At 41.1% G+C, this 144,179-nt stretch overlaps 2 protein-coding genes and 1 non-coding gene across 5 annotated transcripts in view; 1 reads left to right on the top strand and 2 right to left on the bottom strand.

The window, feature by feature from the left end:
- Positions 1 to 1,621: 1,621 nt before the first annotated feature.
- Positions 1,622 to 1,728, bottom strand: LOC121488468. The gene has a single exon (XR_005987096.1). It is a non-coding gene; the product is annotated as a U6 spliceosomal RNA (small nuclear RNA).
- Positions 1,729 to 60,845: 59,117 nt separating this feature from the next.
- On the top strand, positions 60,846 to 111,465 carry RAB4A (RAB4A, member RAS oncogene family). 2 transcript variants are annotated; one of them, XM_041748777.1, is made up of 8 exons: positions 60,846 to 61,524; positions 88,961 to 89,041; positions 91,184 to 91,298; positions 96,931 to 96,993; positions 98,572 to 98,726; positions 100,039 to 100,134; positions 104,839 to 104,975; positions 109,752 to 111,465. In XM_041748777.1, the coding sequence occupies exons 1-7, from the start codon at positions 61,494 to 61,496 to the stop codon at positions 104,952 to 104,954; spliced, it is 657 nt and encodes a 218-aa protein (XP_041604711.1). In that variant the 5' UTR covers positions 60,846 to 61,493; the 3' UTR covers positions 104,955 to 104,975; positions 109,752 to 111,465. The 2 variants fall into 2 exon arrangements, with proteins under 2 accessions (XP_041604711.1, XP_041604712.1); XM_041748778.1 differs by lacking the exons at positions 60,846 to 61,524; positions 88,961 to 89,041 and having other exon boundaries at positions 98,610 to 98,726.
- Positions 111,466 to 129,036: 17,571 nt separating this feature from the next.
- LOC121488249 (centriole, cilia and spindle associated protein) overlaps positions 129,037 to 144,179 on the bottom strand; it is a 19,795-nt gene continuing 4,652 nt past the window's right edge. For both annotated transcript variants that reach the window (XM_041750686.1, XM_041750685.1), the window contains 2 exons: positions 134,452 to 134,720; positions 129,037 to 133,146 (listed from right to left, as the gene is read on the bottom strand). In XM_041750686.1, the coding sequence (XP_041606620.1) occupies positions 132,970 to 133,146; positions 134,452 to 134,720 (446 nt within the window). In that variant the 3' untranslated portion in view covers positions 129,037 to 132,969. The remainder of the gene's footprint in view (positions 133,147 to 134,451; positions 134,721 to 144,179) is intronic.

Below are 144,179 nucleotides of genomic sequence, written 5' to 3' on the forward strand. Positions count from 1 at the left end.
TAGTAATAATGTCTAGGAAATATGCTCTGGATGTGTTACTAACACAGAACTAATATGGAAATAATGGACTTGGGTATTCTTCCAGAAGGCAGAATCATGGTTGTGATGGTTTTATTTTTATTTTTATTTTTTTTTTTTTGGTTGTGATGGTTTTAAATGTGTAAACTTGCTTCTAACAAATAGAATAAGGTGATGGAATAATGTATGACTTTTGAAATAAAGCATTTTAAAAAGGCATTGTGGCTTCCTTCTTTCTCTCTTAGATAGCTCACTCTAGGAAGCTAGCTGCCATGGATGAGAACACATAAGTAGTCCTACGAACTGTATCATGAGCAACTGAGACCGCTCATCAACAGCCAGAGAGGAACTGAGGCCTCAAACCTACGGTTGTGTGGGTTAGCAACTCCTTCAGCCTTAGTCAAGCCTTCAGATGACAACAGCCCCAGTCAACATACTAACTGAAACCTTAGGGGAGACCCTGAGCCAGAACCACTCATGAAAGCTACTTCTAGATTCCTGACCCTCAGAAACTATAATATAAGTAAGCATTTATTGCTTTCAGTTGTAAATGTTAAGATATTTTGCTATGCAGCAATAGATAATTAATACAATGATCAAATCAAAAGGTGGGGGGAGGGGCTCTTCACAATCTCTGTCCACTAGGAGTTTAAAACTCCTGTAAGCCTACTGCTTTTCAATTTGTGTTCAGTTCTAGACGAACTTGGCAGATATGAACTTCTGTGATTATCCTGTTTTTGTTCTACCCTTCATGTTCAGTTTATGAGGATGTGGAAAGACATGTATTTTAGTCTTTAGGGCATTAGACCATAAGCAGCTACATGCAGACTGGTGGGGAGGACTGCACATCATTTGTGTGTGATCATTAAACTGGATGCAGAGACTGGATGGGATTATGGGATGTGGGAGAAATAAATGTGGGAGAAAGATAAAACAGGTATTTAATGACCAGAAGGATAGACTATGGCAAACACAGTAATACTATGTATTTCCCAAATCCCATTTTTCTTCTCATCTCAGACACATAGCTGAGTTCTATTTCCTAGTCTCTCTGTAGTTAGTAGGGCTAAACAGTTCTGACTAAGGGAACATGGGTAGAAATGTCCATAGCACTTCCAGGTCTGGCCCCTAAAAAGTCTTCTGAGCCATTATTCTTGCTTTATTTCCTCACTAGCTGTCCATATGCAGTGCATCCAGTGGAGGACTCAAAGGCCCAGGTTATTGCAAATCTTCTACAGGGAAGCAGCCTGGGTCCCTGCATGTATCATGCACATGCATGTACACGTACTCACACACACATTCACATACACACTTGACTACCAAGTAAGATAGAAATAATTTTTTTTTCTTTTTTAAGTTTTATTTAAAATCAATTATTAACATATAGTGGTGTATTATTAGTTTCAGAGGTAGAGTTTAGTGATTCATCAGTTGCATATAATATCCAGTATTCATCACATCAAGTGCCTTCCTTTATGCCCATCACCCAATTACTCCATCCTCCCACCCACCTTCCCTCCAGCAACCCTCTGTTTGTTTCCTATAGTTAAGAGTCTCTTACGGTTTTTTTCCCTCTCTGATTTCATCTTATTTTGCTTTTCCCTCCTTTCTCCTATGTTTCACAAATTTGCATGTCATCCTTGCACAGAAGCCATGCTAATCTTCTCTGTATCATTCCAATTTTAGTATATGTGCTGCCAAAGTGAGCACTAGAAATAAGTTTTTATTTGAGTATTTGTTATAGCAGTTACCTGCCATTACTAAAACAACTTAACTCCTCTGCTCTGAACTGCAATTTTACCAAGAGCTGGTGCCAAACTATTTCACAATTATATATGCAGGCAACCCTTGAGTTACAGCAATCCATATTTACAATTCTCTGACAACCACCCTATGATATTAGCTATGGGATGGTAAAACCAGAAGAATATAAAACCATATATCCCAGGAGGGCTTTTGTCATGGCCTGACACTGCCCTCTCCTTTAGTGGTTAAGAGCATAGACTCAAATTACTTAATTTAGTTCTCATATCATCCATGTAAGAAATGAGTTATTATCAACAGTTTGCTACATCTGAGAAAGTCAAGACACTAGGAGGCCTGGAGACTTGCCCAAAGTCATATAGTATTTCTATCCAGCTCTTCTGACTTCAAATCCAGTGGTCTCTCCCACATATCATAATGCAAGGGAAAAAGAAAGCCCATCTGTGGCCTTGGGGTTCTCTATCTCTCTCTGCAAGTTTTATTGCCATATGACTTCAAACATGTAAAAATAACAGACAAGATAAGCACACATCACTCTTCTTCCCAGTTCTAACAAGACCCTTCCCAAACACAGATGATTCCATTCCCAGCTGGAAATGCTTTCCTGGAGCAGGAATTTGAATTTCCCGTGGGAACAGATACTCCTACCCTCCTACCCCATCCTTCTATGTGTAGAATCTACAGGGCTCTTCCCATCCCTGTTAGGCCAAGGAGAGGTACCACTACAACATTCCTCTGGGGAGAAGAACCTTCAAACTGCAGTAATCTGGACTTTATCTGCTTTGAGAGGTTAATACAGACCTAAACCTCCAGTCACTAAGCAAATGAGCCAACTGTTAAAATTGTCTTTCCCAGTTCCTGATCCAATAGAACATATCTGTCCTGTAGTGACACTAGAATTACCACAAAGTTGGAACAGGATTCGCAGGGAAACTCAATTACAGATTGCAGAAGCTGTAGTATTCATTAGCAGGTCTTGTCAGTGGCCCTAATAGTGCAAATACATGCATCCCTCATCTGAGTACAAGGGAAACCAAACATGTGCCTTCTGAAACAGATGGATGCTAGAAGCTGGATAAAGCATCATTCCAACAAAAAGCAGTTTTTACACCTGCCAGCAGCCAGAGATTGGATCTCGGAGGCCAGACAACCAATGAGCTTTTGCCTCCATGATGTAATGCTTCCAACGTGGAATCTTACTGGGTGAAGGACTTGTCACTCACTCATCAAAGTTTACAGGGATGAAATCTGTGGAATCCAGGGTTTTCTCTCATAGTGAGAGGCTCAGTGAAGCTCTGGTTGAACTCTTGCTGTTTTTCTCTCCTATAATTCACTTCTGAAATTGTAGATTTCTAGGGCTTTTGTGCATTTTAGTTTGTTTAGCATAAAAAGCCCTTTGATTAAGACTTCCGATAGACTTTCCGAAGCCATAAATATTTTCTAGACATTGATGCTCCATACTTTTCAGAGTGCTGCTATTATTTTTTTCACTTCCACTTTATCCTTGGAAACAGTTGGGAGCAGAAAAATATCCCAATTGCAGTGATTCTAGAGGTGAGAACTGTTGAACCCAGGATACAGATTTTAAAACCAGAAAGGAAAGAAAGGAGCCATAAGTCTGAGTGTGGCTCTGGAAATATTTTCTGGGCTGTGAATCGAACCACTCCCACCTACACATGTCCCATTTCATTGTGCATTAACTCAGCAGCTTGCTGCCACACCCAGGCCTGTGCTGGTCAAGGGCCTGTGTGCAGTACAGTGTGGTAGGAGATTGAGCCCGCTGGGCTGGTCTCCAATCCCAGAGGCCACATGACCTTGAGTAAGTCCGTATGTCAGTGTGAGCTTCAGCTTTTACACTGTAAAGTGAGCCTACCAATATCTCCCTGGCAGAGGGGTTGTCAGGATTAGAGGAGGGCATGCACATGAGTCCCTGGCACAAAGCTTGTGTTCAGAAAATAGTAGAATAGCGGCTTCAAAAGGTGTCTGTCCCAGCAATGGGCTTCAGGAGGGCTGGGAGTTCTAGTCAGTGATAAGGCATCAGGGAGCATCCACAGAAGGCGGGGACAAGGCAACTTCCTGGTGCTGACCAGATAGCCTCATGCAGATTGAAGACCATTTTTCCAAGAACATAGGCTCAGCATTGCCCATGTGAAGTTCCACAGTGTCCCTAAAGCAGAGGAGCCCCACCAGCATGGCAGTCACACTTTCCAAGAAGGTTGTGTGTGGAACCAACTACTTTCCACCCAGGAATGTGTCCACAGGAACTTCACTGAACCAGACTGCCTTGTACTTGAAACTCCAGGCACATGTAGGGGATGCCGATGCATTGAGAAAAGTGGGAAAGGAGTAAAAGGAGAAAATGTGCCTGATCTCTTTTGACCAAAAACTATACTTCTTCAGTTTAGCATGGTTTTAGATCTCAATATTCAAAAGCACCAGGCAGATGAGGCCCGGAAGTATACATTCCTTACAATCTGAGGACAAATGGAGATAACATTCTCAAGAGAAGTGGCGTGTGAGCCAGAAAGGTCCAGTCAAGGCCTCTGGGGAGAGAGAATGAGGCCAGTGGCAGGACGGTACAAGTCCAGAGGGTGGGGAAGGAGACCTGAGATCAAAGACTGGCCCTAGCCCTCCCCCATCCCAATCCCTCTGGCCTCCCTCCACACCCTCTACCCAGCCACTAAGACAGCTGCCCTGCCAGTCCTGTACCAGCTCATGCAAGGAAACAAAAAAATGCCATGATCACAGAATCGCCTCAGAAACCGAAAACCCTGCCAGTTTTTTGCCCAGGGAAAAGTAGGGATTAGGTAGAGGGTTCAGCCCTGGCCTCTCCCCAGGCTACCATCAGTGAGCTTGTAAATACGACCATACCCCACCTTGGGAGATACAAAGCATTAAGGGTGAAACCATGGCATGTCACGCTTAGGATCAGAAGCTCATCTGAAATTTTCAAGATGTTCTCCTTAATACAGTCATCTGGATGATATGGAGGAGCTTCGATAACTTCTCTGAGCGATAAAATTAGTCATGCTGCACTGCAAGGCTGTTTCCAATTTACGCTGCTTACATTCAAGCTTTCCCAACATTTGGCACATGCATATTTTAGTGCCTTCTGCCTTTAACAATGTGTCTCTCATAGGCTTACTACTTGGGAGGCTCAGAAGAGACACAAAGACACAGGATCAGGAGCTCTCCTCCATCATAAAAGCCACAGCTGACTCCCTGCCATTCTGAGCATGCAAATTCTGCAATGGCCACCACCTTGAGCAATGGAATAGTTTTTTCTTTCACAAATGGGGACTCTGATATTTGGAGAGGACTTTCTCAAAGCTGCACAAATACTAAGTGATAGAACATAGATTTCAGTCTAGCCTGTCTGGCTCCAAAGCCAAGTATTTTTCTCCTATGTAGTCACAAATTCAGAGGCATGTCTATCATTTACTAATTGACATTGTGTCAATCAGCCTCCATGCAGAGCTAGTGTCCCATTCCCAAGTCAGGTCAGACTGAGGACACTAAGCCACTCAGTCCCTCTTGCTTTGCAATGATAATGGGCAAATCACAAATTGCAAATTGGCTCCTCCTCCATGCTTTAGCACTGTTTTTGGGTAGGTCGTGGCCAGGCACCAAAAGGAGAAACAGCTAGGTGAGTCAACTGTTGAGGTGTCCTCTCCCCTCTGCTCCAACAATGGGCAAGGAGCCCTTTAGATGTTCTGAAATGCCTGTCCTCTTCCTTTTCCTTCCAAACTTCTCTCTTGCCATTTTTTGGCTGAACCCCCTTGAGGTCTTCAAATTCATCTACCATAAGCCTCTCCTGGCTGTCTCTTGCAGTATTCAATGTGGCCAGACTCCTAAGTCTTATCCTATTTCTGAATTCCATAACTCAAAGATATGTGGATTACCTGAGAAAAGCCTTCCTCAGCACTCTGTGGCAGAAGTAAGTGCCCACCATCTTCTCCTCCACTTTTATGAACTAAAGAGGATCAGAAAGACAGATCAGCGTACTTAGAGACAGGACGTAAGGATTCCCACAGGCCAGACCCCAGCAGCAGGGCAGATTTCCTCTAGGGACATCTGCCCCCAAACTCTCTGGACCCTGAGCAGCTCTCACCTGAACAATTTCTAGGAATGATCCTTGTGGATTCTGGTGAGAGGTCATAGACTCTCAAACAATAAAACTTCATCCCTCTGCTAAATATCAATCATGTGCTAAATACAGAACATACACTGACCTTCAGCTGTCCCAATATCTGAATTTCAAATGTCATCCTCTGAGAACATGCAGATTGCTAAGCATCCATGGTAGGGCACTCTGTAGGCCCTCAAAAGGTGAGCTCCCAAGTGGGCTAGCCCTATACTCACTGCAGGTCTTACCATGCAGCATGTCTCCCCTGACAATTGGCTGCAATCCTACTTCTCTTTCCAGGCCAGGGTGGAGAGTACTCTTGAAATGGACATTAGTCTCTGCTACAGAGAGAAACAGTATGATATCACTTCATGTTATGGCTTTTCCCAGGGTAGAGGGTTGTGCACTATGTACCATAAAAGAACTATCTTTCCCTTCCCATCTATTACAGGATTATTATAGAACCCTGCTCTTGGGATGCCTGAGTGGGTCAGTGTTTGAGCATCGGCCTTTAGCTCAGGGAGTGATCCCAGGGTCCTGGGATGGAGTCCCACCATCAAGCTCCCTGCAGGGAGCCTGCTTCTCCCTCTGCCTATGTCTCTGCCTCTCTCTATGATGAATAAATAAAATCTTAAAAAAAAAAAAAAAAAGAAGAACCCCTGCTCTTGTCTTTTCTTCTGCCTTGTTAATTAGGCTCTATTTTTAAAGGATCTTTACTGCTGATGACAAGTCAGACCAGCAGGTACTTGTGTCAAAGGGTCTAGGGCAGGATTTTTTTTTTTTTCCCTACAGAGAGGCTGCAACAATTTATTCCTGGTCAGACTCCTACTAAACCACAGAAAATCATTGTTGCCTTCAAGGTATTGGATTGTAAATTTCAGTTTTGTAAAGTTATTTTTGTTACGTCTCATACAATTTTACACACAAGAACCCTAATTTATTAGCTCTCTCAACTCCCCAGCAACAAAGGTGACACATACCTGTCTGTCTTATGACTGCCTAGTGACAGTACAAATTAAGGGCAGAACCCAAAGAATATCTAAAGATCCCACCTCTTCATGAGTGAGTCCTTTCTAAAGACTTCTTCTTAAGTACGTAAGATTTTTCTATCACTTTCCAAATCTCTTGACTGTGTCCCAAAGATGAATTCAGCCCCTTCTTATTAAGAGAGGAAGGAAGAGAGAGAGGGAGACTAAGTGATATTTTCTTTCTCAGCAGCATGAGTATGAGCCACTCCTGAACATCATCAATTCCTCACTGTGGCTTAGGGACTTAGTGGCTTCTTGAATGGCTATTTTAGAGCTAGGTAAGAAAAAATCAGGAAGGGGGTTGAATGACTACTGCAAGATCAGAAAGAAAAACAGTGGATGAATCCAGAAATAAGTCCAGGAGTCCTACTTCAGGGCAAGTCATCTCTCCTTCCATCCAAGATAGGTTTACCTAAAAGAGCTGACTTTGCCAAACATACCCAGAAATAGGCAGGGACTGCAGGCTGAGACTCATCACAAGGGATCTCTGAAGAGGACCTCTGGTCCTCTGATGTCATAGAGAACAACAAGCTCTTCATAGCTGAGCCATCACTCTGCATGACATCGCCACTTTGTAAGAATTTAAGAGCAGTTTATAGGGCTCTCCATTCCAAGACTCAGCTCTTGTTCCCTCAATGCCTCTTCCTTGTGGCTCCAAAGCTCCTACTGGGGCAAAATCAGTACAGACATTGTCTTCCCAGCAGCTTTGGGGTTATGTTTGCCAAGGAAGGGGTGGTATAAGTGTGCTTGGAGTCTGACCTTGTGGCTTGAAGGTAAAAAAAGAGCATGCTGGTATAACCACAATAAATGAAGTGAAGAAAGGAGCCTTGGCTTCCATTCTCAGCTGTAATTACACTGGAAACAATAGAGAGTTTTTATTATGATCTTGTGTCATTTCTTGGCCCTGTGATATATAGGTCTGGCAAGAAACCTGTTGGTCAGGAAAAGCAACTATGCTACTTAGAGTTTATTGGATCTAGCTCCCTTGTCCCCAGATCCTAGCTCTTTCACCTGAACTGAGCACCCTGCTTGAAATGTTTTATGGCAAATCCATTTAACAAGTCTAAGGGTCATCTAGGCAGAGAGGGCCTAAGTAATTTATTTCTCTAACAAACATTTACTTAGGACTTGCTAAGTTCCATATCTCATCTAAGCATTTTACATGCACTAGTTACTTAAGTCCCAAAACAGAACAACTGGCGGAGGATGCTGGAAAGATAGTGGAGTAGGAGAATCCAAGCTTGCCTCATCACACAGGTACAACTAGCTAACGCTCACATCAGCATAAATAATCCAAAAAATGACCTGAAGACTGGCAGGACAAACTCCACACTAAAGGTAGAGAAGAGGCCACATCAAAGAAGGTAGGAAGGGCAAAGATGCAGTTTGGGAGTGAAAAGAACCATGATCATCTGCGCAGGAGGAAGCTGGGGTTGCAGAGAAGGGCAAGAAACAGAAAATCACACTGGGGAGCCCATTCAGGTTAGACAAATCCCCATAACATTCAGCTTTGAAAGCAGGAGGGACTGAATTTTGAGTTCTTATGACCAGCTGGACTTGGAGCCTGGAATTTTAAAAATCAGCATGCTTGGCTCTGGGAGAGCACAGAGGGTGTTAGGAAGCTGAGTCCCTGCCCTTAAAGAGAGAGCAGACAGCCAGTGGAGATACAGCCTGGAAGCAGCATTTTGAAAAATGCTAGAGACAGATGGTAAGGGGCATTATTTACTCATCTCAGAGCATAACCTAGAGAGGCAGAGATCATGGGGAGACCCCTTCAGGAACAAAGGAGCTGGCATGAACCATTTTCCTCCCCAACCCTTCAAACATAAACATATAGCCATCTGCAGGAACCATTACCATGCCAACACTCACTAAATAACCTGCTTACACCAAGCCCTGCTCCCCATGCTTCCACGGATCCACCCTTTCCAGTCCTGCTTACCTCAGTCCCTGTGGTGCAGTACCCCTCCCCCAGAAGACCAGCCTTGTATCTCCTGACCTATGCCTTTTATGGAGCCTCAGTTTTGGCAGCAGTGACAGCAGGTCTCATTTCACAAGTAGACCAACACATATCTTGTTAAAAAGTGCCCCATCTAGCCGGGGACCAAACACTGCCTATAACAGACAAAAAGAGCCTTGGCAGACAACTGGACTACAAGAGAGGCCAGGTCTCAGCAGGAAGGCACATGAAAAACACATAGGAGACACTCCCTGAATTGCCAAGTCCTAGGGAACAGGAGACACCACACTACAGGACACTACAGGACCTCTTCTTCATAAGGCCATTACCTTTAAGACCAAGAGACATAACTAACTTTCCTAACACAGAAACAGATGCAAAGAGACAAAATGAGGAAACAAAGGAATGTGTCCCAAATGAAAGAATAGAACCAAATTGTAGCAAGAGACCTAAGTGAAATGGATATAGGTAATATGTCTGACAGAACTTAAAGGAATGATTATCAAGATACTTACTGGACTTGAGAAAACAGTGGAGGACATCAGTGAAACCCTTAGCAAAGAGATAAAAAAAGAGGCAAGCAGAGATGAAAAACACAATAAATGAACTTGATGGAACAAATAACAGGCTAGAAAAACAAGAGGCATAAATTAATTCCTGAAAGACACACTAATGAAAAGTAATCAAGCTGAGCAAATGAGAGGGGGAAAAGTATGCAAATTGAGGACAGTCTAAGGGACTTCCGCTGAAGTTATACTCCATCAAATGTAGTAACATTTGCATTATAGGAATCCCAGAAGAGACACCAAAAGGGGGCAGAAAATACTTGAATAAATAATAGCTGAAAACTTCCCTAAATGTAGAAGGAAACATATCCAGATCCAGGAAGCACAGAAATTTCCCAATAAAATCAACCCAAGAAAGTACACACCAAGACACATAGTAATTAAGATGGCAAAAAGTAGTAATAAAGAAAAAAATTTTTAAGCAGCAAAAGAAAAGAAGACAGTTACATAGAAGGGAAACCCCATAAGGCCATCAGCAGATTTTCAGTAGAAACTTTGCTGGGCAGAAGAGAGTAGTACAATATATTCAAAGTGCTAAAAGGAGGGGATCCCTGGGTGGCGCAGCGGTTTGGCGCCTGCCTTTGGCCCAGGGCACGATCCTGGAGACCCGGGATCGAATCCCACATCAGGCTCCCGGTGCATGGAGCCTGCTTCTCCCTCTGCCTGTGTCTCTGCGCCTCTCTCTCTCTCTCTCTCTGTGACTATCATACATAAATAAATAAAAATTTTTTTAAAAAGTGCTAAAAGGAAACAATATGCAGCTAAAAATATTCTATCCAGCAAGGCTGTCATTCAGAATATAAGAAGAAATAAAGAGTTCCCAGATAAACAAAAACTAAAGGAGTTCATGACCACTAAACCAGCCCTACAAGAAATATTAAAATGGGGACTCTTTGGAAATGAAAGACCATAAGGGAGAGTATAAAAAGTAAAACACACAAAGCAATAAAGATGAATATTTCTGGAAAATCAGTCAAGGGATTCATAAAATAAAAGGATACAAAATATGACACCATATATGTCAAACATGGGGGGAGAGAAGTAAAGAATGGGCTCAACCTTAAGCCACCATCAACTTAATGTAAAGTACTCTATGCAGAAGATGTTCTATACAAACCTAATGGTAACCACAAATCAAAAACCAGTAGTAGATATGCAAAGAATAAAGAGAAAGGAATCGGGATGCCTAGGTGGCTTTGTGGTTGAGTATCTGCCTTCAGCTCAGGTCATGATCCTGGGGTCCTGGGATTGAGTGCCACATCGGGCTCCCCACAGGGAGCCTGCTTCTCCCTCTGCCTGTGTCTCTGCCTCTCTGTGTCTCTCAAGAATAAATAAAATCTTTTAAAAGGAGAGAAAGAGAAAGGAATCTAAGTATATCACTAAAGAAAGCTAATAAAAAGATTAAAGAAAGCTAATAAACCATGAAAGAAAGCAAGAGAACAAAGGATCAGAAAAAAAAAAAAAAAACTACAAAACGACCATATAACAAGTTTTAAAAAATGGCAAAAAATACATATTTATCAATAATTACTTTGAATGTAAATGAACTGAAAACACCAATCAAAAGACATACGGTGACAGAATGGGTAAAAAAAATAAAAACCATCTATATGCTGCCTACAAGAGACTCATTTCAAACACCTGCAGATTGAAAGTGAGAGGATGGAGAAATACATATCATGCAAACGGGTGTCAAAAGAAAGCCAGGGTAACAATGCTTATATCATACCAAATAGACTTTAAAACAAAGACTGTTAGAAGAGAGAAAGAAGGGTACTATATAATAATAAAGGGGACAATTCAACAAGAAGATATAACAATTGTAAATGTTTCTGCACCCAACGTGGGAGCACCCAAATACATAAAACAGTTAATAGCAAACATAAAGAAGCTAATCAATAGTAATACAATAATAGTAGGGGATGTTAACACCCCACTTACATCCATGGACAGGACTAAACAGAAAAATCATCAAAGGACATGGCTTTGAATGACACACTGGACCAGATGGATTTAACAGATATATTCAGAACAGTCCTTCCTACAATAGCAGAATATGTATTCTTTTCAAGTGCACATGGAACATTCTCCAGAATAGGGCACAAAATAAGTCTCAAAAAATTCAAAATGACTGAAGTCATATCAAGCATCTTTTCTGACCACAATGCTATGAAAGTAGAAATCAACTACAAGAAAAAAACTGGAAGGACCACAAATACGTGAAGGTTAAATAATATGCCACTAAATAATGAATGGGTCAGCCTCTTGGTTGGTTCAAGGAAGAGATCAGAAATTACATGTAGACAAATGAAAATACAACGGTCCAAAATCTTTGGGACACAGCAAAAGCAGTTCTAAGAGGAAGTTTATAGCATTTCAGGCCTACCTCAAGAAGACAACAAAACAAAACAAAACAAAACAAAAACCTCAAATAAACAACCTAATCTTATACCTAAAGGAGCTAGAAAAAAAGAAAAAGAAAAAGAAAAAAGAAAAACAAAACCAGCAGAAGGAAGGCAATAATAAAGAGAAGAGCAGAAATAAGTGATATAGAAACTAAGACAAAACAATAGAATAAGTCAATGAAACCAGGAGCTAGTTCTCTGAAAAGATCAACAAAACTGATATACCTTTAGCCAGCCTCATCAAAAAAGAGAGAGGGAGAGGACCCAAAAAAATGAAATCACACATGAAAGAGGATAAATAACAATCAACACCACAGGAATACAAAATTGTAAGAGCATATTATGAAAAAGTATATGCCAACAAATTAGACAATCTAGAAGAAATGGATAAATTTCTAGAAACATATAAGCTACCAAAATCAAAGTACAAAGAAATAGAAATTTGAACAGACTGATTGCCAGCAAATATGTTGAATGAGTAATCAAAGAACCCCCAACAAAAAAAGTTCAGGACCAGATGGTTACCTATATATACTCTGTATATATTATCTTATTAAACCTTCACAGCACCGCTGCAGGGGAGCACTGTTATCACCACTGAAAGAGATTGAGTGAATTGCACCAGATTCACTGTTAGTGGCTGGCAGGATCAAGATGAAAACTGAAGTCTTTATGATTCCCAAACTCTCTGATTTCTGTCCGACACCAAACTGATGCTATAAGATTTTCTTGAGTACCATCTCTGTGCTCTTTCACTCCTCCATATGCTGCCATTGAGAGCACAGGTAGGTAGAAAGATATCTTCTTTCCATCTTTGTAGCCAAAGATGTAGCTCTTCTCTCAAATGCTGTAGGTGGAAGTATAAATCAACACGACCTTTTTGGAGAGCAACTTGATAACATCCACCCAAATTATAAATATGTATATTTTTGACCCAGCAATTATATTGGAATTCCAGGCATTTCTCCACCAGATAAAGTTTCAAAAATATACAATGGTATCATTGCATAAAAATATTGATTTCAGTATTGTCTTTAGTAGCAAAAGAACTGGGAAAAAACAAGGCTAAAAGGAAGAGGCTGCTAAAATAAATACTGGAACATCCATATAGCAAAATACCCTGTATCCGTTGAAAACAACATGAGTTATCTCTATATGCCAAGGAAAAATGTCTGGCTTATATGGATAAGTGGAAACAAAACAATAATATGCACAGATTATTTCTCATTTGTGAAAGAAAAGCATACATATGTATATCATATATGTATATAATATATATTATGTGTAAATTATTGGAAAAGATTCCCAGCAAAGTGTTAAGTGGGCAATTTCAGAAGAACCTTTTATTTAATAACTATTGATTATTAATTTGTACAATAAGTACAAATTATTTATATAAATAAAAGTTAATTTTTGAAAATATGCTGCTGCAGCTCTGTACTTGAATGCAATGTTCTGATTAAACCTGATCTCTGATAATATCTTATAATTCCACTGTGAAAAATATATTATATTTAAATTCACTCTGTGGATTGCTAACTGTAACAGCATGTCTCTTGGTCAGCCTGGAATTGCTGCAAAGGACAGGCTTTGGTGGATTAACACAGCCTCAAATCAGCCATGTAAGAGCTCACCTTACTGTCCTACAGATTAGCTATGCCTTGTTCGCATTTGCTCTTGGGCTTTTTGAGGACAGCTCCAGGGATGCCAAAAGCACTTGGAACTTGATATTAAAAGGAACCCTAGGGGGATCCCTGGGTGGCGCAGCAGTTTGGCGCCTGCCTTTCGCCCAGGGCGCGATCCTGGAGATCCGGGATCGAATCCCACGTCAGGCTCCCGGTGCATGGAGCCTGCTTCTCCCTCTGCCTCTCTCTCTTTCTCTCTCTGTGACTATCATAAATAAATTTAAAAATTAAAAAAAATTTAAAAAAAAAACTTTGAATCAAGTTAGAAGATTTCATTATTACACAGGCCTGCACATTCTAATTGCCTAGCTGAAATGGAGTTTGGCAATCAAAAGTCACCAAAGGACGTTTGATTCTCTAAGAAAAACTAGAGAAGCCATGGAGCCTGTGCAGGTGCATCATCAGAGGTGATTGCAAAGGGCTGAAGAGGCCAAGCCTTAGCCTATCACATGCACCATCATCCCAACACCTGTAAAGAGCTCTAGCCTTAGTGTGGTTGTGTGTTCCTGAATATTTGCAAAGATGAAATATCTTAACTGAGCTCCATTAGGACCACCATCTCTTTCCTCTCTGTTTTGGAGTAGGTGGCTACAGAACTGGCTCCTACATCCTCATGGTCAGTCATAGGATTGGCAATAAGATATTCCTGGGAGCTAGCCCACACCAGGACATTAACAGCAACTGATGATACACAGAGGTGACTACAGGCCACTAAACCTAAGGAAATGAGTCCCCAACTCTCACCAGAGTCCCCAAAATCCACTATTCAAGCCCCACAACATGAGTAAACATTGTTTTACGGAGTCTAAAATGTATTTCCAAATACAAGGAAGAGAACCCAGAATACAAACAAAATGCAGAATGTTTTGTGGTGGTTTTTATTTATTTATTTATTTATTTATTTATTTATTTATTTATTTATTTATTTATTTATGAGAGACACAGAGAGAGAGGTAGAGACATAGGCAGAGGGAGAAGCAGGCTCCACGCAGGGAGCCTGATGTGGGACCTGATCCTGGGACTCCAGGATCACACCCTGAGCTGAAGGCAGATGCTTAACTGCTGAGCCACCCAGGTGTCCCATAAAATGTTTTTTAAAAGTTTATTAAAGCTTAAATACACCCTTATAACTGCCACTGAAAGATGTTTTGAAACATAAGTACAAATTTCTTTTTTTGTGTATATATGAAAGGGACTTTCTTTTCTCACCTTTAAATTTATCTATTTAAAAACCTGAGAGAGGGATCCCTGGGTGGCGCAGCGGTTTGGCGCCTGCCTTTGGCCCAGGGCGCGATCCTGGAGATCCGGGATCGAATCCCACGTCAGGCTCCCGGTGCATGGAGCCTGCTTCTCCCTCTGCCTGTGTCTCTGCCTCTCTCTCTCTCTCACTGTGTTCCTATCATAAATAAATAAAAATTAAAAAAAAAAAAATAAAATAAAAAATAAAAACCTGAGAGAAAATTCATATAAAAATTCCATTAGAATATGAAACAAAAGTGACAAATAGAAGCACAGAAACCAATAGAAATTGTTCTGATATCAAGAAGCAAATTGTAACCAAAAGAAATTTCGGACCATAACAAAAGCAATAATACATTAATTAGCAGAAAAAAAGATTTCTAGTCTACATAATCAATTATGATGAATAGGTTCTTGTATTGTTTGACAATTCAATCAGTGAATAGAAGTGAATCACAAAATTCTTTGTGAAAACTATTTTTTTTGCTGACTTGACCCCAAAAATGGCATCAACATAAATAACATAAAATCTGAGAAACCAGTCCCACTGAAAGGAGACCCATGACAAATTAGATAATAAGTTCTGTCAAAGTAAACGGTACTCAACATCAGTCACTTGCACAAGAAAACTTGAGCTGACCAGTGTTAGAGAATTTATCCCATGAATAAATATTAAAGGGAAGAGGGAGAAAGCTAATTTTTAATGATTAAAACCGCCACTCAGTGTTTCTTTCAAACTATAAGAAAATTCAGTGATAATATAAAATGATTAACTCAATATCCTTCAACATACACTAACTACAACCAATTAGAATATGTATTAAAGAAAAGAGTAATTTACAATAGAAAAGGATAAACTGCTTAGGGATAAAGTCAAAAAGAACTAAGTAAAAATCTATATAAAAAATTAAAATGTTACTGTAGGACACATTAAAAAATATCCTGAGCAAATAAAAAGGCTCATCATACTCTTGGATTGGGAAATAACACAATGTCACTTCTCTCTAACTTACTATATAAATAGCCTATAAAGAAGCAATCCAAATAAAACACCAACAAGATTATTTAAGTAAATAACCTGATCCTAAAGATTATACATAGAAACAAGCAAACAAAGCAGTCAGTCACATTTTTAAAAAAGAAAAGTAATAATAGGACAGCCCAGACAAATACTGACATATTATGATTAATAATTGCAATAGTGTGGTAATGATGAAAAGTAGAGAGGCAGATAAATGAAATAGAACTAAAAGTCTATAAATAAACCTAAGCACAAATGAAAATTTAGTGTATGGAAAGGACAGCACATCAAATCAGTACAGAAAATACGATGTTGGAACAATTAGATAAACACCTGTGGGGACAATGAAGTTGAATCATACTTCACATCTTATACCAAGTAAATGTAGTATGGATTTAAATTTTTAATATAAAAATTAAGTCATGGAAGAGTTAGAAGTCTTCATGGAATAATTGTTTAAATCATCTTGGCATAAAGAATATCTTCTTAACTACAAAGCAAAATAGAATCCATTAAAGAAAAGACTGATCCATTGAACTACATACAAATGTTTCAGAGTCTGCATGGCATTACATTTTGCACCTCACGTCACTAACAAGGAGCTAATCTGGAAACAGCTCCTTGTCAATAAAAACATAACCCAAGAGAAAAGAGTGAGAGATATGGGCAGGGGTGGGGAGGTGCAGGGGAATGCCTCCAAAATAAAATGAAAATGGATTTTAAACACGAAATGATGTTCAAATCCACTATTACAAGAATAATCCAAATTAAAATTTCAATGGAGCACCATTTTTTTCATTTATAAAATTGCAAATGTCAAAAAAATTGATAATCTATTATGGCAGCAAGAGTGTGGTAAGATAGATTCTTACAGATGATTTGTAGCCATGTCATTTGGTACCTCAGTGGAAGGAAATCTGGCAGCATGTATCAAACCTACCAAAGCTTATATCCTTTGACTCAGCAATTCTGATTCTACCTTTAGGAATTTAACATGCAATATACTCATATATGTATTATAATGGGAAGTTTGAATACAACCTAAATGGCCATCAAAAGGGAATCAATTAACCAAATTATGGGTCATATACACAATGGAATACTATGCAGTCACAGAAAGAATGAGGAACCCTCTTATAGACTGCTGGGGCATGATCTCCTAGATATATTTTTAAATAGGCAAAAGAAGCAAAGTACAAAATAAAATCTAAAATGTACTAGAATTTGTTCTTTAATAATGAAGAAAAGCCTATTCCTTAATACAGAGAGACTCTCTCTGGAATGCTAAACAAGAAATTGTGTGCCCCTGGGAGAACTGGTGAGGCATGAATCACAGAGATGTTATTCATGTATTCTTCATACCTCTTATTTTTCAACTCTGTGAGTATATAAGCTACTCAATAAATAAAGGTTAAATAAAAGTTAAGTAAATAAGAAATAAATAAGCATAACTCCTGGAGAGAAAAGGGAGATAGTTGAGCCCTTACCTACAAGGAACAGCAAGGGGCACCTTGGAGGTGATGGCACGAGGGAACTCGTGGCACCAGTATCACTCATGTAGCCAAAGAGAGGAACTACCAGAGAATGAAAGAGGGGGAAGAGTCCACCTGTTCTGGAACCCCTGATGATTCCAAAAGCCACTGATTAAGAGTTTGAGAGAAAAGCTTTCAGTATTTTTATAATTATTATTATTATTGGGACATAACTAATATTTATCTGTCAGACCTAATGAAACCTACAGAAAATGCCCCCTCCCCATACTTAAGTGGTGTTTAAGCTACAGAGTCAGGGTTCTACCCACAGACCTCTGCTCCAGCAGATTTGGGGTGAGCCTGAGAGTAGACATTTCCCACAAGCACCCCCAGATGATTCTGATTCAGGCAGCCAGCAACTGCTACTTTAAGAAACACTTCCTCCAGGAAGATGAGCTTACAACCTAATAGGTGGAAGGACAGGTGTGTTTCCTTGTCAGAGCCTCTCCCGGGCTAGGCGTCCCTGCAATGTGCGGACAAAATTCTGATCTAATCCCGTAGAAGCAGGAGCTGGAGCTGATTTAGGATTAAACGCCCCGGGATTCATGGGTGGCTCAGCGGTTCAGCGCCCGCCTTCAGCCCAGGCGTGATGCTGGAGACCGGGATCGAGGCCCACATCGGGCTCCCTGCATGGAGCCTGCTTCTCCCTCTGCCTGTGTCTGTCTGTCTGTCTCTCTTTCTCTCTCTGTGTCTCTCATGAATAAATAAAATATTTTTTTTAAAAAAAAGGATTAAATGCCCCAAGGAATTCTAACATAGACAGCTGGAAAACACCCCAAAATACATGGCTCTAGGAACTCCATACCCTCCACTTTTTTATTTTGTGACTTTCTGATGTGAAATAATTTCAAACTTTAGAGAACTCGGGAATGGTACAAAGAACTCCCTTACGCCCTTTATTTAGCAGTTACTCACATTTTGCTACATTTGTACACTCTCTATATATGTATACATATATGTATATATAATTACTATTTTCTGAACAATTTGAAAGTAAGTTTCAGAGACAATATTCCCTTTTACTCCTACATATTTCAGCATTTTCATCCGAAGAACAAAGATCCTATTTTATGTAACAACAGTATAATTTTCGAATGCAGTAAATTTAATACCATGATCTATTCTATAATTCATGTATCAACTTCTTTGTCCCATGACGTCCCTTATGGCCTCTCTCCCTGACCCAGGATCCAGTCTAGGTACGCGGGGCGCGGAGACACCGGCTCCCTGGTCCGTGTACCCGGGAGCATCTCCCCGGTCTCTCTCCGCTCTCCTCACAGGCACCCTCGCCTTGGGGGGCGTCTGCTGTCCTTCCTCTCCCGAGCACCCACCCTGCGCCTCTGCGGACAGAAGGACGCACAGACCGGACGGCGGGACGCTGAGCATCGGGCCGCGTGGCGGTCAGCGCGGCTCCAGGCGGCCGAGCTCGGCCGGGCGGCTCCCGGGACCGCGGGGAGGTGACCAGGCACCTGCTGGAGTGGGGCTCCAGGGGGCGCCGGCCGATTCGCGTCTCGTGAATAATCCGGCCTCCCGGCCTCCCGGCCTCCACGTGGAGGAGAGGCCATTTCCAGCGCAGCTTGAAGCAGCTGGCGCTCCTCGTGCCGCGGCGGCGGGGAGAGCCCTGTGCACCCCCAGCCGGCGCCGCGCCCCCTCTTCTCTGCCTCCCCTCCCCTACCCCCTCCCACCACCGCAGGTTTTCTCATCTTCCATCAAGACCAAAGCGCTTGGATTCGCTCCTGAGAAGCGCCGTTCCTGGACGCTGAGTCGGCGCGTGCGGGTGGGGAGGGGCCGCGGCCTCGGAGCCAGGAGGGAGCTGCAGCGGGGCTCCCGGGGTGCGGCACCGCCCGCGGAGCCCCGGACAAGGGCACCCTCCAGGGAGCCTCTGCAGGGGGCACACCTCACAGAGGGTCATGTGTGCCCGCGGGCAGATTTCCAGGAAGCCGGTGAAACTCTGGCTTCAGCCAGAACCTGGGAGGGGTTAACACACTTGTGTTTCTGGAAAATTCTGCACAGTAAGAACATATGTATTTTTTTTTTTCTTTAAAAAGGCCACTGAAATTTCATGAGCTACCACGCTATGGAACTGGTATCCATTCCTGTATCTACAGATAATATATGTGTGTGTGTGTGTGTGTGTGTGTGCAATAAATGTAGATACATAGATATATGTAACAAGTATACTCCAATGAGTTATTTTAAGGTTGGATCAAAATGTAAAACTATTTACATTTAGGTTTGTTTTTAAACTGAGGAGTAAGGACTATGGAGCTGATGGAAACATGACTATTAAAAACTTTCCTTGGAAAACAAAACAAAACAAAACAAAAAACAAAAACAAAAACACCTTCCCCTGAATTTTTTTTTGAGCAAAATTCCAGACCACAAAGAAGTTTCTATCCTTTTCCTTTTATTTATTTTGGGGGGGGGGGCGGATTACTGAATTCTTCCCTTGTTTTTTTTTTTTTTTTTTTTCTTTTTAAGATTTATTTATGTAGGAGAAAGATCAAGTGTGAGAGAGAACCAGCAGGGGGGAGGAGCAAAGGGAGAGAGAAAGATAAGCAGACTCTCTGCTGAGCAGGAAGCCAGATGCTAGGCTACATCCCAGGACCCTGGGATCATAACCTGAGCTGAAGACAAACACTTAACAGACTGAGCCACCCAGGCACCCCCTTCCTGGTTTTTTAGTCCAAAAATCACTTCTCAGGCCTTACCAGAGAGTATAAACCCCTACATGTGGTACATAAATCTGCAGTCATTTGCTGAAGGTGGAGAGGACAGAGCCCAATGTCTGGCTGAGAAATAGTGTATACACAGAACATGTCTCTTAGCCTCTTTTGGAATATTCCAATTATGAAATAAATGCTATTGATGTTAACTGTCTTCCTACCTGATATCATGTTCATTTTGTCCTTTTTTCAAATATGCAGCCTCAATCTAGAAAATAAAGGCCATTTCTCATCTTGCTAGTTATTCAAGAGAATATTTCAAATATCCTCTTACTAAATAAATGATCAAGTATTAAAAAAGTTGTTTCCCAACATTTCCATAAGAATTCAAAAAAAAACTTTGTGTTAATCACCATGTCTTTCTTCATATGAGTCCATGGGACACAGCAAAATATTCTCATTGCTCATCTATGTATACAGAGCTTGTGTCTACCAAGCCAGGTAGTGAAACCTGGTAAGGTGGTGGGAACTCAGGCAAGAAAAGACTAAGAGGTTACATAGAGAGGACTCCCCATCCTGGGGTACCCTTAAAGCCACACTGTTCTCAAGAATCTCCAAGCGTGACATGACCCCAAGCCATATAGGGCCTTTCCAGACTACAGCTGAATCTATTACTCCTGTCCAAATGCACAGCCCTGGTATTCCTGGGCCAGTGATCTGCAAGGTGACAAGCAGGCATTGAAGTGGCTTCTGAGAAAGTTATCACTTATTCTACTAGTAAAGAGAGTGGGACACCCAGGTGGCTCAGGGGTTAAGTGCCTGCCTTCAACCCAGGGCATGATCCTGGAGTCCCAGGATCAAGTCCTATATCAGGTTGCATGGAGCCTGCTTCTCCCTCTGCCTGTGTCTCTGCCTCTCTCTGTGTGTCTCTCATGAATAAATAAATAAAATCTTTAAAAAAAGGAAAGAAAGAGCTAAAACCTGAGGTACCAAAGGCAGCTATCATCTGCTGAGCCAAGCACTATGCTAAGCACTTGTCATACATTCTGTCATGTAACCCTCAAAAATAAAATCCGGGTGGGGGGCTATTATTTAAAAGGTGTTTTTAACAGAAAATAACAAGTGTTGGTGAGGATGTGGAGAAACTGTAACACTTGTACACTACTGGTAGGAATGTAAAATGGTGCAGTTGCTGTGGAAACAGTATATGGACTTCTCAAAAAAATTAAAAATAGAAGTACCATAGGACCTAGGAATTCCACTCCTGGGTATACACCCAAAGGAAATGAAAGCAGGGACTTAAATGGATATTTCTACCTTCATGTTCACAGCAGCATTATTTACTATTACCAAATGGTGGAAGCAACCCAAGTATCCATTGATGGATTAGTGGACAGGCAAAATATGTACATACATGGAATATTATTCAGCCTTGAAAGGAAGTAAATTCTGACACATGATACAAATATGGATGAACCTTGAGGACACTATACTAAGTGAAATAAGTCAGTCACAAAAAACAAAATATTGTATGATTCCATTCATATGAGGTACCCAGGACAGTCAAATCCATAGAGAAAGAAAATAGAACAGTGGTTTCCATGGTCTGGGATGGGAGGAGGAATGGGGAGTTGTTGTTTAATGGGGACAGGGTTTCAGTTTTGCAAGATGAAGAGTTCTGGAAATGGATGGTGGTGATGGTAACACAATATGAATATATTTAACAGTACCTTTGACAACAATTGAGATGGTAAATTTTACATATTATTTTACCACAATAGAAATGAAATCCCACAAGTAAAGTGCTATTATTTTGCTGATACAGCAACTGAAGCACAAAGACCAGGCTGCAAATGAGAGACAAAATCAAGATTCCCAGTGGGTAGATTGATTCCAAGGTCTGGGACCTAACCACTACCATCCACCACTGGCCATCGACTACCGAGCCTCTACCACCCACCATCTACTATTTATCATCTACCATAGATCATCTTATTGGTGGTGGGGGGGTGGCCAGAAAATCAGAAGTAAAAATAATAAAAACATCCACCCTTGCTCTGGGCATTCAGGGATACCAAGTGACTAAAGGAGTTGACATGGCCTTCCCATCATCATAGCTAATTACAATCAGAGGCTAACCCTCTATCCCAAACCACTTGCCAAGTGGCCCCAAACTAGTCATCTTGCTCTAAAACACAAAATGGAATTTGAACCCAGAACTTACAAAACCAGATTAAATTCTAATAATTCCCCAATTTCCCAGAGTGCCATCCCTGTGCCAATAGACGGCCAATAGACGGCTGCCATCCCTGTCACTCCCAACTTGGTCTCTCCATCCAGTATATCTGTGCCAGCCCCCTCGATAGTCATGAAAGGTGTCACATGAGCAAACACCCAAAGGAAACAGCATTGTCCAAAAGCAACAGAAACACAATCTTTTCATCCCTGGTCAAACAGAGTCAACCCCAGGCTATCTGCAACTTGGTCATTTTCATAAGGTCACCGAGCACTTGATGACTTAATCTATTTACCTGGATTGAGTCACAGTCCACACATGTCTTGAGGGTGTCAGTGGCTGAGATCCCCGTGTACACGCACCCACACAACAGCCGTGCTTCTGTATCTCCAGGTTCTGGATACAAGCTCTACCACTCTCACTTCTGAAGGAGGAAGGGGCTGGGGAGCCACATGTCTGTCAAGACAACCCCTTACCCAGGGTCAGGGCACAAGGATAGCTAATTCAAACCATGGTATTTAAAATCAAATGAAAGAGGGAAGCAGTCAAGTAGAGAACGCTGAAAAGTAAACATTACAAAACCTTCAAAACCAGAAGCCCAGAGGCACGTTTTCTTTGGGGATAGTCCCGCTATTTGTTCTTCCTTTCAAGGGTGTGATGTTTATTTAACTGGAAAAAAACAGCTTGACTTAATTGAGCGTGTGTCTGTATGTGTGTGTGTGTGTGTGTGTGTGTGCGCGCGCGTGTGCACATGGAAGGGAGGAAGAAAGGGGGGCTTCTATAGCTAGTCAGAATTTCTCTTCTCTGTGGCAAAAACAGCCATACTGGAAGTTCAATGACTGAACATGGGCACACTCTGGGTTTCTAGAAAAGAAAAGAAGGGAGGGTATAAATAACCATTGTTAAATGCCTATTCTGACTGGGCAGATCTAGGCCAAACATTTAGGCTTTAAACATTTTATGCAACAACCCACAGTAAGAAGCACATTTTATTATAGCCCAGTGCATGCACACATGCACAAACGCACACATATTTACACATACGTCTCACAAAAATACTGTTTGGCCTCACTACATGGGAGAGATTCTTATATTCTCTATTCCATTTTTTATATTTAATTTTTAACTGAGGCCTACCTACATACCATAATAAAGTATACAAATCTCAAATACACAGCTTGATGGATTTTTTTAGGGCTCCTAATCTCTTAGAGATTATATATAGAGATATATAGATATATAGATATAAATAGCTTCGTTGAGATACAATTTACATACCACAAAATTCACCCATTTCAAGTGTATGCCTCGATACCTCTTAGCATATTTCCAGAGTAGTGCAACATTCGCCATCATCTATTCTGGGAACTTTTAGCATTTTCATCACCCCAAAGAAAAATCAATATCCATTCTATTTTGTTTATTTATTTCTTTAACACTGGTCACAGCCCATCAAATTTATTTCACCAGTGGGCCACAAAACATGTGCCAGAGGTTTTACTAAAATCTCTCACTTACTTGTCACAAGAGTCCTGAAAGAGAGGCACTACTATGGCCAAGTAGCTGGAGGAGCGAACAGCAGAGTATCACAGTAATTCCAAGCTTACAGCACTCAGAAGTGATCAAGGCTGGTCAGGAAAGCAATCAACCCCACACAGAACCCCCCATTGTGGGGAGATGCTGAGCTTGGTGACTCATTGCACAAAACACATTATAATCAGAACTGTTGCCAGACAAACTGAATTCATATCTCAAAGCAGAACTCAGCACTGACATTCATAACCTGGGTGGAGCTGGGGCGATATGTACCACAGCAGGATTGAGCAGATGCGTTTCAGAAGCAAACTAATAACATAAAAAAACCTTCAAGGATATTGCTGCCTCAAACTCTTTAAACGTGGACAGATGACCATGTTCCAGAGGCTGCAAACCATAAAAACCATATCTGTTTGTATAGTGTTAAACTATTGTTATCAGTAAAACTTAGAACAATTTCAGTCAGACATTGAAAAATCCTACAGAATAATTATTGTACAGAATGCTGTGATTAAAAGCAGATGAAAGTTTCCTTATCTTCTCTTCTAGCCCAATTCCTCAACCAGTGGGAGGAGGTTGAGGGAGAGGGGAGTATGTACATGTTTGTAGTGTTTGTGTGTAGAAGTGTGTATGCACATTTGTGTATTTGTGAATATGTGTGTGTGCTTGTGTGTGTGTGAATACGCGTGTGTTGGGGGGAAAGGGAGGGCTCAATTCTCACCTCCACCCTACATGATCTAGAGGCTGCAGATGTGAAGCAACAGGCAGACATTCCAGCCCAATGTGCTATGAATGATGTGGCTACAGATGCCACATACTTGCCCAGTGGCTGCAGTAGGGACTCAGTCAAACACTGGAGAGAACGAAGGTACTGGCAAGCTTTCCACTGTACACATCAGTGCAATTGAATAAGCATATCATATTCATCTACCATCTGGTTTGATGGGTAGTAAAAGAGTGAACACTTTGCCTTCTGCTCAGGTCATGATCCCAGAATCCTGGGATTGAGCCCATGTACTTAGGGCTCCCTCCTCAGCAGGGAGTCTGCGTCCCCCTCTACCATCTTCCTCCCCTTCCTCCCACTTATGTGTGCATGCATGCTCTCTCAAATAAATAAATAAAATCTTTTAAAAAAAGAAAGAGACTCTTGTTGAATGGATGAATAAATTCTGCTTAGGGAACAGGAAACTGGGATCTCAAAAGGGAGCCGTTTAGTCACAGGTATCTAGAAAGAGGATGGGGCTAGATTGGAAGGTGAAATTTTTATATATCCCCCCGCCCCCCAGTGAGATTCACTCTTTTACTGCCCATCAAACTAGCTGGTAGATGAATATGGGATGCTTATTCAATTGCACTGATGTGTACAGTGGAAAGCTTGTCAGTACCTTCTCCATTCCCTGAATCCTACTTTTGCCCCTCAGCCCTTTGTCCCAATCCCTCAAGAATCCAATCACCTCAGGAAGGCTCGGTTTATCAGAGTTCCAGAACCTGGGACCTCTGGGTTTTCCTTCTCAGAAATTTCTAGAGCACATTATAAGCACCACCAATTGGGATAGAAAGCACAGAGCTATTTCATTTTCCCGTAGAAACTCTGGGGGTCTGAAGTTCAGGATAGTATCTAAGATGTTATGCATCACCAATTTGGGAGCACCCGGGTGGCTTAGTGGTTGAGCATCTGCCTTCAGCTCAGGTTGTGATCCTGGGATACTGGGATCAAGTCCCACATCGGGCTTCCCACAGGGAGCCTGCTTCTCCCTCTGCCTGTCTCTGCCTCTCTGTGTCTCCCATGAATAAATAAATAAAGTATTTTTTTTTTAAAGTCACCAATTTGGATACTGGGAAAGAACCAAGTTCAGTCAATACCAAAAAGCTATGCCTGGGATCCCTGGGTGGCGCAGCGGTTTGGCGCCTGCCTTTGGCCCAGGGCGCGATCCTGGAGACCCGGGATCGAATCCCACGTCGGGCTCCCAGTGCATGGAGCCTGCTTCTCCCTCTGCCTGTGTCTCTGCCTCTCTCTCTATCTCTCTGTGACTATCATAAATAAATAAATAAAAATTAAAAAAAATTAAAAAAAAAAAAAAAAGCTATGCCTAAGAGCCTGCAAAGCCTACCCCCAACCTGAACACATCTGCACCTTGGGCTCAAGTAAGCTCATCTGAGCTCCACCTCCCCGTGGAACACAGAGTCCCCAGAGAAAGAGCAGAAGCATGATGGGAGCAAAGCCATGGAGACAGTATGTGACCAGAGCAGGGCTGACTGACTCATCAGCTTTGAGTCTGGCTTTATCACACACTTGCTTTAGGATGGGCTTGACATCTGTTTCATGACCTGCTCCGTGGCCATGAGAGCTCCTGCTGCAAAATGCAGGGCAGGGTTAAAGAGCACAGCCTGATCCCATAAAACAGAACAGAGCTGGCCTTGGAAGGTTTGAGCCTCCCCTCCCATGCAGCACGGGATACTGACACTGACAAGCAGTACAGGGCAGGGGCGGGGGCACCCAGAGTCCTTGGTCCCCTCAGATCCAGGTGCCTGCACTGCCAGATCTCCCCAGGATACGGGTTCCTTTGAACTTTTCAAAGGTATGGAAGAAAGCCTGGCTTTTTATGACTTCTGCCGCAGGCAGAGGAAATGGCTGTGTGCAGAGACGGAGGCCAATTAGAAGCAAAGGTCCGCAGTTGCTCTCTAGCAGGGCTTGCTGCATCATGCCTCAGGGGCCCCCGGGCCCAGTGGCCAAGGCTCCAGTGACCTGGTCCTGAGGGCTGTGAGGCACAGAGCCAGGAGGCCATTCCAAGGTGTGGTCCTCCGGAATAAGTCCACCTTTGACCCCTGTCACTGCTGAATTCTGGAAGAGACTGGCTTGGCCTGGATGCCCCATTCATTAGGTGTTGTGAGAGATGCCTGAGGAAGGCCAACATCAATTCCGGTGGTGGGAGGAAATGGCAGTTATTTTTTCCTGTCTTCCCTGGTGCCCCCTAGGGCCACGGAGCTCTCCTACAGAGATGTCCTGCCTCAGAGTAGTGTTTCATGTGCTACATCCCACAAAGTGGCCAACACCAGCTGTGACTAAGGAGTTTGCCAGGACGCAGGACTTTCAGAGCTAAAACAAATTGGTCATTCTACCCACAGGGCTTTTATCCCTCCATAAGAGACCCAGAGTTTCAGATGGAAACAAAGGAAATCTGTCCCCGAGGACCGAGAGCAATGAGACCAGCCCTCTAGTTGCAGAAGACACCCAGCCTCATTTGAGATTCAGAGGACAGGACACATGGAGACTTCCACATGTGCCCCAAACCAAATCACCTGTGTCAACCCAGACCTGAAGGTTTCCCCAATCCAAGCTGAGCCTGGACCCTTAGAAGCCTGATCTCCTCTGACCCCACTGGGGCTGTGCCCCTTGTTGCCAACACCACCACCACCACCACCACCACCACCACCACCACCCCCACCAGGCTCCCAGTCCCCTAGAACAGCCCTGCCTACACCTACCCAGGTACCCAGGTATGGTGAGGATGGACACCACCCAGGATGACATCTGACAACATTGCCAGTTCTGTGCAGTGGGCCATAAGGAATGATGTTCTGGGGTTTCATTCTTGCTCAAATCCCATATCCATGGTAGGGTAGATGGAGTGAAGGTGGATATGCAGAGACGCTTGTGGTTCATTTTGCTATCCACATGACTAACCCCCCAGCAAGGGTTGTAGGATACACCTAAAAAGTGAAGAGAAGTAGGAAAGAGTTTACACTGGCCTTCCCCAGAATCCTTCACTTGCTCATCCTCTCCTCTAGCTAGGCTGGTCCTGAGGGAGCGAGGAGGACGAGGACGAGGACGAGGAGGAAGAAGAGGAGGAGGAGGAAGAGGAGGAGGCAGCTTCCCCCTCCCCCGGCAGGCCTCCGTCCCAGGCCTCAGATACAGGCAGTGAAGGGCAGAGAGCCAGTGTGGAGCGGGAGGGGGAGGGGGGAGAGGGGTGGGGCAAGGCCTTAGAATATCCTGCGAATGCTTGGGGGCTTCGCAATGGCCTGGGCGAGGAATGGCAGAGGAAAGCTACCAAGCACTGCCCAAATGCCTCCACTCCATGGCGGAGACCTCTGCTAGCCACACGGTGACTTCCATCCCAGGGAGGGCAGGTGGGTTCTCCAGGTTTACACAGAAAGAAACCGCCCCTAAGGGAGGTCAGGCCACTTGCACGAGGTGGCCAGCGCCGAAGCCCATCACAGGTGTGTGTGACTGCCAAGCTCCCGACGGCTCTCGGATACCACCTTGGTCTCCTCCGCTCCACCTGCGCATCTCGTCCGCCAAGCGCGGTTTCCCTCTTCCCAGCGTCAAGATGCCCGGGCCGGTCCCCACCCGGCCGCTGGTCCTGGGAGGAGCCGAGGCGGGCGCGCGGCCGGGCGGGCTCGGGGACAGCCGCGCAGCTCCCCCTGCTGGCCGCTCCGCGAGCACGCGCCGCCGGTGGGAGGGCAACGCGGCGCCGCAAGGACGCGCACAAAGGAGGCGGACGCGGCAGCCATGCTGGGCCCGGGCCGCGGCTTCCCGCAGTCGCTCCTAAAACGCAAGTGAGCCGTCACCCTGAGAGAGCTATCGGCAGGTGGCTCGCAGGCACGCGGCCGGAATTCAAAACACACGACCTGAGAGCCGGCGCTTGTCTAAAACTAAATACGATAATAAAAGCCGTCGGGAGACGCACGGCCAATGTGAACACGTTGGAGCGCGTCCTGGCGCCAGGCGCCCTTCTAGGAGCTCCAGGGTTATGACCTCATTTCATCTTAACAGCAACCCTGAGATAATAGTATTTTTATTCATTAATTTTGTTAACTAATTTCTATTGATTTGTTGATTTGTAGTAAATGTATTTATCAGAGGTGGAAAATGGGGCACAGAGATGTAAAGTCATTTGTACAAGGTCACACAGCCAGAAAGTAGCAGAGCCAGGGTAGCTACATGGAGCAAAAGGCTGGTGGGAGACAGATCATTCTGCCCTCCTGTATGTGTGCAATAATAGTATTTCCAGGTACTTGATCTATTGCTCCCTCTTCTTATATCCCTGATGACCAAACCACAAAGCATGTGTGTGTCCGAAAGTTAAGGTGGTCCATGTCTGGCCACACACACTTTCGTTCCAGAAGGAGACATCCTGCCCTGGCACCTTGAAAATATTCCTTCACCCCCCGAGCTGAGCAGCCTGCAGAGACAACAGGGGGGAGGTCAGGAATCCTAGGCTCGGCCAACTGCCATACAGTAAGTCACCTCTCAGGGTTTGTAAAAGGAGTTTGGCATTCCAGGGAAGAGAAGAAAGCAAACTGTCCAAATGCAGAGAGATATCTGAATCTTATTCCTCAGTTCTTAAGAGATGCTTACAGGTCATTTTTCCCATTCTACTATGTCATCTACTATGAGATTCGACAAGATGACGTTGGGCCTACGTGCTTAACAGGAGAGGTAAGTGAGTTGGGGAGGTGGGGGGAAGTTGACTACAGCTGACCTCCGTGTGACTCTTGGTTCTTCCATAAAATATAAAGCCTGCTGGAGCACAGAACCAAAGAGACCAAAGAGCAATAATGTGGCACCTGGTGTCAATGGCTGGGTGCTCTTGCTTTCCAGAGGGGCGCTATAGACACTCTGAACCCCAGATCTCCACCCTAGCTAGAGGGAGGAGTTGATGGGTTGGTGTGGAGGTAGAGGATGGCTGCAGGGAATGAGTTCAGAACCTTAGAACTGAAAATAAACATCCTAAGGATGTTGGCAGGGTTTTAGCTCTTCCATCTGCCTCTAGATGAGGGACTTACAGCTGACCTTCTGACAGTGTCCCCCAGTATTGTGCAAGGACGGAGCTAAGCTTTTGGCAGCACGCTGGAGCACAGATGTGCCAGGGACGTTCTGTTAACAAAGCACAAAGGGTAGAAGGAAGGAACAAACCATTCTTGTTCAGAGAGAGCTCTATTGTGTTTCTCCAACAGGACAGAAAGACACCCTCATCACCCCCACTGTCAGAGGCAAATCCCGCCCAAGACCTGAATCTGAGTCCCACCACTGGAGCAAGGAGCCTGTGGTTTCGCCATCAGGGAGCAGCGAAAACCCAGGTGCTCAGGTCTCAGAGCTAGGGAGAGGGGAGGCCAATAGCCCACCCACTCAAGAATCACTTCTTTCCACTTGTCTGAGCAGAGTTGGGAAGGAGGGCCTCCGGAAACCAGCTGGAAGGGAGTTGGCTGGGGCTCCACTGTCACTGATTTATGAAGGCCTTTCAGGGCCAGAATGACACCATCCACCCTCAACCTACCTCCTGCTAATTTATATTCTCAGAGCTTTAAATCATGGTGACAGCCCTGCAGGCACTTTGACCAGTCAAGGGCTTCCGGGGCCCCGCAGGCTGGCACGCTGTTCTCCTGGGCCCTGCACTTGACACCCCAACCTGCTCCAAACCACACTCCCAGCTCCTGCTCCTCTCCGGCTGTCTGCTCAATCAGATAATCAGCAGAGCTGGGACTTTCTTTTCACTGACTGAGAAGCTCCTTCAACTGAATAAAAAAAAAAAAAAAAACTACCAAAGTTAGAAATAAATGTATTGACATTATGACTCACCCTTACCTTATTATTGCTAAGCTTCAAAGCAAACACCTGCTACCATCAACAAAATAAATGCTAAATTACTAAAATGCCTAAATTCTTTTTCTAAACAAATTTTACCACACCACTTAACTCTTGCTAGGCTAGAGGAGTTTTGGAATTGCCCAAGGCATCTGAGCACCCCATTATTTCCACCTCACTTTTAAATGCTAGACCAAACCTTTGAAGTCCACTGCTTCTTAAAAATAAAAATAATAATAATAAAATAAAAACCACAGCACACTAGAAAGCCTTATTATTTTTGAGGGTACCACAGTAGCTTGCTCTACCATATGGTAGCTATAGTCAAACGCACAAAAACAAAGTAGGTGGAAGTCTGAGGTAGGCAGGAAATGAAAACCAGGCTAGCCAGAAATTGGAGAAAGACTTTAGGAAGCAATATGACAAGGAAAAGAGCAAGTTGCGGATGATTTTGTCTCTGAGATCAGAGCTGCATTCCACTGCTAAACTTAAGGTGAGCCATTCATTCAGTAGTCAGATAGCCAGTAAGCATTTATTATGCTCCCACTACATGCTTGTCATTATATTGGAATTAGAAGTCATTTCTGAGTTTATCCAGGCTCTTCTAGAGAAAGAAATCCACCCTTATAAATCTAAATCATCCAGATTGCCTATTTGGCCTTTCCGGCCCTGCTTCTTATGACAGAGAGATTCTGTTTCTGGCACATGGAGGCCAGGGATACACTGTCATCTGTTGATTCACCTCAAGGGCAAAACTCAGGATCCTGTGATCTTGGCTTGGACGCCCTCCTACTTGCTTTATGTACAGTGAGTTTTCACATCACTGTTCTCCCCAAAACTACAAACAGGAAGTGAGGGTTGTGATTTACCTCAAAGGGTGCGGGGGTGTGGGGGGGGGGGCTTAGATTGCCTGAAGGTGAAGGTGTAAAACAGGCTGCGTGAATAACACTATTATAAATAGTGTGGTACGTGATTGCCAGTGGAGTTTGACTTTGAGTTTTGTTCTAATATGGTTGAAACAGTAGTAGGGGGAGGGCACATGGTAAAAAGGGGGTCTGATTAGGGCTATCTGAATATATATTCTAGCTGGGGTAAAACACACCTGAAATCACTGACAATTCCAAAATTCTAACAATTCTATGAACTAGTTCTAGTGGAATCAGGAAGAGACGCCTCAGACCGAGAATAATTAAATGACCAACTTTAGGTGACATGGGGACTTCACACAAAGCAGAGGTCAGAGTGAGCAGGAACAAACTTGGCCTTCTCACTGTGGGACTGGGTCAACTTTGGAGAGCAAAAGCAAAAGGAAGTCACCATAGTCAATAGGCTCTGTGAGCAAAGACAAGAAGGAACAGAACTAACAGGTTTCTGACAAGTGTGTCTAACACAGTAGAAAAGGAAAGTTCACTTAAGGGAGAGATGGCAAATGAGGTCGGATAAAGTTAACAATAATATAGAGGTCAGGGTACCTGGGTGGTTCAGTCAGTTAAGCATCTACCTTCTGCTTGGGTCATGATCCCAGGGTCCTGGGATCAAGCCCTGCATCCAGCTCTCAGGTCAGCAGGAAGCCTGCTTCTCCCTCTCCCTCTGCCTGCTGCTACCCCTGTTTCTGTTCTCTCTTCCTGTCAAATAAATAAAATCTTTAAAAAAAAATTTTTTTTAATAATAATATATGGGTCATTAAAGATTTGTGAGGGGAAATCAAGACATTGGACTATTTTACAAAGATTAATCTGACATCAAAATATAGAATGGATAGGAGCACAGAAAGAAGAAAGGCAGAGAAAGGTTCTAGGAAAGCCCCAATGTCACCCAGACCCAAAGCCCTGAGCAACTGGGGACAGAAAGGAGTGTATAATACAAGAGACACTTGACATCAGAAGAGACAAGATTCACTGTCTGGGTGGTTATAGAAGATAGAAGGAGAACACAATGTGGAGATTTTGAGCCTCTGTGTTTCCAACTAACATGCTAGGATTTTCCATCAAAGCTCCCCTAGCTGCCACTATTGTTGGCATCCAAATTCTGTCTTCCAATCAGAGCCTGATCTTACAAGTGGATCTGTAGCAGATCCACTGCCACTCTGAGGCAGAGCTTGGTGGTAACTGGGCCTCTCTAGTGGCTGTTTTCATTGGGATAAATTTCAAGTATTCTAACAGAGAACTAAAATAATTAGGACTTAAAGTAGACATTGATTTCTCTCTCCTGTAATAGTTTGCACATGTGAGAACCTAAGGCTTATATGGCAGCCTCATGTGTCTAAGACAAGGTTCTTCCTTTCCAGCTGCTCTGTCATCCTTATAGTTGTCCTTGTTGGTGTTCTCCCAGCTGGCTCACTCCACTTCGTCCATGGTCTATGCAGCAGGATGGAGGAAGGGGTAGAAGGAAATCATAGTCTTTCCCTTTAAGGATATGACATAGAAGTTGCACAGCCCTTTGGTCAGAACTTAATATGTTCATACCCAGGGGCAAAGAAATCTAAATCTAAAATCTAAAAGAAATGGAGTCTTGATCCTGGACAACTCAAGTGAAAATCCTATTACTGTGAAAGAAGAAATTAATAGATATTGGGAATTCGTCTGCAGTTTACTGTTATGGAAACACTTTACCTAAAGCAATAAATCACACCTTTTTTGAGCAGTGTAGAAAGAATGGCCCAAGAAAATCATGGTACCATTAACAGAAACAAGAGGAACAGGAGAAAAACCAGCAAGGGAAGTAACATGATTAATTCATTTTGGAAAGTTTAATGAACACCCCAAGAAGCATTGGCTTGGGGCCACTGACAACCTGGCACTGTAGCTCAGGGGAGAAGAGGAGTTGGAAACCCAGGTGACAATCACGATGGTAGAGATCAGGAATGCTTTCCAAAGAGACTGAGAGGGCGTGCCTTATTCAGGACTATTCAATGGGCTTCAGTCACAGTACAGGATGTTCCTAGACAGCCTCCAAAAAGAAACTAAATCCTACTCTCCCTTTCTCCCCTGGAATTCCTGTTCCAAATGGCATTGTGCTTAACCTTGGGAAGAAAAAGTGTCCCTTTTTTCTATTGAGTCTGTATTTGAACCCTTGATGGACAATGACTTCTCCTTACTAAGCAAGCCAGCCCCTTCTTGATGCCAGCTTTTCTTAGCCTGTGTGTGCACACTGGTGAGAGGGAGGGAGCAAAGACAACAAGGAAAGTGTTGAGAATTTCCAAGGCACCAAGCACAAGCTACCTTTTTTCTGGTAATCATTAGCATTTTTGAGCATCCTGAATTTTTCATCCTCCATTATTTAGCCATCCATTTTCAATGTGTTTGCATTAATAAGTAGGATCAGGAGTCTAGTGGACTGGGTGCCAGCATCTTCATCTGGTGGCAGAGATGGATCTCTGGTCAGTGAGCATGAAGTTGGCTCCAGAATATAAAGTGGGTCCCCTCTTCCAAGCTACTTGGCAAAGTTCTAACTAAACTGGGGAGCCAGCAGTCCAACCATCTAGAAGACGGATGTAAATGTCAAGTGCTGAAGTAATATGCACAAAATGTAGCAAAAAGAGAGAGAGAGAGAGAGAGAGAGTGAGACAGAGATAGTATTCCAACTGACAAATCTGTGGAAGTCTCTCAAAATCACAAATGCAAGATCATTTTGTCTGATGACATTCTGAGCATCAAAAGATCAAGTTTTATATTGATTTATATTATATTTGTGTCCTGGAGCAAGATCAGGAATGTCATAAAGGGTGTTTAGATTCATATGGGGTGCAGGGCAAACCAAAAGTAAAATGAAGTCAAGGCAGTGCTTAATGGTTTGGGTTTCTTTCCAACTGGCTAGGTATAGTTAGCAGATAAGTAAGGCAGTGCCCATTTTTAATAGCTTTGTGAACTAATGAGGCAAAAATACTAAAGAGGCACCTGATGTCTTTGCCTCCAACACAGAAGGAAACTAATATTTACTGAGTATGTATTACATGTTAGACACTTTACATATGGTATCTCATTTATCATTCCAACAATCCTAAGATGTAGATTTTTTTATTCCTACTCCACAGGTGGGGAACCCAAAGCTCTGAGAGATTTGCCCAAGGTCACACAGCTAATAAGTTGTACTTGTAGGATATGAGCCTAAGTCAATCTTTATTTATAGATAGTACAAAAAGGGGAGCAAATTAATCATAAAGTAATAAATATACCTAGAATTTTTTTATTAGAAAGTGTTAAATAAAATCTTGAAGTGTTTCTACAAAATGTGGTGTCTAGGTTAGAGAAATTAAAAGATCTATGTTAAAACTAAACTGAATGAAAATCGACAAAGTAAAAATACAAATTATATGTGGTACCACGTTAGTTTATTAAAAGAAATATGGGGGCACCTGGGTGGCTCAGCTGGTTAAGCTTCTGCCTTTGGCTCTGGTCATGATCTCAGGGTCCTAGGACCAAGCCCTGCCATCAGGCTATATGCTCAGCAGGGAGTCTGCTTATCCCTCTCCCTCTGTGCTCTCTCCCCACCTTAAATAAATAAATAAAATCTTAAAAAAAAAATATGAAGCCTTCCAGAATAACTTAAAATTAGAAGTCTAAAAATATCAAAAGCCAGTAAAAATTTAAAGCACCTGGAACTCTCATCTTCTGCCTGGTTGAAGTGTAAATTGGGGATTTTTTTGAAAGCTGGTTAACATTATTTACTACTAAATACTAGCTAAACATACTATTACTAGCTAAGCATATACCTACACTCGGACCCACAGTTCCACTCCTAAATAAATACCCAAGTCAAAACAGGTGCATATACCCTCCAAATACCTGAGCATTTCTAGCAAGTTTATTTACTGTAACCAACAACTTGAAACAACCCAAATGTCCACTCATAGCAGATGCATTGTTTCCTGGCTTTAAGGCCTTCCATGGATCCCTGTTGTCTTACTGATCCAATTTCATTCTCTGTTCCTATTACTGTAAAAGCTCACAGTTCCAAATAGACGAAACCTCACTAACACTGGGCCCCGTGTGGGTATGATAGGAAACCATGTGAATATGTTGGTAATTCTGACAGTGAGGGCAGCATGGGTCAGAGTATGAGAGAATGAAGACAAGACTTGGGAGGTAAAGACAGAATTAATTACCCTGGAAAGGTTTGTGTGTGTTTACATTTCAAAGGGTAATAAAACCTGAATCCATTCACTTCTGTCCCATAGGGCCCTAACAATCCAGAGACACCAATGTTGTGATTTAAAGAAAAAAGCAGTCAATTCACAAAAGGGCTCATAAGCATGTAAAATTGTAGAAGCTCACCAATACTCAAAAAAAAAAAAGAAAGAAAATTGTGACCAAACCCATTATTATGTTTTATCAATTTAGCGAAGAGTTTTTAAATTTTTTACTATCAAGTATTAGAAAGGTGGAGGTAAGTTTTCTTACAAACTGGGGACAGAAGAAGTTACTTTGACAGTAAGTTATTAAAGGTCTTAACTCACACACACCTTTTGACCTCTTTCAGAATTATCCAAAGGAAAAAATAGTGGATCTTTGTGATGATCACAACTCCAAGAGCTTCATCACGGATGATGTTTTGATAGAAAAGTCTAGTAGTACAACAGTAGAAGGTTGGTTAAATACATTACGGTGTATATCCACCCATTTTGAAATGCAGTAGAAAAATATTTAATGATACAAAAAGTGTTTACAATGTATTATTAAATGAAGAATAAGCTACAAATGTTATGCAGAATATAAGAATATATGTGTATATACACATTTATAGAAAAACACTAGAAGTCTGTATACCAAATCGATGACAAATGAGCCTTTACATTTCCTTCCTTCTGCTTATCTACATGTTCTAAGTTTTCTAAAATGAATTCTTATTACTGATGGATTAAGACCAACAATAAACATTATTATAATATTTAGTAATGTAAAGGAGTCAACTGGGAACTAGATGCAGCCCGCGGTTCCTAAGCAGAAACACTGTCCACCTGTAACTGCCCCTACCCACTGCCCTGGGGCCCAGAGTCAGCTCTTCCTCCTCCTGCCCCCTGGGCTTCTCAGGCCTTAAAATCCACAGTGAGCGAGTGTCTGCAAGGGTGGATGGGGCAGGAAGGGAGGGAGCTTCTGATACTCCTGAGGACTGGGGGATATGATCCCACCAATATCTGCTGGTCCCCCAACGCTCTCTATACACACTGGTCAGGTTTTGCAGTATTAATAGGTCAGTTCACAGGGGTTTAAATAAGTAAGCTGGTGTCCACCTTACCACAATACATGACATTGTTTCCATGAGAGTATATTCCAGGTTCCAAACAACTAACTTATTAACAATTTTTGGTACCTAACATACACATAAATTGAGAACTATGATTCCTCCAGGAAGAGCTGCTCTCAAAGGTCCTGTTGCCAATGGCCACCTCTTGCATGGCCCTCAGCAGGGTCCTGTGATAGAAACCCAGAGCCTAGAAAGAAGATCCATAACTGCATTACAACAGAATCAATGAGTGCTCACTGACCTTTCAGCCCTCTGAGACTAGTAGACATAAGGGCTCATTTACTCTGTGCTAATCACCACCTCACCAGAGATACTTAATGCAACGATGAAACCACATGACCCCATTGGGGCTGTTGTCTCAGGAGGCTTTGTGCATTGACTGGCAAAGCCATCCTGAAGTCAGCACCCATAACTAGGAGCAGAAGAAGCCTAGTTTGAGCTAAACCATGCTATAGGTTTCCAATCATTCTTGCAGAGTTGCAATATTTACCTTCAATTATTTGATATCTGAAACCACCCTTCTACCTCCCTTGAGTGGCTCTTGCAAGACCACTCATCCACATAAAAACAAGGAAATTTTTATTTTTTTCTCCAAAGGAGGTAAATACGGAAATGAGGTGGATAGCAGTGTGAAAGTGAAAAAATAGGTGACAAGAGGTCTGTGCAGTGGAGTTCTCTGCCCACCACAAGTATTTGGGATGGCCTGGTAAACCAATCACTTAAATTTTCTCAGTGACTGTCAGTCACTGAGACCAGTATTGCCTGGTCAATACTGAAGATCTTAATTTCCTTAAATGTCTGATAATGAATAAACCTATACTGACCTATCATCATTCTAAGAAAACTCCTTTTCTCAAAAGAGGGAAGGGAGTTATTATTTAGCCCCTGAAGATGGAATCCCTGAGGCCTCCTTTAAATGTTAACATGTCTCCTACATCTGGTTTAGAATGGCTTATTAATCCCTGAGGCCTCCTTTAAATGTTAACATGTCTCCTACATCTGGTTTAGAATGGCTTATTAAGATGAGATCCCAGGTTAAATCAGGGCCCTCAAATAGTTCTCTAGAGTAGAAGGCCAACAAACTATGACTCAAGGATCTTTTTATAAATAAAATTTTATTGAAATACAAACACCTTCACTATCATCTATGGCTGCTTTTGTGCTACAAAGACAGGAGTTGAGTAGTTGCAACAGAGCCCAAATGGCCTGCAAAGTCTAAAATAGTTACTATCTAGCCCTTTGCAGAAAAAATTTACCCACCCCTGGTCTAGACAATGCGGAGATACTGGAGCCCATCCTGTTGCCCCAACATGGCTCCCATTAGATACCCCAACATCCACATCACAAAAGCAGTCCACAGCTTTTTGGAGAGAGGTACAGAAGGATTGAGGGATAGAGAGTTTTGGGAAGAAACAAGTGAGAGAGAGGTAAAGACAATTTAAGACCTTCAGAAAAAGAGAAAGCATCTGAAAAATATAAATTCATAAGAATATACCATTAAAGTTGCAAAATTATGATCTCAGCATGAAAGTTTTAGCTATTGCCTAAGTCAGAGTACATCTGTTACAGCCAGCAGGCATAATAAAAATTATAATAGGAATTATAAACCACCTTGGATTTCTAGAATGTCTTTCTTTTAGCAAGTTCAAAGCACTCCCTTTTCATCTTTCATTTGCCTTCATAACATTTATGAGTATTGTTGTTAGACTCACTTAACAGATGAGAAAATAGATTAAGCTGTCACAACACTGGATTGGAGGTCTCTTAACTTCAGATGACCATGTAACTTTTTGTGAGTAAATGGGGATGCAACTAATAGTTACACTCAGACAATAGGTGTGAACCAGAACTGTCCTGGGCACACATTAATTCTCACTTTAAAAACTGTATTCCAGAGAGAAAACTTTAGTTTATATGATTTTTAGCAAGTCCAATACCACCAAACTTATTTCTCGGGACTTTGGAATGTAGAAGACAGAGAAAAGAAACCTCACAAGCCTAGCATCCTAGGAAGTAGCTTAGCTGCCCAGTTCCAAGCCTAGAACCACAAAGTGATTCACCCATCAACCTATCATTTAGACTTCCAAAGCAGGAAGAGTTCTGAAGAGGGCAAGAAGTAGAGGTAGGGAAGCAACACCTGTGGTCAAAGGCACTCTGAAACCCACAGGCAATCTTGACCTCCACAGGGCCCCAGGCCCAAAGCTGAAAGCTTATGTTATTAGATATATGGGTAGAGTGGTGGCAACTGATTCTTCAAACCCTTCTTGTCTGTTGACTAAGAGAAGAAAGAGAAAGATGCAGGGAGGGGCAGGTGTTACCAATCTTTGTTGGCTATTCATCTGTGTCCCTTTGTGTCATATAGGAGTCATCCCATACATGTTTGATGAGGGAATGATTGGTTGAAGGAATTTTTCTGAAACAGAGTCACTAGATTCAGTATTAGAACAACTTTTCAATATCATAGACTAAGGCTTTAGAGAGCCTTATTATTATTTTCTTTGTGTTATTTTCCTCCATTTTAGTCCAGACACCTCTCCCAAGTCCTGTAAAATTTAGATACTAGTAGTATGTATATAGATATATTATAGATTTGATGTGATGATTAAAGGAGTCAATAACACTTAGAATAATACTTGCCCCTTAGTAAAAACTATATGTGGAAATGATGATTGTGGTAGTAAAGAAGGTAATGGTAGAGGTTAAAATAGAGGTGGAGGTGGTAGAAATGGAGGTGGTGGTGGTGGAGATGGTCATGATGTGTAGGGGTGAAGGATAAAGAGGTGGTGATAGAGATGGTAGAGGTGATGATGGTAGTAGTGGTAATGATGGTAAAATCCAAGTACCATAGAAAAATTTCAAACAGTCTAACATGTATGCAATTGGAATCCCAGAAGAAGTAAAAAGAGAATGGAGCAGAAGAAATATCTGAAGACATAATGTCCAAGAATTTTTACAGATCCAAGAATTTTAGAGAACCCCATGCAGGACCAATGCAAAGGAAAACACCTGCCACATCATAGTCACATTACTGAAAACTCAAAGAGAGAAATCATGAATACAGACAGGGAAAAAATGACTTATATAAGGTAAAAAATAATTATTATAGCTGATTTCTTGACTAAAACCATAGAAGCCAGAAGACAAAGTAGACATATCTTTATAGCAATGAAAGAAAAAAAACCTGTCAATTTAGAATTCTATGCCAAGCAAAAATGTCTTTCAAAAATAAAGGGAAAACAAAGACTTTTCAGACAAAAGCTAAGATGATGTACTGCAGGCATATCTGCTCTTCAAGAAATGTTAAAATTATTCAGGCAGAAGGAAAATAATGTCAAATGGAATTTGCAATCTCAAAAAGGTAGGGGAGAGAAGAGTGACAGACATGGTAACATAGGTCAAAATTAAAAACATCTTGTTTTCTGGGGCACCTGGGTGGCTCAGCCAGTTGAGTGGTTGACTCTTGCTTTTGGCTCAAGTCATCATCTTCAGGTCCTGGGATCAAATCCTGTGTTGGGATCTTTATTCGGTGGGGAGTCTGCTTGAGGATTCTCTCTCCCTCTCCTTCTGCCCCTCCCCACCACTCATGCACTCTCTCTCTCTCAAATAAGTTTTTTAAAAAACATCTTGTTTTGTAATATATAATTTTTTATTATTCAAAGCAGAGTTCACAAATCCTGCCTGCTGCCTGTTTTTGTAAATACAGCTTATTGAAACACAGTCATGTTCATATTTACTTATTATTTGTGTTGTTATTGTACTACAATGGCTGGGTTAAGTAATTGCAATAGAGACTGTATGGCCCTCAAAATCTAAAATATTTGCTATTTGGAACTTTACACAAAAAGTTTGCCAACCTCTGATCTAAAGCTAAAAAACTCCAAGATATTACAAAGTTTATAACATATGTAGGCATTAAATGTATGACAACAATAAGACAAAGGATGGAAGGCAGAAATGAAAGTATACTGTTGTATGGTTCTCACATCATATGTACTATACTGTGATAAGTTAAAGGGGTATATTTCATACCTTCGAATAATCACTAAAGAATAATAATAAAACAGGGGCACCTGGATAGCACAGTCAGTTAAACGTTTGACTCTTGGTTTCAGCTCAGGTCATGACCTCAGGGTTGTGAGATCCAGTCCCGTGTCAAGCTCCACACTCAGCACAGAGTCTGTTTGAGATCCTCTCTCCTTCTCACTGCCCCTCCCACTCATGCTCTCTCTCTCTCTCTAAAATAAATAAATAAGTCTTTTAAAATAATAACAATAATATTAAAACAAAGAGATATACTAACAAACCAAGAGCAGAGATAAAGAGACCTGTAAGACATACTGAATTAATCCAAAAGAAGGCAAAAAAAGGAAAGGAAAGGAAAGGAAAGGAAAGGAAAGGAAAGGAAAGGAAAGGAAAGGAAAGGAAAGGAAAGGAAAGGAAAGGAAAGAAAAAAGAAATAAAGAATGGATAGAACAAATAGGTAAAAAATTCAAGACAGTAGATTGAACCCAACTGCATCAAGAATTATGTTAAAGAAGTAGTCTAAACACTCCAATTAAAAGGCAAAGATTGTCAGGTAGATTTTTTTTTAACAGAGCAAGTCTCAATCTATATTGTCTACAAAAAAAAAGAAAAAACACTTTAAATATAAAGGCATAAATAGGTTAAATATAAAAATAAAAGCCTGGGGCACCTGGGTGGCTTGGTGGTTGAGGGTCTGCCTCTGGCTTAGGTCATGATCCTGGGGTCCTGGGATCGAGTCCCACATCAGGCTCTCCTCAGGGAGCCTGCTTATCTCTCTGCCTATGTATCTGCTTCTCTCTGTGTCTCTCATGAATAAATAAATAAAATCTTTTTTTAAAATGTTAGATTTCAGGATGGAAGTCTCAACTGCTAGTGCTGCTTGATTCAAATAGGGCTCCATAGCAGTAGAAAGGCAAGCATGTTTTATTTTCTAGGTCAGAAGTCAATCACAGTGTCTTTTTGGAGACAGAGATCTTTCCAAGGACTTAGTGAAGAAAACTCACAGAAAGACCCAGCATCCAGCCTGCTGGTTACCTCTCTTCCCACCACAGCACCCCAAAGCACACATAGCCCCACCCATTCATCTCCTGCATCTGAGACACTCTCCCCAGCCCTGCTCAGGTCTACACACCTATTGTTGTATATTTCAGTTCAAGGTGCTACTAAGGAGGAAAGATGAAGTTGCACCTGAACAGCAGCAGGGAACCCAGCCAGCCCATGACTGGCTACCCCAGCACAGTAAACCAAAGCTGTTCCTTCTGCTTGTCAGTCCCAGATGGAGCATCGAGACATAGCAAATGAATCCTAAGCAGCCTTTCAACACGACCCCTTTGGTTCCCACTCTCTCTTAATGGATCTGACCTCCCTGGGTCCAAGTACTGGCTCTATCACCCTGTTTCCTTCACTCCCTTCCTCCAGCTTCTTCCCAGTTTCTTCTCCCAGATTCACTCTCCCTCCCCTTCACTTGGACCTTGGCTTCCTAGTACCACATGTGATAACTGTGCATGTGATAACTGTTCTCGTGACTAAGGTTGTGGCATCTCTAGTTTTGGTGGTTGGTAATTCCCCACCAGGGAGCCACATGCCCCCAAGGAAGAAGGGCCACCGAGGTTCCAGAGGAAAATCTCAAGATCTCCTGAGAGCTCAGGAGGTGAGCGGACTGGAATGGAAGGTAGACTTACCTGAACTCATCACCTATGCCAGGACCTTCCACATCCATGTCTGGTTTGAGACCAGTTAGCATTGTTGTAAAGTTTACGTACCTCAAACAACTACCTCACTATGTTTTGTATGATAACAACAGAAGAGGAGAACGCTTATTGTTGTTCCGATAGAAGGATTTCTCTTTATTTCTTAGTAGTGACAGCCACTGAGGGACACAGAGAGGGAATTCTCTGGTACATCAGTTACTTCCCCAAAATCTTCAGCATTCTAGGGACACTCACCCCACTCATTCACAACCAGATATTATTATCTGTAAGCCCTGGAAGTAACTGTCTGCTATAGACCTGCAGGGACTTCTTCTATTATCTCCTATGCTACCACAGAGCTTCCAAAAGACAAGCTCTGTTCAAACAACTGTGTCACCTTTACAAATAGTACAGTCTACATCCCTCTGCCCTTGTTCTTCAAGCTTCGAAAATGGCATTAGGACCAGCTTCTATAGCTAGTGCGTTTAGGTAATCAAAATGATTTGTTAAGCCCAATTGGTTCCGGACATTTCAGATTTTATAAGGGAAGGCAACAGATATTGTGCTAGGGTGGTTCAGGATAAAAGACAAACTCCTAAGTAAATCAGTGAGGCTGTAGGGCTCCCTAACCCCTATTTGTGAAGTAGGCAGAAACCAAGCCCCAGGATTTTACTATAACACTGTCCTCCTGTCCAAGCCATGGGTCTTCTTTCCAAGCAAGAGACTTCTCCACAGTGAAAATCCTGCCTGATGAGCCACTCAGGCATATCAAGAAGCAAGACCCAGGAAATGGGAACAGAAACTAAAGGCTTTTCTACACTAAAGAGCATTGTTAAAGTTTTAGTATATCATTCCAAAACCAGAAAAAATGTAGTGATTATTAACATGGTAATGCTGGTGGGGGTTCAGAGCAGATGGCCAAGAAGGAATTCTTGAGAAGTCTTTGGTGCAAAAATGTGGTTTTGTGAAAGCACAGGGACAGGACCCACCCCAGGGCAGAATCATGGGTGCTCCAGGATTGTGAGGAGCAACTGACTATATACTAATGAAGGTGGGAAAGATAAAGACAAGGGAAGTTTCCAGAAGGACTTTTGTATACTGAAGAAGACTCAGAGGCCTGGCTATTGCCAAGCTAAGGTTGTTTTTCCCTCTAACAAAGCATTAACAGTGAGACAGTCATGAGTTTCCTGGGGGAATGTTATCCTCTGCCCACTTCAAGTATTTGTCAGTGGGCTACAGGTTATAAGGAAATTTAATTTTATCTACATTTCCTTCTGCCTTTTTCCCACATAAATAATCAGTTCTGTGCCTAGCATTACTGGGTACTGGGGCTGCCAAGAAAGCGCCTGGAGCCTCTGCCCTTAAGGAACTGGCTGTCTGCTCGATGATAAACAATACAGCACTACAAATGCCTACAGGAGTACTCAGAAGGGTGACTGCAACCCCCTGCTTTGTAGAGCAGATGACTTTGAAGGATGAGTAGGAGTTTGCCGGGAATCAAATAGGGGAACAAAACCACGCAGAGGTAAATAAGTGTAGCACATTTAGAGGATTTGGGAGTGGAGTGACCAGAATATAATGAATATAATAAGGTTGGAAAGGAAAGGACCAGGTTATGAAAGCTTCTATGTGCCATACTCAGAAGCTATGGTTTACCCTTTTCTGACCATCTGGCATTTAGTCTGATCATAAAGCAAAGATCTTAACTAGAGCCTTGGTTCTAAACTTCATCAGATCTCTTAAGGATGAAAAGTGGCTTGCTAGTTTCTTTTTTCTTTTTTCTTTTTTTTTTTTTTTTAACTTTCAGTGAATACTTTAACCACCATAATTTCTTGTTCTCTCTCACCCGGACATGGAGTTGCCTAACAATGGAATAATTCAGCTCTTTATTTCTCAATATTGCCCTTTTGAAGGTTTTTTTGGTTTTTTTTAAATTTGAATACTTTTGGCTATTATTATTCAGGGAAAGCCTGAGGGCACTCCAAGCTCTGCAGAGAGGTCAGCTTCCTGAGGACAAAAGAGGCTTGTTAGATCTAATCATGGGCTTCCCCTCTGTGAGCAATGAGAGCAAGAGAAAAATGCGAGAGTCAGAAACTGAGCTGAATTCTACCTTCACGGGAGTGAGCTCTTCCCCGTGGTATCCACAAACTATCTCCCACAATGCTGAGTATATAACCACTCAATAAATAATGTAATGCTTAATAATATCCCTCTCCCTCTCCCTGTTTATTCTAGATGGCTTTAAATACCAGCAATATCCTAAAGCCTTCAGATTGTATTTCCCTGACTCTGAGCTCTCTGGACTCATACATCTACCTGCCCACTCAACATCCCCACTCATACTTTACAAACCTTGACTCTTCTGGTGGCAGATTGTATTTTCTGAAGATAAGAATCACAGTACCTTCCATCCCATCTTCTGCAATGTGATGCTGACACTTCCCACCAAGCCTATATCCCCTCTCCTTGAAACTGGACCGATCTTTGTGACTCCCTCATAGAGAACAGTAGAAATGAGGTGGTGAGACTTCCTATGCTAGGGCATAAAACTGTCATGTACCTCCACCTTTTTTTTGGAAGGCTCACTCTTGGAGCCTGGCCACCATGCTGTGAGAGAGCCACCAGCCACATGGAGAGGTGAGGTGTGCTGGCCAACAGTCCCAGCAGAGGACCCAGCCAACAGGCAGCATCAACTGCTTCATGGGATTGATGAAATCTGAAATAGTTCCAGCCAGCATCTGGGTGCCCCAACTGATACCACCTGCACCCACTAAGTCCCTACTCAGCTTTGTCCATATGGCAGATTTGTGAGAATTAACGATGGTCGATGTTTCAAGGCCCAAGTTTGGAATGGTTTGTTACTAGGCAATAGATAGTTAGAAACACCCCCAAACCCACTTCTCCTGCCATCATCCCTCTCTTAGATAGTAGAATCACTATCTACCCCATTGCTCAGGCCAAAAACCCAGATTCATTTCTCTCACATCCCACATCTCATTTATCAGTAAACCCAGATGACATGGCTTTCAAAATATATCCAGAACCCATTCACTTCCCATTACTTCACTGTTCTCCCATCTAAGCCTCCATCATCTCCCACGGCTATTCTAACACTCTCTAACTAGCCCCCCTGTGGCCCCTCTATGGCCTAGTCTCCAACAGCCTTTAACAGTCTCAGAGAGTCTCTTCTGACTAATTCACTCAGAATAAGAGCCAATCTCCTCTCAGCGGTCTATAAGACCCCATATGCTGCCCTCACCCTTTGCTGACTCATTAATGCATGGTCCCCCAGCCCCTCCAGCTGTGCCCCCAAATGCCCAGCACAGTCTCATCTTAGGTCTTTGCCCTTACTTATTGTCAGGTTTAATCTGATTGGTAGTGAAATGAAATAGAGAGGCCAGGCAAAAGTTGGTCAAAACAGGTTTTTAACGGACGCACTCTGGGCAAGGTTCCGCAGCCCCGCAAGGGAGTGAAGCCAGGTAAGTCTCAGGCCGGAGGTCGGGAGGTCGCGCCCAGGGGACAACAGCGGGCTTTTTTTTTTAAGGGGGAGGGGTAAGTGGTTGTGCGTCTACACGGAGTGATAGGTATTAGGGCATATTACTGGTGGAATCGGTATGGGGCGATAACCGCTTCTGCTCTTATATGGGGTCTGGGTGAGGCGCGGTTCAGGCTTCCTGCGTAGGCCCTGTCTCCCCCTGAGGACGTGTCCTTGGGCGGTGGGCTGCTGGCGGGCATGCCCCGAGGCGGGGTAACAAGATGGAGGGTCTGCCGCCATTTTGTTGGTTCCTCCGGATCCCCCTTGATCCCGCCGGCCCAACACTTAGATCTCCTCCTGGAGGACTCTCCCCACAAATCCATAGGTTTGCTCCTTCTCTCCCCCTTCAGATTTCTACTCAAATGTCTCCTTATCAAAGAAACCCATTGTCGGTCTACAAAAAAAATGGCACTCCCCCTGCCCCACCCCTCCCCAGCACACTAGACCACCATCTGTTCTTCCATGTATATATCACTCCTGACATATTACATATTTATTTGTTCATGCTCTGTCTCCTCCCACAAGCAAGTCTGCTTCGTGAGGACAAGAACTTTGCTTTGTTCATTGCTGCATTCCCAGGAACTACAACAGAACCTGGATGAATCAATGAATGAAGAAATCGAATGAATGAATGATTTTGAAACCAGCACCAAAGGAAACTGTCAACACAGAGGCGAATGAAGCAGAAGAGCCCTGCCTTTGTTTCAGCTAACTTGTTTCCCTTAGATTTTTTTTAAATAGATAATACAACACAATTTAACTTCCTTAAAAGAAAATCCACCAACAAGCTAACAACAACGCAAATATGAAAGGATCTTCCTTACTGCTGGACACACTCAACATTGAGTAAAATATTCAGAAAATACCCTACATCTTCCACCTCTAGGCTTCCTGACATTTTTTAAAGATGTTAGATCTAAACAATAAGCAACCAAGTTAACTATTTCACTGAACCGAACTTTTATAAATATAGACTTCCTAAAAGTTGCCTTCATATTAAAGTCACCTGGTCTTTCTGCTGCTCTAGAAACTATTTCCTTTGTTATGCGCAGACTATGTGTGATTTTTTTTTAAAGATTTATTTACTTATTTTAGAGAGAGGAGAGAAAGAGAGCAAGGAGTAGGGGTAGAGGGAAAAGGGCAGAGGGAGAAGCAGACTCCCCAGTTAACAAGAAGCCCAACTCCGGGTTCATTCCCAGGACCCTGAGATCATGACGGAAGGCAGACACTTAACCGACTGAGCCATGCAGGCACCCAACTGTATGTGATTTTATCTGTGTTAAGAAAGAAAAGTGAGAAAAAAAAAGAAAGAAAGAAAGAAAAGTGATAACTTGCAATGAGAGCTTATCTTATTGCAGGTCATTATTATTTTGACAACCAGAAGCCTTTTTAAATCACATGAGCAAATCATACACCTTATACAAAAATTAGAAAACATAAAAAAGGAAGAAAAATAATTCAAAATCCTACAACTCAAAGATCACAATTACCATTTTGATATACCTCCTTTTACCATATACATACTTATACACATATACATATATTTATACTTTTCTTATTAAAATGGAACCATGTCAAACTGCTTGAAGTCTGATTGACATATGCTTTTTTTTCCTTAACATGCATGATTCCCCAGACAAGTAGAGCCTTCACAAGTTCTCAAAGGAGGCTCTCACTTTTCCTGTACCAAATGTAGTATATTTCAGGAAAATGCCCCAAGACATGGACTCACACCTGGATCCTGGTCCCCAGTCAGCAGAGCATTACATGATAGGACGTCTGGATGAGACACTGTAATTGTTCGGAACCTCAGATACCCCTTTTTGTTCAGAGGGATTACATGGCTACGACAGGCAGGCACAAATTACTGCTGTGGCCTCTCCCTTTGGGCGCTGAATTGTCAAGAAAGGAGTGATAGAATACTTCCAGGTGTGACATCTCCTGGCCACCCCCAGCTTACTAGAGACAGTCTAAAAACTGCTGAAACCTCAGGAACTGTTGAGGTTCCTGCCACATGTATTCAAAAGCTGGGTGATTTACATGCTGGTTGGGTGTTCTTGCAGAAAATGCCACTCATGTACTCACTCATTCATTCATTCTCTCACTCAGCAAATATACCTCAGCCATCCTGTGCCAAGTGCTGAGGAGAACAAGGTTAGAGAGATGCCTGATGCCTCCCTTCTAGGAACTCAGTCTTATGGTAGCAGATAGGCAAATAAATTAGAAATTACAACACAGCCCGGTGATGGTTGTAGAATATGTGATGAGTCACTAGAAAGTCAATGGTGGGAGTCATTCTGGGGAGTCCACAGAAAGCTTCATGAAAGAAGTGATACCCCAAGTCTTGAAGAAAGAACAGGATACCAGAACACAATGATGAGGGATGAAGGTTGGAGAAGAGAGACAGTGAGAGAAGAGGAAAGAACTTTGAAGAAGAGAAAACCACGCATGCAGAAACCCACAGCGTTCTGGAAATTATCAGTTGTTCTGAAGCACCAAAGGAAGGAGTATAGAGTGTGTCCAGCAGCAGATGGGACACACAGTGAGGCAGTGAGCCTGACAGAGGGATGCCACCTTTAGAGTTAGCAAAACTCAGTGGAGCCTTGGACCCACTACATCTCATCTTTGAGATGTTCCTTATCTCCAAAACACCAAGAATAAAACTTACTCCTTGTGGGGTTCTTCTAAGGATTAGAAAGAATATGAAAAGTACCTGCCACACAGAAGACACTCAATATGGTAATATTGTTGTAAAAGTAAACTGGGGTCAGATTTTGACATGCTAATGAGTTTCTTTATCCTGAAGGGATTAGGGGTCTTGGAAAGATTTTAAACAGGGAGTTATACAGTTAGATTTGTGTTTGACAGAGATCTATGGACAAATGGCACTTGACCTTAGAATCTCTTGAAATTCTATCTGGGATAGTCTGTATAGTTGTATATGTGTGTTTTACTTGAGGGAGGGTCCCTAATCCTCTTTAGTGCTTTAGGTTCTGTGGCCTCAGAACCACTGCCAAGGGAAGAACATAGTGAGATAAGCAGGCAGGGAAGGTGAGAGGAATGAGGAGATGGCACATCATGAAAATACTCAAGGTGACCCATGGAGGGGACCATGTGGTAAGTAAAGACTAAGGCCTCCTGCCAATAGCTGTGTGAGTGCACCATCTTGGAAGTGGGTCTCCCAGCCCCAGCCAACTTCTTGACCTCATCCTTATAAGAAACCCCAAACCAGAAGCACCAGGTTAAATTGCTTCAAATTCTTGGCCCACAGAAATTATGTAAAATAAGAAGTGTTCATTGTTTTAAGACAGTAAGTTTTGGGGTAATTTGTTACATAACAATGATTTATTGATCCTCCAATGCACTCCAACTCCATTCCTGGGCATCACTGCCTTTGGCTTATTTGAGAATCAAGCTTTCACGGTATTCTCCTTTATGATATTTCCACACATGGACCCAGGCAAACTAACTTCAGGACCAGCTCTTAGCCACCACACTATACCACTGCCTTACTACATAATAATATAACATTTGCACAGTGCTCTACAATTAACAAAATGTGCTTACATACATGATCACACTTCATCCTCACAGGAACCTCAGGGTAGGGGAACTCTTACGTTTGCATGTTTCCATTATGTACTTAATAAAACTGAGGCTCAGAGACACTGCAGTGACTTGTCCAAGGCTATACAACCTGTAAGTGGTAGCTAGGACCTGGACTCAGAATCACAGACTCTTTCCACATTCATTTGCTGAGGCTATTATAACAAAGTAGCACAACCTGAATGCTTTCCAACAGTAGACATTTACGCTCTCACAGCCCTATAGGTGTCCAAAAACAAAGTGTCCACACAACTGGTTCCTTCTGGGGGCTCTGAGAGAGAATCCGTCTCATGTCCCATCCAAGCTTCTGCTGAGGCTGGCAATCTTGCACTTTCCTGGGCTTATAGCTGCATCACTTCAATGTCTGCCTCTGTCCTCACATGGCCTTCTCTCCCCCCATGTGCCTCTCTTCTTCTTACAGGGGCACCAGTCATATTGAATGAAGAGCCCACTCTACTGGCCTGATCTTTACTTATTCCTTAATTATATCTGCAAAGACTCTATTTTCAAATAAAGTCATATCCACAGGTACCACCATATCTTTGGGGGGGGTAAGGGACACATATCAGCCCACACCACTCTCATAAGTTACATTCTTGTGTAGTAGACAATCCACAGAGAACCATCGACTGGGCCTAAACTATCAGTTCTTGGGATTGTCCTCATAGCCTGCCTTGCTTTGCTAGAGCCCCGCATCCTGGTGAGTACATCAAAGTACCCACAAGGGGGCACCACTTGACCAGGAAAGTGACAAAAAATACCCGTGGTCCTGTTAAATTCCTTACTGAATTTGTTTCTTCACTTTATTTCTTAAATCAAGATCTTCAAATTTGATAGCCCAGACAGATTCAAGGATTTCCTGATTTTCCAACGATGATTTCTAAGTAGCTTTAAACCTCATTGTTCCTATTGGGGAGCCATAGAATCTGAGCTGCCCTGTGATGGTAGATTCTTGAGGAAGAGAGAAGTAGCTCCTCACAGTCCTTAGCACAGGGCACCCTCTGGGGATTCCAGAAGAGCTCAGAGGGGCCAGAATCTCCCACTGGACCCAAGATTCAAGTGAAATCATGCATCAATAAATAAGCTGAAGGGTATGATGGCCATGTTTCCCGAGCTGGATCAACTTCTTTTTCTTTCTCTCTGAGGTAATTTTCAACTCTAGGCAAAGCTGCCCAAGAAGAGCCTGCATTAGACTGCCACTTCCTTGTTGGCCCCATCTCTCCACCCCTTCTTCCATTCAGACACATGGTCTAACAAGCTTGCTCCAAAACCCCGTTGCACATTGGTTCTCAAAGAGCCCCTCAAGTTCCAAGACTACTTCTCCCACAAACATAATTTCCATTCACTTAAGCTCAATAGTAAGGAAAGCCTCCACTTTCCTCAAATGCAATGTGAAAATGTTTAAGCTGAGTGAAAAAGGAAGCCAGGAGGAAAATCCATAGAAAGAGTCTTAGTAAAAACAATCCCTGAATCCTACCCCAAGTGACTCACCTGTTCCTTGGTATTCTGGCACTTAGCCTTCACACAGCCTTAATGTGGACTCAGCTGAAATTGTTTAAATGCTCCAGATGGTCTCTATGGTCATCTTTACTGCTCACAGCTGGTACCAGCATTCACCATTCAGTCATTCAATTAATTCCACAAACAGTTTGAGGTATCTGAAATGTGCCTGGCTCTAGGGCAGGTGCTAGTGTCTGAAAAAGACTGAGAACAATGAAGGTCAAGTCTCTCCCCTTAGCGTTTACATTCTAGTGTCAGAGGCAAATTGCTCAGTGAATACAGAACAGAGGAAGAGAAAGAAACCAAACAGATTGTGCTTTAATAAGGAAATCAACCATCTCAAGAAGATTGAGGGAAAGTCCTTGAGCCAAGATCTTCCTTAAGAAAGGTAAGAAAAGGCAAGAGAGATGGTGAGATCCAGGGAAGGGGAGGGCACATTGCAAAACCCCCTACCCCACCAGCTTTTGAAGGCAGCTCTTGCTGAATGTTGGCTGCTTCCCTGATATAGAAAGCTCTGGCTGACTGGAGGAATGACGGATGACCCCTGAACGGGAAGGGACTGATTCAGATATATAGCTTAAAATTTAGCCCATAGTGTATCTCTAACCCATTCATATTTCTAAGTGGATTAGGTGTCAGAGAAGGATCTCTGAGCATATGTCTTCACTACTCAGAGGTAAAGATCCTGCCACTCACCACGTTTAATGTTCAACTCAGGTTCTGCGTCTCTCCATTGCATTTTCCACAAGCAGCTGGAGCCAGGATCCTTCAGCAATACAGCCCCTCCCAGCCCACATCAGGACTTCTTCCAAAGTGAGGACCTGCTGCATTAGAAACACTCACGGTGCTTGTTAAACAAGATGGATTCCTGGGCTCTGGTCCAGACTCATGAATCAGACCCTCCAGAGATGAGATCTAGAAATCTGTGTTTCTCACAGGTCCCCAGGTGTTCACATATGCTCTACAGTTTAAGACTCTGCGGGAGTCATCTGAAACTAATGATGTACTATATGTTGGCTAATTGGATTTAAAAAAAAAAAACCTTCAGGAGTCTGCATTTCATTTCTGAGAAGACATCAGGGTCTATACCAATGTGAGGCATAATTGCTGTACTGCATTTATGATTTTTGTGGGACATTTGGATGATGAAAAGTGTTAAGGGTTGAATTGTGTTTCCCTCTCAAAATTCATACATTGAAGTCCTAAACCCCGAGGACCTCAGAAAATTACCCCATTTGGAAACACGGTTGTTGCAGGTATAATTAATTAAGAAGTCATTGGGCTGGGCCTTAACCAATATTACTGGTGTCCTTCTAAAACGGGGAAATTTGAACACAGGCTCACACACAGGGAGCATGCCATCTGGAGATGAAAGCAGATGAAAGCAGGTCAGGGTGATGCTTGTTGGAAGGCCAGAGATGGCCAGCAAAGCAGCAAACCAGCTTCCAGTAGAAGCTAGGAGGGAGGCCCAGAACAGATGCTCCTTTGCAGCCCAAGGAAAGGAAGCAACCCTGCCTTCACCTCCACACTGGACTTCTAGCCTGCAGGACTGGGAGGCCACACATTCCTGTTGTTTGAGCCATGCAGTCCATGGTATTTGTTACAGTAGCCTTAGCAAATGAATAAAGGTAGCAAGGTACAAACACTACACAGTGTTTTACTACATGCCTACTGGCCAAGTCTATACCACTTTATGGGAAGGAAGGGAAGTTCCTTCGGACTTAAAAGTCTCACCGCTGTAAAGTCATAGGGAGCACCCATAAACCCAAGAAGTGTCTCTTCTGAGGTCTCATTAGTCTTCCATTAAGAAGAACATTCCACCCAACTGATTGATGGAAATGGTAATATTGACTATGGAATTGTAGTATTTTATTTATTTATTTATTTATTTTTAAATTTTTATTTATTTATGATAGTCACAGAGAGAGAGAGAGAGGCAGAGACACAGGCGGAGGGAGAAGCAGGCTCCATGCACCGGGAGCCTGATACGGGATTCGATCCCGGGTCTCCAGGATCGGGCCCTGGGCCAAAAGCTGGCGCCAAACCGCTGCGCCACCCAGGGATCCCTGTAGTATTTTTTTTAAAGGTGAGTCACTTTTCAAAGACATTTCTTTTTTTAATATTTTCTTTATTTATTCATGAGCGACACAGGCAGAGAGAGAAGCAGGCTCCACGTAGGGGGCCCGACGTGGGACTCTATCCTGGGTCTCCAGGATCACACCCTGGGCTGCAGGCGGCGCTAAACCTCTGTGCCACTGGGGCTGCCCTGGAATTGTAGTATTGACTACTGTTTGGACCCAGAAAAAGAGCTGGTGGCTAACACAAACATGAGAGATTAAAATAGGGAGAAGGGAAGGCTGTCAGATGTCTGTAGACGGAGGAAAGGGTGGCTGTTCTTTGTAGTGGGAAAATTCCCAGCCAACCTCATAGGACATGCTATATTTCCTCATGTGACACCAGTAATCCTCCATAAAGGTTCTTAAAAGTCAGCCCAGAGTGGGGCGCCTGGGGGGGCTCAGTTGGCTATGCCTCTGACTCTTGGTTCTGACTCAGGTCATGATCTCAGGATCCTGGAGTCAGGGGTGTTTCAGGTTCCACAGTTAGTGGGGAATCTTCTTGAGGATTCTCTGTCTCTCTCTACTCCTCCCTCTGCTCATGCTTTCTCTCTCTTTAAAAAATAAACAAATCTTAAAAAAAACCAAAAAGTCAGTCCAGAGGGCATTTCAAAAGGGTATAAAAGAAGTTTGGGGGTAATCTACAGGTTCTATAACATGATTGTGTTTTAGCTCAACTGTAAAATTTGTCAAAAATTAGTATGAAATTACACACTTTAAAATGGTTGAATTTTATATATAAACTATACCTCAATAAAGCTGATTTAAAAAATCATCCCCTAACAGAAAATTCCAGCTAAATATATTTGGTGATAGGAGGAAAATCCAAAAACAAAGACCAAAAAAATTCATTTTGCAATCTTTTTAACAAGAAACCAGACTGAAAATAGGCCATTTGATTTAAAACACTATTTACTTTTACAAGAAAGCAGAAAGAGAACACATGTATTCGAGTATTCTCAGTCAGATAGTTTTTTTTTTTCAGTCAGATAGTTGATCTGATTTCTGAAACATGATTAAAAGAGGAACCAGAAAATCCTTGCTACTGAAGGCAGAACAAAAATTAAAAGGACTCATGAAAAAAAAATCCCTGAGTATAAATGTTGTTAAATGGAGAAATAATGCAGAGAAGCATCCCCATTAGAAGGAATAGGATTTGCTGGTAACTTTCAAATTTAAGAATGAAGATGAAGAATTATCACATCACTGAACTAAGAAATGTGTCTACAATTCTAGCCTCATAGTGCATACTGTTCCGTGGGATATTTGCAGCATATTCTTGGATAAACAGAAGACTGTTTGTCTTTAGAAATAGATTGAAAGACTTAAGTTTAGTATTAGTGAATTGGATGTTACCTTCAGGGTTATGTTCAGCTTAGAGCTAGTAGCTTGAGCTTCAGCTTAATTTACAAAGGTGCTCAGGGAAGTTTTGCTCCTGGAAATATCTTCCCACTCCCATTTCCATACTTACTTAGCATCATTGAACAGTACAGACCCCTGGTTTGGAGCCATCCTCACCTGTAAAAGGAGGGTGAGGAAAGCCACTTGTCAGTGAGAGTCAAGGGAACTTACATATAGCACCCATAACAGGGCATGGCCCCAAGGGCACTTTGTCCTTATGTTCCCTTACATTGAACAGTCTGATGCCTTATGAAGTCACACTTGTTTTGTAAGTTTTCATACTGCATATTTTTCCTGTTACACATTATAGATGAAAAGGAGAAGTGCCTAGTTTAGTGTGGTTTTAGAGAAAAATCCCAATGTTGATACACAGTAGCCCTGAGAACTGGGGCAAAATATGTAATACACCTGGACCTTTGTTTCCTCATCTATAAAATGGGATAACACCTACCTCATGGGTCTGTGGTAAGGACTAGGTTTTACAATATTACATGTAAAGCACTTAGCACTATACCTAGTATCTATTAAGTACTCAATAAATCACACTAATATTAGATGATACTTTCAAATGGTTTTATTACAGCCTTTCCACAATTACATGGTGGAATTTAAAAGATCAACTTAAATTTCCCATAAATCAACAAGTTTAAAATTAAGTTGATTATACTAAATTAAATCCATATTAAATAGAGAGCTGCTGAGTTTTATTTCATTCATCTGGTCATTCAACAACTAATTATTGAGGGTTTGGTATGCCAAATACTATGTTAGGAATGAGGATAGAGCAGAGACATAAGACAGATACAATCCCTCTCTTATAAACCTTACCATCTTGGTGGGGGAGGTGGATACTATGGTAATAAATGATATGTGTGTTAGGTGGTGGTAAATGCTATAAGGGGGCACCCAAAGTAGAGAGTGTATGAAATGCTGGGGTGGGGGTAATCACTATTTTATATCTGAAAGGAAGGCCTCACTGATGAAATGCCATATAAACAGAAAGCACAAAGGCTGTGAGGGCACAAGTTATATAGACATCTGAGACAAGAGCATTCCAGGCTGAGGAAAGAGCACATGCAAAGGCCCTGAGGCTGAAATCTTCTTGATATGTTCAAAACACAAGAAGGCCTATGTTGTCAGAGCCAAGAGAATAAGGGGGAAGGTGGAAGGAGAGAAGTCAGAGGGGAGTCAGACCATAGACTATCCAGGGTAAGTAAATGAGATGAAGGGTTTTGAGCAGAGCAGCATGATGGAACTTATATTCCTCTCCCCTCCTCTCTCCACCCACCTACTTGCCCCCAGTACTGGCTGCTCGAAAGGGGTATTGTTCTTTTAAGGTTTGTTTTTGTTTACTTACATTTAATAGGATCACTGGCAGCTGTGTTGAGAATAGACTACCAGGAGACAAGGACAGAAGCAGGAAGGCCAATTAGGATCTTTATGCAGAGAGAAGTGAGGCAGGCTTGGACCAAAAGGGAATAGCACAGGGATGAAGTAGCCGTGTTCTGGATGTTTAAAGGCAGAGAACTTGCTGATGGACCAAATGTAGGCATGAGTGGCAGTGAGGAGCCAAGGAGGACTCCAAGATTTTGTCTGCACAAACTGCCACTCACTGAGATAGGAAAGATTGCAGACGACACAGGTTCAGTTGAGGAATTTGGATGTTTGCTTTTTATTCTTAGTATTAAGAAGCCTAACAGGTGTTCAAATGAAGATATGAAATAAACAACTGTATGCAGAAGACTAGGCAAGAGAGAGCTTTAGGAAGCATTAGCTTTAGATGGTATTTAAAGCCTCACAACTGGATGAGATCCACTAAGGAGTAACTGAATGTGGACAAGAGATCCACAGACTGAGCTCTGGGGTTGCTGACAGGAGGAGGAGGTAGCACTCCCTGAGCTGGAGAGACCAAGGAACAGAGCAGGGAGGCAGGGAGGCTGAGAGGTAGCTAGAGTCCTCAGGACCCAAAAGGAGAGATGGATGCTGTGCACAGAGAGAGTGGCCAGAGATTCACAAAGGGCTCCCTTCAAGCCCTCACCTGCTGGTCAGTGTAGGAGTGTGTGGAAAGTACCCAGGGCTTGGTAAAGAATCCCCTCTAATTTTTACATCAGTCCTCAGCACCCACACAAGGTCCAGAAGAATCCCTAATCCTTATATATTATATATACACTTAAACAAAGTCAACTTCTCAATGTCTGGCATCAAAAATTACCTTGCATTATAAAATAGGAAAATATCACTCACAACAAGGAGAAAAGCCAATCAATGGAAATGGTCTCAGAAATTTCTCAGATGACAAAATTAGTAAAAAATGAAAAAAAAAGAAAATGACATTAAAATCATTATTACAACGTATTCTATATGTTCAAGAAGCTAAGGGAGAGAATGAAAATAGTTCTGAATGTGATACACAAATACACAAATTGAACTGCTAGACAGGAAGTTGCAATGTCTGAAAGGGAAAATATAATGGATAGGATTAACAGATTAAATATTTTAGAAATGATTAATCAATTTAAGGACATGGCAATAGGGAAGCCTGGGTGGCTGTGGTTGAGTGTCTGCCTTTGGTCAGGTTGTGATCCCGGAGTCCTGAGATCCAGTCCTACATCAGGCTCCCCTAAGGGAGTCTGCTTCTCCCTCTGCCTATGTCTCTGCCTCTCTTTCTGTGTCTCTCATGAATAAATAAAATTTTTTAAAAAATAAAAAATAAAGACATAGCAATAGAAATTATCTAAAATGACACACAGGAAGAAAAAAATATTGAACAGAGCATCAGTTAGCTATGGGGTAAATTCAAGTTGCCTGATACATATGTGATGGAATCACCAAAGGAGAAGAGGGGGAGGGGCAGAAAATATATTTGAAGAAATAGTGGCTGAAAAAATCTGATAAAAACTAAATTCACAGGCCAAGGGAGTTTAATGGATAAATAAATAAATCTTAAAAAAAAAAAAAGGCAGAGACTAGAAAAACGAAATCCACTGTGTACAAAGGAATATATATATGTACAGGGGAATATTATTCCTCTTTGAAAAGGAAGGCTATCCTGACATATGCTACAACATGGATGAACCCTAAGGACATAATGCTAAGGGAAATAAGCCAGTCACTAAAGAACAGATACTGTATGATTCCATTCATATTGAGGTACCCAGAGTATCAAAATCATAGGGAAAGCAAATAGGGTGGTGGTTGCAAGACCTGGGAGAAGGGGGAACAAAGATTTGGTATTTAAGGGAGACAGTTTCATTTTTGCAAGATGAAAAGAGTTCTGGAGGTGCATGGTTGCACAACAACGTGAGTGTGCTTGATGCCACTGAACTGCACACGTGAAGATGGTTGAGGTGGTAAATTTCATGTTATGCATATTTTACCACAATTTTTAAAAAGAGAATTGGCTGCTTAAAGCAAAAATAACAACATAGTATGTGAGGTATACGACGAATGTAGAAGTAGGACTTCCACAGCATGGTTAATGGGGAGGATGGAGGTAAATGTGTTGTGAGGTTCTTATACTTTACATAAAGGCACAGCTTTTATGTAGGTGCACCATGTGACAAGTTAAAAACCTATACCATAAATGCTAAAACAACCACGAAAATAACTTTACAAGAAGGTATTCCTAATCGCAACAGAGAAGATAAAACGGAATCGATAGAAAATGTCTCTGTCCACTGAAAAGGCCAAAAGTAGTGACATCCCAGTAGCAGCAAGCACAGGTATACATCTACAGCATAAATTATCATGTGAATACTTGAGATATGTGCAACTATGGCAATTACACTTCAATGAAGCTGTTTAAAATCAAAGCAGAATGAGCTGCCTGGGCAGGTACAAAGCTCTGTAGTAGTCACCACATCTTTCCAAATATATCCTCTCCTCTTTTCCTTCTGGGACATAACAAGATTGCACTCTGTTCTCTTTGAAAACGGGTCGGGGCACATCAGTTGCTTTGGCCTGTAAAATATAGATGGAAGTGATTCTACTCACTCCTGATGGGATCATCATGAGCTAATGCACAATTAGCGCTGGTTCCTTTTCCTGTCCAAGTGACGGTGGGAGTGCGTGTGCCTATGAGACTTGGGTCAACCTGGGTGCTGAGTGCTCACAATGGAGCCAGCATGAGTGGGGCAGGTGGGTCTGAGTGAGAGATGAACTTCACTGTGTTAGTTACAGGCCTGTTGGGAGATCTTTTTCACTGCAGATAACTTAGCCCATCCTGACTAAACGTTCCCTAGCAGACGTGTCCAATTAGAGGTGTAGTTTTGGATGGCCTTAGAAGGCAGACTGGTCCACTGGCCTCTGAGGTCTCTTCCAACCTGAAGAGTTGTATGTCACAGGTATTTAACAAGGTCACCTTTTCAAGCCTCTACCTACCTGGGTAGAACTTGGCTCCTTCTCAAAGTAACACCTAGATATTTCTGAGTCCTCAAGGACTCAGACACAAATTGGCTTAGGTTCTTCAACTCTAGCCACCAAGTAAAGTCACCATGCCTCACAGACTGTTATGCTCTCTACCAAGTTTAGCTCTGCCAAGGATGCCATGTCCTTTCATTCCCAGTGCCACTGCTTTCTCTTTCTAGGCCTTTTTAGAACTCCCTTCCAAGGGACTGGATCACCGTTCTGGGTCCAACCCTATGCATAGGAGTCTGAAAGGCTCTTCAGTCATTGTCATATGCCCACTGTCTCTACAGAGAGACCACTGTCCCAACCCATGTGGTCCTCTCTGCCAGTCCTGGGGAACAGAAATTGTTGTGAGGCTGGCAGCCCCCTGAAGTTCCTAATCAGTCATTAAATGTGAAGCACTGCCAGGGAGGAGAGAGAGTACCAGCTACTTGCAGGACCCACTGTCCTGAGGAAGAGCGGATAGGAAGAGTAGATCTTTTTTTTTTTTTTTTTTTAAAGAGTAGATCTATTTTGGAAGAAATCTTTCTCCCTTCATTTCCTGTAGACAAATCTTCAATGTGCTTAGGCTTTTGGAAATCTACTTTTACTCTATCACAAACCTCCTCTAAAAAGAAAGGAGAAAATAACTGGAGAAAACACTAATTTTGCAGTAAGCTTTCTTTTCACACAATCAACAGCACCTCAGAATGAAAGTGGTCTCTGAGGGTTTTTAGGAGAAATTTATTTTCTCTCAAAGATGCAAAGTTACTAGGATGCAAAGGACCTTTCACATTATTATTCAAAAAACAGTTCCTTCAAATCTCAGCTTGAGTATTTCCTTTTCTAGTTGTGATATCTGGCTTTTATTTGCAAATGAAATGACTTCTTTGGGTAATTTTTCCAAAACAAATAGTTTTCCTCAAAGGTCTAAGTCTCTTCATGGTCCACAGAATAGAAAACTGTTCTCAACTTTGAAACAGCAGCTTAATTTTTATTTCTATCACTCTGTCCAGATTTCAGAGATCTTGAGGTCCGGTTTCAGTCAATAACCCAAGCAATCACTGGAGTGATTACACTGGAGTAATCCAGTGACTCCTTTCTTACCCACAGAAGGTTCTGGCAGGAAGAAAACTTAGATCTAAAGAATGGCATCCCAGTCTTTCTTCTGAAATAGCTTCCATCAGGTTAGCCTGCTATACTCAGTAGGGTAAATCAAAACTAACAGGCAGAAAACCAAAGACAGCAACAAAGTACCTCAGCCACTGAACAAGAAATATATACAAAATAATTCTAGGAAATTATCATCTTCACAATATTTCAGCATGGGACCTTCTCTGTGATTTAGAAGCAAGGATATATTTATTTGCTATTAGGATCAGAAAGAAGAACAAAATGTAGAGCCAAATGGCCATTGGGGAAGAGGGGAAAGGCCTCAGTGAAATCTGATGCCAATTTATATGGAGGATGGAGCCAAATGGACTTGAAAAAAAATGTATTTACTAGCATTTCCCATAGTCCAAGTTACTTAGGAGCTTAGCCAAGGCCTATTTTTAGTATTTTACTATATCTTTTGAATGAAGTTGGGTCTTATGATGTGGCCCTGATCATGCTTAGATAGAGCAAACTCCCAAGCAAAATTATCTTCGTAATATGTTTATCTCTGCATTTCCAGCAGAAGGGGATTCTGAATTCAGTTTTGCTCCTTACATCAAAACTCCTAACCCTAGTTGAGAACCAAGAGATGCTTCCTGCCCACAAGCCAGACTCCCCTACAGTGGGAGGCAGAGGGGCCACCCTAGGGTGCTCCACAAGCGCTCCTTAAGCTGCCGACACCAGCCCAGCCCTACGGGAGAGGCCCGGAAGGTGTGGGCCAAAGCTCAGTTTCCAGCGCAGGCAAGCCAGGCTCCTGGCCCACAGGGCTGGTCTCTAGCAGGACCCCTGGGGCTACAGCCCGCGGGTTATACTTTAACCTCAGGCCCCGACCCATCAGGACAGCGTGGAAGTCTTTCCCGGCCTCCGAACGGCTAATGACGACGGCGAAGTCGGCTGGGGAGGCCGACCCGGCGGGGCTGCCTTCCCGCAGGGCCTCCGCCGCCTCCGCCGCCTCCGCCCGAGAGCCGGAGCTCAGCGTCCCCAGCCTCGGCGCCCCAGCCTGCCGACCGCGGGCCCCCCGCAACTCGACCTTGGCCGCCTGCGCCCCGTGCGCGCCCCCATCCAGCCCCGCGCCCCGCGCCGAGTCCCCCGCCCCCGCCCCGCCCCCCGCCAGGCCTTCGGGATCCGAGGACCCGCCGCGAGCTGCGCGCGCACGCGCTACCCTGGCGGGGCCGGGCCTCGCCCCCGCTCCTCCGCCTCCTCCTCCGCCGCCGCCTCCTCGCCGTCCGCGCCCGGCCCGGCGGGGGGCGGGGGGCGGGGGCCGTGCGCCTGCGCGGAGCCGGCAGTCCGGCAGGGCCGCAGCCGCGGGGTGGCCGGCGGTTGCCGTGGGGACGGCGGGCCCCTCCCTCCTCCGGTCCCCCGCCGCGAGCCGATCCCGCCGAGGCGCCGAGGACGACCCCGGCCCTGCCCTCCCGCCCGCCGGGCCGGAGCTGCAGCCGGTCACCCGGCGAGAGGCGGTGCCGCTCCCAAGATGTCGCAGACGGCCATGTCCGAAACCTACGGTACGAGGCCGGCGGGGCCGGGGGCCGGGGGGCGCGGCGGGGCCGGGGGCCGGGGGCCGGGGGGCGCGGCGGGGCCGGGGGCGCGGGGGCCGGGGGCCGGGGGGCGCGGCGGGGCCGGGGCCGGGGGCCGGGCGGGCGGTGTGGAGCCCACTTACGTGAGCTGCTTTTTCAAGTTTTCTCCTGTTTTTCCCCGCGCTCACACCAGTAGGGTTTTCCCTTTCTTGGTCCCGTTTCATTAGCTCAGGGTTTGGGAAGCCAGTTCAGGACTTTGCTCTGCGATGTTGTCCCCAACGAGGGATGGGAAGGACTCAGGGCGACGCCTGCATTCCTGTGTGTTCCCCGAATATTCCAGCTTGACCTTTCCTGGTTTGGAATTCCTTTCTTTGCCCTGGGATTACAATGAGAAGTAATCAATAGACTAATCCGTGTCTTCCTCCGGAGACCTCTTGCCTCCTTTATTTCTGTTTCTCAATCTCTCGGGCTTTTAGTCCTTTCTGGGTTGCATTATGGTTATTTATAAATGTGCCTTTTTAAAACCATAAACACCCTGGAAGCAGAGCTCTGTTTAATCTTTGCTTCCCCTAAAGCACCCACCCCTAGAGGGGTCTCCACAGATAATTTTTCGAGTAATCGAAAGCCTTTCCAATTCATAGACTGTCTTTGGGTTTGTGTTGTTTTAGCCCTGCAAGGTAAAAAATAAATAATATCGTACATGTCTCCTTTGCCAGGCTTGAGATGTTTACCAGTCACTAATCACTTGTTCAGATGTGTGCATTCTCAGATTAACCCTTAGATTGGGAGTTTTACAATCCCAGGGAGAGGTTCAAGTTCAAAAGTATGTACCTGAACTTAGATCACTGGTGCTGGCCTGCTGCTCTGGCAACATAGGTGGAAGGGCCTGATGGAGCAGGCAGGGTGCTGGGAAGCGCTGTCAGTGCTGCAGGCGACACAACAGGCGTGGTTCTGGTCTCATGGAGCATGCAGTCTAGTGGAGGATACAGAGCTAATGCCATCATGATACTACAGAATGAGTAGTTAAAGCTCCAGGCTGGAGTTCTGAAGGAGTGTGCCCTAGGAAAGTATGTTGGAAGGAAACCTGGCTCAGACTGGGGAGCCCAGGAGGTAGTTAGTAGCTGGTCAGCATAGCAGAACAGCAGATGCCGGGGCCTGGATGGGAGAGAGGTGGAGTTCCAACAAGGGGAGCCTAAACAGTGGAGCAGGGGTGAGGGTGTGGTGGAAAGGGCCTTTGGCAGGTTTCCACCTTTCTCCTCAGAGGTATGAGGTCACAGCGCATTTGCTTCACCTTCAGCCCCTCCTATGACTTGTGCTTGCCCCGTTCTTGGGGCTACTTGGGGCATTACATCTATTCCTAGAAGGCTTGGGAAATCCTCCAAGAAGTCCATGGTGCTTTAAGTGTTGTCAGAGCTGCAAATGGTCCTGTGCATCCACGTGGTCTGCTTCTCCCTTTAGATAACCACGGAGATTTTGTGAAGAAGATACATTTCTCTAGCAATTTTTTGGCTGTACTTTTGCTTTTCTTTATTTTCAAGTGCTCCTTACCCCCTACGCTTTATTTCTTGAACCTGGATAAGTAGCATTCGATGGGGGTGAAAAGTCAAAATAAAACCAAATGGGGATAATGAGTTAGTAAGGAAGGACTTGAGTTTAGGAGATAAACCCTTTTCATTTGTCTAGTATAAAATAGCCTTGATAAAATACTGCATATCTCTGCTTCACTTTAGACACAGTTAATTGAACTTTTGAGCATCACAGATTAACTGATTAAATGATGATCAAAAGGCTTTCACCAATAGAATTCTAATGTCATGATACTTCCCAAATATGTTTTTGCTGTTTTTACTCACAATTTCATCTTTTCTCTAGTAGAGGCAATTAGAGAAAACTAATGGAATACAAAATTCGTTTTTGAAACAGCAAACGTAGCAGTTGAAATTGTGAACCTAAAATAAGAATCAACCAAAAGTCCTAAACTGTCACCTTCATTTATCATTGACTGTATTTGCACAGCATTGTTCCCTAAAAGTAAAACAATCAGGTTCCGGCTTCCAGACATTTGCCTCTTTGATAGCTAGTAAAGGAATGTGTGCCTAACCTTTAAACTCCTTCGTGCTCTACGCTCATTTTTCTCCTCCAGAAAAGGAGTCTCTGTGTAGCTTGACAGGGATAGGATGAAAAATAAAGAGCCAGTGCTTACACAGAGTACCACTAATTAGCTACATCTACCTGCTTTTTAGCATATTAAGGCAATGTTTCACCTTCCATAGACTGAGTAGTTTTTAACATTTTGCTGCCCTGAAACCAATACCACATACCGTATATAATATATACTGTGCATGTAATATACCACATACTGTATATAATATTGAATACTGTATATAACATTGTAATACAAAGTTGAAATTTTAAACAGGTTTCAGATTGAAACCCTGGATTTTAATATCTCTAAACTGAAACAGTGTTTCCCAAATATTGTTAGATTTACAGCATTCTTAAAGCCTTGACCAGTTAGTGTGGCTTATAACTTCCTGAGGAACTCCAACCATCCAAGACTTGGGAAGTCAGAAATCGGCTGTAAGTAATGCCTAACACCAAGACTTGTGAGACAGAATTAACAAACTGAATAGGTAGTACCAAGCAGTAATGATCAGAAAGGAGCTAAAAAATAAGTGGTGCATGAAATGCCAGAAAAAAAAAAAAAAGGAGTAAAGCAGTCTACCACTGAGGAAACATCTAAGATAAATCTCTACACTTTGGAGTTCATGGTTTCTATAGTAAATACAGTTTGTGTAACAGAAACATTACAAATTCTTAGTCTTATGCTGATTTTTATTACAATATAGTCTTACTATTTTTATTTTGTGCCTTACTTTTTTTTTTTGTTTGTTTTTAAGATTTATTTATTTATTCATGAGAGAGAGAGAGAGAGGCAGAGACACAGGCAGAGGGAGAAGCAGGCTCCACGCAGGGAGCCTGACATGGGACTCGATCCCGGGACTCCAGGACCATGCCCCGGGCTGAAGGCGGCGCTAAACCACTGAGCCACCCTGGCTGCCCTTGTGCCTTACTTTGAAAGCACAGTATTAAAATATTTACCACCTAATTTGGAGAATTATCAAGATATCTTCTCTTAAAAATATATCATTATAGACTGTTGTTGGTTGAATTGTATCTCCCAAAAGGCATATTTAGGTCCTAACCCCAAGGACCTGTGAATGTGACCTTATTTGGAAATAGACGTAATGTAATCAGGTTAAGACAGGTCCTATTGGATAAGGGTAGGCCCTAATCCAATGACTGATATTCTTATAAAATGAGAGAAATCTGCATAGATAATGCAGAGAGAATGGGATACAAAGATGCAGGCTGAGATTGGAGTGATGTATCTACAAGCCAAGAATCACCAAGAATCGCCGGCAACCACCAGAAGCTAGAAAGAGGCAAGGAAGGATCCTTTCCTGGAGCCTCTGGGAAAGCATGGCCCTACTGACCTCTGATTTTGGACTTTTAGCCTCTAGAACTGTTAGACAATAAATTTCTCTAGTTTTAAACCATCCTGTCTGTGGTATTTTGTTATGGCAGCCCCAGAAAACTAATACATAGGCTTTGGTAGTTAGAATACAATTCATGGAGAAATTGGGGCTTATATAGGAGAGGTAGAGTAAGGAGGTTATTTCAGGCAAAAGAAATAACATCTCTAGAGTTATGTGGTACCAATAAAGTATAAAATAACTTACTGTTAGAGAAATCACCAAGATAACCGTTACCTTGTTAATTTCTTGAAGGAAGGGCATCTGGGTGGCTCAGTTGGTTAAGCGTCTGCCTTTGGCCTGGGTCATGATCCCAGGGTCCTGGGATCAAGCCCCACATTGGGCTCCCTCCTTATCAGGGAATCTGCTTCTTTCTCTCTCTGTGTGTGTGTGTGTGTGTGTGTGTGTGTGTGTGTGTGTGTGTATGCTTTCTGTTTGTGTGCTCGCTCTCAAATAAAATCTTTTAAAAAATTTTTGTAGTGCTTTCTCAAATAAATAAAATCTTTAAAAAAATTTTTGTAAAAGACAGGGCATGTAAACAAGGTTAATGAAGGAAGCATATAGCATCAGGATAAAGGACATTTCTATAAATTGAATACATTTATTATGTTTAATGTTTGTATTTTTCTTTTTCTCATTTGCTGAAAATTGGTGAACATTTTAAGAACCAGAGTTTGGGGGACACTACACCAATGGGTCTGGAACTGATGGGCCTCTGAACCCCTTGGTGTGTGAAGGTGCGGGTTCTGATACAGTAGATGTGGAATGGATGGAGGTTCCACACCTGATCAGCTCCCAGGCCAGACAGGTATTGTTTGTTGGTTCAGGGCCCTATACTGTACAATGGCTCCAATACCATAGACTTTTGAAAACATTGTTCTTTAGAAAAGTAAAAGTTTGTGATAATTTTTCATGGTCATTTAAACTATAAAGCATTTCAGTCCTTACCTATGAATGTCTCACTCCTAAACCTTTATTTCCAGTCACATTCACTCAGGTTTAATATCTTATATTAAACTCTGTACCTAATTATTCCATTTGGATGGCCTGGGGTATCCTAACACAATGTGTCCCAGACCCAACTGATTACCTACTACTCCCCAACCTTCTATTTGTCTGATGTATCCATTTGCCTAAGGAGAAAGTTAGTCCATTTTTAATTCTTCATCATCCTGTCTCCGGAGTCCAGTTGGTTTCTGTCTTTTTAAACTGACCCCTTAACATAGTTCAAGCTACCGTTTACCCTTGAAGAGACAAGGGAAGATGACGTTGGGGTCAGAATAGTGGATTATAAGGAAAAAAAAACCCATCATCCCAAGGTTCTTCATCATAGTGACTTGAGCAGCGATGCTAGTTGCTACCACTCGTGGCATGGCAGCCATGTAACTGCTTAAGCAGCATCAATAGTTGGCATGAACTCACTGGGCAAGGATGGACTTGGTGGTTTCTGGTAGGGCTATGTTGGAAGGGGTCTTGGTCAAATTTATTTGGGGACCCAGACTATTGGTAACATGTGCCACAGCTTCATAGGAATATCATAATGATTTAAGTAAATGGTTGTGCTCCTTGAAAGATGATTATGTGTCAGCATAAATGTGCACTTTACTTCTAATAATAATAATGGTAAGGTCTCCTTTAAGGACCATATCGCCAATGTTTTTTGGAAAATAACTTGCACTTTGGGCCCTTTGTATGAACTAGCTATTATAGAATTCTTTTGTAAGGTTCAATACTATAGTGGTCACTTGTACCTGTATATAAGCAAGCTAGTGTGTTGATGTTCTTTGCTCTGAATATTTCTTTGGAATAAGAAGAAAGCTGACATTTCTTGAATTTCTTCTCATAAACCAACCACTAGAGATTGGTTAGACTGCTGTCATGGATTTTTTTTTCCCCATTCCTGAAAACTCCATTAGGATACATGCCAGTGAAACTAGGTTGAGGGAAAACCTTTGAATCCTCTGTGTTCTGTAATGCTTGTCTCTCTCCTTTTGCTTCTCTATCAGTCTCATCTTGATAAAGGACTACGTTCTATATGTTTGAAAAATACATTTTTTTTTTTTTGCTTCTCTGTAGCTGTATGATTTAAAAGCTAAAATGACATGTAAGGTATGGATAAAGTAAGACAAGTGTAATGAATGGCACTATAACACATAAATGAAATAAGCACTATATAGCTACAGATTTTCTTCCTTTGTAATCCCCCTCAAAGCTTTCCAAACCAAAATAAGTTTATGTTGAAGAGATTTGACCAACAGAAATGAATCCCATAATGATGGCTGTGATACCTGGAGAAAGAATGCTTTGTGGCTCTGCCCTATGCTACTCAGAATGGTAAACTCTTGTATGGCAATACTTAGTTACGTCAGTCTTTTGTTTCTGTTTCTCTTATGTGCTGTGTCTTTGGCATTTAAGTCTTCAAAGCAGCTAACAATATTTAGATATGGAGCTAGGGTACGCTATTCATAAAATGCTAATAAATTATGAATGAGTGGATGTATTGTAGAGGTTTGTAATTTTTCAAATATGAAATTTTAATCATGCAGAAAAAAATTGGGAACTTAAAAACAAAGTATTTTTCTCTCTTATGTTATAATTTAAAATATTATATGTAGTGTGCTCCCTTAGTTTTAATACCATTTTTCTTGTTCATTAGCTTCTGCTTATTATTATAGGAGCCCTCATAAAATGAGTACTACATCTTTGCCCTGCCTGTGGGGACTTTGCATATTTCATTTTAAGTTTTATTTTTAACTCTCTACACCCAGTGTGGGCCTTGAACCACAACCCTGAGATCAGGAGTCACATGCTTTACTGACTGAGCCAGCCAGACACCTAGGGACTTTACATATCTATTTTATAATTTGGTCAAATCTCAGTTATGACAAAGAACATTTTTCTTTCAAGATGAGACCATAAGCCCTTTAAAAGCAGTGGACTGCTAGGGTGACATTCTGTCCCTGGTGCTGTGAATGGTTTCTGGACACAGCCTCAGGGACTGCTGAAAGCACTGTTGATTCCATTTGAGGGTGGTGTTTTTCTTCTAAGTTACAGAATATGAAACGAAAGGCCAGGTTAATAGAAAACCCCACTTTAAGGCATAGTTTTCTTTATGGTAGAAGTCAGTTTTTACATTGTGTGTAGTGTAATTGCAGCTCTAATTAAAACCTCTTCCACAGACCACATTTGCTTGAATTAAAGAGATCACACAATACATCCTTTAGGAAATAGATTTTCCTTCTGAGACTTCGATTCCTAAATCAGTTCACAGTGCATGGGAGCAGAGACTTGTGGAGGTACTTTCACTGCTTTCTGGAGTTGAAGGGCCTGACTGCTGCCCACTTAAATGTACCTAAGGAGAGAACATGGTGATCAAGTGGAAGTTGGTCAACTATGGAAGTAAATAAGCTTTGAAGGCAGGTGTATCCATCAAGCACTTTGGGGGAGGAGACTGGCACCCTATGCAGTAGCCAGGGGGCTTTTAGGGACCAAAGTAACCCTATTGTGGTGGCCAATGTATCCGATGATTTGAATCTGTGGTCACTAAACATTCAAATGTCTGGCATTTGGTAGTTACCAAGTAAACAGTAGTTAAATGAACTCCCCTTGTTCTAAGTCCCTCTTACCTAACAACCTCCTCTTTGTAAATTGATTTTATGTGACTAAGAATAAAATAATTTTTAAAATTAACAGAATTTCTGTTAGTTCTTTGGTCATTTTATCAGGTAGAAAGCTTCCGGCTGCAAGTGGCAGAAAACCCAACTCAAAATGCTATAGGTAATATGAAAAGAGTTTTTTTCCAAATAACTATAGATGAGGAGGTTTCAGGGTTGGCGATTCAGAAGCTCAGCTGTGTCAGCTAGGACCTAAATGCTTCCCATCTCTCTCCTCCAGCTGGCACTGTTGGTCTCATCCTCCTCAGAGTCATAAAATGACTACTCTTTGTAATCAGGGTGTGCTTTCTTACAATATCCATGGGGAAAAAAGGAGTTCTTCCCTGCATTTATGGAGTCAAAGTCCTTCCTCTCCATCTGGGTGGGCCATGTTGGGTCAAGAGCCTGACCCTGGACCAATTATGTGGCCAGGGTAATACTTCGCACTGTGTAGCTTAAGTTTGTATGTATTTCTGATCAAGTCTCTGGCTCAGAATGACCATAATTGGCTTAAATAACCAAAGTCTGCCTCCAGTTTTGGGGTCATGTCTACCTGTTACTTTGGCTTCTTGGGGAGTAGCTGTTAGGCAGAATATTTACTACAACAGTGCCTACTACAGTCTCCAAAAAATGTAAGCTACAATTCAGTTTCAATCATTTGTTCCAGGCAGTGATCTTCCTGAAGATGATGGACTTAAATGTTCTTCAAGGCCTTTGCTTCTCCAGTGAGGAAGTAGTGAGAGAAAGCAGCACAGTAGTAGAGAGCCTGGTGTCTGTCTATGTCGGCCATATGCACACACATTAGAATCCCTTGTCTTAGAAAAATTGAAATTTCTCTTGTCATTTTGCAAACACGATAACTTACACTTGTTTTTAGTTCTTATTGTTTGGTGAATGTGCTAAAAATACTTGGTGTTTTGAAGACTGACATTCCTTTTCTTTTTTTTTTTTTTTAAGATTTTATTTATTCTTGATAGAAAGAGAGAGTCAGAGAGACAGACAGATGGAGAAGCAGGCTCCATGCTGGGAGCCTGACATGGGACTCGATCCTGGATCTCCAGGATCACGCCCTGGGCCAAAGGCAGGCGCTAAACCGCTGAGCCACCTAGGCTGTCCCTGACATTCCTTTTCAGAGTCACTGTGACCATGGTAATACTTTGGGAGCAAATGGAAGTTGGCTATTTGGTGCCCATTGCTATTTTTCGACTTCTCATATATTAGCACCTTGAGTAACTTGTCATAAATATGTACATAACATAGGATACTACACCTTTATAAGAATAAAGTCCATATTGATATTAAGGTGTCTTTTGTTATTATGCAAATAAGATCCTTTAAATGTTTACAACTATAAAAGCATTATGAGTTAGAGTATTTCCTCTGGTGTGTATTATATAATAACAAAGTTCATTTTCCCTATTACATTTTCCCAAGAACAGTATTATTTCTAGCTATTGCATGACTAAAGAAGCTTGTTGGGTGTGTACTGGTTGAAGATTCTTCTGGTATTAACCTATTGTTCTGTTTCCATGATTATACCGGGAAATTTTTCCTCATTGGTGTCCCAAGGCTGAATGCTAACTCTTACTCTAGATAAAGGGTGAAGTTAGAATAGTGTACACAGAGTACTTTGTGTCCAGTGTCTCGGATCCTCACTGGGGCCCACTTCTGGGTGAGGAAACAGAGGTTTGGTACTCTGCCTCAAGTCCCAAAACTGGGAGATGGAGAGCCAGAATTTGGAATCAGCTTTGCCTTGCATCACATTCTCAAGGGCAGTCAGGTTTTTAACTCTGCTTCTCTGTCTTATACAGAAATCTCCTCCATAAAACCTCGGGTCAGTGGTGACCCAGAAGAAACATTCCCACTGGATGTCATTACTCTAGCGCATGTTCTAGACAACCAAAGTCTGTCTCCAGTTTTGGAGTCATGTCTATGGGACATTTAATATGAGTCAAAATCTTTCTCTGAACTCAGCATAAAGGGGGGGAGTAGCAGGGACCAAAGCTCATACCTCCCAAACTAATGCAGAAGACCTTTAACATTTACAAGGGATGCTTTCACAGATCTGTGTAATCTCTAAAATTTCAAATACTGTAGTATTTAAGTCTGGCTCAGAGTCAGTTCAGAAAGACAGTATTTTGTATATGTATTCTCAATCAACTGTTCAGCTTCTCTCTTTGAATTACACTAGTTATAGTGTTCTCGGAAACATTTCACAAACCACTTGTCCTTCTTAATATAATTTTATTCTCTTGTATCAAAATCAAATGGAACATCCTACTCTTTGAAGTATCCAAAACTTGTTGCCCACTTAAGGGTGATTGTTTTTATTAGGTCTCTTTGTGTGCACTGCCCTGGCCACTGACTTCTTTTTTTGGACAGTTTTCCACTTTAGGAGAATTACTTCTTTTTTGTATGTGATTATATCATGTAGAAAGCAACTGAGAACTTGCAGTTTCGAGGGCGGGTGGCTGGCTAGACTCACTCACCTGCTAACTACTTGTGTCTACACACCTGACCCATTGTAGGTTTGATCCAGGTGAGCTCTTCAGCAAAATCACAGATTCTGTCCCAGACCTTGAGCAGTCATCGGAGTCTGTGCTGCAAATGTGAAATCCACAGATGTCACAGATCCTCTCTGCTGGCATTTCATCGAGGCTCGGGCAGGCCAGTGGAGTCCTAGAGTTAGGCCTTGTTGTCTTTCCCACCTGCCTTTCCTCATTTTACCTGCCCTCCACAGGTCACATGTTCTTCCACTGCCCAAACCATCTCCCTCTCCTAGGCCAACATGTCACCAAGCTCTTTGGAGCTTAATTCCTCTCTGACCAGTGTACCAGAACATTTTTTTTTTCTTTGAAGTGTTTGCCGTCTTATGTTCTGAGCTCTGTGAGCTCCTTCTCATTGCTGTTACTTGCTGATCTTGGGGTTATTCCTTATTCTACACGTTCACCTGGCAGAGGATCTTACCCTCCACTCCAGCTCCTCCCTGCTCCTGGGTGACTACTGTATCCATGCAGAGAAGCCAGTCAGCAGCTTAGTGTCTGGTTCCTAACTTCATCTCTAGGCACCTTCTCTTCTGCCCCTACCCGAGGTACTTACTTCCCTGGCTGGTCATATGTCCCATTCTGCTCACTCCCACCCAGTCTTCACTAGAACTCGAGCCTCCTGGGCACCACCCCCCACCTTCTGTCAGGTGATGAGCTGCTCCCTCTCCAGAGAGGAGGACACCATCAGCCTTTCCTTCCACCTCTTCCTTCTTCGTCCTTCAGCTGTACGTGCTTTGCAAATTCCCATCCCTGGCTTCCCAACCTGTCTTGCCTGCTGCTGTACAGACAGAGCTCTTTCCATTAAGTTCGCTATGGATTTATGGTCTGCCCTCAAGGGACACTCAGTAGTGCTTAGCTATCCTCTCTCTTATCCTGGTCATCCTGCCCTTTCACTCCATCTGCTGTTTTAAGCCATCACTAATCTGTTCAAGCCCATTTTCTCATGTCCAGCATGACAGGAAAGAAGAACATGCTCTGCTGAGGAAACTACCTCTCTTCCCCTTCCCTTATCCAGCCTATGAAGTTACTTACCTCCACACTCATCTTTGATCCTTCTCTTAGGGTGTTGGAGGAAAAGAGGCCTCTCTTCTTCTAAGACCAGTCCCTGCCTTCCTCTTTGGACCTCATCCCTCAAGTCTTCAGACTTAACCACCAACCTCCTGGTAACTTCCATTTTGTTTGCCTTACACTCTAATTCCCCTGAACACCCCACCTCTTCTTTCCATTACAGCCAAGCTTCTTGTAAGGATTGTCAGTACTTTTTATCTGTAGCATCCTGCTTCTTAAATCTTCAGCTGGCTGATTTTGCTGCCACCTCAGGCGAAGATGAATTCACACCACATTCTTCTGCAAGGAAATGAAACATGGAAGGAATCCTGCAGTCAAGGCCACCCACCTTTGCCTCCTTTCTGACCTTTGGAAATCTTAAAAGCCAGGCCACTGTTCATGGGAGAAACTAGGATGGCAAAGGCCATCTTGTCTACTCACTATGACTTAATCTTCTGGAAGATTCAAGGTCGTCGTTGATAATCAATTGCTGAACAACTTTACTGTGCTATTCAGGTCCCTTTCTGGCTTGTTTCCTGGTCAGTAGTTGCCTTTGCTGTCAGCATTTGATTGTCATTGTACCCGTAGCTTACAGTCCTAAGTACATGCTTCTCATCTGCTATGGTCTGGGGAGTTAGACGTTCCTTGAAATGAATGTAAAGACAAATCAGTAAGTTCCAAATGAATGAGGTTTCTCCTGTAGACTTAATCTTTTGGCTGTGTTAGCTGTTTCATTTAGCTTGGAGCCCATTTGTTCCTGCTCTGTATTTTGCCTGTGTTCCTGAATGGTTGACTTCTAAGTAGAAACTGATTTCTATTTATTTGATACTTTTCCTATTATCACATTTAAATTTCTCATGAAAAATTAAAAGCACATTAGTAGCATATATTCATTTTAGATTCTGTATTTTGGGATATGGTCTTTCCCCACCTTCAAGCTTATTAATTCATGCTGAGGAAACCCTCATCAGGTAAATGCAGTCATCATAAATCGGATGCAAAATACCTGTATAATGAAACTACACTAAATCTGATATAAGTATACATAATTATTTAACTAGTTTGCATTAGGTTATCTTCTTATACACTTATACAATCTAGTTTTCCTGCTTTACTCTGTAATATGGTTATTTACCTGCTTCCAAACCCTTTCATAGCTGTTAAGCACTGTACATTTGACATATGAAACATATACTTTATATCTGATGTATGTCATTCAACTTCAAGCAAGGAAAGAGAAAAAGAAAATAAAGCCCACAGATTATAAAAACAAAGTAAGTCAGTAGAATCAACACACATGCTACCATACCCACAGCGATGGGGGCATGAGGCCAGCAAACCTCAAATGCTCCCTCTCTGAAGACAACATCAGGCTGTCCTCTTGACCCCTGGGTTGAAGATGAATGCATGGGGCTCCCGTCTCCTGGCACTCAGCTACAAGGAGGTGTGTGAACTCTGAATCCCCTCATAAATGAGGGGTATCAACTAAAACTCATAGAGTTGGATTCTTCTCACATATAAGGAATAGTTCATCAGCCATTATGGTGCTTGGTTTTGTCAGTGTTAGCCAAGTACAGATGTCTCCAGACAGAAAATAGCATACTAGACAGCTTAGCTTCTTACCTGCCCTCCTTCCTTCTTGAAGCACATGCTTTGGTAATCTTCCAATGTAGGACTGTGCCTAGTAAACCTATGGAGTCATTGTTTGATACTATCACCTATTTTTAAATTTTTATAAAGCTTTTTATTTTGAGATAATTATAGATTCACATACAGTTTTAAGAAAAAATAGATCTTATGTACCTGTTTTCCCTACTGGTAACATCATGCAGAACTCTCATAAAACTCTGCTACCGAATATCGATGTTGCCACAGCTGCAGAAACAGAACATTTCTGTCACCACAAAGATCTCTCCTCTTGCCCTTTTATAGGCACACACTCTTCCTTTCTACCCCCACCCCTCCGTAGACCCGAGCAACTACTAATCTGTTCTTCATTTCTATAATCTTGCCATTTCACCAATGAGTGTTCTTAAATGGAATCATGCATTGCATAATCTTTTGAGTTTGATTGTTTCTCTGGAGATTCCTCCAAGTTGCTTCAAATACCAACAGTTCATTCCTTTTATCTGCTCAGTAGGATTCCTTGGTATGAGTGTACTAGAGTTGGTTCACCTGTTGAAGAGCATATGGGTTGTTTCCAGTTTGGGGCTACTGTGAATAAAACTACTATAAATGTTAGTGTACAGAGCCTTTTGTGAACATAAAAATTTTTCTGGGATAAATGCCTAGGAGTGCAATTGCTGAGTCATATGGTAGTTGCATGTTTAGTTTTTTTAAGAAACTGCTGAACTATTTTCCAAAAGTATATTTCTACCAGCAGTGTGTAAGTGATATGATTTCTGAGCATCCTTGCCATCATTTGGTGTTGTCACTATTTTTTATTGTAGCCATTCTGGTAGGTATGTAGTGATTTCTCATTATGGTTTTAATTTGCATTTCCCTGATTATTATTGGCTAATGATGTTAAACATATTTTCACATGTTTATTTGCCATTTGCCTGTGTTTTTCAATGACTGTCTTTCCACGTCATGACGATTTTCCAGTTGGATTGTTTCAATTTACACTGTGGAGTTTTGAGGGGTATTTTTTAAAATGTATATAATCTAGATGCTAGTTCTTTGCTGGATATATTTTTGTTTTCAGTCTTTCCTTCCACTCTGTAGCTTATCTTTTCATTCTCCTAACAAAATTCTCTCTCTTCTTTTTTTAAGATTTATTTATTTATTTGAGAGCGAGCACATGAGCAGGATATAGAGTGGGAGAGGGAGAGAGAATCTCAGACTGTGCCAACCACAGAGCCTGACGTGGGGCTTGATTTCATGACCCCAAGATCATGACCTAAGACAAAACCACGAGGTAAATGCCTAACTGATGGTGCCACCCAGGTGCCCCCAAAATTTTCTACAAAGCAAAAATTTTCAATTTTGATGAAGTCCAGTTTATCAGTTCTTCTTTCTCTGGCTTGTTTTTAGAAGCAAGTCTAAGAAATCTTTGCTTTTCCAAAAATCTTAAAGATTTTCCCCTAATTTTTCCAAAAATTTTATCAGAGACCTTTAAGTCTCTGATGTATATTGAGTTAACTTTGCATAAGATATGACTCCCATGTCATTTTTTCCCCGTATACATGTCCAATTGCTGCAGCACCACTTGTTGAGAAGGCTAACTTTCTGGTGTTGAATTGTTTTTGCAGTTTTAAAATCTGTTGGTTGACTTAGTGTAGGTCTTCTAGGTTCTTTGTTCTATTGATCTATGTGTCTTTACATGTCAATATCATACAGACATGATTGCTGTAGCTACATAACTCTTTAAATCAGGTAAAGGGATTCCTTCTACTTTATTCTTCTTTTTCAAAACTGTTTTAGCTATTCTAGTTCCTTTGCCTTTCCATAAACTTTAGAATAAGCTTGTCTATACCAAAAAGCCTTATCGGAATTGTAATAGAAACTTTAGGGACACCTGGGTGGCTCGCGGTTGAGCATGTGCCTTTGGCCTGGGGCATGATCCTGGAGTCCAGGATTGAGTCCCACATCGGGCTCCTTGCATGGAACCTGCTTCTCCCTCTGCCTGTGTCTGTGCCCCTCTCTCTGTGTCTCTCATGAATAAATAAATAAAATCTTAAAAAAAAAGAGAGAGAAACTTTATAAATATCTGTCAGTTTGCAGAGGATTGACATCTTTGCTATTTCTAGTCTTCTAATCCATGAGTACAATATACCTCTCCCTTTATTTAGATTTTCTTTGTTTTTTTTTTCCATCAGTAATGTGTACTTATTAGCAAAGAAGTTCTTCTCATATTTTGTTAGATTGACACCTAAGTATATTTTTTGAGTGACTGTGAGTGGCATTACATTTTTAATTTTGATGCCCATATATTTGTTGCTAGTATTAGAAATACAGTTGGTTTTTGTATTCTGTGATCTTTACCTTAATGAATTCACTTATTCTTTGGAGGAGATTTTTTACTTTGTTTTGTTTTTGAGATTCCTTGAATTTTCTTTGTATACAGTCATATATCACCTGCCAATATGAACAGTTTTATTTCTTCCTTTGTGATCTGTGTGCCTTTGTTTCCTTTTCATGTCTTATTGTGCTGGCTGGAACTTCCTATGTGGTATTAAATAATAGTGGTGAGAGCTGACATCCTTACTATGTTCCCAGTCTTAGGGAGAAAGTAGTCCTTCATGAATCTTAGGTATAAGGTTAGCTGTTCAATTTTTAAAATATTCTTTATCGAGTTGAGGAAGTTCCCCCTCTATTTTTTTGGGGGGGGGGGTTTTATTACAAGCAAGTGTTGACTCTTGTGAAATGCCTTTTCTGTACCAATTGATGAGTCATCTGACTTTTCTTTCTTAGCCTATTAATAGTGACATTGATTTTGAAACATTGAGCCAGCCTTTCATCCCTGAAATAAAGCCCCCTTGGTCATACTGTATAATTGTATTTATGTTTATAAATATAAATACTACTGAATTCTATTTGCTAGTATTTTATTAAGTATTCATGAGAGATATTGTTCTGTAGTTTGTTTTGTTTCAGTACTGTCTTCTGGTTTGGTGTCAGTATAATAATAAATATAAGTATGTAAACAAAAATTTAAAATATTTTTATGCTATAATATGCTATTACGTATTTATAAATATGTATTTAATATATACTTATGTTAATATATTACATAGAATATATAAAACATATTTAGTATGTTAAATATATAACATTAAAATATTTAAATAAATAAAAATATATAATAAATCAGGTAATAATAAATATCAGCTTCCTAAAATGACTTAGGAAGGGTTCCCTTATCTATTTTGTCAAAGAGGTTATATAGAATTGTGTTCTTTTTAAAATATTTAGTAGAATTCTCTAGTGAAACTACCTCAGCCTGAATATTTCTTTTTTATGAGTTTTAAAATTACAAATTCAATTTCATTAATTGCTCTGGGGCTATTCAAATTGTCTATTTAATGTTGGGTGAGTTGTGGTACTTCGTATTTTCAAAGAATTGATCCATCTCCTTCTAGCTCTATTACAAAGCTGTCATCATCAACATAGTATCATACTGGCATAAAAACAGACACATAAATCCATGGAACAAAAGAGAGAACCCAGAAATGGACCCTCAATTCTATCATCAGTTAATCTTTGACAAAATAGGAAAGAATATCCAGTGGAGAAAAGAGAGTCTTTTCAACAAATGGTTTATGGAAAACTGGCCACATGCAGAAGAATGAAACTGGATCACTTTCTCTCACCATACACAAAAAGAAATCAAAATGGTTGAAAGACCTAAATCTGAGACAGGAAACCATCAAAATCCTGGGTAAGAACACTGGTACAACCTCTCTAACCTCAGCCTCAGCAACTTCTTGCTAGACAGGTCTGCAAAGGCAAGGAAAACAAAGGTAAAAATGAACTATTGGGATTTTATCAAAATAAAAAGCTTTTGCATAGCAGAGGAAACAGTCGACAAAACTAAAAAACAACCAACAGAATGGGAGAAGATATTTGCAAATGACTTATCAGATAAAGGGCTAGTATCCAAAATCTATAAAGAACTTATCAAACCTAACACACAAAGAACAAGTAATCCAATCAAGAAATGAGCAGAAGACATAAATAGACATTTCTCCAAAGAAGACATACAAATGTCCAACAGATACATGAAAAAATGTTCAATATCACTCGGCATCAGGGAAATACTCAAAACCACAACAAGATACCACCTCACACCAGTCGTCAGAATGGCTAAAATTAACAAGTCAGGAAACAGCAGATGTTGGTGAGGATGCAGAGAAATGGGAACCCTCTTACACTGCTGGTAGGAATGCAAGCTGGTGCAGCTACTTTGGAAAACAGTATGGAGGTTCCTCAAAAAGTTGAAAATAGAGCTACCCTACGACCCAGCAATTACACTACCCGGAATTTACCCGAAAGATACAAAGTAGTGATAAGAAGGAGCACCTACACCCCAATATTTATAGCATCAGTGTCCACAATAGTCAAACTATGGAAAGAGCCCAGATGTCTGTGGAGAGATGAATGAATAAAGAAGATGTGGGAGGGATACACACACACACACTGGAATAATGCTCAGCCATCAAAAAATGAAATCTTGCCATTTGCAATGACATGGATGGAACTAGAGGGTATTATTTAAGTGAAATAAGTCAGAGAAAGAATTATCATGTGACCTCACACATACATGGAATTTAAAACAGTATTGAATAAAATTTTATTTATTCATGAGAGACACACACACAGAGAGAGAAAGAGAGGAGCAGAGACACAGGCAGAGGGAGAAGCAGGCTCCGTGCAGGGAGTTTGACATGGGACTCGATCCTGGGTCTGTCTCCAGGATCACAGCCTGGGCCGAAGGCGGCGCTTAAACTGCTAAGCCACCCGGGCTGCCCCCATACATGGAATTTAAGAAACAAAAGAGGATCATAGGGAAAGAGGGAAAAATAAAACATGATGAAATCAAAGAGGGAGACAAATTATAAGAGACTCTTAATCATAGGAAACAAACAGGGTTGTTGGAGGTGAGGTAACTGAGAGATGGATATTAAGGAGGGCATATGATATAATGAGCACTGGGTCTTATATAAGACTGATGAATCAATGAACTCTACCTCTGAAACTAATAATACATTATATGGTAATTATTTGAATTTAAATTTAAAAAATAAAAATTAGAATAAAATATTAAAAGAATAAAAAAATTTCTGAAAATATTTGATTTATTTAAAAAACTGAAAAAATATTGGTCCATCTCATCTAAGTTGTTGAATTATGTGTAGAGTTGTTCATGTTATTCTTTTGTTATCTTTTTGATGTCTGCAGGGTCTGGTAGTGATATGCCCTCTTTAATTCCTGAAATGGACTGTTGTCCTCTCCTCCTTTCCTTTGTCAGTCTTTGTTATATAAGTGGATTAAAGATGGCCCTTTATGTTGTCCCCTGTGTTCTTCTTCACTGCAGGCTGAGACATTAGTTCAAAATCTACCAGCACTGAACTCCAATTCTTACACACTCAGTGCTTAAAATACAGCCCAAATAAGCATATTTTTAGCCATTTAGAGACTTCCTGCTTTGCATACTCTGTGAAATTACACTTACCATCTGGTAACCTTTGATAAACGAACTCGGGGGCTTTAAAAGACCTCAAGCTGCTGGCTGCCCACCAGCCTACTGAGTGACATCATCTGGACACATAAATCCCCTTTCCCCCCCAAAGTCGCCTTGCCCTGTTCGCCTTCTGGGCACCTTGTCTGGCAGCTCTCCTGCTGTGAGAGATGTCCCCCCAATGCAACCTGTCAAAGTGCTGCCCAGAGAAATTGGATTGTTCCATCTCATAGTCATGTCTTTTTCTTGGATTGGCCCCTAATTCTTGAACTCATCCCAGTTTTGCTAGAAGTTTATCAATTTTATTGATCTTTTCAAGGGGCCAGCTTTAGTTTCATGGATTTTTTTCCCTTTGTTCTTCTGTTTTCAGAGTTTCATTGATTTCTGCTCTTTATTACTTCCTTCCTTCTGCTTGCTTTACATTTATTGTACTCTTTTTCTAGGTGCTTGAGGTAGGAGGGTAGATCACTGAGACTTTCTTTTTTCCTAATGTATGCATTTAGTGCTCTAAATTTTCCTCTCAGCACTACTTTAGTTTTATACCACAGATTTTTTTTTATACCACAAATTTTGATGGGTTATATTTTCTTTTCCATTCAGCCCAAATATTTAGTTTCTCATGAGACTTCTTTATATCATAGATTATTTAGAAGTGGATTACTTAGAAGTATTTGGAGATTTTTTCCGTTGTCTTCATGTTATCAGATTTCTAGTTTGATTACGTTTGGTTGGAGAACACATTCTGTGTGATTTTAATTCTTTTAAAATTGTTGGGGTTTGGGCAGCCCGGGGTGGCTCAGCGGTTTAGCGCCGCCTTCAGCCCAGGGCGTGATCCTGGAGACCCGGGATTGAGTCCCACGTCGGGCTCCCTGCATGGAGCCTGTTTCTCCCTCTGCCTCTGTCTCTGCCTCTGTGTGTGTGTGTGTGTGTGTGTGTGTGTGTGTGTGTGTGTCTCTCATGAATGAATAAATAAAATCTTTAAAAAACAATTGTTGGGGTTTGTTTTATGGCCCAGGATATAGTCTAACTTGAATATGTCTCTGGGTCCTTGAAAAGAATGCTCTGCCCTATTGGGTAGAATATTGTATAAATGTCAGCCAGATCATGTTGGTTTACTTTGTTTTTGTTCTGTATGCTTGCTGATTTTGTGTCTAGTAGTCTTGGTTGTAGAGAGAGAGGTGTTGAAGTCTTCAACCTTAATGGTTGGGGTTGTCTGTGTCTCCTTTTAGTTCTATCAATTTTTGCGGGATCCCTGGGTGGCGCAGCGGTTTGGCGCCTGCCTTTGGCCCAGGGCGCGATCCTGGAGACCCGGGATCGAATCCCACGTCGGGCTCCCGGTGCATGGAGCCTGCTTCTCCCTCTGCCTGTGCCTCTGCCTCTCTCTCTCTATCTCTCTGTGACTATCATAAATAAATAAAAATTTAAAAAAATTTCTATCAATTTTTGCTAGACATATACTTTATAAGCTCTGTTATTTGGTGCACACGCTTCGGATTCCTAGGTCTTTTTTTTTTTTTTTTTTGAGGTATAATTGACATATTAGTTTCAGGTATGGATTCGTACATCTTACTGGTAGATTTATTCTTTTATCATTATGGAATAACCCTTTCGGTCTCAGGCAATTTCCCTTGCTATGAAGTCTGTTTTATCTGATTATAATAATGCTTTCCTTTGACTAATGTTTGCATGATAGAACTTTTTCCATCCTTTCACTTTCACCCTGCCTATATCAGTATAATCAAAATGAGTTTTTTGTTGACAGCATATCAACATGTCATGTTTTTATCTAATCTGCCAATTTTTGTCTTTTAATTGGTATATTTATACAGTTTCTATTTATTGTAATTATTAATATATTAGGACTTATTTTGCCATTTTTAAAATTCTGTTGTTTTTCATTTATCTCTTTTTCTGGTGTTCCTATGGTTTATGTGAATTTTTTTAAGAATTCTATTTGATTTATGTATAATATTTTTGAGTATATCTCTTTAGTATAGCTTTTTTAGGGATTGCTCTATGTATTGCATTGTATATACATTGTATATATATATACAACATATAGACATATATATATATGTCTACTGATGTCATTTTCTCCATTTGAAGGAAATATAAAAACCTTACCATCTTTTACATCCCTTTAGTCTGCCCCACCTTTAATATAATTATTTTAAATGCTTCCTCTAATCATATTTAGACTCATATAAGACAGTGTTCTCATTTTTGCCTAACAGCCAGACATAATTTAGAAAGCACAACAGGAGAAGAATAAAAGCCTATTGTATTTAGCCTTTTTTTTTTTTTTTTGAAATTTTTATTTAAGCCATCTCTACACCCAGCATGGGGCTCAAACTCATGACCCTGGGATCAAGAGTTGTAAGCTCTTCTGACTGACCCAGTCAGGCGCCCCTTATTTATATGTGTTTTTGTTTGCCATGTCTTTCATCCCTCCTGATGTTCCAAGGCTCCTTCTATCATTTATTTTCTATTTAGAGAACATTATTATCATCAGATAAAACAGACTTCATAGCAAGGGAAATTGCCTGAGACCGAAAGGGTTATTCCATAATGATAAAAGAATAAATCTACCAGTAAGATGTACGAATCCATACCTGAAACTAATATGTCAATTATACCTCAAAAAAAAAAAAAAAGACCTAGGAATCCGAAGCGTGTGCACCAAATAACAGAGCTTATAAAGTATATGTCTAGCAAAAATTGATAGAACTATTATTTCCTTATTTCTTTTACTCATGCTTTTAGGATAGGTCTCTTGCTGACAAATTCTGTAAGAGTCCCTCTGACCACTCCCAAGGATGTCTTGATTCCCCCTTCATTTTAGAGGATCATTTCCACTAGATGGAAGATTCTGGATAGAGAGTTCTCTGTCAGCCCTTGAAAAATGTTGTGCCACTTCCTTCTGGCTTCGGTGGTTTTTGATGAAAAATCTGCTGTCATTTGGATTATTTTTTTTTTCTTTGGGCAAACTGTCATTTTCTCTGGCCTGTCATTTTCTCTGACTGCTTTTCAAGATTTTTTGTCTTTAGTTTTCAGAAGTTGACTTATGATACCTATTGGCATGGATTTATTTGGATTCATCCTCAGCTTTTTGAATCTGGATTTATGTCTCTTGCCAAATTGAGAAAGTTTTCAGCCATTGTTTCTTTGAGTACTTTTGCAACCTCCTTCTCATTTTTCTCTTCTTTCCTGGCTCCAGTGACACAAATATTAGAGCTTTTTTTATAGTTTCAAAGGTCCATGAAGCTCTCTGCTTGTGTATTTTTAGTCTGTTTTCTCTTTGTTGTTCAGATTGGATATTTTCTATCATTTTGTCATACTGTTCACTGATGGTTTCTCCTGTCCCTTCCGTTTTGCTATTGAGCCCATTCATTGAGCTTTATACTTCAGTTACTGTATTTTTCAATTCTAAAATTTGTTTGGTTCTTTTTATCTTTTATTTCTTTGATAAGACTTTGTTTTTGCTAAAGATTTGTTTTTTATTTGTTTCAAGCATATTTGTATTGTTGAAACATTTTTATGTTTAAAAACCTTTTAAAAGATTTTTTAAGTTGCTTTAAAATTTTTGTCATGCATTTCTGATATTTCTGTCATCTTGGCATTGGAATCTATTGATTATCTTTTTTCTTTCAGTTTGAGATCTTCCACATTCTCAGTATGATGAGTGATTTTCACTTGAAACCTGTACATTTTTAATTATGTTATGATATTTTAGATATTTATTTAAATCTTCACTGGTTTCCACTCTTGGGCACAGCCTTGTTACCTCCAGGTGGAGGTAGAAGTCCATATTCCTTGCTCAACTCCCTTGACATCTAGGTGGAGGGAGTGCTCTTGTTCCTGCTCGGAAGGATGAGGACTTCAGTGTTCTTTGTCTCCCACATCACCACCACCAAGATCTCCACTGACACTGTGCTGAGGGCTGGGGGCAGCTCATAACTAGCTACCAGGGATGAGAGTCTCAACTCCATACTTGGGTCTTTTCTGACACCACCCTGCTGTAATGAGGTTCTCCAGTCTCACTGGTGTATGTCTGGGTGCCCTCTCAGCCTTTGCTGGAATGGATGGTGGGAGTGAATCACAGATTTTTCTATGCTGTTTGGCTGGAGTAGAGCCATTAATGTGTAGAAGTTATATCACTTGCTGGGCTGCCCTTACTCAGCCATGTGGCTAGACAGAGCAGACTTTTCTTGGTGCTTTTTAAAATCTGCACCATTGCCATTTCCAGATTGCCAGCTTGTTCAGCTCCAAGTCTGGGGTGTGTGAGGTGAAAAGAAAACCCAAGGAACGTCACCACTGCATCCTTCCTCATGCCCCAAGGTCCCTGGCCAGTCTGTCTTTTTTATTACACTTTTCAAAGTTTCCTTATGTTTCTTTGATACATACTTGTCTAGGGTTTTAGGTTGTACTGAGTGGGAGGAATAGGAAAAAGCACTTCTATTCCAGCTTCTAAGAAGCAGAGGTATATCTTGGCATTGAGTATGATTTTTTTGTACATTGCATTCTATATCAGACAGTTTTTGGTTTTGTGCTCCTTCCTTCAACACTGTGAAGATGTTAATCTCACTGCCTTCTAGCCTTTGGGGTCAGGAACCTAGTTTCTTTATAAGCAAACTTTCCATTCTTCCTGACAGCCTTATAGTTCTGTGTTCTTCCATTTCACTATGATGGTGATGTGTTTTAAGTGTGGACTTACTCTTATTTATCCTTATCATGGTTCACAGTTATTTTTGATCCTGACAATTTTTTTATTTTAATTCTGTTGAAATTCTCATTCATAATTTCTTTTAATATTGGCTCTATACTCGTTCTCTATGTTTTCATTCCAAGATACCTATGAGACCTTTTGCTTTAATCCTCCATGTTTCTTAAACTCACATAGTTTCCTCTCCTCTCAACTCTTCTCTTCTGCCTTCTGGTAATTTTCTTTAGTCCCTATTCCAGTTCATCAATTTTCTCCTCATTTTGATTTATGCCTCTTTTTGACTCATCCATTCACAATTTAATTTTAAGGATTACAATTTTTATTTCTGGACACATTCTAGAAATCTACCTGTTCTTTATTTTATTCCTATAAATTGAGTTCCTCTTTTATGGTATTCATCATCTTGAGTTTACACTTGATCCATGAACAACACAGGCTTGAACTGTGCAGGTCCACTTATACATGAATTTTTTTACAGTATGGTGATATAAATGTATTTCTTTTCCTTATGATTTTCTTAGTAACACTTTCTTTTTTATGGCTTGCTTTATTGTGATAATACAGTATGTAATACATATAACATAGAAAATGTGTCAGTCTATGATTTATGTTATCAGTAAGGCTTCCAGTCAACAGTAGACTCTTAGTAGTTAAGTATTTGCGGAGTTAAACGTTTAATATGGATTTTCAACTGCACAACATGGGATGGGGAATGGAGTAGTGTCAGTGACTCTAACAACTATACTGTATTAGGTTCTTTTTTTTTTTTTTAATTGAATTCTTAGAAGTGTGATCTGTCTGCAGATCACTGACTCACTTGGGATAGAGTGTTTTCTTAAGTGTTTTGTAATTTTAGATTGTGAGCTCATCTTCGAGGAGCTGTAAACGTGAGAATCCTGTGTTTCTTGGGCTGAGGATTTGTCCTTCCAAAGAAATCCTTCCAGGCTCTTTCATTTTATTGTTGCTCATTTCTTAATATGGAGGTTCATTGTCCATGTGGTTATTTACATTTGAATTTCAAACCCACCTAACATACCAGCCCATGATTAATCTTCAAAGGGAAATGTTTTTCCCATTCACTCAGAGGCCAGGCAGAGTGAAAGAAGGCTCCTCATCTCTCTGAGCTAATGAATAGATTTTTTACTCCAGACTACCCTTTGACTTTAGGCCTAGCCTTGAAAAAAAAACCCTCAAATTTAGCTCTCTGCTCCTTCTTTACAAGCTCTTATGTTCTGTCCCATACATGTATTAAAACTCCCACATTTAGGCCCCTACTGCTTTTTTCTGCTGCTGCTTTTTCCCAAGCATCTAGAATTTTCCTTTCTTTCCTAAAACCTCATCAGTGCAATTTTTTTTTTGAAACTGTGATCCATTTTATCCACCATTTCTTGATGTTTGACCCAAAAAGGTTTTCTACTAAAATATGAATACTTTGCTTAACTAAAGATGTGGAGTATGAAGAGTTTGTTGAGGAATTTTTACATATGGAAATTACATGTTTTACTTGTCTTTTGTCCAGAAAGGTGCAGTTCAGTGGATATGTTACCCTTTTGCCTGTTGGAGCTATGGTACAATCTAGATAACAGCATAATAAAATACATTTAAGCAAAACTTCCAAAGCAGAAAATAAAAATGGAAAGAGAATCATATCAAAGTCTATGTTTAGATATGAGTTTTTGTTCCAGGACATTTCAGTTTGCATATACAAATTATTCTCTTTCTCAGCATTATTTACTGTTACCTACAATATTAGCAGCATCTTTATTTGGCTCTCACCTTTTTCTCTTTACAACTTATATGGGTGACTCTTGAACAACAAAGGGATTAAGGGTGCCAACCCTCTGCACAGTTGAAAACCCACATATAAATTGTGACTTCCTGAAAACTTAACCACTAATATCCTATTGGCTGGAGCCTTACTGATAACATAAACAATCAGTTAACATGTATTTTCTATATTATATGTATTGTATGCCATATTCTTCTAATAAAACAAGCTAGAGAAAAGAAAATGTTATTAAGAAAATCACAAGGAGGGGATCTGTGGATGGTTCAGCGGTTTAGATCTGCCTTGGGCCCAGGATGTGATCCTGGAGTCCTGGTATCAAGTCCCGCATCAGGCTCCATGCATGGAGCCTGCTTCTCCCTCTGCCTGTGTCTCTGCCTCTTTCTGTCTCTTTCTCTCTGTCTCTCTCTGTGTCTCTCATGAATAAATAAATAAAATAAAATAAAAATCACAAGGAGCAGGGTACCTGGGTGGCTCAGTCGGTTAAGCATGCAGCTCTTGGTTTCAGTGCAGGTCATGATCTTGTGGTCGTGGGATCGAGCCTTGAGTGGGCCTACACACTCAGTGCAGAGTCTGCTTCAGATTCTTTCTCTCTCCCTCGTTGCTCCTCCCTGTTCATGCCCTTTCTCTCAAATAAATACAATCTTTAAAGAAAATCACAAGGTGGGGTACCTGCATGGCTTAGTTGGTTAAGCATCCAACTCCTGGTTTTGGCTCAGGTTATGATCTCAGGGTAGTGAGATCTGATCCCCACATCAGGCTCCACACTCAGCGCAGAATCTGCTTGAGAGTCTCTGTCCTGCTCCCTTTGCTTGCACACACATGCTCTCTCTCTCTGAAATAAATCTTATTAAAATCACAAGGAAGAGAAAATACATTTACAGTACTGTAATGTGAAAAATTCCACATATAAGTGGACCCTCGTAGTCATTCAAGGGTTAGCTATACAATGTATTGGGCTTTATATTTTAAATAGAAGAAAATATTGAACAAAACTGAGAAATCCCAGTATTTTCATTTTAACCTGGCAGTCTTAACCTTTGATTTCTTAGCTTATAAAAGCTGTTCAATGAAAATGATTTAGATTTGAGATTTGGTATGTTTTATTTTGTGTGTGTGTAGTAAAATTATATAAAATTTGCCATTTTCCTCATTTTAAAATCTACAGTTCATTTGCATTAAGTACATTCACATTGTCAGTCATTGCCACAATCTGTCTCCAGAAATTTTTCATCCACACTGATACTCATATGTTTTAAACAATACCTCTTCATTTCCCTTCTGCCCCAGTCATTGGCAGCCATGATTCTTTCTGTCTCTGAATCTGACTACTGTAGGTACGTTATATAAATGGAATCCTATAGTATTTCTCCTTTCATGACTGGATTGTTTCTCTTAGCATAATATCTTTGAGAGTCATCCATGTTGAAACATGTCAGAATTTCCTCATTTTCAAGAAGGTTGAACAATATTCCAGTGTATGTTTACACTATATTTTGTTTATCCATTTGTCTAAAAATGGATACTTGGGTTGCTTCTTTTTGGCTACTGTGAGTAATGCTGCTGTGAACATGAGTGTGTCATGCTTTTAAAACATGTGGTGAGACGCATAAAATTTGTTATTTTAAAATTCTAATAGCATTATCTTATAAGTTTATTGCCTATAACCATGTGAAAATCATGAGAGGTTGAATAGGCTTTCACCTTTGAGTGATGATGAATATAGTCCTAAGAGACTGGGCTAGGCTGTGGCAGCAAAGAAATAGGCTATTTCGACTTACCCGGGGAGAGAGAAGGAGCCAGGGCTAGGAGTGCTTGGTCTGAGTTTGGAAAAGGTGTGTGGAGGGAACACTTGCAAAGGTGCAAACCAGGGAACTAGGAACACAGCGGGCCTTTAGGGCCACAAAATGAGTCCAGCAGCATGGGGGTTAACAGTGGTGGGCTCTGATCAAAGGGTGAGGGGTGGAGGAGGGTGGTGCTCTGCAGTTCCTGGGCTCAGCAGAACTAAAGTTCTTTGCTAACAGGAAAAGCAAAATTAACCATTAAGGCAGCATGGGGCTACTGAGGCTACATCGTGCTAAGTTAATTAATAAGTTCCCATTGGAGAGTCTTCATTTCCATTGTATGGAGAATAATCTTCCAAAATAAATATATTACTCTATGTAAAGAAGAAATGAAGAATTCTTTTTACATCGAATGAGACAAATTTCACACTTCGAATACTGACCCAAACTTGGCTTAAGCCTTCTTTCCCACAAGTTATAGATAAGGGAATAGAAGCAAGACCACAGAAATCTGCAGGGGCAGGGGAAACATACTTATTTTTAAAAATAAAAAGGGGGGCAGCCCGGGTGGCTTAGCGATTTAGCACCGCCTTCAGCCCAGGGTGTGATCCTGGAGACCTGGGATCGAGTCCCATGTCAGGCTCCCTGCGTGGAGCCTGCTTCTCCCTCAGCCTGTGTCTCTGCCTTTCTCTCTCTCTCTCTCTCTTTCTCTCATGAATAAATAAAATCTTTAAAAAAATAAAATAAAATAAATAAAAATGAGAAGGGAGTGGACTTCTCAAAGCCTAGAAGTTTCCCAGCGTTTTTCTCTTGTGCAGAAAACACTTGAAATTTCTAAACTATTTTTGTCACTGCTTTGCATATTTCTTTGAATAATGACTAGCAAAAGAACAAATTTTATTTAATAGTCTTCAGACTTCCAACATCAAATGAAATTGTCCCAAGAGCACTGTTTGGAAAACCACTGAATTGACATGTGAGCCAAATATCAAAAAAGGTGAAAAGGTAAGTTGACATGTTTATTGTTGTTTTCACAAAATAGTTACCCTTTTTTCTGTTGTATTAACAAGTAAGATTTTTTATTAACTTTTTTTGGTCATAGTGTAAGAATAAATTTGTAGCACAAGTCTTAAAGTTATTTTTCATAGTCTCTTTTTGTTTTTCAGATTTTTTGTTTAAGTTCTTGGTTATTGGAAATGCAGGAACTGGCAAGTCCTGCTTGCTTCATCAGTTTATTGAAAAAAAATGTAAGTGACATCAGATGGTCAGTGTTTTTATGCATGTCTTCCCCTGAGAGTTATCTTTTGCTCAGATTTGTTTATAGCAGATAATATTTCCTGAATATTATTTCAAGAAAAAAGTTATAGTTTAAAAGTTTGTTAAAATAATATTAATTTGTTATATTAAACTTCTAGTAGCATGATTGCATTTTTAAGTTATTTCAGTTTTATAGTCATTCATTATTCAATATATTATCCTACTATACATTTTCCAGATACTAAAATACATTCTAGATATTGAAGTACAACATGGTGAGATGGAAGGTGCAGAGGAATTTCCTTTCCTGACAGGAAGCTGCCCAAGAAGCCTGAGTAGTAGTACATTGTAGATAAAACAGCCATGTTGGGTCCTCGGTGGCCTTGTATTATAGTGAAGGCAGTTGTTGTCATCAACTGTCATCAGTTCTGTTTTGCAAGTTTAGAGAATTGGAATGTGTACTCTTGGGATGGTCACCTAGAATTGGTTGACCACAGACCCATCTTTTTGCCATTGACTTGCATTGTTTTCATAAGGGAAGTTGAATTTTTTATTCCAAAGTATTGTAAAAGACTTGTAAGTTTGAAAGCCCCTTTAAATAAACAGTGCTTTTATAATAATGGAAAGAATTATGGAGGATGATCTGTTTTATGGCAGTCGGTTAAAGGCACAAAAACAATTTTACTTACTGCAGTGCATCTGAAGCATGTGTGTGTAGTGATGGTGGGCAAAATAGGGAAAGAGACAGTAGAGGAAGGCTTTGGCAAGGAGCTTTGAAGAATAAAATTGTAGAAATGTATTCTGCAACTTCCGTTTTCATTATCCAAGAGCTTATTGGTACCACTGTCCAGTGACACAGAGCCAGTCCTTACTGAATGTAACAAGTATTCACTCAGGAAAGGAGGCCCTGAGGACATTGGGCCCAGAACCTGCCCATTTATTTATTAATCTTTGTGTGAGCTCTCCCTTGACAGTCCTCCCCTAACTCCTCACCACAGAGATGGGTATGTGTGTTGGGTTAGTCTGCATGGTCTATAGCATGACGGGAAGGACTTCACTTTATTCCTTTTGTGGCCATGCTGTCATCAGGACACCCTTGGACTTCAGCGATCACCCTTTGAGACTTTTACTCTGCGGTTTCTCAGTAGCTTGATTCTAGAATGTCCACACTAGTTCCACATCATCTGAGACAGGCTGGTGTGGTCAGTATTAACCTATCATCACCTTCACCTCCCACCCCCAGGAAACCCTCAACACACCGTCAAGTAGCATTCATGATTTCTAGCACACTTGGATTCTGCCCTAAGGTTATAAAGTATAAGTCAGTCTTGGGCTGTATAGCCATAATATTAGCTGCTAGCCCAGCTCTTCATCACCACAGAAGTGTTTTTTCAGACAGCTCATCCCAGGTAGGTTTAGCAAGCTATTTACTTTGCCAGCCTCCCAGTACAGATAGTATTGACTTCTCCAGCAAATTCATTCAAAATTATTGCTACACAATACTAAAATTCATGGAAACTCAATAGCTATAATATGGATAGAGTTTTTGGTTTTTGTTTTGTTTGGTTTCATTTTATTTTATTTATCTTTTCCTCTTTTTCCCTTAATCTTTGGTGTCTATCATCAAGTTTCTTTTTGGGCCTACAGTGCTTTTCCTTCCCTTTTATTTCTCTTGAATATTTATCCATTCAAATATTATAAACAGTCACCACCTCATTCCTGACCAAGTTGCAAGTCTGTCACTGGGCATCCCTTCAGGATGGCACCCAGGTATTTTATGCAGTCCCCATATGTCAGTACTCTAACAGTGGTCAGGTAGATATGGTTCTCATGTGCCATAGCCACTTCCAAGCTTAGGCTTTAAAATGAATGGTTTTTAAAAAAAATAAAAATAAAATGAATGGTTTGCTTCAGGGGTTTTGTGAAAGAGCCTTATTGTCTCTTTCAGAGTAGGAACTGTGTGTGTGTTCTGTTTAAAACAGTGAGTGCTTCTTATCAACTGACTATTGGAGAATGAAAGGCTACAGTAAATTACATTTCCATTGACTTTAACCCATGATTTTATTTGTTTAAGTCTGTAAGTGTTTTTTTAATGTTCTGAAATTAAATATCTTGTTCTTTTTCTTTTTCAGTCAAAGATGACTCAAATCATACAATAGGAGTGGAATTTGGTTCAAAGATAATAAATGTTGGTGGTAAATATGTAAAGTTACAGATATGGGATACAGCAGGCCAAGAACGATTCAGGTAGCTTTCTCTCTAATTTAATAAAAATATTTGAAAATTGGATTTGAAATAATTAGTCTCTTCATATATATATAGTCTCCTCCTCCCCTGCACAGATTTCAAAAACTTCACCTCTGGAAGCTTTAACACAAGCTAAAAGTCTCTCTGCAGCATTAGAAAAATGCATTAGAATCTCTTTTGAGTGAACACACCCTAATGTAGAGGCTAATTTATTCTTTGGGACTAGTGAGTACATTAGGAGGATGTGGCATTGCTTATTCTACAGAATACTTTTAGATTAAAATTAAGGCAAACAAATAGTAAAACAGTTTTTCTCTTTTATTTTTATTTTTATTTTTTTAAAGATTTATTTATTTTTTCAGGGGGGTGGGGGTGGCAGAGACACAGACAGAGGGAGAAGCAGGCTCCATGCAGGGAGCTGCCCTTCTCTTTGATTTTTAAAGGAGAATTTTTTAAAACCTCTTTTGGGGTTTTCTTTTGTTTTACATTAACTAGAGCATGTTCTGATGGTTGATATACATTCCACCAGATACTCTCTCCTGCACAGTTTTATTATACTGCAGTCATAATCAATGTTTGGAGTGATGACCTCAGATCACTGCAGATGAGGTTACATGTTTAATACACTGTAATTACTAAAGCAAGAAAATGGATTAATATTCTAGTTGTGTTTTTTGAACAAATACACAAGATCAAAAAAGAACAGATATTCACAGTTTTAAATTTTTTTTAAGAGAGTTTTTTTTTTAAGATTTTATTTATTTATTCATGAGAGACACAGAGAGAGAGAGAGAGGCAGAGACTCAGTCAGAGGGAGAAGCGGGCTCCATGCAGGGAGCCCAACGTGGGACTCGATCCTGGGTCTCCAGGATCAGGCCCTGGGCTGAAGGCGGTGCTAAACCGCTGAGCCACCAGGGCTGCCCCACAGTTTTAAATTTTAGTTAAATAAAACTCACTCTCACTTATAGCATTAAAATCAGGTATATATTATATTTGAAATGTTCAATAACTATTTGCTTTGAAAATTTTTAAATATGAAAACCACTTCTGGAACCACTGATTGAACATTGTGGATTCAGTCCAGACTTAAATGTTTTCTTACCCTCAAACCCTCCCTGAAATGATTATAAAACAACAGAAATAGCATAACTCACAAAGACCCAGAAAGGGAGACTCCATAATTACGATGAAGAGATTTCAGAGCTATGTTAGAGATAAGATGTGAATGGTGACTGCCTGAGTGCTGAGGGAGCTGCATCTTAAGTATCTGTGAAGGGGGAAGGCCAGTGAGCTGGAGGTCAGTTCTTCTGAATCCTGGAGGAGGTCAGGATGTGGAAGCATTAGGTTCTGCAGGAGGAAGGGTGAAGGTGTTTACATATGCGTGTGCACACACCCACGTGGTGAGAAGTTCAGTATCTGAGTTGAAACAGGGTCAAGACACAAAGTCCAAAGGCACAGCAGCGGAGGACCGGGATGAGGGAAGGACTGAAAAGAGGGACGTGGGATCCCTGGGTGGCGCAGTGGTTTGGCGCCTGCCTTTGGCCCAGGGCGCAATCCTGGAGACCCGGGATCGAATCCCACATCAGGCTCCCGGTGCATGGAGCCTGCTTCTCCCTCTGCCTGTGTCTCTGCCTGTTTCTCTCTCTGTATGACTATCATAAATAAATAAAAATTTAAAAAAAAAGAAAAGAAAAGAGGGACGTTAGTGCAAGTCTGCAACTCCTGACCCAACCCCACCCCCCCCACAACACACACACCCTGGTTGCTGGCAGCCAGGGGTATACATACTCTCAGACAGGAGAAACAGTTTCTCTCTACGGAAAAATGAAGAGCTCCAGAGGAAAGGTCTAAATATACTAATGTGTTAGCTTCCCCAATAAAACAGCCCAATCTTTGGAATTTTCTACCAAAGAAATGAGATCCCAGATATATTGGGCCCACCTTACACCAAATACAAATGAATGGGGGGAAATCTCACTTATTTATGTCATGTAAAATTTCAGAGGACAAAGATGAAGTAAAGATGCTAAAAGATCCTAAGAAGGAAAACCGGTCACTTTGAAGGTTAAAAAGAGGAATTGCATTTTACCATTCAACAGCAACTTCAGGAAGCTAGAAGATACTGAAGCCTTGCATTTCTAACTCAGCATGAAAAGTTCCTTTCCAACCTTAAATACTCAACTTAGCCAAACAAATGTGAGAATAAAGTCAGAAAACCTTTAGATATTCTAGAATAGGGGAAACAGTTTATCTTTCACATATTCTTTCTTAGAAACTTCAGGAGGATATACTTCTTCAATATAAGGAGGTAAAGCCTGAAAGAGGACGATGCAGTCCAGCCAGATGGCCCGGCTAGGGAGAAGAGAAAGGACAGGTGTCACAAGGTGGCCCTCAGGAGAGGGTGCAGCTGACAGGAGGAGGAGATGGAGGGAGGGGGCTGGGAGGGTGTGAGTGAGCTAGATTCTTATCAAAGCAGGTAAGCAGAGAGCCCTGAAACTCGTAAGTCAAAGAGTTTCATAAGCATTTTATAGAAATATGGAAGCATAAACCAAAAAAATGAAACTAAGTTCCATGAAAGTAGGGATGTTTTTATTTTTTTTGTTGTTCTCCAAAGCCCAGAGTAGAATCTAGCACATAGATATTCAGCGTGTATTGTGTTAATGACTTCATTCCGGGGAAAAAAATAAAATTCGAAGGCCTTGGGAGTGGGGCTTCCAGGGAAGAGTGGGGCAGGACGCTGCAGACTTTCATGTTGAGCCTGTTGGCAATATTTTCTTTTCAGACTATGTACTTGTATTACTCTGGTTAAAATTACTTTTGAGGGATCCCCGGGTGGCGCAGCAGTTTGGCACCTGCCTTTGGCCCAGGGCGCGATCCTGGAGACCCGGGATCGAATCCCACGTCGGGCTCCCTGCATGGAGCCTGCTTCTCCCTCTGCCTGTGTCTCTGCCTCTCTCTCTCTCTGTGTGACTATCATAAATAAATAAAATAAATAAATAAAATAAAATGTGCTGTTTAAAAAAATAATAAAAAAATAAAATTACTTTTCAGAAAATTAACTCAAAAAAGTATTCTTACTGAGCATTTAACTTAAATTGTATACTTGAATAATTTGTTAGGCACCATATGTCAAGTTACAGTGTTTTAAAATAAGTGATTCAGCAGTAGATAGAATTTAGTTTATCTCGAGAAGAACTCTTACATACCTCTTTCTCTAGAAACTTGATACTAGGTAGTTCCTAGAAACTAAAATAGGAAAAGATTTGCTTCTTAACATATGTGGAAAAGAGGCTTCCCCCCATTCAGAGAGATGACCCCAGGAAGAAGAAATGACCTGATCCTTCTCAGGCAACGCCTCTCTTCCATTTCTGAAAGCACGTGCCCATCTGCAGAGCAGTCTAAACGTAGCAAGGGGAAGCTTCAGGCTACCCATCTGCCTTGGGAGTTTTAGGAACTAAAAATACATTTGAAAATAGCTGCCCTTTTCAAAGTATCAAAGTTATAATGCGTCCTTTTGTTTATTTTTGATAAGGTCCCCAGTTTCCTTTTTGCCCTGAGTAGACAATGTTCTGTGGTACCTGTTAGCTGACACCAAATGGAGGGGGGCGGGGTTTTCCATACCAGTTCTCCAATTCTCCAGCACCAGCGTTGTGTCCAGTAATTCACCTCAATTCTGACTCTCTGGTATTAGCATCAGATCTCTTCCCACTTCATACACCAGTCACAAAGTTGGTGTCCAGGCCACGCTCACTTTTGCAAATTCACAGGTTCCCGTGACCCATCTCTCAGATTCAATAAATTGTTGGAATGACTCACTGAATTTAGAAAAGCACTGTATATACTCTTGCCAGTTTATTATAAAGGATACAACCCAGGAATAGCCAAATGGAAGAGATACATCGGGCAATGGATATAGGAATTGAGGGCTGAGCTCCCATGCCCTCTGTGGGTGTACTACCCTCCCAGCACCTCCACATGTTCATGAACTCAGAAGCTCTCGGAACTCCACCATTTAGTGTTTCTCATGGAAGTTTCAATAGGTAAGCAGGATTGATTAAATCATTGCCCATGGGCAATTGAACTCAATGTCTAGCCTCTGAGCACAGGGAGCCTTGTAGGCCTTAATAAGGAGTTTGGTTGCTCAGGAAAATGGACCAAGGGACATAGGTGATAGTGGGAACATGCATGGCAGTGGGGATACCAGCTATAGGTGACTGCAAGGGTCCAGGCAGAGACTTGGTGATTTGGATTATGATGGTACAGTAAAGATGGGAGGACATGCACAATATAGGATATGTTCAGTTAGTGAGATAAAACCTGACTGATGGGTCCAGTATGGAGATGGGCAAAAGAGGAGGTGAGGTAAACAGAGGAGGTGAGGAGCAGAGCTTTCTGGCTGTACAAATAGAGGGATGGTGAGGCCATGGTCCCCAAACCAGGATGGACCTGCAATCTGGAAACCAAAATACTCTGTCTTATAAGTATTAAGTAGGATATGTTCAGTAGGCAGTCATATGGAGATGTTGGGGCAGCAGCTGAATCTTACAAGTAGTTTTACAAGGAAGTGGTCCGAGCCAAAGATTACATTTAATTTAAGGTGTGAGTAGAAAAGAAAACTCAGGACTGAGCCCTAGCACTGAGGAACTGCAGTACAAAGAGGGCAGGCTCTGAAGAATGACCCAGGGCTGTAGAAGGAGAGCTGACCAGTGAGAGAGGAGGAGGTTGTGGCTGCAGAAGCAGAGCAAAGGAGACGTTCAGGGAGGGACAAGGCAAGGTTAGGGGATGAGAACCAAGAAATGCCGCTGGACTCAGAGACACGGCATAGAGGACACAGCAGAGCAGAGAAAACAGCTGGCAAAGACAACTGTTTGGTGGGACATGGATGCAGAAACGAGCTCTGAAGGATCGTGCTGCATAGCTTCTTGTTTTTTAAGATGGGAAGTACCAGAGCACATTTTATGTTGCTAATGGGGAAAGATCTAGCCAAGAAGAAGAGACTGATAATACAGGGGAGAAAGTGTTACTGATCCGCACGACTGTGAGAATGGCTAGGTCTTCTGAGGTCCTTAGTGGAGATAGGTAAAATAGGTAAGGTGCACAAAGCTGTGCTTCCTCGTTAGGAGTGGGAAGGGGCAGAAGGTGAGTACAGGGCAGGGTATCTATGGTTCTCTGTTGGAAGATGAGCATATTCCCATCCAAGGGCATTCCTGTTCCCTGAGAAAGAGCAGGGGCAGTTCTGCAGGGGCGTGGGGGAAGGTCTGGAACCCCCAGAGGAAGCAGAGTGGGATTGCTAAATGCTTAGTGTCCAGCTAGCTCTCTTAAGACACTTTACCCCTCTTTGTAAATTCAAGATAATCTTAAATTCTGTGGGAGAGCTTCATTTACCTGCTGGAAAATGTCATACATGCCTCATGCCTCAGCCTAATGTCCCCACCTCCCCAGTGCTACCCAGTGTTTCTATGACATGATTTCAGACAGAAGAGCCCCTCATACGTACATTCCAATGTCTGAATCATTTCTGTTTTAAGCAATGCCTGTGCCCATGTCGAGATTTACAAAGTAAAGTAGATGACGGTGCTCAGTAGTAAAGGATCTCAATTGGCTGAAAGTAAAAGCAGTGTAATTCTTTCAGGTCTGTGACGAGAAGTTACTACAGAGGTGCTGCAGGAGCTCTCCTCGTCTATGACATCACCAGGTAATATGAAGTTCCCCATGGAAGAAGCAGCTTGGGGCTGTGCCCACAGAATCTGGTCTTCCCAAGGCTCACCTACATGTGGTGTGTGTTTTGTGTGTCAGGCTAGGCAGTATGGCTGGGAATCTGGAATCCCCTCAGCCCTTTTATTTGGGGTCTGAGAGGAGTTCGAGCTAACCCCTACTACTACTTAACTGTGCAAGGAAATCTGCTGGGGAGGCTTTAGATATATAAAGCATCCCTAGTGTTTCATTATTTTTTTTAGCATGATACTTTGACATGTTTCTCATGGTTCACAAAGTGAAAGTTTACATGTGACAAATTATTAGAAGTAATTGACATTGATGAAAGTTGAGGGCACAGGCTGTAGGCCCTGATTGCCTAGGTTCAAACCTCAGTTCCAGATCACTAGCTGTGTGGTGTCCCCGAGCAACATGCTCTAGCCATCTGGACTTTTGGTTCCTTATCTGTTACCTGGAATAATGATGATCGTGTTATACTCATGAGATTTTCCGGTTATTAAATTGGTTAATATAAAGCACATCCTAAGAATCTTAGTGCACTCTTCTGTGTGTAGCTATCATCCACATATCAGGAATTAAATTAAAAACTTAGTTCCTTGGTCTCACTTGCCCCATCTTGACCACTCAGCCACATGTGGTTGGTGGCTACTGTATTGGACACTATGGGTTACGGCACATTCTTCTTGTGGAAGTCCCCTCAGACAGCGCTGATCTCAGTGTTAAAATGTCATCTATACCCCACCATCTGGTGGCTCTCTCTGGGTTGGAAACTTGCACAGCTGAGAGGGTGTTACTCTGTTGCTGCAACACACACCCAGTCTGCGTGTTCGGGATGAGGCACTGTGGCAAGAAGGTGTGCAGCTCCTGGCCCAGCCCTGCTGTACTTGCTCACAGTGTGAAAGGCTCAGCTTGTTAATGTATGAAGTCCTTAGGCTGTCTAAGCATGACTGCAGAATACATATACTGAATGTATCAGAGCTGAAAACAGCAGATCTCAGAGTTGGTCCTGGAGTTAGATAGACCTGGTTAAGTCCTGCCTGGCTGTGCCACTGGCTGCTGGTATGGCTGAGCAACTTAATTAAACTCTCTAGGTTCAGGTTTCTCATGGAAAAGGGAGATAGATTCTGTGTCACAGAGTCCTTATAAAGAATGTGATAAATTCCTACAAAACAGAGTACCACCATATTGCACAGATCTGCTAAATGGCAACAGTTAGGTGTTAGATCTTGCTTACCCGTGTTGCACATAATTGAGCTAAGACTTAAGAGCTCAATAAATATTTGCAAAACAAATTAAGGAACTTCTGTTTCCTTTTGGCACCCCAATTGGGCAAAAACAAACAGCTAAATATCTGACTTGCTGTTTCATTTTTCTGTAAACAAAACCAACAAACCCTGTGGTATGGTGTAAACTGGGCATGCAAGTTACCTGAGTCACCTTAAAGGTTGTCGACGTTACCCTGACGTATGTAAAAGCAGTGTGAGTAGTGTGAATGACTGGAAAGAATTGCTAGTTTTATAAAATACATGTGCTATTTTCACAATCTTATATTACGCAGCCGAGAAACCTACAATGCGCTTACTAATTGGTTAACAGATGCCAGAATGCTAGCAAGTCAGAACATCGTGATCATCCTCTGTGGAAACAAGAAGGACCTGGACGCAGATCGTGAAGTTACTTTCTTAGAAGCCTCCAGATTTGCCCAAGAAAATGGCAAGTGATTTTTTACCTATTACTGCTTTTCAAATGGGCTGATTTGAGGATAATAACATTGCTTTGAGTTTATAACAGCTACTAGAATTTTAAGATTAAAACCATTTTTAAGAAATGTGAAATTTCCTGTTGAGTGCAATTAGACTTATTCAACATATTTTCACTATATTGCAGGCCACCTACCAAAGTTATTATGATGATAAAAGCAAATGTACCAATATCCTATAGTGACTTTTTGGTCTAGGGCCTTTGAATTACACAGGCTTTGATCTAAAGTGAAGTTTATAATAATAATTTTTAAAGGTCCTAATCGCATGATGTCCTGTCTTTTTTCTAATATAATATGGAGCTAAGTTGGTGAAATGTTAGATCTAAATAGAAGGGGAAAGCAGTGGAAGAAATACTGGCCTTATTGGTTTTATTTTACTTACATTAAATTTAAGTTATTTGATTATATGCCTTTGAAAATTCTCTGAATTTTCATATGGAATACCAGAGGATGACACATAAAATTAATGGTTGCTTATAGATAACAGAATGATCGGAATTCAGACATTTTAAACAATTTTAATTTTTATTTTATTTTTTTTTTAATTTTTTTTTAATTTTAATTTTTAGAACCAGTCAAGAACTAAAATATCCTAGTATCAATTTTCAGTTGGACTCTAGGACTACCAGATTATATTCTTACAAATTGACTGGTTTTATGCTAAGAAAATAAGCATGTGATAAAAACATAAGCCACCATGAATTTGTAAAGAAGCCATTTAGAAATACAGAAGCAAAAAAAAAAAAAATTAAAAAAAAAAAAAAAAAAGAAATACAGAAGCAAGGAGAGTCAGCCTTTCTGCTGGGTTAGTAAGTACAGTGGTAGATAAGGAAAGTATTAATTCATCGAGGACCTCTTCACCATCAGAATGACAACCTGCAGTGTAGTCCCCCTCCTAAAATGATAAACTTGTCAGTTGTATTTGTGGTGACATGAAGAGTGGAAAATATTCATCTTGGATCGACAGCTGAGCCGCTTCAGGCAGCCTGCTTCCTTACCAGGATTTAATACCAGTACTTCCTTCCAATAGACTTAAGTGCCAGCACAAGATACCCATCACTTTTTAGAAAGGCTGAGAATTCTCCTAACAGTTAAAAAAATATACTGACATTTATTGATTCTGTATTTACAGAAATATGTGGTTTTTAAGTAATAAATTCCATTTTGCCTGCTATTTGAAGAGAATACTAAACAGGCTGTCAGTACTTCAGTTGTGATTATCTTCTAAACATGCCTTCACATTTTATTTGATGTCACTTTTAGAACTGATGTTTTTGGAAACAAGTGCACTAACGGGGGAGAATGTGGAAGAGGCCTTTGTACAATGTGCAAGAAAAATACTTAACAAAATTGAATCAGGTAAAAGGCTTTCCATTAATAAACTTATCTTCAGCATATTTTACTCTCTAGCTAAGTATCACTTTTTAATTTTTTAGGAGTGATTTGGTCAAAGAGCATTTCTCTCTTCACCTGCCAACCTAAAATGGTCACTTGTGGTTTTGAAGGTCTTATCTACATGGCGGAAGTGAAAGCCCACCCCTCCATGAGCCACTGGTGAAAGGATGGGCAGACAGGGTTTCAGGGAGGGTATGCTTTTAGAACCATGGCCTTTCATGGATCCATCGCTTAGAGGAGGATGATTGGATCTTTGTCCACTCTCTGTCAGCAGCTTGCTAGCCCTGCTGGGCCAGTGGTTCTGTGGCCTGATGGGGACCTGCCTGTGTGACGTTAAGGAAATTATGGGTACATATGTGACGCTGGTACTTACAGCTTGGGCATCATGAAGAAATTATTTCTGAAGCCAGCTGAGCATGCCTCAGTAATAACCTGTCTTGTTATTATATTTGTTGCTTCAGTAAAAATAAATTTAAAATAACCCTAATCTAGACAGCTGACAGTACTATATAATTGTCATTTATTAAAGTTGAGTCTTCTTTAAATATTACCAAAATTATATGTGGACATTAACTTTGTTGTTGTTTAAAGGTATTTATTTATTTATTTATTTATTTATTTAAGATATACATTTATTTATTTATTTACTTATTTGAGAGAGAGATAACAAGAGTAAGCACGAGCAGAGGGGAAAGCAGGCTAGATCCCAGGACCCTGAGATCATGACTTGAGCTGATGGCAGATGCCACTGAGCCACCCGGGCTCCCTGGACATTCACTTTTTAATTGATGCACTTAAATATCTGAATATCTGTTCTTTGTCAGGTGCTGGGATACAAAAATGATTTAATTGTAACCCTTGCCCTCAAGTAACTGTCTTTCATGGGAGACATCAAAAGATAATTATAATACGGTGTGGTAGATACAGTAATTGAGGGATCCCTGGGTGGCACAGTGGTTTAGCGCCTGCCTTTGGCCCAGGGTGCAATCCTGGAGACCAGGGATTGAGTCCCACGTTGGGCTCCCTGCATGGAGCCTGCTTCTCCCTCTGCCTGTGTCTCTGCCTCTCTCTCTGTGTGTGTCTATCATGAATAAACAAATAAATCTTTAAAAAAAAAAAGATACAGTAATTGAGGGGGTCATTGGATCCTGGGTGACACAGAGAAGGGGAACCTGCCCAGCCAGGTCACAGAGGTAGTGTCAGGCAGAGTTCCAAGAGGAGGTGACAGCTGAACTCATCTTTGACAGTGTAAGGAAGAGTGAGCTGGCTGAGGGAGTGAGGAGGAGAGGGTTGTCCTCCAAAGGGGGGATAGCATGATTTGAGGCTGGCAGAAAATGACTGGAAAATTGAAATCACTAGAACAGAGAGACTACAGTGAGGGATGGCCAATGAGAAGGTTGGAGAGAAGCAGAAGCCAGGCTAGTGATCCTCATCAAGGATCTGGAACTTTATCTTGTGGGTTACTGAGTCTCAACCCTGGCTGTACACTAGAGTCTCCTGGGATGTATGAAAATTCAGATCCCAGCCCCCACCTCTCAAGATGCTGATTAATTGGGCTGAAGTGTGGTCTAGGCATCAGCATTTCTAAAAGCCCTCTTCTGGGGGTTTAGCGCCTGCCTTTGGCCCAGGGCGTGATCCTGGAGTCCCGGGATCGAGTCCCATGTCGGGTTCCCTGCTTGGAGCCTGCTTCTCCCTCTGCCTCTGTCTCTGCCTCTCTGTGTGTGTGTCTCTCATGAATAAATAAAATCTTTAAAAATAAATAAATAAAAAATAAAAGCCCTCTTCTGTGACTGATTTTACTGTTAATCCAAGACTGAGAACCACTGCTGTAGAGGGCAGAAAGCTATTCAAGGATGGTAAGCAGTGACTGATATAGTCAGGTTGGAACTTGAGATAAATCATGTATGTTGGTGGCCATGTTGAAGACAGATTGAAAGAACCAAGACTGGAGACCAGGATGGCAATTAAGGCATTTTTTAATAATCCAAGTAAAAGACTGATTAGAGCTTTAAGGAGGATGTGAATTAGAGATGAAAAGATACAGATAAATCTAAGAAATATTTTGGTAGTAGCATCATATAACTCATATGCTAAATAGTAGGGCAGAGCAGTTGGTTTTGAGGTGGGAAGTGGTGAGGAGGTGGGGTCAGGAAGGCATGAGGAACCATGGGTAGCTAGATGTCACACTAGGGTAACTCGGTAAAGAAATGTCATTGAACCAGAGGATAAGTAGGTTCAAGGGAATATGGATGTTTCTGTTTTGGATGTGTTCCCTTTGCAGTACCACTGGCACAAGCCCATGGATTTCTCTCCTAAGCTCTGGGGAGAAGTCTGGACTGGCGGTACACATTGGGAGCCATCAGGATATAGGAGTAGTTGAAACTATGGAAGAAATATGATAATCTGAGAGCAGCTAAAAGTGAGAAAAACAGTGATCAAAGTGGAATCTTGGAGACAGAGTGAGAAGAAGAGGAACCTACAAAAGAGAAAGAGAAGGAAATTGTTAGAGATGTATGGAAAGAGCCAGGGGGAAGTATGGAAAGAGCCAGGGGAAAGTGGGCATCATTTCAGCCAAAATGATGAGTCAAAGACTTGTTCACTATCAGCGCAATAGAGAACAGTCTCCTCAGCTAAGAACTACGCTAAAAAAATACCCACTGGGGTGGGTAATAGGAAGTCATTGGGTGTCTTTATCAAGAACAGCTCCAGTAGAATTATGAAAATAGAAGGCAGCAAGTGAGGAATGAAAAGGAGGTGAGAACGCAGAGTGAGTGTTGACTCCTCTCTTGAGAAGGAAAGTGCTGGTAGTGTAGGGTATAAAGGGTTAATTTAAAGAGGTTTTGGTGGGGCACCTGGGTGGCTCAGTGGTTGAGTGTCTGCCTTTGGTTCAGATCCTCAGATTATGATCCCCAGGGTCCTCGGATCCAGTCTCACATAGGGCTCCCCAGGGGGAGCCTGCTTCTCCCTCTACCTATGACTCTGCCTCTCTCTCTCTGTCTCTTATGAATAAATAAATAAAATCCTAAAAAAAAATAAAGACATTTTGGTGATGGAAGAAATGTTAGCATGTATGAATGCTGAGAGATAAAACAAGGGGGGAGGGGAAGGAGAAGAGGGTGGAGAGGAGATGACAGAGACACTAGGGTGCTGGGTGAGGTGCAGGGAGAGAGGGTTAGGAACCCAGATGGAAAACAGAGACAGTTCATCCTGGATTTTATTGATCTGAAAACAAAAAAAATTTTTTTTACTAAATTTGGTACAAAATTGTTATTAATTTTTATGCTTGTTATTAATCTTGGCATGAAGTTTTATTTAATTACCTTGCTACCTTAATATTGCATCCATGGATATAGTACATAATGAAACTTTCAAGATATATTTCTTTTGAGATCATCAAAATCATAATTACATCTAAGTTAAGTTGAAGTATTTCAGCAGTACTTTAAATTTTCTGAATAAGCTGCACATTCATATGATTCAAAAACCATTATTTCCTCTTTTTTTTAAAAGATTTATTTATTAAAGAGAGAGAGGAGAGAATGAGAGAGTGTGTATGCATGTGAGCAAAGGAAAAGGCAGAGAGAGGGAAAAGGAGAGAAGCAGACTGCTCACTGAGAGTGGAGCCCGATGTGGGGGTCAGTCTCACCACCTGAGATCATGACCTGAGCCAAAAATCAAGAGTCAGTCGGTTAACCAACAGGGCCACCCAGACACCCCTCCTCCTCTCTTTTTTTTGCACAAAAGTTAGCATGCTATAAATTTTACTGTACCTTGCTTTTATACCTACTGGGTCTACAGATCATTACACATCAACATATAGAGACTTCCATATACATATGTATACATATGTACATACATATACATGTGTACGTGTGTATATTTAATATTCAGTTATTTATATTGCCATAATTTATTTAACCAGTCTATGTGTGAAGTGTATGTACAGGATAAGTTACCAAAAGTGGAATTGCTAGGTTAAAGAACATAAGCATTTGGAATTTAGGTAAAGGCTGTCAAATTCCTTCTATTTTGGTTGTAGCAATTTATAATCCCACTATAATGAATAAAAGGGGTTATTTCACTGAAGCCATGCCCACAGGGTATATTATCATACCAGTCTGGGTAGGTAGGAAATGGTGTCTTTGTAGTTTAATTTTATTAATTTATCTTTGTATACATAATATATTCATATAATCCCAAATTAAAAAATATAAAAGCAGATATAGTAAAAGTCTCCCTCCATTACCTGTCTCCGGTCCCCAACCCATCTAAAACTCCTTTTTGAAGTCAACTGTTATTCTCACTTTTTTATGTCTCCTTCCAAAGATATTCTTATGCCCATATAAGAAAACCTATGTATATATTTTTTCCTCTTTATTCAAAACATTGTTTATACACATGTTCCACACTTTTCTTTTTTCACTTAATATATTTTTGGGATCACAGAAGCATAAAAACTTTTTTAAGGGGAATCCCTGAGTGGCTCAGCGGTTTAGCGCCTGTCAGCCGGCATGATCCTAGAGCCCTGGGATTGAGTCCCACATCAGCCTCCCTGCATGGAGCCTGCTTCTCCCTCTGCCTGTGTCTCTGCCCCTCTTTCTCTCTATGTCTTTCATGAATAAATAAATAAAATCTTTAAAAATATATATATATTTGCTTGGTCCTCAGGTGAGCTGGACCCAGAAAGAATGGGCTCTGGTATTCAGTATGGAGATGCTGCCTTGAGACAGTTGCGGTCACCACGTCGTGCACAGGCCCCAAGTGCTCAGGAATGTGGTTGTTAGAAGCAGGATGAGAGTATACAGGTAGGTGCTCTCATCATAGCATCTTTGCTGGCTCTCTTACCCTAAACTATGTTCATTACTCAGTATTTCTACACATGCTTAATGTAAAGCTGTTATTGCTTTTTGTAGCTACATTATGAAACCCAGAGGTGATTGTATAATTAAAGGTCAGATATTTTCAACAACAGTGGAATACCCATTCTTCTCAAGCTCACATGAAACCAAGATAGACCACATTCTGGGCTATAAAACACACTTTAACAAATTTAAAAGAATAGAAATCATACAATGTCTTCTCTTAGACCACAATGGAATTAAACTAGAAGTCAGTAAGAGAAAGATAACTGGAAAATCCAAAATATGTGGAAGTTAAACAACATCCTTTGAAATAAGTCATGGGTCAAAGAAGAAATCTCAAGAGGAACTTAAAAACATTTTGAACTAAATGAAAATCAAAACACAACATACCAAAATGTGGGGGGATGCCCCACTTTCTCAGTGCTTAGAGGGCAGTGTATAATGTTGAATGCATACTTAGAAAAGAAGAAAGCGGGGATCCCTGGGTGGCTCAGCGGTTTAGCGCCTGCCTTCGGCCCAGGGCATGATCCTGGAGTCCCGGGATCGAGTCCCACGTCGGGCTCCCTGCATGGAGCCTGCCTCTTCCTCTGCCTGTGTCTCTGCCTTTCTCCTCTCTGTGTGTCTCATGAATGAATAAATAAAATCTTTAAAAAAAAGAAGAAGAAGAAAGCTCTAAAATCAGTTATCTAAGTGTCCATCATAGGCTATTATAAAAAGAAGAGCAAATTAAATTCAAAGTAGGAAGAAGAAAAAATAAAAAATACAGCAGAAATTAATGAAATTAAAGCCAGAAAATCAATAGAGAAAAATCAATAAAATCAAAGCTGATATTTTGAAAAGATCGGTAAAATCAATAAGCCTGTAACCAGGCTAATTAAGAAAAAGGGGAAACATAAATTATTAACATCAGAAATGAAAGAAGGTACATCACTGTAGATCCTACAGACTTTAAAGATTAATAAAGGAACACTATGAATAATTCTATGCCCCCAAATTTAATAACATAGATGAGAAACAGACAAATTCTTTGAAAGACATGATTTGCCAAAATTCAAGAAAAAATAGACAATTTGAAGAGGTCTACATCTATAAAGAAATTGATCCAATAATTAATAATCTTCCAAAACAAAGTACTGGGCCCACATAGGTTCCCTGGTGAATTCTATCAAACATCTAAGGAAGAAATTACACCATTTCTCTACAATCTCTTTCACAGGAGAGAAGCAGATTGAATTCTTCCTACCTCATTCTATGAAGCCAGCATTACCCTAATTCCAAAACCAGACAAAGACATTGCAAGAAAACTACAGACCAATATCTCATGAATATAGATGCAAAAATCCTCAATAAAATACTAGCAAATCAAATCCAGCAATGTACAAAAAGAATTATAAACCACTTCCAAGTGGGATTTATCCCAGGTTTGCAAGGCTAGTTCAACATTCCAAAATCAGTTAGTGTAATCCATCACAGCAAAGGGCTAAAGAAGAAAAATCATATGGTCCTATCAAGAGAAAAATCATTTGACAAAATGCAACACCCATTCATGATGAAAATTCTCAGTAAACTAGGACTAGAGGGGAATTTCCTCAGCTTGGTAAAGATCATCTACAGAAAACTACCACTAAAATCTTCAGACTTGAAGCTTTCTTGCTAATAGAAGAAGTGGGGTGAGGATATCCCCTCTCACTACCCCTTTTCAATATCATCCTGGAAGTTCTAGCTAATGCAGTAAGATAAGAAAAGGAAATAAAAGGTATACAGATAGGGAAGGAAGAAATTAACTGTCTTTGTTCACAGTCGGCATGGTTCTCTACGTAGAAAATCTCAAAGAATCCACAAACTCCTACCTAAGCAATCATAGCAAGATTATATATAGCAGGATATAGGTTGGTATACAAAGTCAATCACTTTTCTATATACCAGCAATGAACAAGTGCAGTTTGAAATTAAAAACACAATACTGTTTACATTGGCATTCAAAAAAATTTTAGAGGGCAGCCCCGGTGGCGCAGCGGTTTAGCGCCGCCTGCAGCCTAGGGTGTGATCCTGGAGACCCGGGATCAAGTCCCACGTCAGGCTCTCTGCATGGTGCCTGCTTCTCCCTCTGGCTGTGTCTCTACCTCTCTCTCTCTCTCTCTCTCTCTCTCTCTCTGTGTCTTTATGAATAAATAAAAAATCTTAAAAAAAAATTTTGGTATAATTCTGACAAAATATGTACAAGATCTATATGAGGAAAACCAAACTGATTCTAAAGTTTATATGGAGTGGCAAAAGGATTGAAGGATTGAAGAAGAACAGGATTAAAGAAGAACAAAATTGGAGGACTGTGGCTGCTGGACTTCAAGACACCATATAGCTATGGTAGTCAAGACAGTTTGGTAGAGACGAAAGAAGAAACAAATATATCAGTAGAACAGAATAGAGAGCCCAGAAATACATTCATAAATATAGTCAACTGATCTTTGCATAAGGAGCAGAGATGAGGCAATGGAGCAAAGGTAGTCCTTTCAACAAAAGGTGCTAGAACAACTGTGCATCCACATTAAAAAAAAAAAATCTAGACACATACCTTACACCCTTCATAAACATTAACTCAAAATGGATCATAGACCCAGATGTAAAACCTAGATGACCTTGGGTATAATGATACAACATGGAAGGCACAATCCACTAAAAACATAATTGATAAGCTAGACTCCATTATAAAACTTCTGCTCGAGGAAAGACAAGATAGAGAAGATAAGCCACAAAATGGGAGAAAATATTTCTAAAAGATACCGAATGAAGGATTGTTATTCAACTATATAAAGAACCCTTAAAATTTAACAATAAGAAAATAACTCAATTTAAAAATGGGCCAAAGACTATAACAGACACCTCACCAAAGAAGGCATACTGGGATCCCTGGGTGGCACAGCGGTTTGGCGCCTGCCTTTGGCCCAGGGCGCGATCCTGGAGACCCGGGATCGAATCCCACGTCAGGCTCCCGGTGCATGGAGCCTGCTTCTCTCCCTCTGCCTATGTCTCTGCCTCTCTCTCTCTCTGTGACTATAATAAATAAATAAAAATTAAAAAAAAAAAGAAGGCATACTAACTATAGATGGCAGTAAGTATGTGAAAAGATACTCCACATCATATGTTGACAGGAAAATCCAAATTAAAGCAACAATGAGGTACCACGACAACATACTTATTAGAATAGGCACAATACAAGACACTGACAACACCAAATGTGAGCAAGAATGTGGAGCAGTAGGAACTGTCATTGATTGCTGGTGGGAATGCAAAATGGTACAGCCACTTTGGAAGACAGTGTGGCAGCTTCTTACAAAACTAAACATGCTCTGTAAATACGATCCAGCAGTCTCACTCCTTGGTATTTATCCAAGGGAGTTGGAAACAAAAGTCTGGGGTGCCTGGCTGGCTGGTATAACGTGTGACTCTTACTCTCAGGGTCATGAGTTCAAGCCCCACATTGGGCGTGGAGTCTATGCAAAAAGAAAACATAAAAATCTGCACATGGATGTTTATAGCAGCTTTATTCATAATTACTCAAACTTGGAAACAAGTAAGATGGCCTTTAGCAAATGGATAACTAAACTGTACATCCAAGCAATGGATTATTTGGTGCTGAAAAGATACGAGCTGTCAAGCCATGAAAAAGCAGAGAGGAGCTTTCAATGCATATTACTAAATGAACGATGCCAATCTGAAGAAAAGGCGATATGCTGTATGATTCCAACAATATGACACTCTGGAAAGGCAAAACGAGGACAATAAAAAAAAGAAACCCCCTGGTGGTCAGGGGTTGGGGATGGGAAGGATGAATAGGCAGAGCATGGAGGATATTTGGGGCAGTGAAAGTACTCTATAATACTGTAATGGTGGATATATGTCATTATATATTTGTCCAACGTATGGCATCAGGAGTGAACCACAATGTAAATAACAGTCTTTGGGTGATGATGGTGATGTGTCATTGTAGCTTCATCAGATGTACCTCTCTGGTCCCAGGTGTTGATAATGGGGGAGGCTCTGCATGTGTGAAGGCAGGGGCATATGGTAAATCTAGGGACTTTTCCCTCAACTGTGCTATGAACCTAAAATTGCTCAAAAAAATAAAAATAAAATCTTAATAAGAAAAAAGTCTTAAAGCAACATCACAAAGAGTTTGGGCTATTAATCCAACATAAGAATTTAAACAGAATAAACATATAATTTGAATAAAAAGAAGGCAAGAGGAGGAAAGGAGTAAAGAACAGATCAAATAGGAAATGGTAGATTAAACCAATTAAAAAAGATGTTCTGCTTGAAAGAATTTAAACTTTATAGGAAATCCTTGGGTTCTTGGGTTCTTGGGTTCTTGGTCAGAAAGAGAGAAGAGTGGTAGGTGATGAGAGTAATTGGGTTAGAGATTTTTCTGCTTTTGTATCCATAAGGAGACTTTTTTGTGGTAAATTGAAGTCTAAATATGTCTGTTGCTAAAATAGAAGGCTTATTTATAAAATTTGCAAATGGAGAGTTTACCTTTCTAAAGCTTTTGTTTTTTTCATTTACCACAGTGGACTTTTTTATGTACCTACCACATTATCTAACAGGGGTAGGTAAGTTTAAGTGAAGTTGGAAGATACATTCACTAAGTCCCTATGGAACTTTGAGCTGTATTTGTACATTTATAGTTCTGCATATTTCTAAATTGTTCTTAATATTTTTTAGGTGTTCATACAGTGGTATTTGGGACAATTGTTGGAGCTTGAAGAAGAAGTTTTTTACCACCATCTTTTTCTACTTTATACAGAAGTAGATATTTGTGTGAAGAAAAATAATTTGGGGTGTTACACAAGCTCGTAGATGTGGCACAGCAAATCATATAACAATAAATCTCGTTAAATGGACAGTACCATTAGATGTATACATGTATGTAAAAATTTTCTGTTCCATATTTCCCTTTCACTTTTGGTTTAAATCCTGACTGTGTGCTGTATATATACTCTTGCTCAATACGTCTCCACAGCATGGTATCTGATGTAGGATATGATAGAATGTTGCTCTAAATGCAGTCTAAAATTTTATTTTTTTTAATCATATGAAACTGAAATCTGTTAATGGTGAGGTGTACTTTGATCATCATGTCAGGTATATTGCACAGTTGGTTATATTTATGACCTGATATTCAAAGACTGGCATTGATGGCCAGTGCAGTGCTTATTTAATTCCGTCTACCACAGTCCACACAGTGTTTACATAATCCACCCTTGAAATACTAGATCAGTAGTTACTCATGTATGGAAATAAAATGAAAAGTAAAGCTTTTCCATGAACTTTACACTGTCGAGCACTCTGTTGATTTTAAAGTATCTTCATCCAGACCAATTCAGGAAACATAGCCTGAGTACCTGCTGTGTTTTAGGCACTGTGATCAGCACCAAGGATTCTGTTATCTTTACCCAAACTTACTAAGGAATTGATTCTGCTTTCAGCTGTCTGTAAATGCAATGAACCGTGTAATTTGGGGCAGCTCACCTGTTCCTGGTTTGCTGCTCTATCTGGTCTCCCTGTTGGAAAACTTGTTTGTTACTGTGCTTTTCCTGGAATTCAGTGTATGATGACATTGCTTCTTTTTTAAGTCTTTTATTATGTTTTCATTTTAAGGAAGCCCACTAAATGAAGTTAATATTAAAGGAATACCACTCATTAAGAAATTTCTGTATAGCTTTCGCTGAATACTTAAATGCCTTACTACAGTTATCAAGTTGACATGTTTTTAATTCACCTAAGGTATATTGAAGTATAATATATATTGTATTACAAAGACTTGTTCTAATATTTTAAAATGTCAATGCAAAAAACATGTAATAGAACTTTTCTTTAAAGTTGAAATACAGTATTATTTAAGGCTAAATGGTTAAAAAGCATTCTTCACCATCTATATGTTCTTTCACTGTGACTTTTAGCTGCAGACTGATTGGTAGATTTCATTGCCTTTCAGTTAGAAGCTGCCCACTGCTTTCGTTGTTTTAGTTAATCAACAGAGCACAGTGGCGCTACAAACTCTGGAAAGTGACTTGGATAAAAATATCAGTATGTATCTGTTTTAGGTATTTTAATTTTGCTTTTTTTAATGCTTTGGGTATCTTCTTTTGAAAAGTCAGAATATGAAGGAAATTCTCAGACTGAACTACTTCTTGGACCTCACTGGAAGAACGTTTGATTCAATGTCTCATTTATGGTAGTTTTGCAGGCTGCTCATTTTTGAACAGCTTTTTGCATGGGATAGAAGCATGTCTATTCTACCACAGTGGATTATTCAAAAGCAAGAATTTTTAAAATAAGATGTTAAGTTGGTTTATAAATGAGCCTATTAATTAAACCACAGGTACTGCATATAATTTCACATCTTTTGACCAATAAAAGTTGCTGGAGAACCAAACTATGGTGGTTCTTAATAAAGGCCTTCAGGAGAAATGAAGGAGGATAATTTAGTATTGGTCAGTGGAGTGTTTTCCAACACCCTCAACCAATTCTCGGAGTCTCTAGAGATGCTAGCGAGGTGGCCTACAATTCAGTTCTGACATTTTCTACCTGGAGATAGTATCAGATTCCACAGGTTACAGGCTTTGCCTGCCCTGCCCCTTAACACACATGCACACTTCAGGCGTCAGTAAGAAGCAAGTTATCTGTGCTTCTGACCAACCAGCTAGAAATCTGAGGTTCCCAGGAATTTAGCTCTGTGCCAGGGAGCAGGGACAAAAAACCAAGTATATGTTATTATATCATAGTCCAGTAAATGTTATGCATACATTTTCCGCAACTTACTAAGTTTTCAGGATGCTCTTAATTCACATTTCTAGAAAAGTATTTTTTCAGTCTTCCTAGAAAAATATTCTAAACTCCATTTAGACTTGAAGTTGTTTATTCTTTTACAAGTCCAGTATTTAGTGAAAATAAGAATGTCACATCAGTAATGGTTTTATTGAAAATCTGTTTTTTGTGACTTATGTAAGAGTTTTTGAAATCTTACGGAACATTGATTCCTAGCAGATCAGTATTATTCGGAGTGATGAAGAATCTGATGTTAAAATTAGAAATTTAAATCATTAGCAATTCATACTGCAACATAGTAGGTGGTTCTTCATTCTCTGTCAAATTTATCCTTTTGTTTTTCTTTTTTTGGAAGGGAGATTTAGAGGGACTTTAAAACACCTGTGAATTCTTAGTAATTTTTTTGTGCCAGTTGTAAAGTGAACCTCTTTCCTAATTATTCTACCCGTTCATATACAAATAATCAGAGTTTGTCCTAGTTGTTGCTTGGTTACTTCCCAATTGCATTAAATTCTTCAAGGAGTTGTTTTTAGACCCTTTAAACAGATTTGAGAACACCCAACAGATTCAGGAAGACCCATTGCTGAGTAACTGTCAGCCATCACCCTATCGAGTTAGAAAATACTGCTTACTGTGAGAAGGCAGTAGTGGGATCTGGGCCTCTGTGTGTGTGTCTTCGTTTGCTCTACCTTTGCCCCATTTTTCAATTCTGTGGCATTTGGAAACCTCCAAGGCATCTGTCCTTGCACCCAAAACTATCTGGTATGCATCTCTGAAAATAATTTGTTTTTAATTTTATATAATCACCATACCATTGGGAACTTCTTAAAAGATACTGATACAAAGCCAAGGATGGTGGTTTCTCTTATCTTGGAGTTACATAAAGTTTTCAAGCATATAACGAGAAAGCAAAGTGTACATCTTAAAAACAAACAAACAAACAAAAAAAAAACAAAGTGTACATCTTTCATACAGTATTTTCGGGGCATGTGGCTAATTGTACCAGAAGTGCTGTCCGTGGCGCAAGGGACACTTGTGCCTGCGGCAGGAATACCCAGGCAGCCAGCCTGCTACCCATGGCCAGCACAGCATCAGAGCGGTTGGTAAATGTTGGTTGGTAAATATTTTCAGTATCACCTCTGCCAGTGTAGTAACAAGAGGCATACTTCATTTAAATCCTCTCAATGTGTTTGTATCACATTATGAAGAATGTATTTAACTTTGACTTACACTAACCAAGTATGAGGTGGGTTGAGCCATGTCATAAACTTGCAGTAATCTCAGCTGCTTCTGCTAGAAGACCTCGTCCTTAGACCTCTGTGGGGAACTGAATGAAAAGATAAGCCGCTGCTCTGACAACTTCTTTCTCTAACTTCTGGGTGACATAGATAAGTTTCATTTTAAAGAAAACTAGTGTTAAGTAAACAAATTTGCATTCCAAAATATCATGGAGATAATTGTGTTCACTAAATATTTAAGGACCTAGCTAACTATGTGTGAAAGTAGGATGCTGATTTCTGGGGGGGGGGGGGGGGGCCTCCAATAATTTTGCATTGAGTTTTCTCTTTTTTTTGTAATATAAGTAATTCAGAGTAAGTCTCCCACATTATTCCCTTTTCCAGAAAAGTTATTATATTCATTTCCATGGCCATAAGTGTACATTACATACCCCATAGTACATAGTATGCCCATTTCCAGGGGAGAGTGATGCTCTGATAAGACACTCGTGCTTCTCTGAATGTCCCCCTGCTTTCCCATTGCCTCTGTGGCTTTGTGTGGACTGTGTGTTCTCCTCATTTGTAATACACCCCACCTGCTCTCCCAGGCTGTCAGGCTGCAGCCCTGCTGTCTTGTGGTGTTGCACTGTAGAATTTCTCTGCTGGGAGCCTTCTCTGAGCCCCTTCCCACCCCTGGACATAGGCCCACACGTTCTGCTCTTGTCATTCTCTCTCCTAACTTTTGATATTGTCACATTTATCTGTATGTTATCCGTATTTGTCTTCACTCATGGGCTGAGACCTCCCTAGGACAGGCTGCCTTTTGTGCACCCAATGCCCAGTACATAGGAGTACTTGTGAAAAGGACAGATGAGGTGTCAGTTCTGTCCCCAATGCTTTCTAACATAGTCAGATGTTCAGTCTATGCACTGCAAGATCCTTTTTTGCAAAATCCCCAAAAGATGGTCATATGATCCTGCTAAATCCCTTCCTGTCTGGGAGGGAGACAGGGCTCTAACTCCTAGAGCCCCTTTCCAGATGACATCACCAAGATGGTAAAGTAGAAGGTCCCAGCCTCTGCCCCCCCCCCCACCAACTCCCCACACAGATCAGCTTGGACAACATCAGACAGCTGTCTGCAAAATCAGCTCCAAGACAGCTCAGGAGTCCACTGAAGATCTTCAACACAGTGAGACAAAAAACCTGAGAATAACCACAAATAAAGGGAAGGAAAAACAGCTTCATCCTGCCTGTGTTATCTCATCTTGCAGACCAGCATTGCTCAGCACCGAGAGAACTCCCTGGCTAGAAAGAGTTTTCAGCACCAGGGAAAGGAGAGTCGGGAGAGCAGCCAGTCTCCCTAGCCTTTTGGGGCATCACACAAAGGACCCACTTCAGTTTTACACCACTCAGAGGCTTGCAATGCTGAGACCTATGCATCTCTGAAAATAATTTGTTTTTAATTTAATATAATCACCATACCATTGGGAACTTGGTATGACTAAGAACAAGGAAGAGGGCCAAGGGCTGACAGAAGCTACTCTGCAAGAGCAACCATGGTGGCCAGTGACCTGCTCTGCAGAGGACCCCACACCTTTCACCACTGAAGAAATAAACAGCCGGTACACCATGTGGATCCCCTGCAGATTTCATTCTTTTTTTGCCCCACCACCAAATGCCTGAGTCCCTTTCTGCTCCCTCCCAGTGCCCCTGCGGGAGCCTGAAATCCACATTGGCAGCTCACCCAGGCCTCTGCAGCTGTACAAGTGCAGGATACCAGCCTGGGACAGCCCCCCCACACACACACACACCCCATACCTGACCCCCCAATGCCACATGCACACTCCCCCCTCCAGCTGTGCCCTTGCAGGCCACCAGCCTGACTCTAATCCCTGGTCAGTCCTGCAATCATAGAAGTGCACGCCAACAGCCAGGGTCCCCCAGCTGCTTGCTTGTGAGCCTGCAGCTGACTCCAGCGCTAGTTGCTGCCTCTGGCCCCAGCCCCTGTGGCTGGCTTCCACAGCCATCACTGCTTCCTGCCCTGGTCCCTAGCTACTGGACCTGAAGGCATCACTGAGGATCCCAATAGCCCTTGAAGCCACTGCAGACCCCCCACAGCCCTGGCAAAGGATCATACAGTTGATGCTGTGGACCACAGTGGCCTGAACCAGTGCAGCATCAGACCTGGAGCTGCCATACTACCCTGCTCTTGGTACCCTGAACTACTGCTCTTGAAGACAGAGCATGGCCCCACTCACAGGTGATGGTCTTTCCTTACTGAAGCCAGTCCATCAAGTATGGAAGAGGTGACTGCTTCTTCAAATGCACATACACCTACACAAGGTGACAGAGAATCGGGGCACATAACAGCACCAAAAGAACACCATAAACTCCCAGTAGCTGATCCACAAAGGAATGGAAATACATGCATTACCTGATAAAGAATTAAAAACAGTGTTCTGAAGATGCTCAGAGAGCTACAAGGGAATGTGAACAGTTTGACAAAATCAGAAAAACACAAGAATAAAACCAGTTGAGAAAACAATAACCACACAAATTTTGGAGCTGAAGAATACAATTACTAAAATGAAGAATTCAGTAGAGAGCTTCAACAGCAGACTGGATGAAACAGAAGAAAGAATCCACGAGCTTGAAGGCAGATGGTTTGAAATTACCCAGAGAAGCAAAGAAACAATGAAAAGGAATGGAGAAAACCTATGGGACATTTGGGACACCATTAAGAAACAATCTAGGGCAGCCCCGGTGGCTCAGCAGTTTAGCGCCACCCACGGCATCCTGGAGACCCGGGATCGAGTCCCACGTCAGGCTCCCTGCATGGAGCCTGCTTCTCCCTCTGCCTGTGTCTCTGCCTCTCTCTCTCTCTCTCTCTTTCTCTCTGTGTCTCTCATGAATAAATAAATAAAATCTTAAAAAAAAAAAAAAAGAAATCTATACATGGCTTTGGAGTCCCTGAAGAAAGGGAGGGAGAAGGAGGAGAATGCTTTTTTATTTTTTAAAGACTATTTATTCATGAGAGACACAGAGAGAGAGGCAAAGACACAGGCAGAGGGAGAAGCAGGCTCCATGCAGGGAGCCTGACCTGAGACTCGATCCTGGGTCTCCAGGATCAGGCTGTGGGGTGAAGGCAGCGCTAAACCGCTGAACACCCCCAGTCTGCCCAAGAATGCTTTTTTAAAGAAGTAGGGGCAGGGGCGCCTGGGTGGCTCAGTTGGTTACAGTTACGTGGCTGTCTTTGGCTCGGGCCATGATCTTGGGGTCCTGGGGTCAAGCCCCATATCAGGCTCCCTGCTCAGCGGGGAGTAGGCTTCTCCCTCTGCCCCTCCCTGCCACTTGTGTGAGCTTTCTCTCACTCTCTCTCAAATCTTTTTAAAAAATAAAGAAGTAGTGACTGAGAACTTTCCAAACCAGGGGAGACATCTGGACATCCAAGTTCTTGAAGCTGATGAGTCACACCAAAATTTCAATTCAAAACTGTCTTCTCCAAGACACATTATAATAAAAGTGTCTAAAATCGTATGTCCTCATGCATATGATACTCCTTTTCCAAATGTTGGGTAACAAACAGAGTTACCCAGTTATTTTACATTCTAGGGGTAAGAGCTTTGACATTTGGAGAGGAGCCTTTCTTGTTCAGATTAGTATTTTTTGGGAGTTCTATCTGTACTCTTGGTTGGCCTCTTAGTACCTCGGGGTACAACCCGTGGGCAAGCAGGTACTCAAGGTATGCTCTCCATCTTCATGACCTGCTGCTATAAGAATGGAGATTTAGGCTTGAGGACTGTGAGAAGCAATTGAGGTTGTGATTATTAATAAGCCTCTGCTTTCAGGCCTAGATGTGCTCAGCTATCTAAGTATTGTATGATGGTCACAAATGCTTGGGGTGAAATGTGTCAAATCTCTCCGTTTTTTTAATTACGTACTCTGTTACAGTTGACAAATCCCCATGTTGGAGAAGCCAGATCCTGAAAACTTGGAAACTGCTGTCTTTTCAAAGGGAATGGCAAATAGTTGTTCTACTGTAATACCAAGATTAAATGATTTCACCTGAAACTTGAACATCTTTATCTATTTAAGTTGTTTATACAGGTTTTTACCTGATTTTTCAAACTTTCACTCTAAGCTATGAGAACTATACTTTTGCACTTGGAGAAATCCAGTTGCTGAATGCAGCTTCGTTGCCCACTGTGTCTCTGATCAAAGTACTGCAGCCCCCCCCTTCCATGGTGTACACACTCCAGGACCCCAAGAGGCCTGAAGCTGCAGAGAGTACTGTGCCCTATATATACAGTTTCTTCCTACACACACATAGCTAGATAAGAGAATATCCAAATTGCCAGCCTCACCACCCTTGTGCTTTGAGGCCTTTATTAAGTAAAATAATGATTACTTGAACACAAGTACCATGATACCACAACAGCCAATCTGGTAACCACGTCCGCCAGGTTATCGATAACAGGCGGGTAGTGCATACAACGTGGATACGCTGGACAAAAGGATGATTTGTCTCTTGGGTGGGACAGAGTAGGTTGGCACAAGTTTGCACGATGCAACTTAGAACAGAACACAGTTTAAAACTTATGAATTAAAAAAATAAAAAAATTAAACTTATGAATTATTTATTTCTGAAATTTTATATTTAATAATTATGGACCAGAGGTAACTGAATTAATAATTATTGACCACAGGTAACTGAAATAGCTAGCAGATAGCTAGCAGCCAAGGGGATAGCCACAGATTCTTTAAAAAACAGTTTATTAGTGAAATTATGAGACAACTTTTAGTTTAACAAACGCATTTTTAATACTGTCAATTAAAACGTCTATAATAAAACCTTGTAAGGGCTTTGCATTTTTTACAACTTAAAAATATTCTCACGTTTAACCCTGATTCAACTTTGAAAACAGCCCTTTGCAGTGGTACAGAGCAGATGACAAGACCCATCTCACCACTGAGGGCCCAGAAGATAAGAGTAGGAGCTGGCCACCCCTAGGAGGTGAACGGGAGGCCCTGGGGGCGGGGGGGGGGGGGGGGGGGGGCGGGCTGCGGATCCCACCACTCAGCAGTCAGACAAGGCACTAGGGTTTCTACTGACCAGAATCCTTTCTTCCCTCACAATGTACTATGAAAATTTCAAACACACATTTATTGGAATTTTTTAAAACTATTAACTAAGTTCTTATTTTAACTAATGAGAGTAGTTTTTATTTTAAAAATAATCTTTAGTGTTAAAAATTGTTAGATGTGGGAAATATGTTGATCTCATTGCCGTGAAACCATGTCTTGATTTTAAAAAAAAAAAAAACCTTGCAAGTTTGGTAACTTGCTTTTTGTCCCTGCCTTATGTAAATTGAAAACAGTATAAAGTTAAAGTGCGTGATTCAAAGTGCATGCTAACTGGTTTTTGGAATGCTTGCCACTATCTTCTTGTTGTTGGCTTTTAAGCTGTCCAGAGCTGAAGTTGTTTGTGAGTTAAACGGTAAGGTTAAAGGTAAGAATGTGAGGCCTGTGCTAGTGGCTGTCACCCCCCTCGTGGGGAGATTGTGCTTCACCTTATACCCTGGGGTTTGCATCCCTCATGGCAACATTGCACGTATTTCCCATGGCCACATTCCTGTGTTGTGTGTGTGCAATAAACTGCTGACCCAGGCTAGTCCTGGCCTGTGCTGCTTCTCATCTCTAACTCAGTCCTTGAGCAAGACTAAAAGAAAAATTATATGATTTACTCTGGAATTTTTTTAACTTAATCTGTAACTATCAGATTATTCTACTGTAGCCCTCTTTTCTCCTTTTTATTTCCGGAATATTTTTGGCTTTATGCTAGTAAAATATGACCTGTTGCTTCACACTTTCACCAAATGTAGTTACATTTCAGGATCCATGTAGTGGCCTCAACTTTAGGCCAAGTCTGGTGTTTGCTCAAAACATTCTTCTGTTGACATAATGTTTTAGCCACGTGTCAGGTCTGTTCTGTCACTGGGTGACACTGCACAGCAGAGTAGTCTGCTGGGGATAAAGTAAAAGTCTAGTTCAATGGATGTTGTAGAAAGTATAGAAGGCAACCAAGAAGGGTGAGTGTCAGGAAGCATCCAGAAATGAGCATGGGACAAAGGACCCTGGAGCTGAGCCAGATGCCGTGAAGAAGAAGAAGGAAGTGGCCAGTTGAGCAAGGTGAGCCACTCGAGGCGGCTCTGGGGCAGAAGCAAGCACTTGGTTCTGACTTCCCAGGGATCCTCTCAATAACCAGAAAGCAGTGCAGAGACAAAGGGACTCCCCAGTTCTGAAATCCTAAAGCCATAAGAATGTAAAAAGAGAAACTGATGTTGTCATCACAGGTGTTAGTCAACACGTAGGCCATAAAAACAATTAAAGATAATGGTAAAGTCAATGTTCACAAGTAGTTACTCTTACCTAGATTGGACTGTCTTTCCTTTTTTTTTTTAATTTTTATTTATTTACGATAGTCACATAGAGAGAGAGAGAGAGAGAGAGAGAGAGGCAGAGACACAGGCAGAGGGAGAAGCAGGCTCCATGCACCGGGAGCCCGACGTGGGATTCGATCCCGGGTCTCCAGGATCGCGCCCTGGGCCAAAGGCAGGCGCCAAACCGCTGTGCCACCCAGGGATCCTTGGACTGTCTTTCATAGTAAACAAAACCAGCGTTTTACATTTAAATTGAAACTATACACACAGCAAGATTCCCGCCACAGGCAACCCCCTGAGTCCATGAGTCTTTAGCAATGGTGATCAGTGGAGCAAGCGGGCTTCCACTTGGGTTTTGTATATGCTTCAAGACTGTTCTGCATTTTGCATTCTTCATTCCTCCCCTGTAGGTCTAGCTCATGATTAGAGTCAGACAACGCGGTTGGGCCACAGTCTGCCGCTATCCTACACGGTTTGAACTCCCTTGGTCAGGACACACCTGCACACATGGGTATGTCAGGAAATTCTTGGAGTGGAACTGCCCAGTTAAGATGTGTTCCTTTTTTAAGAGTCATAAAGCCAAACTGCCCTCCAGTGATTTTGTGCCAATTTATACTCCCACTAATAGAGCAAGAGGCCCAGACTTAAATCTGCACTTAAAAAACAAACATGAGGTTTATACTTTGTCTTTACTAACCTAGAAAAGTTAGTCTTTTTAGTGAAACTTTAGGATTTATATCTTACTATTCAAAAATCTCAGTGTAGGGGCACCTGGGTGGCTCAGTGGTTGAGTGTCTGCCTTCAGCTCAGGTCATAATCCCAGGGTCTTGAGATCGAGTCCCACATCAGGCTCCTTGCAGGGAGCCTGCTTCTCCCTCTGCCTATGTCTCTGCCTCTGTCTCTCATGAATGAATAAAATAAAATTTAAAAAATCTCATTGTATACTTCATAACAGTGGCCAGAAACTACTGTTTGTGGAGTAAAAGTCTACCTTCTTCATAACTACTACAGTACTTATGGAAAGGCTAAAATTTAAAAAAGACAAAAGAATCTTTAGGTGGTGGATGTATCTTTGAAGAGGGGTATTTAGTTTGTGTTTTCTCTAGGATTTTTAAAAATAACATACATTTTTACAGTTCAAAAATCAAAGCAGTATGAAAAATAAACATTGGAGTCTCCCCTCCACACACACACATACTCCCTTCCTTCCCTCACCTCTCTATGTAACAATTTGTAAGTTTGTATATCCCTCCAGTATCTTGATGTAAATACAGATATTTTTTATTACTCTTCCCGTTCTTAAACAAAAGGTAACATATTACATACTGTCTTTTTTTCCAGCTATAATGTATCGTGGAGCTCTTTGCAAATATCACTCAGTACATTGAGAACTTTCTTCTCAGTACAGGCTACATAATGTTCCATTGTGTGCATAGACCATGTTTTCTTTAACCCATTCCTTACTGGTTAACAAGTGGGTAATTTCCAAGTCTCTGGTTCTTTCGAAGTAATTCCAAAATATTTAATTAATGACAGCATTGTTAATGTCTCAGTCTTCACCACATTCTCCTAACCTATTTATCAGAAAAAGTAGTAACATTCTTTCCAGTTTAACCACTTTCCTATATATAGGCAAGAATCATTTACAAAATTTGATGGAAAGGGAGAAGAATTCAGCAAGAAATGTGCAAGAAATTTTTGATGAAAACTTCTGAAATAAATATAAGGAGACCAACTTAAATGGAGACCTACTGTGTTTGGGGATAGAAAGACTCAGTATTATTAAGATGTGAGTCCTCCAAAATTAGCAAAATCAGTGCAATTTAGTAAAACTCCCAAACGGGAACTTTAATAGATTTGTAAGTTCATTCTAACATTCATGTATAAAAACAAAGAAAGAAAACTGCCAAGAAAAGCAAAGAACAAGATGGGCATAGCAAGACTTGCCATACCAAATACTAAAGTACACCACAAAATTAAACAGTGTTATGAGCTCAGGTATAGACAAATTGATCCATAGAAGAGCAGCATCTAGAAACCTCATGAATCTATGGCAATTTACAAAAAAGATGATGTGACATCTTATATCGGTAGGGGCTCTTCACTAGATAGTGTTAAGTCCATCTACTACTCATTTGATAGGGAGAAAAAATAATTCAATTTTCACTTCATAGTCACCAAAAAATTAATTCCAGTTGGATTAAAAAACTAAAAGCAAAAGGCAGTCGTTTTATTTGTTTAAGATATTGGGAGAACATAATTTTTTTAATGATCATAGGGTGGATCTTTCTAAAGGTGACACAAAATCCCCCATCTATAAAGAAAAGGTTTGAGGTTTGACTCTGCAGATTAATATTTTATTTCCTATAAGAAAAAGGAAAGCATAAAGTTTGGCTATGGGCTATGACAACACATTTGCAATACATTTAACAGAAAATTGATGCCAGATGTATACAGATCCTAACAAGCTACACAAACAGGAATGCACTTAAAAAAAAAAAAAAAGGTGCATTTTTCTAATTTTTCCAAAATATTTTTAAAAGATTGGCCAAGTATGCAAACAGAATATTCATCAAAGAAATAGGTGGTTAACAATATGAAAAAGATGCTAACCTCACTATTACCAGGTAAAATGCAAATTAAGATAATATTCCTGATTTTGGTAATATAAGACTAGTTTGTGGGTTTTTGTTTTGTTTTGTTTTGGGGGGCGGTGTTGGCCAGTCTTTCTATACGTTTTTTGGGCGTTTGGGTTGTTGTTGTTTTTTTTTTTTTTTTAAGATTTTATTTACTTATTTGACAGAGAGTGAGAGCACAAGCAAGGGGAGTGGTAGAGGAAGAAGCAGGCTCCTGCTGGAAGGGAACCCTATGCAGAACTGGATCCCAGGATCTCTGGGATCATGACCTGAGCTAAAGGCAGATGCTTGAGCCATCCAGGTGCCCAGTCTTGCTACAGGTTTATCAATTTTGTTCTTTTTGTTTTTTTTTTTTAATTTTTATTTTATTTATTTATGATAGGCACACAGTGAGAGAGAGAGAGAGAGGCAGAGACACAGGCAGAGGGAGAAGCAGGCTCCATGCACCGGGAGCCCGACGTGGGATTCGATCCCTGGTCTCCAGGATCGCGCCCTGGGCCAAAGGCAGGCGCCAAACCGCTGCACCACCCAGGGATCCCAATTTTGTTCTTTTTGAAGAATGAGCTGTTTTCTATTTTAGTTTCCCATTTAACTGATACCTACTTTTTACTTTGTCTTTCATTCCACTAGACGTAGGTTTATTTTGCTCATCCTTTTCCAGTTTCTTAAGATGGAAGCTTAGATTATTGATCTGAGAACTTTCTAATATGAGCACTCAAAGCTATAAATTTCCTTCAAGAACATTGTGTTAGCTATGCCCACAAATTTTACTATGTTGTAATTTCATTTTTCTCCCATTTAAAATATTTAATTGAGACCTCTTTGGGAAATCACTTATGAGTGTATTATTTGATTTCCAACTGATTTGGGATTTTCCTGTTATCTTTCTGTACTGATTTCCAGTTTAATTCCATTTTAGTCAGAAATATACTTTGTATAATTTCATTTTGCATTTGTTAGTTTATTTTATAAATAGGATATGATCTTGATGAATGTTCCATATGCACTTGAAAAAATGTTTTTCTGGGCAGCCCCGGTGGCACAGCAGTTTAGCACCACCTGCAACCCAGGGTGTGATCCTGGAGACCGGGGATTGAGTCCCGCATCGGGCTCCTTGCATGGAGCCTGCTTCTCCCTCTGCCTGTGTCTCTGCCCCTCTCTCTCTGTGTGTTTCTCATGAATAAATAAATCTTAAAAAAAAAATGTTTTTATGTTGTTGGGTAGAATGTTCTATAAATGCCAGTTATTTGATGGCAATGATGTTGTTTAGCTCTTCTATATCTTCACTGATTTTTGTTTACTAGTTCTATTACTGATAGTGTTGAAGTCTCCAACTATGATTGAAAATTTGTCATTTTCCTTTCAATCTTCAGATTTTCCTGCATATTTTGACCAAACACGATCTTCTTTGTAATTTTAGCTTTTTTCTGAAAGATCAACTTAGTCTGGCCACCATAGTCACTATGTTTCCTGTCATAGTTCTGCTTTCCCTGGGCATACAGAGAATTCTTGTTCTTCTTGCTCATTGTAATTTTTGTAGGGATGATCCTTGCCACACCTCTTCTAGAAGCTCACCAGGTTTTAGGAACACTCACATGCACATGACAGCACTATTAGGACAGAAACACATATATTCTGAAGTACTGTTATTGGGTTGTAAGGAAACATTCACTCCTGCTCTGTGTCTCCTCTCAATACTACACCACTTCACTTCTGACACCAGATTTGTGGGGTTTCCACATATGAAGCAATTCTGTGACAGCAGCTGGTATCCTACAGTTTAACTCAATTCTGACAATACCTACCTGAAGACAGCATGAGACCCCACAGTGTAAGGGCTCAGTCACATAAGACTACCCTCCTTCCCCACTTCAGATGCTGATCACAAGTCCAGATTGTTCCCTGTGCTTCTGTCTGAGCAGTTATAAATTGGAGGTTCCATGATCCTCCTTGGGTCTATTAAATTGCTAGAGCGTCAATGTCACTAATCATCAAAGGAATACAACTTGAAACCATAGTGAGATATCACCTTATACCCGTCAGAATGGCTAGCCTCAAAAATACAAGAAATAATGAGTATTGATGACGATGTAGAGAAAAAGGAACTCTCATACACCGTTGGTGGAAATGCAACCACTGTGGAAAACAGTTTGGAGGTTCCTCAAAATTTTTAAAATAGAAATACTATATGACCCAGTAATTCCAGTTTTGGATATTTACACAAAATACATGAAAACACTAATTCAAAAATATATATGAACCTTTATGCTTATTGCAGTATTATTTACAATAACCAAGATGTGGAAGCAACCCAAGTTTCCACCTACAGATGAATGGATATACACATATCCATGGTGTATACACAATGGAATACTACTCAGTCATAAAAAAGGATGAGATCTTGCCATTGGCAATAACTTGGATAGACCCAGAGGGTATTATGCTAAGTGAAATAAGTCAGAAAAAGACAAATACCATATTATTTCACTTATCTGTGGAATATAACATCCAATAAAACAAAAAGCAGAAACAGTCCCATAAATACGGAGAATAGACTCGTTGTCAGAGGAGAAGGGGTGAGAGGGTGAGCAACATGGGTGAAAGGGAGTGGGAGGATATGGGCTTCTAGTTGCGGGATGAATAAGCCACAGGAATGAAAGGTACAACACAGGGAATATAGTCAATGGTAAGGTCATGGCATTGTATGGTGACAGACCGTGGCAACGCTTGTGGTGAGTATAGCATAATGTACAGACTTGTCAAATCGCTATGTCATACACCAGAAACTACTGTAATGTGTATCAGCTGTACTTCAGTTTTTTAAAAAACAGACTTCCAGGGAAGATGGCAGAGTAGGGAGGCTCCAGGCCCACCTCATCCCAGGGATCACATCAGTGTAAATAACTCAGAACAACAGTCTGAAGGCTGGCAGAACAAATTCCACAACTAAAAGTAGAGAAGAGGCCAAAGAGGGTAGGAAGTGAGGAGACTCAGGAACTAAATGGACTCTGGGGACTGTGGGAGGGAGGGGGCCGCACAGGCATGGAGAGGAGAGAAACAGACCCCCTCACAGCAAGGAGCCCACAGAGGGAAGATGCATCCCCATAACATTTGCCTTTGAAAACCTGAGGGGCCAAATTTCATGAGTTCTTATAACCAGAGGGACTTTAAACTTGCAATCTTTAAAGAGCAGGCTTGGGGGACACCTGGTGGCTCAGCAGTTGAGGGTCTGCCTTTGGCTCAGGACGTGATCCTGGAGTTCCAGGGAGTTCCAGGATCGAGTCCCGCATCAGGCTCCTGCACAGAGCCTGCTTCTTCTCCCTCTGCCTGTGTCTCTGCCTCTTTCTCTGTGTCTCTCATGAATGAATGAATGAATGAATGAATGATAAATAAAATCTTTAAAAAAAAAAAGCAGGCTTGGCTCTGGGAGACCATGTGTGTGAGAGGAACTGGAACCCCCACCCTTAAAAAGACAGCACAACAAACCGCCCATGGAGATTGGAGATTGGACAGCAGTTTGAAAAATGCCTGGGGCAAACAGAAGGGAGAGTTGTTTACTAATCTCGGAGCACTGGAGCACGTACCTGTCAGGAGGGACAGAAATCCCTGGGGAACTCCTCCCGGAACAAAGGAACTGGCAGGCACCATTTCCCTCCCCCACCCCCCAGTGTAAACACACAGCCACCTGCCGAAAGCACTAATTTGCTAGCGTTGCTGCCCCCTCCCCTCCATACACACACTGTGCTTCTACTAATCCACCCTTCTGGACAGCCCACCTAATCCAGGCACAGCAGGGACACGAAGTGGGCTAGCATCACACCCTGACCCCAACACCTCCATGCTGTGTGTTGGTGCATGTGCCCTCTCCAACATGCTCTTGACCAGAGCCTATATAGGGCATTGCCACAGGCCTGGCAGTGTGCAAGCAGCCCCTGCATTGGCCAGCACCACTCCACAGCGTCTCCTGCCTCAGATAGAGGGAAAGATCATCATACAAACTAGTCAGAGGCCCTAGCGATGGACTGGAGGCAGACAATTATTCTGACTTTGAGCCTGACCCACCAACCAAAGCTTCCCAGGACAACACAGGGAAAGTGCCCCACAGTTTGGTACTACTGCATCTCTGGAAAATGCTTGGTCTGACTCAAGACCAAGGTGTCCCCAGACTGGCTCATGAACACCACAGGTACCAAACATTGTCCAACAGGCAAAGAAAGCCATTGCAGACAATCAGACTGAAGGAAAAAGTGGCTCAATCACAATAGCAGGGTGCATATAAAGTACATAGAAGACACCCCTGAAGCAACAAGTTCTGGTGAACATGAGTCACTGCACAGCAGGACATTATAGGACTTCTTCATAAGGTCATTACTTTCAAGTGCAGGGGATGCAGCTGTCTTTCTTAACACAGAGAAACAGACTCAGAGAGTTACGAAAATGAGGAGACAGAGCAATATGTCCGAAATGAAAAAACAGGACAAAATCATAGCAAGAGACTCAAGTAAAATGGAAATAATATGCTTGATAGGGAATTTAATGATCATAAAGATACTCACTGGACTTGAGAAAAGAGCGGAGGACATCAGTGAGACCCTTAACAATGAGATAAAAAAGCAGAAGAGATGAACATAATAAATGAAATAATACACTAGATGAAATAATTTACTAGACGAAGCAGAAGAATGAATACCTGGAAAACCGAGTAATAGAAAGTAGTAAAGCTGAGCAGGTGAGAGAAAAAAAATATGCAAAATGAGAATTCCATCAAACATAATGACATTCACATTATGATGAGGAAATGGACTGTTACTGGAACTATCCCCTATAGGTAATATTTCACTTCTGTGGCTGCTTTCAAGATGTCTTTTGGATTTCAACAGTCTGTGATGTGTCTGGGCTTGGATTTCTTTGGTTTGAACCTGTTTCCTGTTTCCTGTCCACTCAGCTGCCTCGGCAAGCTGTCAGCCATCATTTCTGCAGATGTTTTTAAAGCACTATGCTTTCTCTTCTCATTCTGTAACTCCTATGACATGATCCTGAAACTTTATGTTGTTTAGATTGGATGACTTGTATTGATCTAGATCTTTCTCTTTCATCTCCATTCTGCTACTGAGTCTATCCAGTGAGGTTTTAAACATTTTGGTTAGGTTCTTTTCAGTTCCAATATTTTCATTTGGTTCATCTACCATCTATTTCTTTACCGATAATTTCTACTTTAATGAGTATTTCAAGAGTGTCTTGTGATTAGTTATTAGAACATTTTAATCATTGCTTCCTGAAAGTTTATGGTGGTATCTATTGGTTTTTTTTCAATTAGAGTTATTTTCATGTTTTTTGTTTTTTGTTTTGTTTTTTGTTTTGTTTTGTTTTGTTTTGTTTTACATATTGGGTAATTCAGGATTGTATCCCAGGCATTTTGAAAGTTACATGAGGAGATGCAAGAAAATCCTATGGAGAATGTTGATATCTTTGTTTTAGCAAGCAATCAATCTGGTTGGGTTCAGGCCACAGTTTCTGTGAGTGTTGATTTTTTTTAAAAAATATTTTATTTATTTATGAGAAACAGAGAGGGGGAGAGGGGGAGAGAGGCAGAGGGAGCAGCAGGATCCACACAGGGAGCCCGACATGGGACTCGATCCCGGGTCTCCAGGATCACGCCCCGGGCTGAAGGTGGCATTAAACCACTAAGCCACCGGGGCTGCCCTGGGTGTTGATTCTAACACCAGTTCAGTTTTCAAACCCTCTCCAGTGCTATTTGGATTTGTCACCATCTTGCTATCAATGTGAAATGTGGGAGGTATCTATCAGCTGAGGTCTCAAATGTTTGGTATGCTAATTAGGGTCAGCTCCACAGGTGAACAGTGTGAACCAGGTGAGGTCATGGGTGAGTAAAGCTCATAAATAACTTTGTAGAATCCCTATGCTCGCTCCAGTACTTCCTGGGTCCTCTAGCCCAACACTTCCACCCCACTCCAGTAAGTGAGTTCCAGCCCCAACTCCATGGTACCACAGCCTCTACCAAATGGAAAAGAAACTCCCTTCACTCAGAGTTGGCTCTTGCAGGCTACTGTTGGCCTGGGGCTCCAGCATGAAAAATGGAGGCGACCAAGAAGAGGGCATTGCCCCCACTCCTTCTGAGCTCTCGCACTTGTTTTTGTGCCACAAGCCAGGCTTCTCTAGGATCTCTGTACCATTGTGCTCACTTCTCCATTTGGGGCCATGTTGCATTCTGGCTGGGAGATACCAGAGGAAATAGAAACTGGTGAAATCACCACTTCAGTTGTACTTAGAATTCTGGCGTTCTCCCTAACCTGCTTGGTGTTGTTTACTTCTTCAAGTCTTCCAATGGTCATGCCATACATTCTGTCCATTCTGTTGTATTGCTGTGTTCAGTGAGAACAAAAGGTGTGTGTTAACTCCACCTAATCTGGAATACAAACCTTCTCTACGATATTAAGAGAAAAATATGATAGAACATGTATGGCATTACATACGTGTGCACCCTCCAAAAAACATTAATGTAACTCCATAGATAAGTGTTTAGAGAAAAGGTCTGCGAGCTTACATACCTAACACTGGTTTCCTCTAAGAAGGGATGCAGAACTTTGGTCATGGGGTGGTACTGAAAGAAATTTCACTTTTTACTCTATGTTTCTTTTAAAATTATTTTAACTAGGCACTATTGCTTTTGTAATTTTCAAAATAGGAAAGTGTGAGGGAAAAGACTAGGAAAACTTCATAGTTCAACTCAAAGTATATATACAGAAAGTATCTTTTCCTGGGTACAAAATGTCTTATTAAACATTTGTCTCCTAAAAAATCCATTTAGGAGTCAACATGATCATACATTTTTTTCTAATCAGAATTATTTCCCACAAAACAGAAATTTCAGTCTGTAATATTAACTTTATTCACATTTTTCCAAGAAATTGCAATATTAAATATAAGCTAAAAGCAATACATAGTTCTTAGAAAATACAACCCAAAATTCTCATTGCCTGAGCTTTGTGATTATAGGTTCCTAGCCTTTGTTCCTTCAGAATGTTAAATTGAAGTCTGTATTCAAAATAAACATATAACTACAGGGGGAGACTGTTCTTAGGTACAGTTTTGCTAATTATAAAAGAAATCCAAAGAGAGGCTTCTGATGTCTTCATGCAGGTGTCCTGACTTTCAAAATGGCAATAAGTATTAAAAGAAGCAACTTATTTCCATCTCACACTCATAGACTTGAAGGGAGCAAATTTGGGTATCTAGACATAGCTCCTTGCAAAGAATTTGGTATTAGGCATATACTTACACCAGTTAACTCCCTATTCATTCTGTTGTACAAAATCCATTTCAAATGCAAACATTTTGAAATGATCAGGTCATTTTTTTAGGACCCCTTTTTACATATTATGGAACTTATCACCAGACTATAGTGAGGACATTATGAGTCAGGCATTAGCATTTTAATATCAAACCAAATACAGAATCAAGATAAACAAACATTAGCACCATTTTTACTCTAGTCCAGGGTAAAACTATCCATGAAACTATTTTTTACTGAAGTAGTCAACAAGAAAAGTTGTTTTCACTTCTAACATATGCTTTGCCTCTCTCCCTCTTTGCCAATAATACTTTTGAACATTTTAAATACCAAGTACTACTATAAACATTCCATTTTTAAAGTTTATGCTCAGTATAGCATTTCAAGTTAAAGGAGGAGGGGAATCACTACAGATTTTTTTTAACCCTGCCAAGAGTGCCAAATTCTGTTTTGGAAGGTGACTTCTAAAACTCACAGACACCTTTCATGCAAGTTAGTTAACTGACTTGGAGTGATCTCACAACCACACCTTTCAAGTTATTAGCAATTTTTATTTAATGTAACAATGACAAAGCTATTACATATGAAGTGCCATAAATATGCGTGTACTACATCATGATCAATTAAGATAACCTACATCCTATTATGTGTTTAGTAAACTTTAAAAAAAATATATGTGTGTGCTTACAAATGTTATGGTGATGGAGGAGCAAATATATATATATATATATACATATATATATATATATGTTTATATATATATTTTTATATATATAAAAAACCAGAGGTACCAAGTGTTTTGATACCTCCTAAATAAGAGCAGCCTTTTAGGTTTTATTTTATTTTTATTTTTTTAATTTTTTTTGCCTTTTAGGTTTTAAAAGAAAGAATAGATTCCTATTTACTTCTCATTCACTTTGGTCCAGCAGAGTGCTAGATGTTATTCAATACTATATTACTGCTTTTAATAAAGGTAACACAGAAAACATGTTTATGGCAAACTGTTTTAATTTTAAAACCAAAATTTAGAAGAGTCTTATGTAGCAATTATTCTATCTTTCATTTTAAATGTCACTGGATTCTCAACAGTTTCAAACTTCTCAACATGAAAGGTAATTTTAAACTGTCTTTCAGTTTGTCCCATGAATTAGAAACATAATTAAAACTACATTAGTTTCTAGAGTGAGAAGGGAAAAGTAAGACCATCAAATTGTTATCACTTAAAAAACATCATGGGCTCAAAAGGTAATTTTCACCCCTAATAAGAAAAGACACCCTAACTAACGACTTGGGCATAGGAAGGGCACTCACAATTAATTCAGATTGATTTATTCATTGTGCATGCATATTAAAAGTACTCTAAAAATTGTGGTCACTTGTCCTCTACTTAAAAAGGGGGGGGAAACTGGCCAATATTGCCTCCTAGGTTTTATCTCCATCTGGAGTTTTCAGTAGTAAGAATGTTAGATATGAGTCTGTTCTCTAAAGGAGAGAGAGTCTGGCTCGGTCAAAGCCTAGAGAAAGTTGGGTTTCTAAGGCAGCCTGTCAGTGTGGGGCCTAAGCTACCCCCAAGGCTAGCTTCCCTAAGATTGTCAGGTGCAACAGGAACGCTTGAGCTTCATGGCTAAAACCAAACATGCAAGAAGTGGTTTGAAAGGAACAGTTTTTACAGTCAGCTACACCATCACAATGCCACATGATTTTGATTGTTAGGTACCTGCAGTGTTTAAGGACTTGAACAATAATTACAGCAACAATCACCAGAATTATTAGCAAGGTTGTTTGGACCAACATATAGAACTTCTTGTTAAATATACATCTCAAAGATTAGGAGAGCTCTCTATGTAAAAGAATTCATTTCAAAATGATGCAAACATTTAAAAAGTACTTTTTTAAAAGCTCATGATTAGGTGAGTTTTCAAAGTTTACTACAGTATTACAATGATACTGTGGGAAGACTTTATGTAGAATAAAAACATATCTGTGTTCTAAAAATTGACAATGGGGGCACCTGGCTGGCTCAGTCAGTACAGCATGTGACTCTTGCTCTGAGGGTCATGAGTTCAAGCCCCATGTTGGTTGTGGAGCCTACTTAAAAAATAAAAAAAAAAAGTAAAAACTGACCATGATACTTCAAAGATCCAGAGTAAAATATATCAAGGAAATGTTCAACCTCACATCTAACAGCAAATTTTATCTGCCCATCTCCAGGTGCCTGGCCTAGTCAAAGGAGTCTCTTACAGAGAATTTAGCACTCAACCTTCCTGTAGATTTTTCTCTATCTGCTGGATGGAAACCAGAGTTTCTTAAAACCATTTTTCTACCCCAAAAGCAATTGTACCAGGGAAGGAGCACTTCGTTTACATACTCACATCTGTGCCTAGACACACATCACCATTCTCCCACTGTAAGTTCTCTGTAACACCTGCTGCCTAGTCATGTGTTTCAGCCAGAAGTCTGAATAATGTACATCATCGAGGCTTTGTTATAAATGAGTCTGTAGGGTAGAAGTGCAGAAAGGAGGGGTGGGCCACATCTCTAATTGGTATCAAAACATTTGTCCCCCATCCCCAGTGAGCAAAACAATCTCAGCATAATTAAATGAAATTTCACATTGTAAGTTCTAAACATCATTGCCAACTATTATATATAGAAGAGGCAAAAATCCACAGTGCATATGTGCCAAAAGGCCAGACTGCAGCAAGGAATGATTCCCCATTATGTGTTTAAAAAAAAAAAAAAGTTGCAATAATTAAAAAAAAAGTTTCAAAAGAAACTTCAGTACTACTCTAAATACATGGCACTAGCACTTCATTCACTGGAATGCATTTGATCTATTAAACTATGAAATAATAAGTGCCTCAATGACAATTTAAAGAGAAAAGAGGACCCTCAACCCAACCCAGATAATTCTTAAATTCACAGTCTACGTGACGTGATGCCGAATCTGAAACACAAATAAGTTTAATTTTTCAGGAACTACCAAGATTCTGGTTTCGCTACACAGGAGTCAGCATTAGTGTTGAAACTCACTTTTAACAAGCTATTCTTTCACATAGAAAACTCCACATAAGGAAAATGGGTCTTAAGCTGCAAGTTGGAATGATCTTACTGGCTATGGAATCCGAAAGTTATTAGAACAGGATGAAAATAGGCTCCGGCTAAACTGATGAAAATACTGAATGTTAAGCATCTGTAGCCATTTAAAGGCATTCGGTGTCGGTGTCTGAAAAGATTAAGATGCTTTAAAACAAAACCCTTGTAAGAATATCAAATATTTAGGGAATTATCTCCATAAATAACCAAATGTCTATGGCTTCAACTGTCACCCTACGGCTGAGGTAGGTGACCAGGATCCGTCGAGACAGAGCAGTCTTTAGGAAATTCCCTATGAAAAACCTTAAATAATCTGTTGGTTTCTTAAACCTGTCTGTTTTCTTTTGATGGTTTTTCTCTTGTTCTTTCTTTATACCTTTCCAAAGAGGCTGTCCCAGCAACCGTGTCTGCTTATGCTCGTGCTGAATAGCACCTCATATATTCTGTCATCCACGGGTTCTCGGAGGCGGAAGGCTTCACCCGTCTGTTCTTCTCCACCTCCACAGAGTGAGCACGCTGCCTCTGGGTGACCAGTTTCCTTTTTTCCACCTGTCTTCTGTTCTTGGCTCGTAATGCTGATTCATGAATCTAAGTCACAAGTAAAAAATTATTCTTACTTCAAAAATAAAAGTATAAAAACTTATGTGGCATTTGTAATAATTTTCAAGAATTCCTGCAGTGAAGCTACCCCCAGGCCACCCGAAGCAGGGCAGAGGCAAGCCCAGCCTCCTTACATTTCTGTGTGTAAAAGCTCCTTAGGAACAGCCGTTCCCTTGCCCACTGTAAGTGACAGAGACAGGCAATCACAAGAGATGTCCACTGGACTGAATCTTAGATAGAAATGGTAAACAACTAATTTGCAACATGCCCCTAGAAACTGGCTCTGGAAAGTTATTAAAAAAGCTGAGCATTAAGCCTGGATAAGTATTCCATTAAAAGACTTTAAGTATTTTTATGGCAATATATTTTTTAAAAAAAAGTCTCAAGGGATTTCACCACTTAAAAGACATTTCACACTATAAATTCTGTTAAACTTAAAACAAAACAATTTTTGTTAAACTCTGTTAAACTTAATCCCATGGAATTGCCATAGTCTTTTGTTAAACCACAGCTTCATTGTCTCAAATATCACTCGAAAAAACACCATCTGCTAGGGTTCGTTCAGAAGTATGTTCGGTAAAAGTCTGATTATGGTATTTCATCAGAATACAAATTGTACTTTCTGCTTCATTCCATTCACTCTTTGCTCTAGGCTGTGGGAGCTGTGCTGACACTAACATACATCACTGCTCTGGGGCTCCACACATGAAGACCTCCTGTCAGACACGTTCTCAGGACTAAGTATGAGACAACCAAGGTTCCAAGGAGCAAAAGCCACTGGATGTGGATGAGCAGGGGAAAACATAATCATCCAAATATAATGCAAAGAGCAAAAGGGAGTCTATAGCAGATGCCAAGAATGAGAGGGGAAGCCATCTAACAGGAGAAAACAAAGGAGTCAAGGGATACCAGTGATCAATCCTAAAGGAACTGGAAACCTCTCAAGAGGCCCATGGCAAACCCAGATGGGCAGCTGCCAGCCCTGGTTGTGCTTCTCCTGTGCACCAACTGGCCTCCTAGGAACCTGGAAACCCTGTCTCCAGCCACTTCTTCACCTGGCTCCAAGTTGGGTAAACCTTCCAGACACCAACTAACTCCCAGCAAAATCCCTCAATCTGCTGGGAAGGTAACGCCCAGAGAGATGCCCAGTCCTGGGCTTTCCTTGCCCCCCACCATCTCCTAGATCTACCATGACCCAAAGCATCACAGTGAGCACAAGACCTGTTTACAGGAGCACAGCCCAACCCCCATCCTCCAGGGAAAGGCAGAGAAGCTGGGTGCACACGAACCCACCTCATGCACTGAGGCAGAAGCACAGACATTGTGAGTTTTTTGGCTTCCTGTATCCATCTGTTTTTCTCCCCACCCATAAAGGGCAAATGGATGTTTGTTCTCTTTTATTCTACTTGATGATCTTTGAGGACTTTTGACTGCTTTCCTATTTCCTCTAGTAAATAAGGCACTTTGTTGCTGTCGAGGTTCAGTACTGTTAAGTAACTTGTCAGTCTCTTTTGTTCTGATCTGTTGTTCAGGTTTTTCTTTTATATCTTTCACTTCCAGTGCTTAAAAAAAAAAAAAAAAAAAGGAGATAAAACAAAATGAGAATGTTGTAAAATCATGTTTACATAGAATTACTTTAAATATTTGGGTTGTAAAATTCACAATGCTTAATTCAGTAACTTTTTCACTGATAGCTCAATTCACAATTTCCTGGAAAGCAGAAATACAGAAACAAGTTAGTACCATACTTTTCAGTCTATCCCATTTTTAAAATCAACAAATACACCAAGATTGAACCAAGCCTATCCAAAAGAACAGATGTTTTTCACATTTTTAAAAAAGATTTTATTTATTTGAGAGAGAGAAAGCACAAGAGAGAGAAGAGAGCACAAGCAGAGGGAGGCACAGGCAGAAGGAGACGGAGAAGCAGACTCCTCACTGAGCAGAGAGCCCAACATGGGGCTTGATCCCAGGACCCTGAGATCACGATCTGAGCCAAAGGCAGATGCTTAACCAACTGAGCCACCCAGGTGCCTCCATGTTATTTTTTTTAAGATCTGGTTTTTTGTGGGGGGGGGTGCAAACATGGGGGCGGGGGAGAGAGAGAATATCCCAAGCAGACTCCAAATCCTGGCACAAAACCCAACACAGGGCTCCATCTCAAGACCCTAAGATCATGGCCTGAGCCAAAATCACAAGTCAGATGCTCAACAGAGCTCCAGGCACCCCCATTTATTCATATTCTGAGATTAAGCATCTCAATTAAATTAAAAGCTAGAGAGCACCAGAGCCTAACAGCTTTCTCCACAACCCCAAAGTAGGCCCAGCCATCAATGTCTTGCTTCAGAGAAAGATCTGGATTTGTGGTAATCACTCAGCAGCTGTAAAAGTTAGTTTTTAAGTCACTCAACTGGAGTTCCAGGATTCCATTTCTTCCTGACGGCACCATGATTGGGGAGAGCTCCCGATGGCTCTTACATGCTCAATGTCATTTCTTTTTGATGTCCCATGAATATGGAGAGCTCCCGATGCCTCTAACCTCTAACATGCTCCTTGTGAGAGAGAGCTGGTGACCTTAATTTGAAAAGTCCTCAGTCACAATAGGGAGTGGTTTCCATAGTTACCTAGGTGCACAGCTACGCATTCCCAGCCTGAAGAGCCAGAGAGGAGGGCTCCTGCTCTGAGGGCTTCCCCAACAAACACTTGCAATAGAAATGACTAAATGAATCAGAATCCACAGTCTACACAGTCCTAAATTCTGTCAGCAGAGTGGGAGAAACTCTGAAGGAAAATGGGACTGCCTTATCTGGGTTGAGCACTGGACATTAAGAATACACTCTAAAACACACCCACTTCCCTTACTTTTTATAATTTTCATTACCTTTTTTTTTTAAAAAGATTTTATTTATTCATGAGAGAGACAGAGACACAGAGACACAGGCAGAGGGAGAAGCAGGCTCCCTGTGGGAAGCCTGATGCGGAACTCAATCCCAGGATCCTGGGATTACAACCTGAGCCAAAGGCAGACGCTCAACCACTGAGCCACCCAGGTCCTCCATGATTTCCACTGTTTTTTATAAACTTTTTATAAAAGTTATACTGTTTTGTTTAAACCTTTTGCAAGCTCATGTTTCATTTTGGCCTAAATTTACATTGTTTTTATTGACATAAAATTGGTATATATTATATAAATTTTTGGTGTACGGCATTATAATTTGAATATTTGAATACACTACAGAGTGATAACCACTGTAAGCCTATTACCATCCATCACTGTGTGACTGAGCCCCTTTACCCATTCTGCCCTCTTCTGGGAAACATCAATCTGTTCTCTGTATCCATGAGCTTTTGTTTTGTTCATTGATTTGTCTTGTTTTTTAGATTCTACATATAGGTGAGATCAAATAGTATTTGCCTTCATCTGATTTATTCACTTAATATGAAACCCTTTAGAAACACCCATATTGGGGCCCTGGGTGGCTCAGTGGTTGAGCGTCTGCCTTCGGCTCAGGTCATGATCCCGGGGTCCTGGGATCCAGTCCCGCATCAGGCTCCCCACAGGGAGCCTACTTCTCCCTCTGCCTATGTCTCTGTCTCTCTCATGAATAAGTAAAAATTTTTTTAAAAAGAGAGAGAGAGAGAGAAAGAAAGAGAGAGAGGAACAAACACCCATGTTGTTACAAATGGAAGATTTCCTGGCTTTTTTTTTGTAGCTACTCAGTAATATTCCGTTGTGTGTCAATATATGCCTTACCTTCTTTATCCATGCATCCATCAATGGCCACTTAGGTTGCTTCTTTATCTTGGGTATTGTAACTCATGCTGTGATAGGGCCGCCTATGTCTTTTCAAATCAGTGTTTTTGTATTCTTCAGATAAATACCCAGAAGTGGAATTGCTGGATCATATGGTCAGTTCTATTCTTACTTTTATGAGTAATCTCCAAACTGTTTTCCATAGTGGCTGTACCAACTTCTATTCCTACCAAGTGTATGAGGGCTTCCTTTTCTCCACACCCTTGCAACACCTAAGATTTCTATCCGATCTTTTTGGTAATAGCAATTCTAAGGTGTGAGGTGATTGTTTTGATTCGCATTTCCCTGATAATTACTGATGTTTAACATCTTTTCATATGCCTATTGGGCATCTGTATAACTTCTTTGGAAAAATGTCTATTCAGATCCTCTGCTCATTTTTTTTTTTTTCATTTGAGTTGTTTGGTTTTTTTGTTGTTGAGTTGTGTGAGTTCTCTATGTATTTTGGATATTGACCCCTTATGGGATATCTTATTTGCAAATATCTTCTCCCATTCAATAGGTTGCCTTTTTGTTGATGGTTTTCCTCACCGTGCAGAAGTTTTCAGCTTATTGTATTCTCATTTATTTTTGCTTTAGTTTCCATTGCCTTTGGAATCAGATCCAAAAAACACCTTGCTATGAGGAGACTACTGCCTATGTCCTCTTCTAGGAATTTCATGGTTTCGGGTCTTTAATATACTTGAGTTACTTTTTGTGTCTGGTGTAAGACTGTGATCTAGTTTTATTATTTTGAATAAGAGCTCCTTATGCATCTAGGGCTCCATTTCATTTACTCCAGCTGTTTAGGTCTTAAGGATACCCCTCACTTCAGATACTCCAGAATTTGTCTCTAGGTGATGATTTTATAGATTGCTATTCCAAAAGCTCATCACTTCTTTAGGACATGCTCTTGTCCCTTACTATTTTTTTTAAGATTATTTATTTATTTATTCATTCATTCACAAGAGACAGAGACAGCCAGAGACATAGGCAGAGGGAGAAGCAGGCTCCCCGCTGGGAGCCCAATGCAGGACTCGACCCCGCATCTTGCCCTGAGCCAAAGGCAGACTTTCAAACACTGAGCCACCCAGGTGCCCCTTGTCCCTTACTATTTTTAGTTGTGATTCTTTTCTTGCTTCTGTCCATGTTCCCTTTAGAGTGAGCCCCTGAAAAGGAAATCTTGATCCCAGGGCAGAAGTATAAGGAAACTCAATAGATCATCTGTCATTTCTGTCTTCAGCAATGACCTTGACTCTACCAGACTGTTTCATTTATTACTATATATTTTAAGAAACAAACAATGCACTGACCCTGGAGTTTAGCGCTTTGTACCACTGTGCCATATCTTTAAACACAGCACTTGAGCTGTTTGTGGATAAGATGGGATGCCAATTTTCCATTTTACCATGAGATCTAAATCCATTCCTTGCTCAAACATTTCTGAGTGAAGTGTCCATCTTTGTTTTCTTCTTTGCTGGCTCTAGGAAGAGGGGGAAAGGAGCCCATCAAGATCAAGACAAAGGGAAACAGAAGGGGGTGGGGGGGACCAAAGCCTGTGCAGTCACAGAACTGAGAAAGAGAAGGAAAACAATCCAAATCATCTTCCTTGATTCATTTCCCTTCTTCCTCTTCCTCTCCTACTCCATATGTGTCTAACCTAGGTCTTCCAGAGAAGCCTACCCAGAGAAGGTAAAAATGATTTAAAGGACAAGCTAGCCAGGAGGAAAATAGAAAAGAGAATCTCAGCAAGGGGGAATGTCTTGTTCAAAGGCCTGGAGAGAAGAGGGAATATAAATAGTTCAAAATGACAAGTACACCGAGAGTCTATGGATGAAGGCATGGAGCAGGCAGCAAGGGTGAAATACGTTCTATGCCAAACTCAGGAGTTTTATTTTATCCTGAAAATGATGAAGAATCACTAAAGGATTTTAAGCTGGAAAATGGCATGCCCTATTTGCATTTTAGGAATAAGGCCTCCTGCGAAAGTGAAGGATGAGTTAGAGAAGTGAGGCCAGAAAGGCCAGCTACCAAATAATGGCAGGGCTTGGAGGTTGCGGGGGAAGTCGGGGGAAGTGGGGACCAATAGTAATGATAAGGGTGGAGAGGCAAAGAAGGACCAGAGGGCACCCACCGGGCCTGGCAGGTGCTCAGACTCACTGGGCACTTGTGAACTACACACTCATCAGAACAGCAGGGAGGTGGTGCCAAAACCTCTCCAGGGCAGACAGCCCAGCAATGCTGGGCAAGACTGACAGGTAAACACAGACACAACATAGCACTGGGAGCAAAGAGGGGTCTACTGCTCCCACAAGTGTTTGCAGTGGATGGTCAGGCCATCCCCCGAGAAAAGGCCCACCACAGAATAAGGAAAAGATACTCGCCTCAGATGTGAGATGCTTCGGGAACAACCAAGCAGCCACCCAGCCACTGGACACTTCATCTGTGACCCAGGAGAGAAGGTGGTGAATGAGCAGGTGGGAGCTGAGGTTTGAATGTGAAACAGATTACCAAGAAGCAATGCAGTCGGAGGGGAGAGTGGAGTCAGGTCCCTGGGGCCACCATTATTTAAGGAACAGCCAGGCCGAGGAAGGAGAGCCCAAGAAGGAAAAAAGAATTGCCAGAAAAGTATAAAAACTAACCAGGTGAGCAACTAAGGGAAGACCGATAAAGAAGATAGCAATAGATAAATAGATAAAGGAGATAGCAATTAACTGCCAAATACGACAGGGAGGGTTAGTAAGATGAGGAGGAAGGGACGTGGCATTTGGCCAGCAAGCTGTCCCATGGCTGACAGAAGGGAACATGGGGTTAGGGAACCAGACCACAGTGGGTTATGGGGTGAACAGAGTGGAGACTTCAGTTCTGGTAACAGTGGGCTCCTCGACCAACCCTCCCCACCATGGATAAATAAAGGCTGCTATTAATAACCCAGAGTGTCCTCAGGCACCCAACACAAAAAACTACACTCTTCTCTGGAGACCCAAGGCCTTAAATTATTCCTGCAAGTAATTTTTCAAACATAATTATGGGTACGCCTGGGGAGCTTGGTTGGTTAAGTGTCTGACTCCTGGTTTCAGCTCAGGTCATATAGTCTCAGGGTCATGGGATCAAGCCCCTCATTGGGCTCCACACTCAGTGCAGAGTCGGCTTGTCCCTTTCCTTCCCCCGCTGCTCCTTCCCCAGCTCGCACATGCATTCTCTTTCTCTCAAATAAATAAATAAAATCTTAAGAAAAAAAAAGAAAAGGGCAGCCCCGGTGGTGCAGCGGTTTAGCTCTGCCTGTAGCCCGGGGTATGATCCTGGGGACCTGGGATCAAGTCCCACATCGGGCTTCCTGCATGGAGGCTGCCTCTCCCTCTGCCTGGGTCTCTGCCTCTCTCTCTCTCTGTGTGTGTGTGTGTGTGTCTCTATGAATAAATACATAAAATCTTAAAAAAAAAAAAAGAAAATTAAAATAAGGGAAAAAAGATCATGGATTAATAAAAACACATAATAAAGAAAATCCACAGAGCCAAAGAGTTAGTTTGGGGAAAAAAACTAATAGAATTCATAAGTTTCTGGCAAGATTGATCAAGAAAGAAAAGAATAAAGAAAAGAAAAAGAAAAAGGAAAGTAAAGTAAAAATCTAACAAATAGAATTTAGATTAAATATATACCAATGACATGTGCATATAGTCCCTTCATCCCAAAAGCCCACTAGAGTGAAGGAAAAAAGGAAGAACTCACAGGATAAAAAGCAAGGGAGGCAATATACCAGGCGTCAATAAAATTTTGGAAGCTAGAAAGTAGATGAAGATGTAGAAGTGACCTTGCAGAATTGAATAGGATGAATCCTAACTCCCTGTACAAGAAAGCCCCATAGGACACAAACTGAACCCCAGAGAACTGGAAAATGAAGTAGTAGGCTAGAGCAACAGATTGCCTTTTCCAAAGGTCCTGCATTAATCAGTGCCCCAGCCCACATGCTCTTCTGACAACAGAATATGAACATGCTTGTTGAGAACTGGGGTGGTGGACGGTTCTTCCCCTTGAACCTGGGTAGACTTTTGTAAGCAGGCAATGGGATGAAAGGGGTGCTACAAGGCTCCTAGTGATAAGTCATAAAGAGCAATCCAGCATCTGCCCGGCTCTCTCTCAGGAACCCATGCCCTTGTTGGCCAGCCAGTATGTTATGAGAAAGGCCAGGAGCATGAAGATGTCACATACGAGTGTCCTAGCAGACAGCCCCCAAGCCTGGCACCTTCCAGCAGAGGCTGCAGACAGCAAAGAGTAGAAACAAGGCAAATCCCTGTACCCAGGCCAAATTTCAACCCACAGAAACCATGAGCAATAATAAACAAGTGTGGGAATCTTAAGCCACTAGTTTGCAGGGTAATTCTGTTATGTAGTTGTAGATACTTCTTGTGTAGTCTTCCCTCTAGTCCAAAAGCACCCCCACATATAGAGTTCCTGAAAAGCTCTTCAAGCCTTACTCTTATATATGAGGAGACAGGCTAAGAGCAAACATGTGAGTATATCCTCTAAAAAGAAAAAGACCAAAATATACAGAAAAGACTAGGAAATGTAACAGAGCTCTCAAAGGATATTTATGGCTTTCTCTCTCTCTCTCTCTCTCTCTCTTTTTTTTTTTTTTTGAGTTAAAAGAAATCCAAGAACAGGATGCTATTTTTTTATTTTTAATTTTTAAAAATAACACTTGGGACCAAAAAAATGTGATCTCTTCAAAATTTAAAACTAGATGCTAGAATTAAAAATTTTAGTGTAAAGTTTGGAAGATAAAATTGGTGAGTTCTCCAAGAACACATAACTCAAAATTCTAATATCAAAGAAGTTTTAAATAAAAATGTTAGAGATTTGATCCAGGAGTTACCCCATCCAAAAATTATAGAAAGAAAAAATGAATAGAGCACAAGAAATTATTTAAAAGAATGCTAGAAAATATTACTGAACTGTAAGAAAACTTTCCAGACTAAAGAGGCCCACCAAGTTGTCACCCTCACTGAATGATAAAAGACATACATATATCGGGTACCTAGCAGGCTCCGTTGGTAAAGCATGCAACTCTTGATCTCAGAGTGATGAGTTCAAGCCCTACATTGGGCATAGAGCTTACATTTAAAAAAACACCAACAACAAAACAACTACTACAACAACAACAACAAAAAAGCAACAACAACAAAAAAACGTAGAATTTTAGAACACCTAGGATTAAGAGAATCTCTTAAAAAATGCCCCCGCTACCAAAAAAAACCCAAAAAACCAAAAAAAACAAAAACCACATTGGGTCAGAATGGCACAGTACTGTAAAATGCAAGACCAGGGGCACCTGGGTGGCTCAGTCAGTTCAGCATCTGCCTGGGATTGAGTCCCACTGGGGCTCCCTGGCTCAGCAGGAAGCCTGCTTCTCCCTCTCCTCCCCCACTCTTGCTTGCTCTCTCATTATCTCTTTCTCTCAAATAAATGAAATCTTTAAAAAATTAAAAAAATAATAAAACGCAGACCAAAAATTAGGATTCAGTATAATAATGCCTTAAGACACTGAAATTTCCACCTTGCAAAATACCAATCCAACTTTGGATATAATAAACGTATCTTCAGCCATGCAAGGTCACAAAATTATTACTTCTCATGCAACGTTTCTCAGGACTTATGGAGTATGGATTACACCAAAAGGAAGGGATTAGCAACACAAAGGAACATTTGAGATTTATTTTTTTTTTAAATTTATTTATTCATGAGAGAGAGAGAGAGAGAGGCAGAGACACAGGAGGAGGGAGAAGCAGGCTCCATGCTGGGAGCCTGACGTGGGACTCGATCCCAGGACTCCAGGATCGCGCCCTGGGCCAAAGGCAGGCGCCAAACCGCCACCCAGGGATCCCTGCATTTGAGATTTATAAGACAGGGATCAGATAAAGGAGGTAAGCAAAAAAAGGAATACTCAGGCAAACAGTGAAGAGAACACCCAGACTGAAGCTGTGTCAGATGTGGGCACCTAAATAGGAATAGGAGGATTGCGTTCCAAAAAAAAAAAAAAGAAAAAAAAAGTCTCTAAGGAAAAGAAATTAAATGAATAGAATACCTAATGTGTCTAGTATATGACAAATTCTGAAGTACTACCAGACTATTTCAAGCTGAATTAGTGATGGGAATATAAAAAAATATATAAGCAAACAAACAAAAGAAACAATGATTAATTTCAGGAAAAACATAAATGAAAAGAAAATGTAGTCTAAATACACTACATGGTCCACATGTAAATACTAATACACTACATGGTCCACATGTAAATACTATTTTACATAGCCACCATAATTCACAGAATAGTGTTTCAACAAAATAGTCATATAGTTAATAATGTGGGACAAAATGGGTGCTGCTATATATATGTCAGGGAGTAGAAGTAGCAGAGCTAAAATCTTAAGCTGAAACATCTCCCATGATGGGATGTCAATACATAATTTTTTTTTAAATTTTTATTTATTTATGATAGTCACAGAGAGAGAGAGAGAGGCAGAGACACAGGCAGAGGGAGAAGCAGGCTCCATGCACCGGGAGCCCGACGTGGGATTCGATCCCGGGTCTCCAGGATCGCGTCCTGGGCCAAAGGCAGGCGCCAAACCGCTGCGCCACCCAGGGATCCCAATACATAATATTTAAAATAAAAAAGCTGACAAATAAGTCTAGATAAGAAGAGGGCGGCCAAGGCTGAAAAGAGTTGGAATACCCCATAGAGAGCAACGGGTATGGGTGGGAAATAGGTCAGAATTATTGTTTTTTTCATTTTAAGCATTTTTAAAAATTATGCATAACTTTAAAAAAATTAAAAAGAAATGTGACAATGAAAAAAGGAATTAGAGACAGTCCAGACCTCTTCAAAGCATGTCACAGTAAACACTTTGACTGCCACCCTTACCTCACACAAAAAAATGTCCTGACAGCTCTTTAGTCAAGGATCACTAGACATTTGCGAAAACTCTCTAACATGAAATAAAGGTTTATAGGCAAAAAGAACAAAAAATGGGGATAGGGTGGGGAACCAGAGACTATGCTACAGAAATTCAAGGAGAAATTCAAGGAGAACTTCTAGTAATATCCTCTGCAAGATAACAGAAAATACTATGTGGATGAATCAAGAACAGAATACTATTTTTTAAGAAAAAATAAAAAGAGGAAGGGAGGGGGCGAGAGGACAGGAAGAAAGCAAGCAAGTCCAGAGAATAAAATT

This window comes from Vulpes lagopus, chromosome 3 (genome assembly GCF_018345385.1).
Source record: "Vulpes lagopus strain Blue_001 chromosome 3, ASM1834538v1, whole genome shotgun sequence".
Lineage (NCBI taxonomy): Eukaryota > Metazoa > Chordata > Mammalia > Carnivora > Canidae > Vulpes > Vulpes lagopus.

Coding starts and splice junctions, on each gene's coding strand:
- RAB4A (XM_041748777.1), top strand. CDS start 61,494: ATGTCGCAGACGGCCATGTCCGAAACCTACG. Junction 91,299..96,930: donor GCAGGCCAAGAACGATTCAG/GTAGCTTTCTCT, acceptor TAATTCTTTCAG/GTCTGTGACGAGAAGTTACT. Junction 98,727..100,038: donor CAGATTTGCCCAAGAAAATG/GCAAGTGATTTT, acceptor TGTCACTTTTAG/AACTGATGTTTTTGGAAACA.